Source organism: Vanessa cardui, chromosome 6, assembly GCF_905220365.1.
Source record: "Vanessa cardui chromosome 6, ilVanCard2.1, whole genome shotgun sequence".
In the NCBI taxonomy this organism is placed as follows: Eukaryota; Metazoa; Arthropoda; class Insecta; order Lepidoptera; family Nymphalidae; genus Vanessa; species Vanessa cardui.
Window position 1 is genome coordinate 4409947 of NC_061128.1, and position 136943 is coordinate 4546889.

At 32.6% G+C, this 136943-nt stretch overlaps 1 protein-coding gene across 3 annotated transcripts; it reads right to left on the reverse strand.

Annotated features, from left to right (window-relative positions):
• Positions 1–26532: 26532 nt before the first annotated feature.
• Positions 26533–111155, reverse strand: LOC124530373 (GATA-binding factor C-like). 3 transcript variants are annotated; one of them, XM_047104525.1, is made up of 9 exons: positions 110846–111155; positions 106250–106344; positions 103288–103727; positions 80013–80549; positions 70178–70323; positions 49836–49970; positions 28857–29070; positions 28458–28597; positions 26533–28042 (listed from the first exon to the last, which is right to left on the reverse strand). In XM_047104525.1, the coding sequence occupies exons 3-9, from the start codon at positions 103541–103543 to the stop codon at positions 28016–28018; spliced, it is 1455 nt and encodes a 484-aa protein (XP_046960481.1). In that variant the 5' UTR covers positions 103544–103727; positions 106250–106344; positions 110846–111155; the 3' UTR covers positions 26533–28015. The 3 variants fall into 3 exon arrangements, with proteins under 3 accessions (XP_046960481.1, XP_046960479.1, XP_046960480.1); XM_047104523.1 differs by having other exon boundaries at positions 70172–70323; XM_047104524.1 differs by lacking the exon at positions 106250–106344 and having other exon boundaries at positions 70172–70323.
• Between the last annotated feature and the right edge of the window lie 25788 nt (positions 111156–136943).

The following is a 136943-nucleotide window of genomic DNA, read 5'->3' on the forward strand; positions in this document are numbered from 1 at the left end:
GCATTGCAGAAGTTAATGCCGCTCTGAATACCACCAAAGAGTTGCCAACTGAGGGATCTAAGATGTTATCTAAGATTCTCTTCACTTTCACTTTCTAAAAACTGGTATAAAGCAATACATGATGTATGTGGTAGAAATTTGGACGAGTAAATGATATCCACCCAAACTAACAACCGACGGCCGATTGAGACCAATCTGAAGGAAGACCAGCCTACACAGGATACATTATAGTGCACAAGTGAGCACAAACACAGGTGCAGAGTGCATTCAATTGTGCAATTCCCAGGAATCCGATACGACAAGAAAGAGTTCAGCCGCTTTGCTTTCCGAGGCACGAAAGTCCACTTCCTAGCTTTTAGGCGGTTAATGCCGATATGGTAGAAAAACCCAGTAACATGTATTTCGTGATATTGAGTTTATATTTAATAAGTTATCTGTGGTGATAAAATTGATATCAATAATTGTGACTATCTCCGTGGTCGAATAGCATGTACACTAGTTTTCATGGGTACGCCACTCCAAGGTTCCGGGTTCGATTCCCGGCCGAGTCGGGTTGTGATACCGTCGTTACTTCTGATTTTCCATAACATAAGTGCCATAACAAAGTAAAATAATAATTGCCTATTGGCTCGCAGGCCCTACTTTGACGACCACTGACACAATCAAAACGGCACTAGGTGCTTAAAGTGATGAATCATTATGCAACTCATGCAAATCAAAAGATTCGATATTCAGTGCGGAAATTAACTATATCAGAAGTGAATTTAAAATTCGAGTAGACTCTTAGAAGCTTTTCTGAGTAGTCATTTTACAAGATTGTCTTACTAAATTATCTCCAAATCAGAATATGTGTACCGAAACAAAAAAACTTTGTAGCTATTTAAACACTATTATTATAATTATACATTCAATTGTTATCTACTTTTAAAAGTTGCACATTTGGTAAAACTAAAAAGCACACTTTATAGGTAACTAGCAACCCGCCCCGGCTTCGCCCGGGTGCACGCTGATCCTTTTTTTTATATTTATATTATTTCGTAGAGCTCAGCGAGCGTTTTCAACGTAAGAGAAACAAAATGTGTATATTTACGACATCACTTCAGAAACCTGTAAAATAATCAGTGTCGACTAAATTTTGCCTGTAATATACATATAAACTTTCCTCTTGAATCAATCTATCTATTGAAAAAAACCGCATAAAAATCCGTTGTTTAATTTTAATGATCTAAGCATAAATAGGGACAGACAGCGGTGAACAACTTTGTTTTTTTAATATGTAATGATGATGAAAATGTTTGCAGGCCCAACTTAATGTACCTATGATTCGGGATTTCATATTGTGTATGTACTTTGCTAGTATTCAAATAAAAAAAATCAACTGTTGGGAACATTACAAAACTACAGTTGGTATTTGTCAATTCTCAACTCAAGCATTCTTTTCATGTCATGCGATCCTAATAACAATAAAAATATTTCAAACTGGTTATTTTCGTCAAAATCGACCGGTAGATTATTGACACGCCTAAAGTTGTATTAGTTCAATACAAAGTCATCTTCAATCTACTATCCGATATCCGAAGATACAATTTTACTATTGTAGTTATTTATAGCAATCTCTTGATACATTTTATTGGTATTTATTGTGTATCTGAATAAATACTTTCGAACTTAAATAAAAATGCTTTTGATTATATGGATTATTATAATTTAGGCCGTAATTCCTTACTTCCGTATCCAAGTCTTAAATAAGTAAAAAAAAAAACCAAAATTGTTAACAAAGTAATAAATGTTATGAATTAAATACCTATGTATTTATAATATGCCTGAGTAGGAAGCTTTGATCGTGAGAATAATAAAACGCTGAATCATTAACTATTAAACAGTCGCAAATATCAATCGTAACAATTCACATGCATGCGTATATATAATTTTTAGACGAGCGTTTATGGATACAAACATTGAAGGATTTATATTGTTACTTTATACTACATTATACAAATAATAATTAGGTAGGTTTCTTGTAAAACATCTATAATTTGTTTTAGCATTACTTTACCTTAACTTTTTTTTATAATATCTCATATCACACGTATTCATGAAAAAGAAACGGTTTGTGAAGTGTCTTACCGCTAGGCTAAATCACTCCTTTTCGATTGATGAATAGATTTGGAACTTATTCTAACACGCTGTTCCAATGCGAGTTGGCGGAAATAAAAGTGGCAGAATTTCATTGGAATTAGACACATGATAGTTTACTTACCATGTTTTCGTTCACCATCGAGTACGAGAGGAAAATACACAAAAATTAAGCTCATGAAACTCGCAAGTGCTTGCCCAAATTTGAAACCACAATCATCGGTTAAGTTGCACGCGTTCTAATCACTAGGCTCTTAATGAAGAATTAATGAATATATAGGATGTATTAAGGCATGAGACAACATCACATACATTATTCTTATCCCAATGTAGATAAGTAGCTAAAGCACTTGTGTTGTGGAAAATCAGAAGTAACGACGGTACCACAAACACCCAGACCCAAGTCAACATAGAAAACTAATGATAATCTACATCGACTCAACCGGGAATCGAACCCAGGACCTTGGAGTGGCGTACCCATGGAAACCGGTGTACACACCTCTCGACCACGGAGGTCGTCGAGGTATGTATATATATACAAATGTATGTATATAAAAATTTACTGTGGTTAAAACTGCGGCAAAGATCTAGTATAATATACACAACGATCGACGGCGCTCACTTACATTCAAATATTAGGCAGCGTCGGCTGAGAATATATTTTATTATACTGAAACATATAACCAAACCCCAGCGCGTACTAAAGTACAACATTATTATTTTTTTGACAAGTACCTACTCTTTACACACTAATTAAGAAGGTTATATACAAAAACATTGCTTTTTCTACACACAAACTTTCCTCTTCATGGTAATCTGCGGAAGGTTTCCCTAAAAAGAGGTTTTATAACAACTTTGTTAAGTTGTTGCCGAGGACTTCGGAATTTCCAATTATATTTCAGCGGCACCCAACGAGTGTGTTGAATTAAAAACAAATGACCACGAAATAATAATGTTCATAATTAAAAATAAAATAGTTTTGATAAAAGATAAAGATTTTTTATTTGTTGCCAATCGTTTTTGTAGATTTCAGAGTTGTTCCAATAATACGCTAACTAGTAACAACTTGCGTAAAAATACTAATCCAAACATTATAGTGAAAACCCAATTAAAAAAAAGTATACATTCATTATCATATTTTATTTCACCTCATCACCTGAACGGGGACTTTGTTACTACAAATAAAGCTAATAAGTGATAAATTCGAAAAAATAAAACATTCGGGGAACATACAACATCTAATTAGAAAAACATTTGGTACCAAAACTTCGTCTTACAAAAATCAACAAAGTTTCCAGTTCAACGTTAAAACATGGAGTGAATCTAATAAGAACTAGTAACTAACAGATAATCAAAGTATATAAAATAGGTCGATTAAAAAGCTATTTAAAGTTTAGCAAATAAAAAAAAGAAACAAAATTCCCACGAATATTATTTACAGAGTTCTATAGGTTTTTGAAGAGGTTTTATTATTCAAAATTAAAAAAAAAGCGCTTTCTATAAAAGTGTAGATATAATATAACTCGATCTAGATAGAGATTGTAGGGCATAACTAAGTATGAATAATCCTAGGCTAGGATGAAGAACGGCCTGCGTCCGATCGGATAACTTCTCTCGTTAGCACTATCTGCGGTGGGCGTGCGCGCGCATGTGTTATGAACCGACAACCGAACTAGGCTTGAACGGTTTTCATAATACCTTGTTATATTAATATTTATGTTGTTGAGGTGAGCTGTTTTTAAAAGTGTGAAAAGAGTTTTTAATACAAAATTAATTATAAAGAATGAGTCAATGAAGATTATTGGAAGCTATCATAATATGTTCCGCATGATTCAACCATTTACAAAACTTAAAATGTCGTTAAAGTAAATACTAAATGTAATTTTGTATATATTATACTACGTTTCATTACCTTTAATTATTAAGAGAGCGTGATCTTGTCAAATGACTGCTGTGTGGTGACCGATTTATTAGTATCAGTAAATCATTGTTTTGTGTTGCAAGAAATAGTGTCTAAATAAAAAAAACAAAAGCATCTATAATAAAGCAAGAGCGGTAAATTCCAAATTTAAAAAATTGTTTACACAAATAACATTTGGCGTCTTATGGCAGTAATTGAAAATAAAAAATATACGTGGTTTTTTTTTAAACCTTTCTTATTACCTCTTAATATTGTAAGCTGGTGTATGTTGAAATATTTGGACTGGGGGATTCCCGATTCATAGCTTTTTCATCTCCTAGAAAAAGTTAAATCAAAACAGCTATACTAGGGATTTTGTCAGAGTTCGTTTAAAACAGGATGTTTTTTATGTGATGAAAAACTGGAGAAAAAGATACATTTTACAAGGGTATTTTTTTTTATAATTAAAACTTAGACTTCATTTTTAAGTCACTTTAATAATTGTTATAATGGTTTTGCCTTTACTTATTTAGAAACCTAATAATATTCAGGCAAATATATTATATTCTGTATGTAAAAAAAAAATCCTTTCATTAAGCCGAAAATAGGCAACTTTATATATTATATATTTATATTTTATATTAGATATACTTTTGATCCACCGATCTGCATTCGAGCAGCTTGGAGGAATATACTCCAAGCTTACACCTCAAAAAGAAGCAAAGAATATGCCCAGCGGTGGGAAATTTACAGGCTTTGCATGTTGTAGGCAACTTTGCCTGATGTTTATTGGACAGCTACAACTATAGACACACTGTGTTAATCATTCATAGCAAAATACCCGATGTGGTGTGGGTACCTGCAAATAGTAAACATGAGAGATGGTCCAGTGGTTAGAACACGTGCATCTTAACCGATGATTTCGGGTTCAAACCCAGGCTAGCACCATTATATATATGTGCTCAATTTGTGTTTATAATTCATCTCGTGCTCGGCGGTGAAGGAAAACATCGCGAGGAAACCTGCATGTGTCTAATTTCATCGAAATTCTGCCACATGTGCATTCCACCAACCTGCATTGGAACAGCGTGGTGGACTATGTTCCAAGCCCTCTCTTTAATGGAAGAGGAGGCCTTATCCCAGCAGTGGGAAATTTACAGGCCGTTACTTTACTTTACTCTAAATAGTAAACATGACATTAGCCTAAATTAGTTCTTTGACATCTAAATATGAGAAGAATTTAAGTTAAAAGTGAGATAAGAAGCAATGGGTTATAAGACATTTTTTAGCTTGAAGCTAGGCGCAAAATGATTAGTCTTGTTCAATAAATAACATCTCATTACAATGAATCGCGGATTGTCTACAATATTTCACGCGCCCTCTGATACAGGGATTGGGCGTGGAAACAGGGAGGGAGTGAGCTTGAACAAGGAGTATGGAAGTGAAAACCAAATAATTCATACCTTTTTTTACAAAATAATTTATTTTGCACTGTTCCTTTATAATTTTATGATGATATATGTTAACCTTTATCGTTTTACGCCAATTATTCTATGATTAATTCATGTTACAGATGTTCTGTATCCATAGTACTTTAACAGAAAGGGTAAGTATGTGGTACCTATAAGATTTTTTCGAAAAAGCATTTCTGATTCAGACAGACATTGTTGAACAAGCTCCAGGACCAATTGAAATATCTTTACGATCTTTAACTATGAAATGTCGAAAAAGAAACGCCGAAATGTTTCTAAAATTTCTTGAATGCGGTCCTTTGTTCCGTAAAAAGCGTAACGATCACCATCAATGCAGTTTATTACCATTAGACCAATTACACCACAATTCAAATGGTAAGGTCTAATATAATTGGTCAGTTAAAATACTTTCTAATTATCTTTTTACAAATAAAATTATGACGAAAAAGTATTTTGCCGATTTGAAATCACCTCAGGCGTGGTCGTATCAGTTTAGATTTTATCATAATTTTCCATAGTTTCTTCTTATGAGAATATTTCGATAATATCACGCTATATTTAGTTATGTGCAGCGCCTTAAGTATCAAAGTATTCCCATTTAATACTTCGTCACGATTTTTTGCGCTGATTTATAGGCTGGTTTAATATGTGAATGAGCAGTTATAATGAGAATACTAACATTTAACTTGCAATTTTCATGGGCAAGTCATAAAAATTAAGGTCGTAGTATCAAGAGTTTCTTGTACCTTGTCTCTGGAGGTTCTTTAAATTCCATTTTTTTATATTTATCTTTCTTACTATCGATGGAATGCAATGATTAATCGAATTGAATTTTGTGAACCTTCACAGTCCTCGTAAGAAGTTGATGTGTACTTATAGTTTAAAAGTGAAGGAACTTTCAATTAAAACGTGCTCTTTGTTACCCAACTAATAAATGTTAAATAGTTCAAATATCAACATGAACCATGTGATCGTTTTATTTACCAAATCCAACGTTCGTAGTCCGCGCCGTGTAGGCGTGGTGGTCGTGAGGGTGCCGCGGGCGCGGGGCGTGGGGCGCGCGATATGCGCCCGCGCCGTCCAAGCCTGCGCCGCCGCCGGCGCTTGCTCTGCTTTGCGCACCTCAAAATGTTCCTCAACCATTTGGTTCACGTGGTAAGATATCCTTAGATGATTTCAGCTAAGTAGAATGTACAATATGCATTTTATAACCTAAACTTTCTATCACCTCGAGGCCGCAGTATCTTGATTTGAGATTTTCCATAATTACCTTTAAATGATGCTTCTCAACTTTCTGATCTGATATATAAACCTCCAAACATTTTTGTCTCACAGTTCTACGTCTAAGACTTTGTAAGATAACATTTGACTTTAGTCATGTCACATAAGACAAGTTCCTCGACGATGATTAGCAGCATCTTAAAACGAGACCATCGCTGACAACAATAGCTATTATTGACTCGGAGGTTTCATAATCATTTGATAATCAAATTCATCTATTACAAATCGTGTTTGATTCCGTCTCGTTAAAGCGTTCCAAATAAAAAAACAATAGCAACAATGGTCTCTTAAATTCTCAACTATAGTAGGTGTTAGGGCTCTCATTCGAACAATGTTTCATCCTTATGATTTGTATCAGTTGTTATCCGCTCTGTAGGTGTGTATAGCGATGGTAGGGCGTCTGGTTTAATAAAGAGCGATAATTAAATGTTGTAGTTGAGTTGTTTATACGAGCGAGATCGGCCGGCCCGCCCCCGCGCGGCGCCTCGCTCGATGGGATTAACGAGTTACAAGTCTTCCGTGATCAATTTCGATTGGAATAACTGCATAAGCACTTTGTAATCCATCGCGAGCTTGATCTTTGGCTTGCACTGAAAAAATAATCTAAGTGCAATAAATCTAAGGCTAAATGTGTCTAAGCTGTCCACTATATTAAGTAATGCCTTGTGCTTAAGGTTAAAAAATGTTATTCATATGTTACTTAAGAATTGCGAATGGGTAAAAGTCTTCAAAATATGTTTGATGACATATCTTATATGTATCGGAAAGTGTTGTAAGAAATAAAGAAAGGTATTTTTTATATATTTAATATCTAACTTCATTGTAATAAATATGTATACTTTTTTATTTGTAAAATCTTATAATGCAATACACGCATAAACTATGATTTTTTTAAATGACAGTATACACGCTATATAGTTCTTTTTAGGAATTATCATTGATTTCATTTAAAACATAATTCAAAGTGTACAATAGTAGCATTATATAACTACAAAATATTAGCTTAGTATAATATACATTACAAAACAAAAGTTAGTTAGTTTCTAAATATTCTTAATTTAAATCAATCGACGTCTAAAAAAATCGTCGTTAATTTGTTTTAATTAACATTGAACAAGTTAAGATACACCTTAAGAAGAACTCCTACAGCTCAAGCATATTGCTAACAAATCACAAACGAATGGGTCGTTTAGGCGCCATTTGTTGCCCCGTGGGAGGGTAATTGTGTTTACAATACACCACCTCCCCCTCCCACCACCACCCTACCACCTATCCGGTCGTTGCTCATGCCTGACAGGGTAACGCTTAGCGATTTCACCTCGAAAAGCATACATTTGCCGTGTATAAAGCCGCTTAATGTGACATTGACTCTTGGTTTAAGATTTGTAATTTCAACAAACAAATATTACGTAATGCTATTGCATGGATTATTTTTCATCTGTGGTATATTCAAATAGATAAAATAATTTTATCGAATATTATCGAAATTTTAAGAATATTAGAAAAAGTGTTATAAATTTTACAGTAACTCAAATTAAAATTACATGATATTGGAATGTTCTGTAAATTTCGTATTGATATACATATAAGTGGGTGCTAGGAAATCTGATATTTTTTTAATGAAAATATGTATGTTGTAAATTTAAACCTTTATAAATAAATTAGTTAATAATTAATTACGGCTAGTACAAAGTAAGGCTACTAAGAAGGCTGAAGGTTGAATACATGACCTAATGGTAGGTCACCTTTACACATAAATAATACAGATTATATAGAACGCAACTAGGAAAAAAATCCATCATTTTCAGATTATCATTGTTATACATCATCATTAGTAATGAAGTAAAAGATTTAGACAAATGTCATGATAGTCGCGCTCAGTTCAATCGAAAAATAATTTTATTTGTGCTCACATCTAATATTATGTAGTATCTTATTGGTTTCATTGATTATTATTTGTTATATATGTAATAGTTAAACACATGTTTAATAATTCTTATTTCCAATTTTTGTTTATATTTAATTCATGATTTTAATACATATTGTGCAAATGTACGATGAGACCACCTGTAAATAGTAGAACATTTGCCTAGATATTTTTGGTGTGTATTTTTTTATTTTGATGTGATCTATTGTTGGTTGTCCCAAAAAAATGGTGATATTTTATTATAATGTACTAAATTTTCAGTGTGCTTTTAGTCACTGCTGATTTTAAATATTAAGACGGTCTGAAACACTTGACTGTCTGATGACACTGATATACTTGTATGATTACACTGTTTCGCTTATTATTTATAGTGTTTTACACTGTAAGATTAAATCAACAACAAGAAAATACTGGAAATTAACAACGGTTTAAAAAAAAACACAAATTCGGCTAAACAGTAAATCTTCAGTATATATAAATCCATCCTAAAATATAATATGACTTTATTGTATATGTAAAACATTACACATAAAATCGTGATACTTAAAATTAATAAGAATTTTTGTTCGAATTTAACACTGCTGTACAGCTCATTGTAGTAGAACAAAGAAAAACACTGGTCCATCAACTAATGACGTCATTTACTCCAAAACAAAAATTGTAATGATTGCTAAATTCATCTTTCTTTTGTTCTTGAGCTAAAACAACAAAACGCGGATAAGGGAAGATTATGATAATACTCTATTTTTAAATTCACATGTGATTTTTTTTCATAACTAAAGTATTCACACAATTGTATGTTTTGTATATGAAATGAAAAGTGTTTTTCCTAATGTTAATAGTGGGTACATTTTTTACAAATACTAAATAAAATAATAATAGGTAAAAATTGCAACATCGGACATGTTATCTATAAATTATATTTAAAAAAAATTGAGTTCAAGTTAAAAATATCCAAAGCTATTTAAAGGGAAGAGATTTTTTTAATAATAAATTTAACGTTGTTCTACACACATAAAGAAGGCGAAACGAGAGCTGCCTAGCGCGTCCTTAACGATCCCGCTCCTCCCATGAAAATCCCATAAAAAATAATAAACAATTTACGTTCGCTGACACGCGCGCGCGCGTCATTACGCTTTAGTATTAACCATCAGAGATTTTTACACGAACGCAGCTCTCGGGAAAATCTCTCGAACATTCTTATTCTTAAGTGTATTAGCGTTTTACAAAACGGAGTATAGTATTAAATATTAAAAAAGGAATAAAACAACAAAAACAGCCTGTAAATTTCCCACTGCTGGGTTTGGAATATATTCCACTATACTGTCTGTACTACTGTCCCAATGCGGGTTGGTGTGGCAGCACACATGTGGCAGAATTTCTATCGAATTTTACGCATACAGGTTTCCTCACGATGTTTTCTTTCACCGCTGAATACATAAATTAAGCACATGAATATTCATTCATCGGTTAAGAGAGAAAATAAATAAAAACAGTTAATTTTATGATTATATAATAATTCATTTCCTTTTTGGATGACAAATTAGTAAATGTATCCATCAATCTGCATTCGAGCTACGAATAATCTCTTTGAGAATAATCCTTGTGGAATAATCGTCATGAGGCCGCGCCCAGTGATGGCACATTTGTTTAAAAAATGAACCGCAAATTGCATTATTAAAATTACTTTTATTTCATATATTTAAGCATATTTAAGCACTGTTTTGTTAATTAGAACCGTGTCAATGTATGTTAATATATAATTTGTGATAATTTAGTTACTTAGTAAAATCGAAATATCAAAGATGACCTAAATGAATTAGGTACTGGAATCTATTAAACATATTTGTATATTTAATTGTCGGAGTACAACATTAATTCGATTTTAAGTATTACAAGAAGATTCCCAAATGAATCCTAACCAGTATTATAAATCCCAAAGAGAGTTATGTTATTAACAAACTTAGGACGAAAATGAGCTGTCGTATTATGAGATTATATAACATTTTTATCTATTTCTTATAGTCCATGTTATTTGAAAAACTTGGTAAAACCTGTCCAGTATGAATGGCTATAAAAAAGCAAGGAAATGTCAAAACGCGTTATTAGTTTTTAAGTTGACCATGACCACAGTCTATTATAAGTTCGATGTTGGCAATATGAATGTAAATGTTGAATGTTAAATACTGCTAAACTTACTTTATATACTATTTGTGACATATAGAATATGCTATATAAAAAATGACAGAAAAGCGTGGAATTAATACTTGTTGACTGCCAGACAGGATGTCAACGAGTATCAATTCGACTCTTTTTGATTACATACATATATAATTGTATTTAACTAACATGACTATATTTTTAAATGTTCAAAAAGAGTAACTACTGAGTTTCTTGTCGGTTCTTCTCGGTAGAATCTACTTCACGAACCGGTATAAGCTTCACTTAATAATAGTTGTTAAATGACGATTCAAAAGTGCATATAAAAGCAAACTTGAACTATAGAACCTCTACTGTCCTATATTCGCACAGTATGAAGCATAATATAAGTTTATCTTTGTGTATTAATATAAACATGGAACAAGTATTCTGTACGTTAATCTAAATTGAGAATAAAATAAATTTCGTAACATTCCAACATTTCCATTGCACTGCCTTACTTGTACAATCTGTGTATGATTTTTTAAATATAAGTATATTGCAGAATTACATACTTTTACATACATTGTTAAAGAGCCAAGATGTCACGATGGATGGAATACAAGGATCTTAAGACACATAAAATCCGGCTAAGTGCTTCTGAATATTGTGCTTGTATATCTCGAAAGAATCTGCATGGTGGAATTCACTCCAAAACCTTCTCAATTGCATAATTACGCCTTATTACTTTATTGACAAATAATCCGAAGAATGTCTTATGACAGAATTAATCATAGTTGGCATTATACGAATACAATTTAAGAAAGTAGAATTTATATTAATATACATGAGACGTTTTATAGCCTCAGTATACGGAAATAAACAAAAACAATATCGTCTACTTAACTACACCATAAGCGAATAAAAAACACGACAGCAAGGAATCTACAAGACAGTCGCCATTTAATTGGTACCTATTAGTTACATGGTTACAAAACGTAATAAATTCTATAAGCAATAAAATTACGGAACCACTTTCCAAATGTCATGTTAATAGAATAAAACCACGAGTCGACGTCATGAATAAAAAAATATACTTGTACATAATTTAAACTAAAAAGACTTTAATTTGCTGATTGATGGTCACCATTTTATAGTAAAGTAACATCTTTATGAACACTGAATTAATTCGTATTTCTTCACAGATAAAATAAATGTATTATCAATTCTATTTTTTTGCCTGACAAATTGTAAGTAGCAGATGTACGTAAAAAGTTTTTTTTTTGTACTGACATTATTTTGTAAGCAATGCAAAAATAAATCTAAATATCATGTGTTACAGGCGCATTAAAATTTGTTCACGGAAACCTGATTCATATATTTAGCAATATCGGTTGACATTTATACTTACTGTTCTACTCCTTAAAGCTTTAAGCTTAATTCTAGCGTAGTCATATAGCCTACAACCGTCGTCATTATTTAGACTATCTAATTAAAAAATATTTAAATTGAGTGGTATTCCTTGGATCTACACATACAACAAAAACACTCCCGGATTTTATATTTTATAACTAGCTGATCAATGCGGGTTGCCTTCCAACTTGTTAAACATTACAGTTCCGAGACGCCTTGAATCGTAAGTGCTATATGTATTTCTGTATACGTAAAAAGTTCTTCTAACACAAAAATAAATAAATTATTTGATACAATAAAATATCACACACATACATACATACACATGATACAATATACACACTTAAGCAAACTAACAAATAGAAAAGGGGTTTATATTATTACTCTAGGTAAATATTTATATCGATTATACAGATACATATTATACTGATTTAAAATATCCAAGCTTTATAAAATCGACTATACATGATGTGTTTAATAATTAATTTCTAAATGTAACAATATTTAAAATGCCATCTCACTGTATCGACCGATACACCTAACACACTATGCGTATGCAAAATAAAACCTGACCGGTCAGCAACAAGTGTATAATTCCTGGAATACCTAACAAATGTTAAGTTTTTTCCGTTGTCCATGCGACATGGCCCAATTAAGGCCCAACACGGCCAGTCCCGTACTCTCTCTTTATAATTTATTCGCTAAGGATTTCGTATGGTTTGTTTTTTTGTTCGATCGGAATCAGCTTCGTAAACACCTTGTTTAGTTGACTGCGAGCTTTGTTCGATGATAACATTCATGAGAGATGTCGATATACGTTTGAGGATCAATAAATTGTAAATAAAAACGAATGTTTGTTATACTAAAAAACTAAAACTATAAATTTGCACTAAACGTATTAAAAACTAAATATGTAACGTTAAAAAAACAATAGAATTTCAAAAAGGCTTATTTACCTTTTAAATATTAATAGACAAGCATATTAATTGTTCAAAAATAACATACGTACACGATAGAAGCGTAGCATAGTATTCGTTAATATTCATGGAGGATTAATTAATTCATGTATAATTAATCCGTAAAGAGTAACTACTAAGTTTCTTGCCGGTTCTTCTCGATAAAATTTACATTCCAAATCGCTTGTGGTTTAACATTTAATTATCTCTTAAAATGACTTTTCAAAAGTATAAAAACCTTCTCGTATAAAGTACATTTTGACTTACTGGCTTTTAAATAACACCAAAGCGTTTCTATTATAATTTATTTGTTTTTTATTATACCGATTGATCGACGTAAAGGTTGAGTAATATATAATAAGAAATATTAAATTAGCATCTGCTTTTAGACAAGCGCATTCCAAGCAGCCTGTTAGAGTCGTTGTTAACACCTCGGGAACACGATTAATCCCACCTAATACGTCACTTGTTCATACCATATTGAGTACAGAGAACACGCATAAAAAAGTGGTACACTATCAATACTAGATTACTCAGTTGATGATGTATTAGGGGTATAGTAAGTCGAGATGACTCCATCGATAGAAAATGAAGCTTGTCTTCAAACACGAAGATATTACTATGTAATACGTAATATTACTATATAAAGCACTACTGAACATTTTGCTGATATGAAGCCGTAACTGACTGGTCTCGTCTGCTAAGTTTACGTTACGTTTTAATATAAAAAGTATGTAAGTTTCTATCTACACCAATGGCACAAGAATCGAATCAAAGAAGTTTAACACTACTAACAGCAGGTAATTTAGATAATCGAAATGTTTATTGGTGTGAACCATCTATAACGCTCTTCGGGGGTGAGACAGACTTCTGTGCCGTGGTGTCACCTCGTCGCTTCCGTTTTCCAGATCCCTGTGTGTGTTAGGGACTTATACTATATATGCTACATATTATTCTTAAAAAAACTTGGCCCAAGTAATTCTAATATTTTTTAATAATAAAATCGGAGGTAATACAACACATGCCGTGATGTCACCTCTCCGCTTCTGTTTTCGAGATCCTTGTGTGTGCGAGGGACTTATACTAAATACTCAATTGTTACATATTATTCTTGAAAAAAAAAACTTGTTACAAAAAGTCCAATATGTTTATACCACTCTAATTGACCTCGAGATCTGCAGTGTTACAAATCAACCATAGAATTGAATATTAACTGAAATCTTATACAAGAATTTGTAGTACCTTACCAGGGAGATGAGCTTTGCAATATCACGAGTGAGTCATATCCAAAATGCATACACAATAACGTGAAACAAATCATCAATTTCTATTCCACCTTCTCCTGGATTACAGTCTTCAACGCGTGGCCATTGGCCCAGTGCGCGCAAACTATGACATTTATCTCTTCTTAGGAGAATTTAGTACAGATAAAATAAACCAGTTCTTTCAGTAGCGAGAATATGTCGACGGTCTACAGTTATACAGCCACAGTCAAATGAACACAGTCTGTGCTTTAATCATTCTTTATAATGATATAATTATTTATGTTGATTTGTGATGTTATTTTGAAAACAGGTAAAAAACCGTAATCCACCACGTACCATATGTCACGTTACATTTAATTTATCAAGTTCTCACTATTTACATTATGGTAATCGTTGCATATTAAATTTTGTTTAGCATTAACATTAATATATATAAATAAACAAGATGTTGTGCTACCATCGAAAACTAATAAACTCTGATAAAAAAATACATACAAGTATAACATAAACAGATTGCAATGAAATATTTAATCGATTTCAATATAATGTATTCTATTGAAATTGATATTTTAAACTGACCGCGTTTTCTACACTTGCAAATAATATATTTAGGATAATTGCATTTTCAGTCATACTTAATAACGAAGGTCTTATATTCGTGCGGGCTCCGTGCAGTCCGGCGCGGGCGCATCGATTCCCAGAACTCTTTAATTGCATCCACTGCGAAGATCGAACGCTAAAAATCGATTTTTTATTCGATTTATCCAATGTGAGCCCGAGTTCAAAATCTTGTTTTTGTTTTGCGATAGTGAACGCTCTGTTTATGCAAATTTTACACGCATCTACTGAAACTTCTCAATTAATTAAAGATGGTGACAGACGGCTGCGTTAAGTGTAACGTTTTCTGATTTCATAAGGACGATAACAACTTTAACTTGTTACTTTTACGCACTGATATATGGTTTATGTTCGAGTAAATAAAGCATTACGATAAATAGCCTTTCCATTTTTTCTCTAGTTTCGCTCTTAATCGTTAAATCACAGACGTATATTATTGTCTGAATAATAATAATTAATTATTACAGTGTCTGATTTATAATACTTAATACTTGAACTATACCATCTCTAATTACGCATACAATCTCATGCATCATACATCTTAAAAATGGAATAATAATTATTAATTTATTAATTTTATTTAGTTCAAAAATTGCATTCCGCTCTTATTTATAGAATGGATGTTTTTCTAATGAATGTATCATTTACAACTATGTTATTTATTTATTCATTATGGAGTCGTTATTCATAAATTATTACCAAATAATGTTAAAAAGAATGCAAGTGAGCTAACACTTCAGTATATGTTGAGAATAATTTTAATTGGAGACATAAAGGATAGTGGGCATTAGTCCAGTTCCAGTATTTCAATGAGCGAAATTGTCGCATTCACAACGGCCTGCTTGCGCGTGTCTTCACACCTTTGTAAAACGACTATACCAGCTATTTTATACCTTAATTATATAGAAATAAAATATAATTTAGTCTGTAGGTGATATTCAAATCACCTCATTTAAATAACAATCAATTCCCAACTTTCCTGCGATATCCTTTAAGTATAAATTTGCAAATAAATAACGACCAATGAGACGCTAACTATTAGAAGCATTTCACTGAGTTTTCGTCGTTATGTGTATATACTTTAAGTCGTCTTTCGTTTGTGTTGAAAATATTAATATATCAGTTGTAGTTCTAAAGCTATTCGTGCACGTAATGAGGTGAAACAACTCAAAATGCGAGCGGATTCAAATATGTAGAGTTTTTATCTTTTACGAGTAAGAACTAAATAGGCATCTCTAATCAGAATCTAGTTAGGAGCTAGATTTAAAGACCAATTGCTGAAGCTTAGACACAATCAGAAAGAAGTCATTAGAGGATGGGAGCTTCTGTTTCAAGAAATAACGGTTAGATTAAGATACCTAAAGGTTTTATTGACCTTTCGTTTGTGAAACCAAACCTTAATCCGTGTAGCCTTTATATTATTAAATAATATTATTTTATTGAATAATAATGAAATAAAATGTAACGATAGTACATTTTAAAGTGAAATTCAACATTTGTGATACTTTGGCATCTAAGAAAATGATTAACATATAAAACAATATAATTATAATTGTTTTTAATTGAGAACTACCGAAACCGGTGGTAATTGAATTATGTTTTATATAAATATTAATGTAATTAGCTCATTTATATTATATCTGTATATTAATCACCTTATTAATTAACCAAAGAGAACAAGAGCGGTATAAGATCAGATGGATGTATAAAAATATTCCCATTCACAAAACATTTCAAATAAAACGTATGATTACATGAATTATTATTAATAAATTACTTTAATCACTTTTAATATTTATTAAATAATTAAATTAATGACTATTACAATGTGCGCGAGCTATTAAGAATTTTATATATTTTATAGTATTTATTTCTAGAATATAAAATCTTATACGAACTATAAAGTGAAATATATAGTAACTTATGTTTGTAAATCTAGTGGGATACCGGGATATGCCACAAAATAAAAGAGAATGAAGTAGACAGGTGTAGACAACTCACGCTTGGAGCAAGGTGCAAGAACCGATCAGGTGTGTTTGTATAACAAGGTGCTTATTCAAGGACCACAATAAAATAATAATCCATTGTTTTCTTGCGCAAAATTACAGCTTTTTTCTGCCCGGTTTTATAGTTGCTTTATGACTCGAATTTAGAAATTTGCTTTAAACCTAAAGTTTAATTGATGTAAACTTTAATACGGCTTGTAATATTTTTTACAGTATCATATATATTTTTATTTGATGTTATCGGTTTAGATATCTTGAATTACTGTGATAACTATCTTGCAGTAAGATATAAAATTCGCTCTTCACCTTTAGTTAAATGGACTCATTGAACATTAAAATTATCATAGTAAGTTATGTTGTACACTAGTATGCTACGTTTTCTTAAGAAAAGATAAATATTAGTAATTCCCATATACGCCGTCGTCTACAAAATTTGCGTCGTTGAACGAATACATTTTTTGAATTATTTCATAGAATTTTAATGATTTCGTATGACATTTAGAACACAATGGCAACTCTAGTCTATATTTTATTCCGTACCTTCCCGTTGAGAAAGTCAGTAGGGCTCGAATCAAATACATATATATAAAAAATCTTTTTCTATAGTTACATATACTTTCTATAATTAAATGTTGTACAAATTAGGGAACAGTGCCTAAATAGATAAATATCACACTCTTAACTAATTTCATATTAGTCATCTTCGATCAATTTTCGTTTGACACTACTGATGCTAATCTAATTTAAATTTTTAGATTACAAATAAGTCTTCGATACAAAATTCTAATATGTAAGTATATTTTATAATGATTTTTATTTAAAATTAAGGAACCATATAGGACTATTGCAACGTTACAGTTGAAAACGTGTTAATGCATTGAATTTAAATATTCAAGTATCTAAGTTATTACTAACAAAATCGCTCTCGAATAATATTCGGTCAGGTGCAGAGGCGCGTGCGCAAAACTTTGACAGTTAACCTCAGATGAACTGACGGATTCAACCGTTCACTTCTCGGAACCTTGTAAAACTCCAACTTATATTTTATTTCGCATTGCTAAGCCTCAAGACAAGCATAAGGCTACGTCGATAATATATGACAACCTATGTACCTACTGCAAATTCACAACATAACAAAATACTGCTTTTGAGTTTAAATACAAACTTTTTTTTAAGACGAGCATATAATACTTATAAAATCGCCAGGATTATGTCCATATTTTTTGGATAAAATTGCAAGAAATATACATATGTAAATACTTATTCAATATAACATCTTATTTTTAATTTTTAGTGTTAAAAAAATAATTAAAACTATTAATTATATGTGTTTTTTTTTTATTTAATTATATTATTAAATAAATTACATTTAAAAATCAATAATTCTCTGAAATGACAATACAAAATTTCTTGTAAAATAAAATCATCATTTGATTCGATATAATTGTAAGTCTTTAAAAACGTCTAAGCATTATAATATACAAAATAGAATATTGATGATAATTTAAGAATATTTTTATTGAATCTTTGTTCCAATTAGACTATGACTCATAAAACAGTAAAAATCTAAAAGGAGCATAAGCACACGTGGCCGAAGTAAAACCTTTTTGCGTCAAAATGTTTATAATCAGACGTTGCAAAAACGATGCACTTCAAAACTGCACACGTGTAATTGTTGAAAATATACTTCTGGAAACAATTTTAAAAAAAGAATCTCCAAACCGAAAATCCAGGAATGAAGTCAAGAACCTCGTAATTAGTGAGCCCGTTGGCTAAAGGTGCGTGTCTAAACTTCCGTTGGACTCAGTCGCCTATAAACCCTTCGCAGCTTTAGACACAGGTGCTCTGGTTCCTTTAAAAAATCCTATCTTTTAAAACCTCTACGATGTGTAAAATAGGAGGGGACTTTGCAATCATAATTTTTATTATCATGACAGTTTTATTAGTAGAAATTTAATCGATTGAGTGGTCAGTACAACTGGCTTCTGAGCCGACGGCTGCAGATTTGATTTCATCGTAACGAAAATGTGTAATAGATCTTGTGTAGATACGCTTTCATTATTCCGACATTGGTTGCAATTTTTATGTAAATAAGATTTTATTATTATGTACCGTACCACGTGATCCTCGCTCATACTCGTAGGATCTTATTAAAAAAAAAAAGATTTTTCTTCTACACCCAAATTCAAAAAAAATGTACATTTATTTATGTAATTTTTAATATACAAATATTAAAATTTTCTAAATATATGTACTACTAGCAGTGCCCGCAACCTTGAACGCGTTTGAATTTAACAAAAAAAATGTCATTGTAGCCTAAGTTACTCCTTATTATATCAGTTATCTGCCAGTGAAAGTCCCGTCAAAATCGGTCCAGCCGTCCCAGAGATTAGCCGGAACAAACAGACAGTCAGAAAAAAATGTAAAAAAATTTATTTTGGTATAATTACTATGTATACATACATACGCATTGAGTAAAAAAGAGCTATTTTAATATTACAAACAGACACTCTTTTATTATATGTATAGATTCTGTATGAAAATGTAATACAGATCATACATTTTTGATCGTTCGTAGGTTTTTTCATTTAGTTCAGTTTCCTCAAATAGCAATTTCAAAGACGTTTTACAAATGACAATTAATTTATCACATAGTCGCGCTACTTTATCGAAATTCCGTAAGTTTTTGTGAAGGCACCTGCGCCACGCTCGGATCCCTGAAAGCCCGTTACCGCAGTTGATAATTACCATACTTTGACTCGAACAGAAATATTATTTTCCCCAATACATGACTTAAAATTCAATACGTTTGCACCAAATTATAATTACGACTGTTCCTCTACCGACTGCATTAAGGGTCGTTTTCTCTGTATATATTAAAATATTAATGCGCGAGGGAGGCCGGCAGGTGTATTCGGAACTATTAAGTTACGGACACTCAATACTGGCAGACGTCGTCATGAGCCGTGCATAAATATGTCACGAATAACACCGTGGTTTTGGCAGTTTTTGGCGGTTTAATTTATGTCTTTATTAGACGGAAGGCCTAAGCGTAATATTTATCAATAAAGGATTTTCGGTGTAGAATTCGAACACACGCTTCATACGGATATCACTAATCCTCAATTCCTGTCATTAAACTGCGATCGCAAGCAATTTGCCGAGGCTTGCTACTTAATAACATTGATTTAAGAAATCCAAAATATATCAATCCGTATTTCCAAGAAAAAAAAATTCAAAACATATGACATAACCGCCAGAATTGTTTTCATTTATAATGTCTAATTATAAGTGTATATTATTTACATTATAGTTACTACGCCTTAGTTACATTATGTTCATATTAACTATATTTTGCAGGTTCTATCCCGGACTTATATATTAATTAATTTTTATTAATCCCGGATTAATAAAATAATTTATAATTAAGTTATTGCTTTGCCGTAAAGGAATATATGAATAGAGCAGCAATATAAACCAAAATGTACAGGGTGATAACTATCCATGTGTCTGGAAAAATCCGCATTGAAGTCTTAACCCAACAGTGGGGCCCAGACTTGAAAAGAAAGATAACAAATATGCGCTTTAAATATAATTGTAGACGGATATAGCCAGCTATCTCCTTTGTGATTGTCTTTGGCCTTCTGTGTTTATTATACACTAATAAATGCTTACTTTGAATTTCCCTTCAGAATAAAAAATAGACCAATATAGGTCATTGACATACTAATTACTAGTTGTCGTTCGAGGCTTCGATCTCGATATGTTAGGCAAAAATCGTAGCCTATATCCCTCCTTGAAGTTCAAGTTTACTTCACACAAAATTTCATCAAATTCGGTTCATTGATTTTGTCGTGAAAGAGCGACAGACAGACAGAGTTACTTTCACATTTGTAATATTAATATAGATTAACTCATAATAATGCTCAACGAATAGACTCAATTTGGCAGTATGACTGTAACTCATTTTACTAAGTTTTATGAATCAGACTTAAAATTATAAATTCTTTATTATTTATAAAGGATATTATAATTTCCCTAGTCGAAATCAACGAAACATTCACAAACTAGCACTAAATAATCAATATATTGATGAATGCTTCCTTTGATTATTTATTTACATTAACGTTTAAATGCAGTACGTATGCATAACACATAAACGTACGGCTTCAAGTCAGTATGGTCTATCGCCTATTAAAATATTAAAAAAATTACGTAAAGCATTCTTTTATTATCAAAATTTCCTTTTAAGTTAACGTAATTTAATGTATAAAATATCAATTATATTGTTGATATTTTTATACCTTCATTAATTTATTATTAATAATTTATATATTTTAGTCTTTCTAGAACGAATAAGTCATCCTTTATACATTTCAACGTGTTTTCTGTGTATATTTTATGTTAAATAATATCGTCCTGTTATTCAATTGATTGATTGTCATTAATTATGCATATTCTTTGAATTATTTATTACAATATGTATATTTGCATAATAAATATTTAAATTGGTCTCTTAAATGAGTATACATATAATCGAATTTAAGTGCCTAGTTATTCTTGTGACTAGTTAATGAGATTATAATCGCGAAGTATTTTGTTTAAACCTCAAATCGGACGAATAAAAATTAAGAAAGTTCCTGTCAAGAGATTCTATGATATAGATATTAGCAGCTCGTAATTTATAGTTAGTTAAGATTTCTGTGGCTTGTCTTCCTTTCGGCCTAAGAATTTAAAAGTTACAGAGTGCATGCTTATACATTTGGTAAGTTATTGTTACTTCAGAGGCATATGAAGACATGGGTCAAGTGTGTTAAGAGCGATATGTGAGAGATGATGACGAATAATGGATGAGAATGGGAGAAAAGGGCAAGCTGCGCTAATCCCAAATAGTTTGTGACAAAGGCAGGGAATAGAAGAAGACGTTATAGTGTCTCCTTCGTAGTTTGATAAGCTCCAATGTCCGAACGAATGGCTGCTGCGTGTGAAATCAACCGAAAGATAACAATGATTATATTAATAATTATTTATAAAATTATTATATTTATTCATTATAAATAAACGTAATATTTACGAAATATTTCATAAAAATAAAATACGTATTAAGTCTCTTAAGTCTTTCAAATTTAATAGAGTCCACCGATTTTTTTGAGTATAAATAGATACATCACTAAATAAAATCGATCACTGTTCAATTAAATATATTATTACTATCGGTGATACTAATGTTATCATTTTCATCACAATCATTATTAGAAAACAGATCTTAAATAGTTAAGGCCTTAAAACAGGCATAGAGCAATGAAATCAGTACATTGTTATGACTTCTACAATCAATTTTAAAAGAAGAATAAATCTTAATGACAGGAATAATTTAATAATTCAATAAAACTTTTTGCAAATTTAAAACCGAAAATCAAACCATTCAAACGATTCACTGATAATATCCAATGACCCATTATCTTCAGTTAATGAAATCAATATTTTTTTTGTACTTACACGCAGGTAGAAATCCGACATTACATTTAATGTAATCTTTGCAACAGTTTAAATGATTCTTGTTTGTTAAATTTTGAACTGAAAGTAGTAGTAAGGTACGAATTAAAGAGATTGTTCTTAGGCCTTAAACGTAGTTATTACATACCAATAATAATTCACGTTTACAATATTTCTTTAGTCAGGCGTGAGTTCCCTATAATTTGAATTGCCATACGGCATCTACTAAACGTATAAATTCCTTTATGATTTACTAAAGTTTTGAATAAAAACAGTACTTATAACATGAATATGGATTTGGAACTGGTATCGTACTAGAAATACAATTTGTTAAGTAATCGACACGAGGTTATTGTGCTTATCAAATAAATGATTCTGTCGGCAGAATTCTGCATCATCAACAACATCTACCCAATTATTAAAACTGCGAGAAAATACCAATTGTTTAATTTCCAATGAAACTAAAAAAGTTATTCTTTTTCTCTAAATTTATACGAGACAAGCTTTCAACTATAATTTGTTATAAGAAAAAGCAAAGAAAACCTGTTATACAAGGATGGGTTTTGATTTTAAATAAAAATGTAACTAATAAAAACAAAGCGTTATAATAATAAGTTGCAACACACGAAAAATCCACGTTTACGCCAGCTTAATAAGTACAAAACTTTAATATACATACCTTACTTTTGTAATCCTCGTGCATAGTAATGGATTGGTCCTCGCTTGCTAAAATTTATATTTTTGGTAAATATTTTAATTTTTAATTTCTAAATCTTGAAAAAAATATAAATAATTCTGATAATTACTGTACCACATAGAATTAAGCACTGGAGCTATAGATTTCTGAATATTGAATGTAAACAAATGACTGTATGTGGATTATCCACATCAGATTTGTTTCTATTATTAATTCAAAAAAATATCAGAATAGGAATAAAAATATTATGAATTGGTAAAGCTAAATCCAACCAAATCGGCTGTGATTATTTGTATAAAATATTTTTATTTCATTTGACGCCTTTGTAACAATTCTATTCTATAGTAGATGATGTTTTTATTTAGGTCCGATAGTACATCTGCAATATTTTTTATGTCGCAATGTGTAGTTGTACATTTAGTAATTACGAATGGTCAACGGTACTTGGTCGGTTCGATCGGAAAGTCTCTGTTACGTCAGACACGTATGATTGAACACCGTTCGTGACGAAATTATTAAATATTTGCATAAGTCATTCACGCATTATTTGCAGTCCGGGACGTTTGTGTTGGCGTAGATCAAAGGAAGGCGCCTAAACAGAAGTTTTTGAGTTTTTAATAAACCGGTCAAGTGCCGAAGAATGTCGCAACATTAATTTAAATGCATCAATACAATGCTACATTGTATGGCTGGTCATGTACGGATCAAATAAAAATTAGTGGGTTTTTCTATTAAGACAGTTCCATGCCCTGGAGTTAATCGCAGAGTTACTCCCGTTCCTTGAAAATCATGTAAAGCAGGGACATATCGGAAGGTTAGTCTTTATTAAAGACGGAATTGTAGCGCAAATCAATCAGGACACATATTATGCTTATTAGAATAATTATTTTTATATGCAACAACGTATTACACAATATGAAATATAATTCATTGAGTTATATTAATCACGTAGAATTAACATAGTAATATTAAATAAGGACGCAGGGCCAGCCCTTTCATAAAAATGAAAATCGACTAATATGATTTTGATATTACAAAATTTTAAAACTAACTAACAGTATTCAATCTCTATAACATTTCTGTATAAAGTATTGGATTCTCAACTATTTTGATTCGCTGGTACTAGGTTGTACTTTAGGTAAAATATGTACATATAATTCTTGGTATCTACTTAGTTGCAGTTTATATTCAGATTGTAAAGAAATCGTAAAAATATAAGTCAATACCTACTAAGTAATCCATTTAAAAATTAAAAAAATAACTATATTACTTTTGACTATTATTTCTTTTTTATTTAAAAAAAACTTATAATTAATAAATTAATTATTTTTTGTTAAATGAAAATTTAATTCGAATTTAAACAATCTCGAAAAAATAATCTCTTGACAGAGTTTAATGCTTCATCTTAATAGTTATGGTGATGCTACTTAACACTCAACGGTTACTTTGTATGTTGTTATTTTATGAGTGCTTAATAAAAGATAGATAAAAGTAACATATTGAAACAAATACTTGGCATACCATGTTGATTATACAATTTTAATGTCTACAGGTGTATAATTATATGTATATTTGAACTCTAGCAAAAATGTTATTTACATGATAACAATACAAACTCCATAAATTCTAAAGAAAAGCTAAAGAAGTCAACCGTATTCTTTACGATGATCTTATTATAATAAAGAATTGTGCTATAAAATTGAAAAGCCAGTCAAATATGTCTTGACACTCGTGTGGCGCGGGGTCAGCGAGATAAGCCCGGGTAAGTCCAAGATTGATTCCCGGATCAGACGGATAGTCGCGAGCATCCGAGTGTAGACGATTCTTTACTCACGACCCACTGATCTCTATGACTGACTCCTAAAGCGATTTGTGATGCCATCCCCGACACTTTTGAATCAGAGTGGATATTGGCTACCAATGATTTATGAAGTCCTAGTACTTTAGACTGGGTAAATACGATCTTGCATAATCACTATAAATAAAGTCGTATTACCTCGTACTGATGAAATGTTTATATGGGGTTGTAATAATACAACTTCAGCCATTAATCGTCAGTATATTTTTCAATTCGCTTATCTTAATTCAATTTAGGCTCGAGTTACACGTTCGAATATACGCAGAACCTTTGTTGGAAGGAAATACAACAGTTTTACAGTCGTAATTTAGCGAAGTGCGAAGTTCCGTCACATCGGGGGGTACGCGCATTCTCGGTTAGGTGTAAGAATATGCGCCCAGTGTTGTAGGCCTTGAATATTCCGCGGTGTTGCCACACGCAATAAATCGCAGGGAGTGATGGCGCGCTTTTTGTTGCGCGACATTTTTTCCCGCGCTAGTGCCGCATATATCACCGGCCGGTACGTAGTGACTTATGCGGTTGTCTCAAGTCCCGCTTAAAATAAACCGCGCCATTTTTTGAAAGGTATATTATTCCTTTTGTTTACTTTTTATTCGTACTTAATACTTCGTGCCTCCATCAGGTCTACATAAAGGACCGATATAATTTATTTTGTTGTTACTCTTTTAATGTCCGACAGTCCTTTACACGTTATGACTTAAAACCTGATTTGAAATCCGTTTAATTTTACCTGCTCTCGACTTTTTCATGTCAAAAAACAGATGTAAGGTTTAGTCTTGCGCAAAGAAAAATCGAAAAATAAATCCCACACTTTATAGAAGCAGATGGAAACGACGCGACCGCAACGCCGGTGAAGCGAAAACGCTTACAAAATGACTAAATCTTATTGAACTAAAAAGATCAATCGCAAACATTAATTGTATACAACAACGAGGCACCCTTGAAATCCAGACGATCAGGAACCGCAAATAAAACCGAGCTATTAAATAAGGCAAGTCGGGGAGCGTTTTATAGGTACATTATCCGATGTCCTTTCTTCTGAAATGCGATTAAAATTGAATAGGTCCATATGTCGCCAGCAGCGGCCCCGTTGCGTCACAATCACACGGCCGGCTGCATTTTCAATTTGCCGCGAGATAAGCGCGACTTTTGGACTTTTTCTGCGGAATGGCGGAATTGATCCGGTGACTTATGGCGAACGCAAGACGGACGGTCAATTGACTCGATTTCTAATTTAATTCAATGCTTCTCGAAATGTATGCGATGTATTCATGTCCATTTGACCGTGAAATGTGTTAACGATAGACGTCTGGTCCTTCAGTTGATGCAAGTAAGGTTTGTTTCAAGTGAAACAAATAAAAAGCCACATTGAAATATCAATAAGTATTGATAATTTATTCGCAATTTTATTTAAAATACACAACTTCACAATGTTTCGTTTTAAAAACTAAAACTTTAGGTACGGGATATCGTTACAGGCTTGTTCTGCGGTGATCGCTAATTTACATTTTTAATATTTTGAGTTTTTTATTTTCTAAGGTCATTTACATTTTTATATTTACACATACTTTTTGATATTGAAACAGTGATTTTAGGAAATGTCATTAATATTTAAACATTTTATTCCTCGTAATGTCATCCCCCAAAAACAAAATTTCGTGATTAATTTATGGCCACACAATGTCTTATTTTTATAAAGTACAGCAATACAAATAATTCATGTAATATTTCATAACAAATCAAGATACATACAGTTAATCTGTTACAACCCAATCTTGTGACCTAAGTGTTCTTTAGTTAGACGAGAAACATTTTGTGACAGTCGAAAATAATTGTTTCTCGTATTGACAATGTTTTATCGTAAATTTATTTACAACATACGAGTTACATCTATCATATAAATTACTATTGCGTTTTAATAAAGACTACACGAATCGAATTTACAAAAGAAACATCTGGAATTTTTGAACACATCACAATTCCTATAGCGAACCGAACAGTTCAAATTAAATACAATATAAAAATAAAACAATCTATACAGGAACGGAATATAACTTAATAAGATATGTACAAATACACAATTTTTTTACGAACGATACCTACTTATATATTTATATAAATCATCTAAGCGGACATAGTAATCTTATCTAATATTATAATACTGTACAATTTCGCTAGTTACTTCACCTTGTAAAAAGAACTTAGATCCGCGCCACACTTACCTACCGAATCGAGCAATCGGTAGCCGCTTCGAGTGTTTACATACTTTGTAACACTATTTAAACTTTAATGTTTATTTCAACTCACATTATCACTGCGTACCTTTGTTTATAAGTACATCGATTTTGCCAATTTTTTTCAAGTAACATATAGTTAAAGAAAAAACATTTTAAGTTTAATTATCAATAGAAATTAAAAAGGAACTTTAATTTATCAATTGATCGACAATTAAAAAAAAACGGCAAAATCGATTTACGACAATCGATAGACTCGACCAAAAAGGTCGGTAACAGTCGACTTAGGATCCGGTAGTTTAGAGTGATACGACTTATTACTCGTAGGGAACGAATCACGGTATATAAAAGACATTGGGATAACAACTGGTTTTAATCAGATATGTTTGATCAATTCATCAATCCGAGTTGATGTTTGGGTGTATAGCGCTTAGAAACATCAATTCTGTCACAGTCTTATAAATTAGTGTGATGTGTCGTAGTATTTGTGTTATTGATGACCTATCATGCTACAAGTGAAATCACAGTATCTATTTTGTGATGTATTTGTCCCAGGTCGCTCCTGGCGAGACGTACCTACATTTCCACCGTATTCGTGCTCTTGTTTGGTTGACTTATCACGTGTACTCGCTCCTCCAGCCCGTCTGTAAAGATATCGTCTTGTTATCGGCTTGTTTACATATAACTCATTAACATTTGTAGAACGACCAAAGATCTGTCAGCGATCTGTCTGTGTGTGTTAAAACAACATTGAAATTCAAGTAAGCATTTTATCGATTCAAACTAATTTGAGAAAGTTTTATTTATAACTAGTTGTCGCCTGCGGCTTCACTCGTGTTTTAAGAATCAGTTATCATGTTTTAGGCAAAAAAGTAGCCTATGTCCTTTCTTGGAGTTTAAGTTTGCTTCACGCCAAATTTCATCAAATTCTATTCATTGGTTTGGTCGTGAAAGAACGACAGACGGACAGACAGACAAACAGATAGAGTTACTTTTACATAATAGTGGTATAGATTATAATTCTAAGGGTGAGCTATATTAACGATATTAATTACTTACCATAGAATTTAGTTGCGCGAGGTGGTGGTGATGATAGGGGTTATGCGATGTCGGTGGTGGGGCAAAGCCCTGATGTGGGGCTCCATACCAGTGCGACATGTGCGCCGCCGCGGGGTGCACCAGTCCTACTTGGTGTTGACCTATAGACATAGAAAAATGTTAATAGCTTGCTAATTGTAAATTTATAATTATTTTAAGAATGGTATATATTCAAAAATGCTCCAATTATAACATTCTAAACAGCCGCAAGACATATATACATACCGGTTACTAGTTTGTTTAGTAGACGTTGGTTTCGAATATAGACTATATTACTCAAAGCTTTAATTATGATTATTATGATGAGATGTGGGGTCAAATCTCTAAAAATAATGATTAATGAGTTTAGTCGATTCTTACCGAAATCCATTGCCGAAGGGAAGGCGGAACCACCGAAGCCTTTGGTGGCATCACCGAGAGGCTTGATCATGTCTCCCATGACACCGCCCAGAGCGAGAGCGCACGCGCCTCCTCCACCCATCCCCATTCCACCCTTCTTCTTCTTGCTTTTACTGCTTAGCTTGCGATTTCTTGTTTGTATACCTTCTTTCTTCATTGTCAATGGCCGATTTACCTGCGAACAAAAAAATAACATTTTTGAAACGTGAAATTATTAGCAGTAATGAGATCAAGAATGTTTGTCTTGCCTTTGTCATTTGTTTTGTAAACAAAACAGTACAGTCAAATAATAATGATATTAACCTGAAAAAGGCATAATTTAATTAAGTGCATTTGTCCCGTATCGTTGCATCTCGTGAGCACACCGTTATCTTAATATGTCTGCCTACAAAAGGAAATGCAAGTTCACCTACTCGGTAGCACGTAGGACATTCCTCATTGAACCATGTTAACATGAGTTTAACAATCGTAGCAGCCTGACTCAGTTTTACCAACGCGTTCCAACTTTATTGCTTTGACATGACATTATAGCTGTATAAAAAACGTTTGCAAACTAATTTGGAATGCTAAGTAAGAAGTATAAAGGCGAGCCGAGACCATAAAATGGTATCACAATGGGCTGTGTGCGAATATTTAGCTGTTTGGTTGCCGAAGCCGACATGCGTGAAGTGGACCTACGACGCATCCTAATTACAGCAGCGTTGCACTTTGTGACTACATTTGTTGCTGGTGGGAAACTTGAGTTGCGTCATCACGCATTCGTATGCCGAAATGCTAAGGATCGTGTTTATTAGCGACAATCATGCCAAATCATCCGCTTTTTTTGTTCAAATTTAAAGAAGTCACAATTTCAACAGCAGGGCATGGACCTGAATCTTTAAGGGAATCAAAGTGTCTTGTTTCGCAAATTGTACCCAATTAATGAAGTCATAAGTCGGATAAATTGCTGTTTGTTTTGTAATAAATTACGCTTAATTTGATCAATTCATTCTCTACTGGGAGAATGTTGCAATCTATGAGTTTCAAACTGACAGTAATATATGTTGCTAAATAACATTTTCACATCTCATTCTGCTATGTAGCTTGATCTCCGCTCCTGATACGAGTGTAACCTTAGGTGAAGCTAAGTACATATCATTTAAATGCAAGGTATTCTTGAGAGCGCGAAGAAAGCACCGGCAGTTTTATTGTTTTGCGTGCGAATTGCACTTTCATATTTGAGCAATTCGCGGGTCAAGTATCTCGGTCACTTTCTGCATTGCATCGTTATTTCCAAGAAGCGTGCGTCACGACGGACGGACGGACGGACAATGAGTTATTCATCGCCTTCCATGGAACTTGGCGGCGGCATGTGGCCTAAACGCACGATTTCATTGCGCCCGCGCCTGCGCCGGCACCAGCTCATACGCATGACCTGATCTTATTTACGCTTTTGGTGTAACGCGTGTGGCGCTAGCTAAGCGAACATTAATCTTCCGATGACCAATCATATTAAGACGCCTAACATAAGAAATTGCTACTGAAATGTTCACGCAAACTCAACTGCCTCTTAAGTGTACCAACAATGCATATAAAAAGCAAATCGCACTAAGATCTACAACCAGACCATAAAACTGTCCGCAGGAAATCGCGCACGTGACCCGTGGTCGTCAAACTCGCTCAATTAATCGACGGCGACGATACTTGTTTAGTCCAATATTTATTATTACATTAATAATAAGATCGTAAATCTTATGATATAAGAATTATTAATAAAATGCGATTTTATCAAAACATGATTGAGTCGAGATGGCCTAATGGATATACCTAACACGTCGATAATAGTCGAAGATCGCATGTCCGATTCCGGTCAACGCCGCTGTTTTTAATGTACTTAAAATTCATCTCGTGTTCAGAAGTAAAGGAAAACATCGTAAGGAAGTCTATTTGTCGCTTAACCTTCATTCGCCTTCATCATCCAACAACTTTAGATTAGTCCAGGTAGTGGATCAAGCCTCAAACTTTCTGCTATAAACAAAATGCCAGTCTAACGATAGCAAATTAACCACATCTTACTTTCTTACTTTTTAATAATTAAGCTTAAAATTGCAATTGAATAATTTTCGTTTCAATTGGACACAAGTGCGTTTTCAATCTTCGACAATGGAAGGTCATTTAAACCGGCAAGTGCAGTAAAACCGTGCGTGCTAATTCCCAATGTCCCTAATACGTTCCTACGAATCGCCCACACATCACGACACTCGCATACCGCGCCGTCGCTGCTTGCAATTGAACCAATATAAAATGCATTAACATTAGCACTGCCGGCAGATTTAGTGCAGCGTAATTAGGTCATTGAGAAGCCTTCGGTGTGATGGAAGAGAATGCATCAAATACATAACAGTTGTAACACAGCTAAATGTATCATTAGATATAAACTACGAAAACGAATGGATCTCGAACATTTCTGGATCCTTCCTTCCTTTAAAAGGTACAATAATTCTCATATGAATTTAGTTGGAAATGTCAAAGTGTTCAAAGAAACAAATAGTACATCAAACAGGAAAATGTTCCCAAGTTCGCAATCGTCATACGTTGTTTGCATGCGAAATTCAGTCCCTTTTAAGGATTATAGTCCCATAACCGGCGCCGCGGAAGGCGTATCTGCACCTAAAATGGGTACCTAGGTATACCCGAGTACAGTTAGTACTTAGATCTCAAGACATCCGCCATGTTGGAGCTGAATTGCTTAATAACTGGCCATTATGTCAGGTTAATTACATTGCCGTTCCCACTGAGACGATGCGCTCTGTATACACGAAGGCATTGCGGGCTTGTTGCATCCGACTTATACATAATATGTATGCACCTACACGCACACAATAATAATATAAAAGATAAAAGAAAAAGATTCATGTATGACAATATGTTCAAGATCAAAACCTTATTGCGAGTACTAATTTAAAGTATATTCGTTATTATATTTTTCCCATTTTCGAAATATTTGAAATGAGTAGATAAACTTTTGTAATGAGTGCTAAGTCGTGCTAATTATTTTTGCCAGTACATTTTCTCCTATCATATAAAAAGCAGGCACTTAGCGTACAAAAACAATAACAATTACGAAGAGAAATATCTTGGTCATATGCTAGTGAATCCGTTTCCTTGCTAACGATACACGCACTTTGCATGCAACATTCCGCCTCTTTGTACGGCCGACCAAACGATATACATAAATCCTTAAGCGATATAAATTCTTATTTCAACTAAGATAGAGATCATATTCGTGCAAGCTTATACGCTATCTACGTAATAGAAAAGTCTATATCAACATCACATTAACACACAATTCTGATATCAATGGAATAGCAATAAAGGTTACTTTGGCTCCGATAATAATTGGTTGTATTGTGATGTCTTGTAAATTGAAGCTGGAAATATAATTTTCAATAGATAGCAGTTTTAATGCTTAGCGGAGGAAAAGCAGGTGAATGCTTCCATGTAGACGCATGTATGTACGCAATTTAATAGTGTACCTCTTTATATACCTATGTACATTTATTTTCTTTTTATTTAAATGTCTTGGGTAACTGATGATTCCCAATTTTTAAGACAACGGTTACATTTCCGTTCATTATCAGATAATTTATCTGGATGATATCGTGCAACAAATATTTGATAGAAATATACTGGTAAATTTTATATACCTTTTGTAACTTCTACTAGTAGGTAGTTAATATTTCTATTATGTATCTACTTCTCACCCACCAGCAACCAGCAATACAAAGAATTGATATAACAAGTCAATAAGATAATATAATATCAATCTTGACCACAAATCAAACTTCATTAGTTTACGTTTTATTACTATCCATTGTATGACTGTTAGATTTTATTGATAGGAGTACAGTACGAAAACCAATTATCATATTTAACATTGTGAAAATATCCCATGAAGGACAGGTTCTTCTCTCTTCTTGAGATAGGTATAGATCATATATCAGCACGTTACTCAAGTGAGCCACAGATTCTGTATACAAGTTTCTTCATAAAAACATGTGCATGAAAAGTCACCGCTGCTCACCAGGTTTTTAAGGCGGATTTCAATATTTGTAAACAATTTAAATGTATCCAATAGGTCGTTCTTATAGAATATAAAGGGTATAAAATATATCGTAGCACTTATGTACAAACGTTCACAATCAAGTCGCTGAGCAATTACAAGGCGACGCGCGACGTCATGGCTCTATACCGATGCCGTTAGGGTAGGATCGCGTGTGTACTTCGCATTCACCTATATGTCGATCCTAGCCTTGCACTCCATCCTTAAATAACTCTTAACCAACAAACTCCTCCAACACGAACTCATTGTAATTCATTTCTCCGTCAAATATTTATTTTATGTTTAATTTCAATTTAATATCAGCAGCTATCACTGTACTTTGACGTAATTGTAGACATATTTTACTAGAAACGTAATTACTTATAACAAGCTCTCGTTACGTTCGGTGCCGTGTTGTTAAATCAATTATAATGGCAGGATAAATTACCAACTTTACATCATTTCTGAATGACGGCACAATTTATATTAAAAAAAAAAACGAAAAAAATACCAGTTCATTGTGAAAAATGTTTTCGAGCTTGTTTGCTGTGCGTGTGAATAATTACGTTAGGTTTCTAGCGTACGTGCTATCTGTTCCCATCTGGCCACAGCCGCCATAAAACCACTCAAATGGGAAAATAACAGGCTCACATACAATGCCATGGAAAATGCGGCCCCCGATGCGCATAATTTTTCCGACAGCTAGAAAGCTTTATACTCACGTCCGTGTGTAATTAAAGCGGTATTACGAATGTTTCACTGAGTAACAACGAAACAAAGGAAAATCGATATGGATACTTGCACTTAGACCGTTTGCATTTGATATTCGATCCAATTAATAATTATAGAAACTACTATAACATGATAACTGTTTTAACCCACTAACGGACAGTGAGATCATTCTTCAAAATTGTGATATCACCGTAGATTTATTATAAATTATATTTGATACAATACGCGGCTATCTGGTTGTTTCAAAGTGAATTGTAACGAATATCCGAACTTAATTTCAGTCGGTCAAACAAAAGAACAAATATAAAACGAAATTCGGTACCGTTCCAAATGTTCCAATTGTCGCAACAAAACCAGAACAAAATGGAATGCAACAGACACGAAGCGAGAGAAATTGTACAAACTCCGCTTAGCTGTAAATCAATCGATAAAGATCAGATAAATTAGACAGGCGTACCAGTGCACGACAAACCTTAAGAATTAGCAACCAATTACACAACAAAAAATGTACACCCATTATCAAGCAAAAAACCGCCTTAAATGGCTTTATTGAAACTGATCGCTGTCACGTGCGACTTTTGTTTTTGTCGGATAATAGCCCATTGATGTCGATGTTTACCTAAATAACGATTGCAATTACCATTATAATGGAACCGACCATCTTTCGTAATAACTATCATAGCATTCGTAGCGAAGCCTGTCAAAGACGAAAAGTCATGTGCATATTTATAATTCGTTTAATTCGCGGGACAAGTTAAAAACATAATCAAGTTAATGTTTTCAGATTAATCTCGCATGTTTGTCTACGCCCCGAGTCTATGAGTTAATTTATTTTAATAGGATATATAATATAAATGCCAATAAAATAATCCTAGCATTGGTTGCCTCGTTAGCCTATATCTGGTTTATAAGGCTGCACAAAATCCGATTTTAAGTACGGTTTTTGCTACTGCTACCTAAGTTTGGAAGTTGTCGGTACAAACACTGCTACTTCCCGCATCTCGAAAGTCTTGAAACATTGATGGTAAAATGCCCAGTTGTGTCAGATCAATGTTCCTTTGTAATATGAGCACCTGTGGTCTATACATATTTGGGTACTGTAACATCGCCGCAATTGGCTTTTCTCTGTTAAGAATGTCCGCTTTGACCAAAATCGATCAGGTGTACATCATTAATGTGACATAAATTATAATAACTACCTTTATATTTAACTTGGCCCTAATTAGCGTAATTAAAAACGTCGTAATTTATTTTAACTTACAAATTAGTTTAAAAAAAATAGTTATGCCCTATTTTAGGACATGCTCTGTCATCCTCCTACATTGTGAAGCTTTATCGAATATATGTAGCAGCTTTTCCACGACATAGTAAAAAATATCTTTACTTGGTGGTAGAGCGTTCGGCAAACCAGTCATAGAGCAATACTTAGCATTATTGTGTTCCTGTTCGAAGGGTGAGTGAGCCTGTGTAACTACCAGTAAAAGAAACATAACGCCACCCCAATAGACACTCATTTGCGATATTAGGAGTGGTTAATATAAGAAATATTATATGGAACAATGCTAATGTTTATTGACTAATATCATCAGGTCCAATCCCATTTCCTTACCCACATCATAAAAAACCCAAACTCACAAACTCGTTTGTTAGTAAGTCGTTGATTTAAACTATCACTAATAGGTCATTATCACCTTGTACACAAAAGAACACATCATACGGTTTCGAAAATTTTTCTAGTCACTTTTACGGTTTTCGATACAAAATATTCCAATAAAAGTTAAATTTCAAAAACGAATTTAACGTTAATTTGTAAAATGAAACATATCACGCCACATTATTAAATAATTTTGCTGTTTCAGATCTAAAGAGAATCTGATGCTAAAGAGTTTTACATATAAAGTACTTGTAGGCAAAACCTCGACGTCGCGTGTGCGTACGTTTTTATTAATAGATAACTCAAACTCATAACACGTTACAAGAAATGACTGGATCGACTTACAATAGATATAAATCGTGTGAACTGCTAACACCTATAAATTGCAAGATATAATAGACTCGTACCCGCCTACGAATTCACTTGCCTTATACGTTTAATTATTATATCAATGCCAGTAATATCAATAAAAACGAATGCATATGGGAACTCTTTTTACAAGCGAACTTAATTGTTATATCAATGCACATATTTCTTGCCTTATTGTTATAATTTTGTAACACTATTATCGCGATAAATTGTTTCTTAGAAAATGTATGTTAGAATAGAAAATCTTGTTGAATATTTATACCTTATTGGTAACTCCCATACTCTCCTAACATTAATAATGAATTTTTAAAGAGAAATAGTTGTTTAGTCATTCTATTTTACTAATTAAATATCAATTATTTCTTTAAAAGGTGCAACAGTATACATATTAAACGCTTATAAATAATAAAAATACTTAAAACTATTTCCGGAAACTGTTTGGCAACTATATTCAATCAATCAAAGAAATTTAACGAAATAACGTTTTGCTTACGAATTGACGTGTAGCTGTTTCTAAATGTACTTTATAGAACCACCAAAGATAGTAGTAGGGATCCTGAAGAGTATAATACAGTTTTACTTACGATTTTCTCATCTGCCTTTTTTAATTACGTAGTAATGCTATACAACATCATATGAACTAGGCAAAATACGAATATTTTCGTATTTTGCCTAGTTCTTTAATCCGTAGATAATTCTTAGGTGTTAATTCTTAAACTTTGTAATAAAAAATGCCCACGTGAATAAAGTCCTGAGCTCAAGGTCATACAATTGGCACATGTTAAGAAGTTAATGATCCTGATACAGCATCGTGAATACTTGGAAGCAAAACAAATATAGAAACATTACAAAAAGAGGCTGCCATCTGATCCAATCAGTGGAGTGTCGAAAGTTGCAATTAAAGGGCGAAATGGTCGAGGACGGAAGAAATGTGGCGTGGAGACAAAATAAACGAGCTATGCAATTGCCCGCGACGATGCCCACACGCAACTTCGTACGCAGAAATGACTTTCATGAAGATCGTTTAATTCGGAAATTAATCATATCATTGTATTAATTCTTACGTCAAAATAAAGCATTGAAACTAAAAAAAAACTACTTTTATATTACGTAGGCTTCGATTTTTAAATATAATTCAAACACTAGAACATTGAACTCATTTTCCATCAAGAAAAAAAGAAATCAAACACTACAAGAAATCACTAAAATCTTAACAAAACATTATCGAATATACTATTCTAAATATATAATACTCAAAAGGATAATTTTGCTGAGCTCGTAAAAAACGCAAGTTAAAAATATTTCGTTGAAAGTATTTTTGTTTAAGCGCCTTTTTTATTTTATATTAAAAAAACTGTGGCGCCTTGGGTAAGTTTCAGCTGGGATAATGTACCGCGTGAGTGAAACCCAACCAACTGTTAAGAGAAAGGGTTCAAGATGTTATAGCACAAGGGCTATTTAACTTACAGGCTTTTTAAGTACAGACAAAAATATATACATGTATTTAAACATTTACACATAACCTATTTCGTTGTAGATTTACAGTTGAAATTTTTCATTTAAAAAAAAATCATTAAAATTTTGATCACGAAATTGATATCGAAAAACTCTTTTCTTTGTATTAGTATGAGACATCAAATATTTTACAAATAATGTTAATTTTAAACATAAAAAATATATATCGCGACCGATGGAAAGGTTTATCTCTTATGTAAAACTAAGGTATTTTCTATGATATATATGTTTTCTGTAACACAAATTTGTTTAGGTGGTTTGTTAAAGGAAGGATATTTTAGCGTTGTCAGTGAATTAGTTCCGCGTTGTTAGCGCAGCAATCGAGCTTACTGGCGCCTGCGCAGCGCGCCTACCATCTAATACCATTCAAGGCGCCATTTCATTAAGAAACATTTATAAAAACCAAGACACATTTTCATTAAGAAATACAAAAAACTAATCACAATAAATATTATTATTTATCCTAGAAATAATTCTATTATAAACAAATTCAAAACTGAATAACCAAAAAGGTTTCATTTTTGTTTTTTTTTTTTTGCAATATTCGTATGATGTATAGTTTATGAATGATTTTTATTTTTACCTTTAATTGTAAGGTATGTGCATAGTAGGACGACCTTAAAGATTTTGTTGAGGTACTTACAATCATTTTTATTTTTGAATAATAAAATTTGCTCGTTAAGGCTGGTTTTACTGGATTTTATAGCGCTTCTTAAAATGTTCTATAACGATGTAACTAATAGGTCGCTATATTTATTAATATTATGGTCTGATAGCTACATTTTAACGTTTACGCTAAAAGTTTCTGAGTATAAAGTTTAAGTTTATTGGTGATATTTTATATAAAATTTATTTAATCGGTAAATCGCAATACAAGGTCTCATATGTTACTTTGAAATGTTGCAAAATGTTTACTCATGTCTTAGACTAGCTTAATATCAATTTTATGCTAGCTTCCTTGTCTATGTCCTCTAGCTTATAAAGCTCCAGATATCGAGATCCTGCGTTAAATTCCGAGTGGGGTTAGTTAATGCAAAAAGTTTCTCTACCAAAGAAATCTACGTTACTAGCCGGGGATTAAATTTTGACATTCCCGTGCTTTGATAAACTTTGCCTAAAGCCATTTGTCCCACGCTCCAACTCTTTTCGATAGCCTCAAATTAAGAATAATATAATAAATTAATACAAAAATGATTTGCATTAAGTATATCATAATATTAGATTATACTATCTATAATTTCTTTTTATTATTATTCATTTACATTTTTGCTGCACAAATCAATTTTATTAAGTCTTGTCGATATCGAAAATAAGTAATCACTATGACCGTCACTATTTCAAAATTTAGAACAAATAAATACTAAATATTTACGATATCCTTTATCAATATAAGACACGCCGAGGATCGTTAATTGACAATTGGTACTGTGATTGCAATAAGCAATATTTCATAATTAAGGATGTGCCTCGAGAGATGTCGACGAAGCACCAACTCTGAGTGTTTGATGTACGCGCATGATTAAAATAAATACTCCGGGCAGTAGTCGGACAGCTGCTACTCCGGGGGATAATTGAAAATACGATTTATAAACCCGCCAAATTTATCGATAACTGCGATTTATAGCGGGCGCAACCTTACGTATGTTATGACAACTTGTATAACGGCTATCTTGTTAGGGGATTCTTTTTATAAAAATCATAATAATATTTGGAAAACATGGCTTCTCCTGATTCAACAAAAATTTTAACAAAAAGAAAAACCGACTTCAAACAAAACACTATTTTAAAACAAATGAATATGCACGAAAAAGTAATAAAAATAATTGCGTATTCAACATATTTTTTAGAGTCTTCCTAAGTTAAATGAAATGAAAAATATTAGACTACTTAAAAGTCGATTAACGATTATATCATGTAGTTATAGTTATTGGTATATTTAAGGATAGATTAAGCGTTCCGTTTATATGAGTCAGAATCAGAAACTACTTCGAGGACAATTTCAAAGAAAACTTGCGAATAAAGCAAAAATAGACTTTCGAAAATGCGGATTTAATACGTCACGCGGCGTGAACTACAAGGATCCCTCGAAAGAGCTGTAATCGAACTCAGCAAAAAAACTTTGAAAAAGACCAACTATATTTCGTACATCATATGACATCACATCACATACACAAAATTTGATTAAAGATAGTAAGAAATTCTGCCCCATATCGCACCCTAACTGCGAGCCGTATAGGAGTTCCATCACTACATAATATAAAACAAAGTCGCTTTCTCTGTCCCTATATCTTTAAATCTACGCAACGGATTTTGATGCGGTTTTTTTTAAAAGATAGTGTGATTCAAGGGGAAGGTTTGTGTATATAATACATGAACAATATAGTAAAGAAACACTGATAATTTTAGAAGTTTGCGATGTGATGTCGTATATAAACAAATTCTGTAGTATATTTAGTATCAGTATTGCACCCGTGCGAAGCCGGGGTGGGTAGCTAGTTGATTATAATATTCGACTATGATAATTACATAAACATAACCACATTACGGAAGGTGACTCAAATATCCAAATAACCTATAAATAAAAGATTCGACCGAGTATCGCTAACGTGCTCCTCAGAATTGTTCCGTTCCCTTCCGTTCCGTCACTTTGTCATGGATCCTGTGCTCAGAACCTTACCAAACTTTCACCAAATTACCCTTGAAGTATTTTTTTTATAATAAAAAAAGAATTATCAAAATTGGTTAACGTGATTTTCAGTTATTCACCTATTTGTCGCGCATATACATAACGCAAATTTAAGACTTATGTCGTTTTCACATGGATACCATCATCGGAAAAAAAAATAAAAAAAATGGGACCCCACGGGAAGCACTACCTTTCAAACAAAAAAAAATTATCAAAATCGGTCCACCCAGTGAAAAGTTATGAGGTAACAAACATAAAAAAAAAAAAAAAAAAAATACAGACGAATTGATAACCTCTTCCTTTTGGAAGTCGGTTGAAAATAGATAATTAGTTTGAAATTTAATTACGTTATAGACCCTACAAATTTAAATACTATTTATTAACATATATTCAAAACTCGCTTAGTTATATTTTTAAAAGTATGAGACAAAATTATCATTTAAATTAAAGTTATTTCTTGGGTACTTATAACACGGTTTCATTAAATACCATGGTAAAAAAATTACCTAAATCGTAAAGAAAGCATTGTATAGTCTTCTATATGTTTCTATTGATCAAAATATTTTGAAGAATCTTCTGCGAATGTATAAATTTGCGTGTAATGAAACGAATATCAAATACTACATCTAAGATTTTTACATTGATAAGAATATTGATTCATGTTTTATGGTCCCGGCGTAATCTTAGATCGTTTAGGAACGTGACTGATTTTATATGTGTGTTTTGTGTAGTGTGAAGACATCTTAATAACAGCAAAAATCTGTTAATTATTACACTCTGATATATTTACTGATGTATCCTACAAACAAACATAATTACTTCGTGTAGTGTTACTGTGTGTTGCTTCGTAGCTTTGAATGGTTAGTGAGCCAGTGTAAATACACACGGTACATAACACGACATCGCATTATAGGTAAGAAGTGGTTTAATTTTTTTACACTGTAGACATCCACTTACCATTAGGTTGTATGGACACTTGCTTGACTGACTTAATAAAATAAATTAAACTATTAAATTTAATATAATTTAGGTTTTATTATTAATATTTTTGTTAGATATAAACACTTCATTATAAACATAAACCTCCGTGGATGAATCCATGGAAATAAGCTAGTAAACCTATTTATAAAAATGACAATCTCATTACCTTACAATTGTCTTTACAATGTTGTAAACGACATAATCATTTTCAACAACAATATTTATGATTGTATTTCCTTCCGTATTGAATAAATTATTAATGTTTTATGACAATTCGTCATTAAACGATTGCCTCGAACACCTCAACGAAGATTGCTTGTACTGCTAAAGTAGGCCTATATGTCAAGGTTTTTAGGGTACAAGTTTGAAATAAATCACTCTATTAAATTGTAAAATATTCCTTTCTAGTCCAGACTAGGATACTACTGTAATGTCATTAGTCTTAAATATGACGACGCTTCTGGTTCTAGTTATTTATAACGAAATTCCCAAGTATATAATCATCCCCTGTTCCGATACAAGATCCGTCCCAAACGGGAATAACCTCTCAATCTTGTTGTTGAAAACAAATCTGCTATGACTATGCCACGCGCGCCTTATTAAACTTTGTATAATTTTTACGAGAATATAACCATAGTTAACAATAATTAAGTGTCCGACTGACCGTTTCGTATAAAACAAAAATAATGGCGACTTAATTTTTGACTTATCAAATGTTAATTAGTTCTCGCTATCGATACTAGTGTTCATATCGCGGAAACAGATCGTAAATTAAGTTGATTTGTTAAGTTAAATATTACGACCGGCTTGCAACATTTTTAATTACACTTGAATTTCATTAAATATTTCTCCCTAAACGATTTACTGACACGACTCGTAACCAACGCGGTATGTAAACGAGGTTTACTTAAAATAATAACTTATTATATATTCGATATTATACAAACGGAAGTAATTCATTTGACGCAAATATGAAGTGAAGCTACTTGTTGGACGTTGCTTGTAAAATTATTACTGGCTTTTTGTACGGAAGCAGATATCTTCGCGAGTATATTGAAATTTTACATGAACACGCTGTGTAACACGTAATTACATATTATGAGCGGGGAAAAATCGCCAAACACATGGCACTTCGTGTATCGTAATGAAGATGGCGCTACTAGTTCCAAGGCTCAGATCTCAAAAACAATTATGGAAAACAATAAATTATTTGTTTCGCCCGTGGCATCGAACCCGGTCCAATTAGATGTCGACTCCGTCCCCAGTAAATCTCATGCGGCTACCATGCTACCCTAATTCATACGCAGCCGCCGACGAGCGATCGTAACTGTCGACATCGACACAAACTTTAACAGTTTCTCGCCTCATCGATAACTCAGCTTCGCAGCACTCATTCTGCGACTCGTCGATTTCATTCCATACACGAGATTTATTGTTACGCAGAGAATTTACTCGCATAAAGCTTTTTCAGATATATTTTTAGCGTCCACACATCTGTAACACAATATTCATCCAACGCGATAAGAAAGTGCAAATAATTATGCACACCAAAGCTATTAATACTTTTATCATTTAAATTAATTTAAATTATATTCTTAATTATTACACATTCCAATTCCTTTCGTTTTTTATGACATTAACTGCAAATCATTTAATTAAGAGTCAGCTGCTGTTTTATAGCGATATATCAAAAATTTATAACTAAAATAAATAATTCGTTACAAAGCGATATTTTTCCTACAATTTAGTGTTTTGTTAATGTAATCATGTCGCTCTTGGTCAGAAGTTGTAAATGGGCCGGCGGCGCGTGCGCATGTGAGACGCACCTGCTCCTAAGACCCCAGTAATTATTCTACCACTTATTATATGATTATAAGGCTTTTTTGGTGCTTTCAATCAAATTACACCTTGGCCTGGCCACTTTGAACGAATGAGATGTCATAAAGTTTTTTTATATTCCGTTATTACGTACCTACGACGGTTTCGTGGTAACGGTGTAAAACGGTGCCACAATTATTGTTTCGGCTCTTTGAGGTTATCGATCGACGACACCTTTGCTCCATTATTATTATTATTATTATATGTTAAGAAAGCTGAGTGACACAACTCAAGCTAAGTGCTGAGATATGCTAAGTACATAATTAGAGTTAAAATTTTTATTATTAGAGTAATGTACATTTAAAGAAGCAATATTTTAAAAATGAATTAAGTAACAACATAAACTATTTTATCTACCCGTGAATTTATCTTAGAATATTATTGGATTCAAAATAATGATCTTTAAAAGTGGCTTTTATAAAAAACGATCTCGTGTCCAGCACAGAGATAGTTCGAAAGTCAGCCGTGATTAAACGTCTAAGCTCGCATAAATAGAATAGCAAAGTATCGACGAGATTTTAGAACGGACTGTCACTGAGATCGCATGATAACGTTATGGCTCCATTCTAAAATTGCGCTCATGAAAACACGCAGTTTTGCCGCCGAGCGCATCGATCCTGTGATAAGCGGGCATAAATAAATAATTAGACGGAGAGCTGAGGAAGTCGAGGGGAATACGGGGCTAGGGGGGAGGGGGTATTCGGATAGTTCTTAGATAGTATCTCCCGCAACCGCGCTTTGTGTCAAACGTCAGATGTTTATCTATAAGATGTTTACAGATGTACCGGAGGGGACCGGCCCGAATCTCTGGTGAACGCAATCGACCGACACTCTAATATGCTTGATATCCGAGTTAATTACCTGTGCTCTACCCACGTCCGTGGTATGTGAGCTATGACGCGGATGGGAAGTTATAGTAGATTTAGTAAACGGGTTAATGTCGAAATTACAATTATACCCATCAATGTTTGATTCAAGAAATATCTATGAAATTATTGTGATGGCATACATATATCGGGAATAATAACTAAAAAGTAAGTAACTACTAAATCTATTCTCTTCTATTAATAAGTTCCAGTAACTAGTTCTAAGGCCACAGTTCAGAAAAACTTTTTAAAAAAATGCCGCTGTAGTACCTAACTTACTTCTTCGAATAAACTTTGATTCCATACATATCATTAAACGAGTTATTCTCACCATCTTTGTATGATGATATTATTTATTTACTGTCATAGATATCTCATTATATATAAGAGACTGAAATAATATAATTTTGACCTGTCCCCAACGGAAGGTTATTCCTGTAAGCGTAGATCACGCTAGATGTCGCAGATATCGTGGCCGCGCGCCAGATCAGCGATCATCTCCTTCGGCGGCTCAACGCCTAATTACAACATTTGAAGATATTTTATCTGTTCCACTACATCACTTATTTTTAAAAAAAGTATATAAAAAGCCTGTATCAGTTTTTATTTAAAAGTATACCTGAATAAAATTAGTAAGATGACTGTTCTAAATTTATATAAAATTTAAGATTACTATTATGTTTCAAACGACCTATTCAATGAAAAGTCAAATAAACTGTTGTACCGGAAGTAATTTAAATTCTAGAAGTTTATTAATAAATTCCGGTAATAATAAAATGTAAAGTATAGCACAATAAAGTATAATAGCGACATTGGCCATTGCACAAATCTCTTTGCAGCGACCAAAGTGTAATTGTTTTGTAGAAGGACACGCGTATCGCGCAAACGATCAGTCGACTAACTGCAGCTGCCTCTATGTTCCTTTTTTAAAAAGCCCGCAAAATTATTTTTAAAAAACCAAAAGTACAAAGCAAAACTTATCTATTTCGTATTTTAAAATAAAACTATTTGTTATAAATTAAAAAAAAAAAAACAATCATAAGTGTTAAAATAATTGTCTAATGAATATAGCATACAATTATTTATTAAATTTTACAACCGTAGCAGTCAAAATGATTTAAGACTAGTATAAATGTATTTTGTTAAAAATTTGTTCAAAAGTATAATTATTCTAATTTTTAAAGTGTAAATAAATAGTTTCGTAAAGATAGATCGCACAATGAACTTTTAAAGTTCCTTAACATGAATATATTTAAAGCGTTCTCGTGAAGAGAAACGGCTCAGTTTCCCAAATATATTACAAAGACAATAAATCAGCTGGGAATCGCTCGCTAAACAGAATGGGAGGCTCATGAATAAAAACATGCTATTTAGCGCTACACACCATGCCTTCCAGTATACAGAAAACGGTTTTATTTGAAAGCCAGGTGTTCGAAAATTAACTCTAAGAAACGGTGTCAAGTATCAGAATTGCATATAAACTTTATAGGAGCTATTACCGTTGTGCTTTGTACGGCAGTTCTACGCAAACGCATTTCCGGCCGAACGCTGCCGGGAAAAAGCCATTTAAAACAAAAAAGAAAAAAAAATGGTAACGCGCCGCGCGCCGCGCTCGGACACTTCCGGTGGGCGCCATTTTTTCTGTATTGCCAACAGATAAAATCTTTCCAGCCTACTGCGCAAACGCCCATTAAAACACATTTTTGTTTTACACGAAGATAAATTTGGCAAATTTTGATCCATACTACTTTGTCATTATTATATAGTTAACATAGTACTTGTAATAAAAAATAATTGCCATATCAGTTTTTAGCATCTGCGGCTAAAATTAAACAGTACAGCAACATAATTAGGAGTGAACGACATTTTGCACTGCCACAAAATTCAACGGTCGAATCTATGTAAATGGGATCGCTGTTCGATGTTGAATATTCAAATTGATGTCATTATAACATTCGCCCAAACGTGCTGCCCGTTTGGCCACCAGCCAGTTGCATGTGTAATGTAATGTAATGAGTAAATTAAACGCTCTTTTTATCTTTGCCGCTATTCATAAACTGGTTCAATAACCAGCATTAATAAAATGTACAAATATTACCGAAAATAATTTATAATATTTATTACGCAGGAACACTCATTAAAGCATAATAAAAACTTCGTCATCTAAAGTGCTATAAAAAAACCAAGGGATCACTTTATATTTATAAATCTACATTTAAATCTAATGCAAAAGAAAAACAGAAGAAAAAACAGTGACTGTCAGATTCCCTCGGATGTTGGCTGAACAAAACAGCACTTTAGACGAAATAAAAAAAGACTAGGAGAGCGTTCTCAATTCAAAAATTGAATTGATCGCCCCATTGTATTCGAAATGTATCATTTGAGCTGTTATTATGGGCGCTCTCTCTCTAGCTTCAATGCAACCTGGTAATCCAATACTTTTGTATGGAAGGCACTTAACGTTACGATCTAGTTACGAAACGGCTGATGTGTAGTTAGAACTTAATTTGTTTAGTATTTTATCGTATAATGTATAAGGATGGATTTGTTGCAGAGCTTGTTAATAATACTAGTTATTTATTGTGCAATTTGTTCTGTATACTTCTAAATTGTAATATCGTTTCGTCTGATATTGGTACAATAAAATTTGCTCAATGTTTCATGCAAAATATTATTAGTTCCCATGGTAAAAACATAGTAATTAAAGCGTAGTTGTTTTATCAGGGAAATATCGTTAAATGGCAAGGTAACGGAAGATGCCAAAAAAACTGGATTACATAATCGAATATTTAAAAGGTTTTTACAAAAAAAGTATAAGTCACAAAAAGCTAATCGTGTATAAATCGAAGGAAGTACCGAATAAACGAGCGTGATAAATTAAATAAACAAATTCATAAAAAGCCACAGACAGACGGGTAGGCTCTTTGTTACAATTTACGGTTACCTTGTTAGGGAAAATTATTCTTTATGATCAATGTTATTACAGTCCAGTTTACCTTAATAATTTATAAACAAATTTACTGGGCATTCAGATTACTAGAATCGAACCCACGCACCTTCGATAATCCTATTAACTACTATTGTGGTTGCCCAAATAAATAATTTATTTTAGATTACATTCAATTGGAACCCACAGAGCTTTTAAATAAAATTACTTTTATTAATTATTCCTTGTCATTTGGTTTACAAAGTAATTAACTGCAGACACGTGTTATTATTGAAATGACATAAAACTCTAAAATAACCGAAACATATATGTCATTTATGAATTTAATTACAGCACACAAACACAAATCAAAATCATTTGTTTTAAAACTTTACTAAGGTAACATTTATTTATTTTATAATAAGGATAAAATTTTCTCGAATAAGACTTGAAAGTCATCATTCATTTCTTTACAAGAATGTTTCCCATATCAATCAAGTCAACAAACAAGCAATGTATCACAAAGGGCCAATAAAATGTTTTTATTAAAAACAATAATACAAGAGTACGTTTAGTGGGACCGAAGGAGCATGATCGTTGCTTTTGTAACAGTATAATGTTAGTGAGGGCAATTTCAGCGGTCCCAATTGTAGCATAAGAGGCGTGTTTTGAGTAAACACTCATGTTTAGAGAGGTGTAGTTAACATAAATAGTTTTGATACTTTAGAGTGACTTTGAACTGCCGTATTTTATTTTAAGTGATTGTTAAGAAACATGCCTGATTGAGTGTTTTAATGTTAATTATACAACAACTGACAAAGTTTAAAATAATTTAACATATGTATATATGTGATACTTTTCAAGTTAATTTAAATTGTTACCATACTACTTTTTACGATCACTTTCTAATAGTCATTTTACAAATGTATCTTGTCAGTTCACCGTAAACTACGACACGAAATTTGGATTCTACTAAAAACAGCTTATTATGAAGATTAAGTAAGTTATAAATGAATTTGTATATGTAACCAAACATTTTGATACTTTGACAGATTTTAGGCGATTTAATGTATAGTATCAAGAACTGCTAGTTACGGTGCAGGCGGCTGGTGACGGAGGTGCATCACAATAGGCCCGTGCGTTATTGTATGAATTGCGTTTTTTGAGTGAAATCGATCACGAGCCCCGACATTATACTGTATTTATTTACGCATTGTTACAAAATGTCTCTTTAGTGTGCCGATCTTTTAAAATGAATTTTATTTTGTGAGGAGGCCAACGGTACATAATGAACACACTCTAGTGAAATTTAAATTAAGAACATATATATAATTATAATCGTTTTATGTTTTTTATCTTTTTTATCTTAGTGTGCCTTTATATTTATATAAATGTACACATTTTAGGCAAACTCAACATGTTTATAAAATTATTGTATAACATCCCTTGCTCTAAATATAAAATGATATAGCATAACTTGATATTAAATTAAAATATCTTTAATACAAAATAAGCATTTTTTACAATATGTAAACTAACTTACCTAACATAAATTAATGTAAGTGCGTAGACGATATATGATAGATCTAATTGTCGTGGTGCCTACATCTGTTTAGTTTAATTAGTTCGTACGTAATCCTCCGTGATCAAAATGCAAATAAATGCACATTTCAATAAATCGTCGGTAACGCGAAGACATTTATCTTGCAAACGGATTCAACTCGTTTCCACGAAACTAGATTCTCACATTTTTATGTATGATTGATAAATGAGCTCGCTCCGAAGGCCAAGAGGCCAACGAATGTTTACAAGATATCTATAAATATGTATGAGAAGGCGTTCCTTGCGTCTTGACATCGCTACTGGTTCGTTCCTTATTGTGCTCCTGTCATTATACCTTCAACTTCTGAAGTAGCAACCTCCTTTGTCGCTCTTAACGAATAATTAGACCAAACAGTATTGTCGTTCGGATACTTGCAGCGGCAATAAAGTATACATTACAACAAAAAATCTCAAGTATTCGTAGGGTCGCTTTGAATGTTAATTCTCGTCATTGTAACGTTCCATTCCGTTACGTTTGTTCTTTTTCGAATGTATAGCAGAGCGAACGCGTAAGGGCGTTCCGAATACGGGGTTGTGAGAGTCGTGAGAATTGATTTTAGCACTAACAAAAACAGTTACTTGCACGAATACTTGGAATAAGTCTGAGTGCCGTAACATTGGCTGACGAAAAGGTCAAACCTGTCTTAAAAAGTCGAGTGGAATACATATCTATCTAAAACACTAACCAAATAAAACTTAGAAAATAAGCTGCAATATTTAAATCTGGCAACTCGTTGAATTAAAAAAAATATTAAAGTCGTGATGTTTCATAACCACAAAGTATTAGCAATGTCATCAGAATCATTCGTTTTAACTTGACACAATTGTATGGGTATTATGACACATTACTCCCTGTAGGGTGCGACTGGACCCTAAGCAGGCGACACCGAGATTCAGTCAAATCATCCTGAGGGATTACTGGCCCTTGGGAGAAACGATGGAGGGGACTTAATATTTTGTTAATACTTTTAAATCATATTTACTGAAGCATTCCCAAAGTGTATTTTTTAAACAATTCACGCGTTCAACATCAATTATTGCTACTTTGGTGAATAAAACATAATTGTTAAAATGTTTAAACTGCATCAACTCAAATCATTAAAATTGTTTATCGATTGTCAAATAATAAGTGACTTGGATTAATATCTAATAGCTGAGAAGAATCAACAAAAGATACTCGGACCTTTTTTAAATTTAAAACTACTGGTTAAAAAAATAGATAATAATATTATTTTTCAGTATTGGCATGGCATAATCGTTTCATCCTAGCATGTGTCATCATTATACACATACTTTTACTATAAATAATGTTTACCAGAAAAATTAAATTAGAATACAATTTTGTGATGAGTAAATATTACTGAATAAGTATTCGAGTAACGAATGTATAAATAAAAATTTTGTTGTGATAACATGTAGTTACTGATATGCACATAAAATACATGCTGTATATGCGAAACACATGAAGTAACGTGATAATATGAGAAAAAGGATGATATATGTATGTCCGCCACCAATCTATTGTGAAAGAAGAAATGATGCCTTTGTCATCCGCCCAGACTTACAAATACAGACTGAGATATTCAAATTTTGTGATCAACATGTTACTTATAGATATTTTTGTGTAGATTATATTATTCTATGACTTACATTATGTAGTTTATAGTAGAGTCCGCAGGCGTTGCACACCGGCTCCCCGTTCTGGTTACGTCGCCAAAGCGTCGTGGTTGTCGTCTTGCAGTTCGCACACGATGTGCCCGCTCGTCTCGCAGCGCTTTGCAACGACTGAAAGTAGGAAAAATTATCTTAATAATTGTTTAATTGAAACATCAAATCTGCAACACGGCGACATTTGAAGCCGCTTCCTTTGGGTATTTGCTTGAGATGTTCTAAAAATGAATCAGTACCACCAGTAGTACACTACTACCTGATCTAAATTTTAAAAGGTATTGCTTAAAATTATAAGATATTTTCAAGGTTTTAGTTTGTTCAAATAGTCATAATAAATAAAGTATGAAATATCAAGAAACATGCAAATTTCCAAACGTATTAAATTTAAAACAATCGTCATACGACAAAAGCACGCCGAGAAACATGTCGACTTACAAAAAGTGAACATTTGAACGTGAAGTCGAAAAAGCGAGTAGCTATCGTCGGCCCTTCTTACGCACCTGCCCATTACTACACGTCAATCAAACAAAAAATATCCACGGCATGCGGTGGCCGTTTTATACAGTCCACAAAAGTGCCTCACTCAATTAAAAATGCATTCGTCCTAAACCGACACGAAAATAAAACGAGTCGCACAATCCGACTCATAATAAATCCATTAATTTGTCATGTCATTTATCGAACAAAAAGTATTGAGGTCGTAAAATATTACCAACGAACTATTCGGAACGTCGACTCCGATCGATTCTCGGTAACTAGAATCGAATACTACCAAGATTATCGTGACCGCACCGGCGTATTGTCCATTTTAATATTATAAGTGACTGTATCGTTCTCGAGTGAGTACTGACGAGCTCGAAAAATCAATAATAATACCTAAACGACTTACGTTATTTATTCCGTTCTGAATGACTATTAATGTTCTCGTAGTGAATACAATTTTAATAACACAATAATCGTGACAATCATAAAATATGTCTGTAGTACGTTTAATATTAATATATGCGGGTAATGCAAATGGCAAGTTAATCCTGTTTAAAAATAATCTCATAAATTAAATTATAACCACAAAAATAGTAAAATAAAAATTTTTTTATAAGTAGTTGTACACGTCAGTACGGGTGAATATTGGGATACCTAAATATTAAATGGTTTGCGTCAATATTCGCCTCGTCATGGCATCTTCTTTGTGCTTCAATGAGATTAGAGCTCGCCATATTAGCCGAGCCAACAACCGAAACTGTTCCTTTCTATCGAAGAATGACTTAAGTACAATTCCATTGAAGGCACTCCAAGAAAAACATATTAATATTGCCTTCCGACGCTAGCTTTACAACCTAACTCTCGCATAAAACGGGACAAAAATGATGTTTAGGGTTTATGACTCAATTACGCGAAACCGATTTTATAATCTGTAGATAAGATTTTCTCATCAAGCTATAACACCCGCTGCATCACACTGGTCCCAGGGGGACGCCGTCGGAATCGGAGGGGTACGGGCTAAGCCGATTACAGAAGTCAACCGCTCGTGGGGGCGCTTTTATTTCCATGGAAAAACGGCTGTTTAGTCGTAATTTTATGACCGAATTACTTTCGCTCCTCAAACACTGAAACGGTTGAAAAACGTCGTAAATTTTATAGATTAAATTATTCTCATTTAGCTCAGTCGACGCGTGGTCTCAGTGAAAGCTGCGGTCGTAATCAAACTTGGAACACTTCACATTCCTCGGTGGGATGAATAAAATCCTAAGCACGCGGACACTTGTACCCGACACCGAAGAGTTTTATTAATTGTTAAACCCATTTCACTGTCAACAGCATTCCATCGCGATCGATATCGCGCAGGTTTCTAAAAATAACTATCAAACAGAGGACACGCCGACAAAGATAAAAAATGCTTTACACAAACAAACAGGGTAAGTTCAGTGCATATTGTTATGGTACTTTAATTTTCAGTGTAGTGTAAACTCAAAGGAGCGGGCGCAATGACAAAATCAGGGCTGCTTTTGTGCTGTGACACGAACAAAAAGAGCTCTATTGTTGTCATTTTGGACCGAATTATCTGATCATAATAGACGTAACTGTCCTCAGAAGTGGACAATTTGAGCAAATTGCAAGTTTAGATTTGAAGGTACCTTATTCGATATATCCAATAATAACAAACTCGATATCACTCGTTTCATTAGTCAATGAACACACGCTTAAATAATTACCAACGAATACGCCGAACGGATTAGCATCATTCCAACTCACTCAAAGTCTAATTCAATAAGCTACCCACATTAAAAACATATTTCTATAAAGGCCAGCCCTCCCCGCTTTCTCGCGATCCAATCAGCCTTATCTTCCCCGACCCTACTGCAAACACCTCCTAATCAAATCAAATCACAGCCTCCGTCTTCCCTAATCTATCCGCCTATCTACACTCAAACATAAAATTATATTACAAAAAGGGATGGTTACCTACAGCCCCTCATATATTTGCAAACACTGGCAAAATTTAACCCATCGGAAGCGTCCCTGTACTACATCCATATAACTTCGTAGCCGGAAAACACAAACCTACTTGTCTACACACAGACAAACCTCTTTCGAGCACATCATGCACACATACCCGCGTATCAGCATATCTACGTCATCTAGATCCCACTATGAGAACCCCAAGGGGGAGGCAATCCATTTACCGTAGACCTCTCTATACTGGAATTTCTTTCTTATATAAATTTGCCGAAAGATCATAATCGCTTAGCAAGAGTACTGTTTTTAAAGGTTTACACGGCCCCTAGCAGTGAAAGCGCGGAATCGATGTAGCCTTTACCCCTCGCCCCGCACCAGTTTTTCCGGCGTTCCGTCCTTATCAGACCGAAGCGATTAGATAAAGAGAGATAGAGCGTGAAAATAAAGATTTTCATCGTGTTCACTCACACCGAGCTAGTTTCAGCTGAACAATAATATAGCGGTCGTTTTACGTGTGTGCTGTGTAGGTATTAAAGGTTTGTGTTATTTTATACGAGGGGTGTTGGTATAAAGGCTGTACCTTTAAATTATTAGGTAAGGAAAGTTGTAATAAAAACGTCGTTGCTTTTAATAAACCTCGCAAATACTTAAGCACAAAACGAGCTATTTTAAATACATATAGGTTTTAAAATTATATTGACACACGTTACTGAACGATTACAACGTTTGTCATTATTTTATTAAAATATGTTTCCTTAGTATGTCCATGACAAGAAAAAACGAAATGATTCAACAGTTTTCTGATTACTTTACATTTTCCGAGATAGCAACGATAATAAATTTTAATCTAATTGCTCAATATTACGTCAATAAAAATGACAGCCGGTCGAGGTGGTTTGATAAGAGTATGGGCCGAATTTTTTAAATCCGTTAGGATAACAAAACGCTGCGGTTGCCCAATAGGAGCTATCGCGATAGTATCGCACTCGGATTGACACATCAAGCCGCGCGTACGAGATTACATCGCTTACATCGTAATCGACGCCTGCGTCACGCTGCCACGTCATTCGACTTACCAAATTATTTTATAATCAATAATTATCGTCCATCAAGTTTTGGTATTAAAAATGTTCATTGTACACTTTATTTGAGTCAAAACCGTGTAAGTACCGCAAAGCAATGTGCTTCATTTATATTTATAATTTGTATCGAACTGCTACACTTGTAGTTTGTTGAGTTTGAAGGCAGTTGTGAGTTCTTAAAAATAAAGTTTTTGTTTCTCCAACAATGAATATTACGACCTTCATTAATTAATTTAATGTCATGAAATTCCTATATTCTTCGTTATGACTTCGCCTACAAAATTTTTCAATTTCTCTTTAAAAAACGAATATGCTTTATCCTTTACGTTACCTTGTATATAACTATTACCCATCCAAGGTAAATTGCTTCTCTCTTTCTACCAACAGCAATTTGACAAAAGAAAGTAAAAGACAAAGAATTATGTAATTATAACACCTCTATATAAAGAGTAATTATATTAGAAAAGCGCATCAAAATGACAAAATAACTTCTTATAACTTTTTAATGTTTTACTGTATATTTATATTATAGGCGACGATAAGTTTTTCAATTAAAACTTTGCCATGCTTTGCATGAGAGTGTCATACAGTGGAAAAATACATAAGGTACTTGGTTTTAGCAACGGATACCATTAACAAAGTTTATACAATATTTTATATGGATGGTTTTTCTAAACTGCGGGCTCTAGCCGTTCTTATGATACCTACTTATTGAACCATCATCGTGGCTCATGACATGATATTAATGGATTATTATATAGATCATTAATAATAATCTAGAGCAAGAACTATTTTCACTTTTTTTTCGCCAGTAGCGATCCGTTCGATACGCGATAAGCTTTATATTATTCATATAGATATCAATTTCATGAAGAATTCTTTGTAAATATAGGCACATGATCATATAAAGGTATGTATTAGAAAAATCCTTAGCAAAAACACTACTCATATGTAATATCAGAGACATCAAAGGTAAACAACAACTTACAATATCACAAAAGAATATATTATATAGAAAAAAAATGGTAATCAATCTCTTCACTAACGAGTAGACAACTAATAAAATTAACTTATTATTAAAAACGATTTAAAAAAAAAAAACAATTCTTCTAGAATAGTACTACGACCACTATTAAAATCAATTTGCAATAAAACATCATTTCCTGTCACTATTGCATGAAGAAACAATAAGTACGCGATGCTTATTATAGATAAAAAATATATATATGGGAATGAACTGCAATTAGTGCAGTCAGACGTTGATGGATAGTGCCACTGAAACACCACAATAATGCAAATACAGCCTAACGTCGCAAGAAGCGTAAACACGCTTATAACGTTTTTATTTTAAAGAAACTTATCAAACATTTTTATGCAATTTTTATCGCATATATGTCAAAATAATAATGATAGACTCGTTCTATTTAAATATGTCTATTTAAGGAATATTGTGTTACGCTTCGCAATTTACAATACATAAGATTTTTATTACAGTTGTACATTTAAACTAATAAATGAAAACTGATCTGTTTCCTGTGGTACTTTATTGCTACATAGACTATTGTAATGTTCTTAGACAATCATATTTAGATTTATGCTTAATCTAAATCATTTAGATCACTTTTAATTAAGATACGCTATAATATGATAATTCAATATTTATAAGCATATCTTGACAATTGCCAGTTTTTGTCAAACTGGTTGACAAACGATTCCTTTTGAAGAGCCTCTAAGATTTTTCCACCACCCTATTTCATAGCGCACTGTATTTGGCATGTTTTTTTAGATGTTTGTCTTCATGGGTTGTATTTACACGGGTTCGAACCGGGTAGGTTCGCGTGTTCTAGCCAATGGACCTAAAATAACTCAATTTAAGACTACATTTAAGCTGTCGTAAGTCCTTTCCATTTTATGTGCAATGACGAATATAAATATAAAAATACATTTTAACTTTTAGTATTCCACTTTATAGTATTGGAACAAGATTAATCTATTTTAGGTACTATCTATAGATAATCTTGTTCGATAACAAACGGCATTGGTTCTATCGTTTAGTTAAGGTTATACAATCGTTATCTATAACATTAGGCTAAAACAATTCTAGTGACAATTACTGAAGTTCTTGAGTATCTAGATCACTTAGTATTTAATAACCACAAGAAATTGCTGCATATTAAACTATAAGTATATTTATGACAAGATTTTTTGTATTTCATAATATCAAATTATCTTAATATTGAAATTGAATTTTAAAAACAATATTTCAAATCGAATGACACACATCGCAACTTAAAATAATTTTCCAGAGGCGACTAAACGTTGGTAATTCAGCGTCGGGTCGCTTCTTGTAACGTGTGAATTTGCATTGAATGGCAAAGGACGGTGCGGGCGTTTTCAAATTAGATACAAGGCGACTCCGCTGCTAACACTGTGTTTTGTATTCGTATGGAATTCAATGGGATTCCTCTAATCTGTGTAACACGGTGCGGCACTGTGTCGTCTGTGTCGCGTTATCGAAAAACTACGACCGTTTTATTAGAACGGAGCATTACCGTTTGTGATTTACCTATTTCAATGACATAATAAGTTATAGTTGTCCTTAAGCTATTATTTATGGTTTCACGACTTCCATTAGTAATGTTCACCATAACAGTTTTTATAGTTATTGCTCATGGATAAATGGCTTATGTTTTATTAATATTATACTTTTCTAGACTATGAACATGAAACAAATTTTATTAATGCCTCATTGAGCAAGATCATTAATTTCAGATTTTTAGTATCTATTTATTTATGTCTAGTGTAAGCTATTTGAACGTCTTTAAACATTTTATTTGATCTAGAAAAGGAAATGGGCTAATAGTAAGTATAACAACTCATAGACATTCTTTCTGTAGTAAATTCGTTACTTCTTACGTTGAAATGTATTTTATATGAATAATTACATTCTTTCACTTACAGATAAAAACAAAGTATTGCTGTTTGTCAATTATTGAATTCATTCGATCATAAATAAAACTGCATGATATTGTCTAAGAAATATTGCATAATAATTGCGATGAAATATATCGTATTCGTAATTAAAACACAATAAACGTGAAAACAACGACAACTTTCCACCCATACGCTAAGGTGTAAAACCGGACAGTTACATAAAGGAATAATGGATGATTAATCATATAAACAGGTGCGCAACAACTGGTACAAGCGAAGTCGGGCTCCGAAGGGAAGTGAGGGAAGTCGTAAATACGGCAGCTGCCGTCTAGGTACCATGATTTTCTACATTTGCATCGGAATTGGGAAATTACACTTGTAATCTATTCCGAGTATTCTAATGCATGTTTATGATGAGTTACAATTAAATTATACATTCGTATAATTTAATTAGACACATGTCTAATGTTTAAACCGGCCTCTTTGAATTGCATAATATTTTACGAATACAATGTTTTAGGTAACATCAAAAAAATAACTTTGGAAATTACATTGTCGAAATTTAAAAGTAGTTTATTTGAATATATTTCCGATTGTTGGGCGTAGTGTGAACGAGGTTCTTACGAGTCGTAGGGTCAATTCGCACAGTTTAGCACCGCGTCATATTTATAATTACCCGAGGCACAACGCACGCGTGCTAGGCGCTCTCCCGCGCTTCGCCCGCGTCGATAAATCAAAATTTTAAATCACCGGTGGGCGGGACGCTCCGCTCGGCCAGCGCCGAATAAAATGAATTAAAAATAAAACAACGAGCCCTCTGCGCGCCCTGAGAAAATTTAAAGATATTTTCGCTTTAGTTTTTTTAATTAATACCTTGTTAAATTTTAATATTGAGAGCGTATGCGTTATTACAATGGGTGTGCGAGAGATTTTAACTGGCTTTCGGTAACTTATTGATGCCCCGCATGACCCTTAATTGGATCATTTTTTTAACGAGAAATGATAAGCTCCGACGATGGGTGCGACGGGTTCATTACACGGAACTCTCGCTCTCGCAAATTAATTGCGAAAAGAACACACCGAGCCGACTTAGTGACCCTTTTAAATAAGCATTTCTCATAATTCTTCAATTGCGAATTTGCAAAATTGGTGACAATTGCGTGTTATGAGTCTGGTGAATAAAACTTTTAAACCACTTAATTGATTTTAAGGCATTTTGCTCTATTATTTCAAAACTGCCATTGCAGCGATAATTAGTTATAAACTATTTTAATGAAGTCTCAATGACTTCCAGTATAACCTACCGCAGATAGTTTTATATGCCTTTTCTGTTAACAGCCGTAGCCTTTTAGTTAAAAAAATATACTAAAAAATTATCTATTTGTGATAATCATCATCTACTGTAATATAACGGATCTTTTTAGATATAATTTAAAAAGCTAGTCACCCCAAAGGTCAAATATTTTCAACATCTGTGCGCAATCACAGACGTACGTCAGTCGAAGTCGGGTAGACGGTAGTCAGCCACGCGTCACTTAGCCGACAGCTCTTCATTTCCATGGACGTAAAGTTGATTGGTGCGCCTTTAATAATTCCTCTGTGACGGCTACCCGCGTCGAAACGAAACTAATGATAATGACTAACTCCGTAGGCTTTCACTCAATAAAACTTATGTATTTGTAACGTTTTATACGACCAAATCTAGAACACTCATTTGTTCTATGATTCAGCTAATAAATTCGTACATATTTTAATAGTACTGATAACCTCGAAAACAATTTAAAGGTTTTTTAGTATGGACTAGTAGCTGCCTGCGGCTTCGTTCGCGTTTTAGGGAGTTGGTAATCATGTGTAAGGGGAAAAAAGTAACCTATATATAATACCTCCTTACTTGAAGTTCAAGTTTGTTTCATACCAAATTTTATCCAATTCGGTTCAGCGGTTTGGTCGTGAAAGAACAATAGACAGACAGACAGGCAGACAGAGTTACTTTCACATTTATAATATAAATAAAGATAATACCGATAATCTCAAATAAAATTTTATTTATACGCCATAGAAAAAACTCGATTTGAACTAGATAACGCAAGCCACTTAAATATACTTAACATGAGTACTTTTATAATCACTTGTTAATCATCAGTTAATGTAACCCTACACTTGTATTAATAAAAGTTTTATTTGCAATTCGCATTTCTATTAATGACTCCTTTTAATATTATTCCCATACCTTCTTCAGCCTGTAATATATTATCCGCACGTGCGCTAATACATTTTTAATAAAACTTATTACATAGTGCAGTAGATACAGTAGCGTTAAATAATAACAACAATTGTTTTTAACATTTCAAAGTGTTAAAAACATTAACGTTCTGTAGAGTATGAAATGTTAAGTCTATTTATTTCAAAATTTATTATGTCAGAGAGTAATGTTAGTTATTGTATAAATTAATGTTAGCAGCCAGCCCTAAGTGACCGTGAAATGACATTCAGCGTGCGCAATCGTAGAACTTTTTCTCGAACAATTTGCACATATTAAGTTTTTGCTGACACGTGACTGATGCGTCATAAACTATAGATATTAAATGTGTTTATGGCATTTTTAATTACACGTAACACACAGGGTGATCGTTATAAACACACTAAGATGTATTCAATTACTCAACGGGTAATGTTATAAAGGAAGATAATTAATGAGTATTAATCGTATTTTAAATTTTTATATTAATTGTTTTATTTATCATTAAAAGAAACTTCTGTAAACAGTCGGCACGAATTAAATGAAATACAAAGACGCGTCTCTCGACTTGCAAGGGTGGGCCAACATTTTACAATACGGATTAATTATCGGCCAAAATCGACCACTCAAATATACCTGTCACCGCTGTAAAACAGCGCGATCCAATTTATATGGGCCCCGAACAATGGTAAACGCGGTAAACACAATGGAACGCCGCAAAATGAACAAAAATGAATCAAAATGAACGCTTGCCGCCGGCTTCGCTTAAGATATGACCTGACTTACTAACTATTGTTTTCAAATAGACTGTATTACATGTTATAACAATATTATTTTTTATACCGCATTAGGTCTTGAGAAATGTGAGAAATAACCGTTAAGTAATTTATTACAGGACTGAATGACCATTTAATGTCGCAGACATTGTGTCTATATTTTCCTTAAGTCATAAATTGATATATAGTAACATTTTCTGCATAGCCAACCATTCAAGGGATATACTTTAAATAAACATTTTTTTCAATGCTAAAATTTCAAATAAATACTCAACTACTTAATTATTAATACAGTTGTAAAGGACCTTCAATTATTACATAAAATAAAAAACAATTTCAATCGCAAAGACACTAAACATAAGTATGTAGTATGACTTTTGTAATTTTTAATTTACTAAGTGACGATATACTAAACATTTAGTCATTTTAATGCGTTATAGCTATACCTAGAATGGTTATGTAAATCGGAAGGGTTGAAGAGAACTGCGCACGCGCTGCTGACGCGCGGACCACCGGCGGCTGTGTCAGCCCTGATTCACGGACCTTCGAATAGGGTTGAAACTTGAAATCTGTTTCATTTTTTAATATTTTACACATTAATTTATGTCTAAAAAGGCAGTCAAACTAGCATCGGCTTGTTTTATTTTACTAAATCTATTTTAGCATTGTATATTTACAAATATTTGCGTTTAATTTGTACCTTCTTAAACAAATATCAGGTTATTAGGTTATTGTAGCAAAAAATAAAATTTCTTATAAACACGTCGTTTGATTTTTTTTTTAATGTCTTATATTGTATTTTTTCAATTAGCGAAATCAACGTAAAGAAATTCAAATATGGAACTCAAGAGACAGACAGCCCTGCGCCATGGCTGCGACAAGCGTAGCATTGTTAGGAAGAGGCCGCCCTGGCTGTATAAATACATTCGTATTGCCACTCGTAATATGTGAAATAATCTCCACAATTCGAACCTAAAATACTTTCACCGTAAAATCGCCGCATATTAAATTATATTAGCATTAATTACTAGTGCGTGTGAATAAACTGTTACCGGATCAAACCGGTTTAATATAATTAATAAAGCCACTCAAATACAAATAAACAACTGCTTAATCGATAAGTACGAAACGAGATATATAATATAGTTTAGATCGGATTCAAATCGTTAACACTAACAACTCATTCCTATCGCACTCCGGGATTTAATCGCGCAAAATCTACCGCATTGCCTCGCATTCAACGCATCGGAATGCGCAGAAAATGGAAAAAACATGGCGCTAAACCGCGAAACTGTATGTATTTAAACGCCGAATCCAAGATTCTGAACCACGAAAAAACGGCCAGCATTGGGCCATTTAAATTTTTCCAAAACGTGAACACAATGGAACAGATTCGGAAAGTTTACTTTTTGTTTTATTTTTAATTTTAAATTTGAAAAAGGAATTCGGTTCGGCAAGGCCTGTCACATCATTCCAGCGCTGCTAAGTGACGCCGGACGCACGTCAGTCCCGTGGATGCGTTTTATTTTAATACGAATTCAACCGAGTCCGCTCGTTTTTTGTTATCATAGATGTTGGACTCGCGTATACGATTAATTTTATAACCTTTTATTGATCTCTAACTTATTCGAAAACAAAATCACGAACTAAATTTTTTAATGAATAACATAAACACGTTAATTTTTTTATATTATATAGCCTATTTTACATTTAGCAATTACGAAAGAATTTAAATTCGCTGAAATTATTGCAACAAATATATGCGTAACTATTGCAAAATACTTTATGCAACGTGCAAAAATGAGTAAAATTGCTAAATAAATAATTAGACAGCATTATAATAATACTTGAATAACCTTTGCATAAGATTAGCGCACTTTCCATAAACGGCGATCAATTATTAAAATGATTATAATTATGGCAAAGTCATGTCGCCTCGGGTAACCGTATCGCTGGGGACTAAAGGTTGTCGCTCACTAGCGCTCACACGGATCAACTTGCGATTGACGTGCGTCGAGATGACGCTAAAAGGTCTATTGTATACGAAATGCTCGTTACTCCGCATCCAACCGGTCTTTAACACGGCCGAACAATGTGATCACTCTATACATATGTAGTGCTCCTCCACTGTGAGAGACCTAACGCACATTTCTAGAAGCATTTACTTCATTCAATACTAAGTCGTCTATGAGTACTTATTCTGTCATTACGATGATAACATCTCTTGGAAACAATCAACACGATCTGTATCTCACATTTCCTGCTGTATCAAACTATTAAGAAAGACTTGCCACTTTTAAAGAAATAAAATAACGTATTTAACATTGTACTGCTATGTAGAGCTATAGTGTATAAGCTTGTTATTATTTTTACATGATTTTTATGTATTTATTCAATAATAATAAAGTCGTTACTCAAACAGCGACCGTTTAATGTAAATGTAATTACTCCATTGCGTTCTTTTATAGTGCAATTAATCAAAGGCTGTTACAATATGCATGATTACTTAAACAAATAAAAGCAATTATGTAAATGTGCGGCTCATTAAGCATTTCACGTGAATATTGTCGCGGTAAGGCTATCGCGTCGACGCGTGATCTCGCATCGCGGATAATATCGGATTGCGTCAATTACGACTGATCTGCCGCGATCGCGCGATACATTTAAATGTATTGTATGCGACGACCCTCATATTTGGCGAATAACCAGTTCAACGAATACAAAATTAACATCGCATTAGTTTTAATGTACATCAGTCTTTATATTATAATATTCTGCTCAATTATTAAAATATAAGAGTATATTATTATTATAAGATATATTTGCTTCGAGCGATCAATTTGAACAGTAATAAAATCAATTAGCTGGTAACTTAATTTAAGTAGCTCTTTCTTATTTACTTATATCCGAGTTGGTTCTGCGGTTGGAATACGTGAATCTTAACCAAAGGTTGCGGTTGAAACTCGAGCATCACAATTTTTTGTACATATTTTATATCATTCTCGGCGGTGAAGGAAAACATCTTGAAGAAATATCTATATGTCAGGTGAAAATCTGCCACATGTGTATCTATATATAACCAACCCAGTTTGAAATAGCATGGAGAAAAAAAAACTCCTAGCGTCTCAAATGAAGAGGCTCTAGTCAAACTTTTACAATAATTAATGTTAAAAGTTTTGTGTGTTTTGATTGGAATTTAATTTGTCTAATTATTTTAAGTATATGTAGATTGTAGCAACAATAGTATGACAATATCCCCTTTGCGAAGACATGTAAGTAGGAGTTGTTTACGGAAGCGACCAGGGAATCGAAGCCCGGTGGCTTGTAGTGTCCGCGCGTGGGCGGTAACACCACTGTTGACAAAACGATACTCCCAAGTCGGTTTGAACCATTTATTTAGACTTATATACATTATATCAGTTAAAACCCTCAATGTCAATTTTTTTTTCCAAATAACTTTGTACTATTACAAATAATGAACTTTAACGTGAAGCTGTAAAGTTAACAATTTCACGCGATTATTATGTTTTATTGTTTTACCGATTTGACTAGTTATAAAAACAAATGTATATTTAACTTTTAGTACGTGTCACAAAATTTTTAATCAAAAACCATATTCGATAGCTAGCATGACACGCTTTTGAAAATACCTACTCCGAAATGTATGACGCAATAAAATCTTAAATCGTGGTTATTTTAGGTTAGAACATGAGTTGACATGAGCATTGATATGAATATTTATCGAACATGCTCACGGGCTGGCTTAGTGCTGGTAGTCGTCATTAGTCAGTGAGACATCGCTCGCACCCAACAATTTGTACGTAGTGAACGCAACGCTAAATTGTGGCCTGCCATCGCACCGAACTTTATTTATTTGTATTTATAACGCATCGTACCTAATTATATCGGAGAGTATACCGTGATTCGTGTACTTTTAGAAACAGTTGGCGCTGACGGGCTAATGACAGCCGCGGCTTCCTGCTTCGTTAATTGCTTATGAAGCCCATAGTTGCGCCCGCATGGAATTATTTATTAGACCGAATATCGCTGTGATAGCGGTGCGGTGTGGAACGTCACGATCATTTGCAGCACTTACAACCTGTCAGTTCGGACGAAGCTTAGACCAGATTATAACGTAATACGGTAGTTCGCCTGCCTTTGATGTCATTCAAACGATTGCTTAATGCTCTTAATTGCTTAGTTTGGGAGCAACAACATGAGGAAATACGATGATTGGCATTTTTTGTAGAGAAGCTACTGCATGTGAATCGTACGATGCTATCGGGTACCTACTTGAAAGCATTCTAACTAAATATAATTATTTGTATCGCATCAGCAATTTATTCTCAATTAACTCTGAAGAAATAATATTTATCGCTCGAATAAATTTAGTCAGCGTATTTGTATTTTTATTTATTTACAAATGAGTGAAGATCTGCGTAAATAAATTTGCAAATTCAAGAGAAATGCTCTCATAACTCCGAGGCGTGCAATTTGAGGCTTTAAATCAAAGGAGTCCGCAGACGTACCACGGCTACCGATAAATAACTCCGCGCGAGGCGATTCGTGTAACACAAGGCCTTTTCACTACCAACCATAACACTATCACTTCTTATTAAGTTATTATACCGAGAACTTCTTACTCTATTGTTTAAACTATACTTTGATATCTTCATGTATGCATAGCAAACCTTTTTATATAACGACTCATTTAAAAGTGTATAATTTGAATCTATGATAAAATAAGTACTTTATATCTATAAATTATATATAATTTTTATATCTAATCCTTAATACGGTGTGTAAGAATCTTCTTTTAAAAATTTTGAAGTAACAACAAAACCACAAAGAGCCTAATGTAGCCACACAGGTTCCCAATTGAGTCCATACACATAGCTGGCAATCGATTCTCTTCGCTTCACGCGTGAAATCGCTCGCGCCGCAGCGCTCCAAAAGCGATCCGTCTAACCGAATCACTCGATTACCTCGCCGTCGTACACGGGCTCACGGACGAAGCTACCTTAAAAATATCACACGCCCATTAAACGATACAAAAAATGTCATCCTCTATTTTGACAAGAAAATAAAACAAATACCCTCCATTCTATCATAACAATTTATGACCTACGAAAACGCTGTTCCCCGTTATTAATATCGACATTAATACATTCCCGATATCCTGCCCATAAATGTCACAGCCACTGGCGCCTAGTACAGGTAGAGGCCTACAGAAGTGCGTATAGAAAAACATTCAATTCTAAACAATGAAATGAGACTCGAAAAAAAAATTTAGAAAATTTATAATACCTCTCGCTACCCGGCCACCGGTGTAAAATCCTGAGAATTGTAATTTTTCTTACAAAATTTAGTGATATGTCAAACCTGTTCGACGTGGCAAATAAAAATGTACGAGTCGGTGGGGAAAAAACAAAGTGAATACTTTGGGTTATTGCTAAAACAAGGGAAGGTTACCATATCAATCAAGGCGTTGACAAAAGTGGAATTTTTTTCCTCGTGCTCGGGCCGTGGGATGAAAAAAGGGCCCGTGTTTATGGAAATGCAATAAAAGACACGCGAGTTCCCCACAGGCGCAAGCTTGCATAGCTTTGTTAGTGTCATATAAATTATCGGTACATTTTTTTAAACTAAATTAAAAAAAATACAATTATTATATTCTCACTGTTAGTTTGTAGGAGTATTAAATACTATTATTCTGTGTCACTAAAGAGGTATAACTTGTTACATAAGTATTGACTATAGATGCTTTAAATTTATTTTGATACATATTATGAAGCTGATGAGTTTTTGAGGCGTGATTTAAAAAACATGCCATTTTTGTAGTAACTGCAATATTAATTCACCCTCTCACCCCGACTAGCACTCGGTCATGTCGTGAAGTGTATGAAACAGGCACGTAAAATAATTAAACGCGTGGGAAACATCAAGTTAATAATTTTTAAAAGGCATCACTTGAAATCTGCTATGTAATAAATAACGCTAGGAATCGAACCTTGCTACACTTGCAGGTGGCGCACAGGTTAGTCAGGTATCCGTCTCGAGTAAGATTGATAAAAGTTAGTGCACCCCCGCCGCGAGGCCGTGTCACTCACCGGGCACGGCCCTGCGTGAGAACCTATTGTACCTACTTGTATTAAAAACTATTCTAAATATTACAATTGTTAACACTGGCAGGTTATTAAAAAGTATTTTATATGAAACGATAATTTAAAAAATGTTGGTTTATTTTAGCGAAAACACTCAACTAAATTGACCATTTAAATGGCAACATCGCTTTGTAAATAACAAGAAGTGTAACATTTGATAATAATAACGCGACATAAAAGCGAATCAAGATCAGCGCTACATTAATTTCATTACCTACCTCATTAGAATTTCATCAACTTGTATCGTCTTTACGATGCGAAATATGTCCAGAAATGTTTAACAATTTACGGCATTCCGTGTGACAGGTAATTATTTTGATAGACGGATAAAATAAATACGTTACAACGTATTTTGTTTAATTTAACGTTTTAACCTTCGAACTAGAAAACCTCAGATATTATTATTTAACATCATTAACAGTTTTATGTCACTGTAAATTAAAATATGTTTCATCAAATTTTAAATGTATTCTCACATGTAAATTATATAGGGTTATATATAACTACAGTATCGAAAGTTATTACCGAAAGTAAATAATTTATTCAGAGCTTAATATTTTGTAAGTAATTGTATTTGTAACGAGCGCTCGCCGTAATCTTTGAATCAGTGACCGACCGAGCGACGTGAACGACCTAACTACACATGAGTGAGTCAATCGAATCACGATACTCAAATTCACCTCGCATGTTATTTCGTTAATTTCGCTCATAATAAGTTTTTCTAAGAAAGGCTAATTAATGAAAGGAGTTTTCTAGAAACAAAGCTACGGTTCAAACGTTGCTACGACGATTTCAAGTTAGTCAACTTAACAATAATTATAAAAAAGATATTCGTAATTATATTCTTGTATTTAGAATGAACTGTCTCGATGATGTAGTGGTTACTTTACAAGGGCTGCAGATCTTAAATTCGATCCCGAGTTGGACGTTGCATCTTAAAGCACGTAACTCCATTGGTTAAATGCCTGAAGACTTTCCATCCAATCCTATTATAAGATTTCAATTATAGTTACACATATGTTTTAGTCTTTATTCAAAATGGCTATCATAACTTAAATCTCCTAATAGAACAATATCATCGCTATTCTATAAAGTTTTTTTTTTTTTTATATTCATTATAAATGTAGGTTTTATTCAATTTCCGCTAACTCTTTTAACCTGCGCCAAAGGTTAAAGCAAGATTTATTCGACAGGTCGCGGTGATCGATGAGCGGCGAGCGGTCTCCGGCGACATCGACAACGGTCACTACTGTATCAACAATAAAACCTCCTTCTCAAATTATAATTAATAAACTATTGACATGCACGTTTAATGGGTTCATTTATATATTAAAAGTGTTGCCATTCAAAAATAACTATTGTTTATTATTCATCGAGGTATCCTAAATTTTAATTCATTATACCAACATCAAAGTGTTTATAAAAATAAACGAATAACTAAGATTTATTATTTCAAATATTTCCCGGAATTTAAATTTAAACAAAGCGAACGTTTTATTAATTCTTTTAAGAACATTCTTATTCATTCTCATATGACGTCATGGCGAGGCACGTAAGGCAGACAGTGTGGGACCGTCCCGTACATAAGCTAAGGCTATAGAATTCTTATTGTAATATTTATTTGGCACTTGTTTAGGGCCATGAATGCCAAATAGGTAAGTTCTATGACCGCCCGCCTTCTAGTTGAATTGCTCATGCGTAGAACGAGAATATACTGATTTAGTTGTGTGATAGTACTGTATAGTGGCTGTAATTGAGACATTTGCAAGCCACCTGGATCGATTAGATAGCGTGGGAGATTTTTAGTGAGATATAAGAGGAAATAAATTTTTATTGCGATTTTAAACAGCTTGATTGAACGGGTAATTTTTTATTTACTCTTTAAACAAAATTATGTTATCTATCTTTAATTGAATGAATGAAATAGAAAAAGTTGCTACAACGAATTTTTTGGAGAAAGTAATAACAGTTATTACTCGTTAAACTAAAATGATATATTATTGTTTCAACTACGTTTTAAAATATACGCATTGCACATAATGCTCTATCTATAATTATACTATCATGTAATTTTCTTTTAAAAATTTAAACTGACATAGCGACTAGCAAATCAATACGCACGTTACATTTATATTGTAAAGATAGATGATTTTAAAATACTATTAATTTTTATTTTATAAAATAAAAGCTCAATTATGATACGCCTCTGTTAATATATTTAAAGAAATTAAAAATAAAATTATTAATTATTCAGTATTCATGCTATTTATTTTTGTAGTTCACACTACTGAACCCCGGCGTTTCAATCTTATTTCCATATGTATATTATTTACTCATGATAATTATATGTATTTAAATAATGATTTTTCTAACTCGCTCAGGTTACTGTTTGAGATTTCGTGATTTTGACTATCCAATACTCATCTAGTTTTTTGTAGTTATATTTTAAAAATTACTAAAAAATGTATAAAATCATAATTATTTATATATAGAATATAAAACGTCAGCACGTCTCTTGCTTACATGAATATAATTTACTTTTCATTTCAAAGACATATGTTACCTTTTTTATTAAAAACTATTTGCAAGACGAAAAAAAGCAATTACAGATGCAGTTTACAGGTTTAAACCTGTATAATAAAATTTATCGCACACACATCTCTACTACATAATGTGTAAAAGGCATATACAACTGAATATGCATTTTTAAAATATTTGTATTTTATATCAAACATTAAAATTCTGTTAAAAAACTTCTTGATGCGCATAAGGTTTTATACATACTATTGAAGATAATTATGATAAAATGACAACCTGCAAATGTCCCATTTCTGGGCTAAGACAGATTAACATCCGACGTAAGTTGCCCCGCGATGTTTTCTCTACCACTGAGTATTAAGGATCAATTTAGGTTGGTTAATTTTATAGAGATTTTGGAAAATGGCAGTGATATATTCATACGTATTTGAAAGCAATTCCAGCTGTCAGTCCTGCCTAACCTATCATGTCTGATTTTCGCCTCATTTGACTATAAGAATAAAAGAACAAACATAGACTTCTGTGTTTCACACACATATTTATTATAATGTACCATAAGCCTGCCCATGCCGCTGCCCGAAATACATATTATATAAATTTACAAAAAGAATTATTATATTTGTATTATTCTTATCTTATGTCAAAACTGATAACTAATAAGATTGTAAATCACAGATAGTAATACCGAGGCGGTAAATTAAATATATCCACTATGATATTACACAAATAAAATTCATATAAAAATTTAGATAATATTCAAGGCTTTAATTGTTAATTTCATCACTTCATTGTTGACTGTTTTAATATATCTAACAATGAATGTCACATTTACGACTATACCCCTAATTTGTATTGTCAAAAGATTCCCACTTCAATTCTCATTCGTGTCAAGTGCATTTAAGTAATTAGACTATTTTATAATGATTGTTTTAACTATTGCCTCCCAATTATTCTGCTTAACTCCGACAAGGTCTCCGTTTCATAATTGCCTTTATTACATTCTACTTTGAAATAAAAATTTAAACTATTCAACAAATTAATTTGTTACTTATTACGTTTTCGAGTTTTTAAATATTGTAAATCATTCTGTTTATTTCCATAATACTGAATATAAGGATTAACGCCCTCGCCTCCTTGGTTCAGTTCGACTTAAGCATTGTTTCGTAATTTCCCACAACGAAATTAAAAGTGAGAATTCAATCTCCAACGCCGCATTAACGGTAACACTATACAGTACACTGACTTTAAATATTAAAACTACGTCGGTATCATTACATCCGGGTTTAAAAGCCATGACTGAATAAGCTGCTTGGAAATGTTTACGATCCAAAGTCGAGTGAAATTAAAAAACAAAGACAAAACGCTGTAAAGCCACGAACGTATTACCTCTGGACATATTTCCAGTTCAACGTGCAAACGGTCTCCAAGTCCGTTACGAGTGCGCGCGATTATATCATAATGTTTGGACATTACATAATTTAGCGAACAAAAGGCGAATATTTTGAGCCGTACCTCTAGTTTATGTCCGCGGGAAGGGTATTAAGGTAAATTGTACAATTGCGGGCACGGGCCAATCGTTAGCGGCCGCGGACGAACCGGGCCGACGTGACGTCTGAGCGGCGACGTCGCATTGTTTCAGTTTTATGCGTGCCCGACCTTAGATTAAACGTTAACTCGGAGATTTATAGCGGTCATAGACAGGCTAGTTTCGTGGACGGAGAGATCTTTCGACGAAACGCTCAGGTTTCTTAAGAGCCCAATTTGTGTGAGCGCTTAATGCGCTGTCGTGCTCGTATGCATGCCCCGCCTTTTTTATTGCTGCCCCTAACTGTAAACAACACCCATTCTGTGTTTTTGTAAGGCCTTATTCGAGCTTTTAATTGCTATAACTCAATTTAGATTCATTTTCCTACAATAATTATACTAAGAAAATTTCGTTCTATATTTTTATAAGGTGACACAAATATCACGCAAGTACAAACCATATTGTATCGAGATTTACTTCTCATGTACGTTACACAGTACATCAGAACGTATTTCATACTGAATTATTTCGTATTAATAAGCAGACAACGACCTAAGTTAAAAAAGTTTGAAAAACTCATAAAATTGGTCGGATTCTTACACTCACCAGTCTTCGCTTGGGCTTGATGAGGGGTCGGTTCTGTCCGTTCATCTTGTAGTATAACCCGCACGCGTTGCAGAGGTAGTGTCCGGTGCCGTCGCGTCGCCACAGAGGTGTGCTTGTCGCCCCGCAGTTGACGCACTCCCGACCCTCTGTACACACAACAATTATATTTAACACATTATATCTTACATACAATGTTTCCAAATAAGTGGAAAAAAAATCAAAAATTAAAGATCTAATATTTGAAATGGATAAAACTATACTTCTAAATAGAATTGGGTAATATAATGATGACTTAGTAGCAATATATATTTTAAAAGAAATGGTTAATATGTTAATAAAAGTGAATAAACAACAAAAACAATACATAAACCATTAATAAAATAATATGATAGGAAGCGATTTTAAAGTCTTGAATGGATGATTTACCTGTCTCCTGGCAGGCTGGGAAGACGAGAGAAAACACATTCAGAAACATTACCAATCAAATTTCACTATTTACTTAAACATGCAATAACACACGCTATTTAAATACTCTAACATAACCTACGGCTCATGTAGTTACATACTGTATTGCAATTACTTAGAAAAATATAAAAATATTCAATTAACAAGGGAAAGCGAGTCAAGTTTCACTCGTGGAAAAATATCAAGATTTTTTTTAACACGCAAGGAAAAACATGGTGAAAGTAACGTTGCTTATTACTTAAAGCGAATACCCTATAATTAATAAAAATGCTTACAAAGTCTCAAGCAGTACTTATTACCAACATCACAATAAATATATCTAATGCGATCGAAATTTGAAATAAGAATCGAAATGAAATTAAAAATATAAACTACGAAGTCAAAAAAGATCTCTGTTATATTTTAAAAATGCTACAATTAAAATTAGCATTATGTTTATAGGAATACTTGATATATTTTATTCATACATAATACAAACAAAAAGCGAGTTCCTTAAAAAAAAAACATTGCACAAACAGTCGAGAGCGATTTACCAAACAGAGCGTTAAGGAGCCATAAAGTATTACCTACATGCTAATTTTCACTATGTGTAATTGTATTATACGTACACAAGTTATAATTTCAAAGGCAAGCATTTCAACCGTAAAACGCATCCGCAGATCTATAAAAAGGCTTAGTTTAATGGCGTATTTTATATCAATTTTTTTTCATACAAAAGCAATAAATCTAATCTCGAATGTTGAACAAAATATTATTAGATACAAGTACTATCGTAATGGCATGCTCTATTTTAATAAATATACATGCAAATAGTTAGTTAATCAGCCCCAGACGAGTAGCCCTCCGGGAAAATAAGTGTCTCTTCACGCAACTGTTTTAAACTTTTACTCCTTAAATACTTCTTAATACATTTTCCAATTTCGCCAAGGCTAAGATTTGATCTATAATATAACTTTTAAAACTTAGGATGTTGTAATTTTTTTAACGCTAAATCAATTTCACATCGTTCCATTACTCGCGGAGAATATTCATATAGAAAACAAGCCGCCCCTAATCTTTCTCTAAACTCGATTACCAAATCGATTATTTATCGAGATCGATTTAAAAACCCATTTAGTTCGTTCGCATCCTATCTTTAAAACGTGTTCACAGATTATAAATTGAAAATAGAAAAAATATTTCACGCAAAGATGAATTGCGCGTTTTTTTTTTAATATTATTTAAAAAACCCGTCAAAGTTAAACGGAAGTGCGAATCATTATTTCGAACGCAACACGTTTATTGCTCCAGAGACGGTATTGGTGTAGTTTATCGTTAGATATCTACGCGATGATAGTACGTAGGTATGATGCGATCATCAAAGTCCCCAGGCAGACGCTGCCGCGCACTGAATAAATAATGGTTCCCGCGCAGGAATCTAACAAGAAAGGTGAAAGTGGTCGAATATCGAATAGAAAAAACATCCCGACCGAGCTCAGAATGTTTCTCGAGCTTAAGGCAGTATGGCCATTTATCTTTTTTTTATGTAAAACCAGATCACAACCGGCAATTAAATCGCCCGGACCTTATCGAAAACTTATTGCGATCGAACCGACAACTCACTTTTTGGGCTAACCCTTTATTTTTTGTACGTCGATAAAGCCTGTAATTTGTTCCGAGATTTCTAATAAATAAACACCAATAACGATTATTACGAAAAAATAACAGGATATTAAAAGCAACGTGAAGTTTTATGATAGTGTCTCTCGCACGGAGACCTATCAAATTCAATAGTAACATCTCCATTGATTTAAACATTTATGAAAGTCGGACTGGCCTTAGGCGTTAGTGTTTAAATTTACAGCCACCAGCTCTGTCGATATAAGATTCACCCATATTATTAAAGATGGACATTTTTCTTTAATTGGTCGACAGTTGGTACGTCGTTGTAATCCGATTTTTCATCACAAGTTAACTCCTTTAAATTGTGAGAAATATTGTTTCATTTCTGGTCTTGTTTTGACTATCGAATGATCTACCGCCGCTCGCTCACTGGACGTGATTCTGACGTGAAATAAAGATACCATTTAGTGGGCACGTAACGGTGCCTGTCCAGCTAGAGATAAACCTATCCTGAACGACTGCAGAAGTTTGAGCAAAAAATTCCAGTGTTTGTTCAAAATTAGAATGCGGCGCGCTCTTTATTGCCCGGAGTGACGCGCGGTCGTGACGCGGCGATGCTACGTGACCGCGATAAAAGATTTTCATCTGCCATATTTACGTAGCCGAGTGGGCGGTTTTTATTTTTCGAGAGCCTCCGAGAGAGCGCACTCCGGCCTCGAAGAGTGCGCACAAAGTTTTCACACGCCCCTCTCGCGCTGGGAAAATATCTCATCGTATTAACCCTTTAGGACTGCTGACGTCGCAACTAACGGATAAATCTAAACTCTCTGGAACTATCGATGCGTTCAATAAAAGAAGACCGAATGTTACTCCTGAATGAAATCTCGCCATAAAAACTGGAACATAGTCACGTATAGCGCTTATACGAAGCCGGGTAATGTAATTTAAATGAAGGACTAATTTGCTCCCGTCTACCGTGACGCGCTCTCTCGGCGCATCGGCCCATCAACACGTAACGGTGAGGCTATTTTGCATACAAACCATTAAATTATTGCTTAAAACTTATTCTCTGTTGCGCCACAGAGGCTGTTATTACGCCTTAATTGTAGGTCTGTATGCAAATAGAAAATTGTATTCTCGTCGATGATCTTTGCTAGTTTTATTCAGTGTTTTTCACAGAATAGATAATTTAATATATTATCTTATTAGATATCAGCTACAGTGAGGATGACAAGGCTATGCATAGGCGAAGCGGAGGAATAAAGTCATTTTTCACGGCGCCTGCACAGACCAATACTGCAGCGCTCATATTTGCATTGGTTATTATCATACGGTCAGATAATTACGTGTGACGCCACTGCAACGAGCGGTTGCATCGAACCCTGTATAATTATACACATCGGTGATATGACGCGAGCTTATTAAGACGGCTGATCGTGTCCGTGAGGGATATTTTGCTATCTAAAGAAGCCGAACGTTTTATTTCTCTACAACAATTTAATAATACATCATTTTAATATAGAAATAATATTGATACTAAAATAATCGTTGTTATAATCATATCTAGATGGTAATAAAGGGTGTACGAACCCATTAATTACATAAATACAAAACACATTTAGCGGCCTGCAAGTACACTTTTATAATGAATTAATCACTGAAGTTCCGCCGAAGTCATATGCAAATTTCGAGTGTTGCATTGTATCCCACACTGTAGCGCTGTACAGACAGACCGTGACGGACCACTGTATTGTTACCTACCGCATATTGTTAAGTACAAGAATATTTAACACAAAATATTCATTAGTGGCTCGTTTCCAAACAGCTCGATAAATCTCTTTGTACTCTTAAAGAACTATCAAAACATGTAATTACCTACATAGAATTTTATTTCGTACCAAGAAACCTTGAACAAATAGAATTTATAAACTACAGTTTACATTTTGAATTTAAATATATGTAGAGATTAAAGATATGTATGTCATTTCTACTGCTAACCTAGTAAAATAGCGATATAAATTACTCTATGACTGAATGTTGTATGCACTCGATATTGATATAAATATAAAGTATAGCTTCTCTGTATTGTAATTGGGAGTTCGCCTTATAAGTAAATTAAATATCATCAACATTATCTATGCGAAATAGTACGGAGATGATCTGTTAAATTATTACAGTATGATTCTAATATGAAAGAATCGCACTCAACAAAAATAATAACACACTAAGAGAGCCGTCCCGGCTTCATTCCTCTTAGCCGGCGTGGCGTACAATCACACACGACGGAAAAACCATCTCGTATTTTTTATACAATTTTAATATTTACATCAACTACATAGAGATCATAATTACATGCATTCTTTTGGGCAGTTGAACATAACTTTTTTCGTGAAATGTACGAGTCCGCTAATTGGTTGCGCAACTTTCTGCGAAACATCTTTGTTGCTGCAACACTACGTGAGTTGCATAGAAACAGTCGTTTTGTATTATAGTTTGGATAAAAACAGTCTATTATGAGTCATAAGACCTTTCGTTAAGGACTAGCTAAAGGTGCAACGGACTCGAGATACGATGCATTTGAATTATCGTTGAAACACTGGAATTGTAGTTTAAATTAAATGCCATTTAAGTGAACGTACCGAACGTATTGTTTTAGAAAGTACACAAAGAAACCATTTAGAAGTTTAAATTTACTATTGGATCATTGTATTTGTCTTTAACTTAGATTAAATTTTATAAAATTGCATAGAACAAGAGATGTTTTCCTTGAATGTTCCAAATATTATGGCTTAAAGGTTTAGGAACGAAAAAAGCAACTGTAAACGGTTTTAACAATAACAAATGATATTAACAAACAATTGTGATAGATTGAAAATTTTAATTTCTTCTAAAATCCGCTTGTTTTATTGCACTACAGCGAGGTCAGATCGGCAACAATGGAATGGGCTACATCCGGGCAGCCGCATTATCATAATATTGCTTCCAACAAAGAACATAAAACACAGAAATACCATCAGTTAGTTTACTATAATACTTTTAAATCATTATTATATTTTTGGTACTCAGTGTCATTCTCTAGGCAAAATAAGTGATGCTATTTCTGTCAGCTTTCGCCATCTTTGCTTATTACCAAGAATCCGACGCTATGTATAAATTTGGGCCTATAGCATCAATTTATGCGCAGTTTGAACGTCCACTCAATACTATGTTTAGTGGTTAAGAAATTTATCGAATTATAAAGAACTATCACGCGTCTGCGAATATTTAATTATAAAAAATTGACCAAATTAAATACGTTAATTACTAACGATTTTTTTTATTTTTATTAATGATCCGATTCTCATTAGGTATATTTAACTTTACCAACATTATAATTGTATTAGTTTATATTTGGGTGTATGATACACACTCGCACGAATCGATGGATCTAGTACATTATACCATGGAATATATAGGATACCTAGACGCTATTGTTTAATTAAAGAAAAAACTATGATTTAAATGTACCTATGCCTAACGAAGCGGGTTGATTGCGGCCGGCGATTAATTATTATACAATTTACATAAAACAATACATTGAAAATGGAAGCATTTGTTAAGTGATCATAAGTGTGGTTAACTATTTTAATTATGTAATAAATAAAAGTGATTATATTTGACATCCACATCGGCCTTGTTAGCAAATAAACATCCTGAATGAATATCGAACGAGGCTTTCGCAAATGTTTTCCTTGAACCTAGTTTTAGAGGTCGGGCGCGTTTACTCGGAATTCCTTAACACAAACATACCTCTTAATGAAGTTTGAATATGATAAACGAATTAAAAATATAAATATGCAAAGTCTATTTTTACTTATAGCAGAGAACTGAACTCCAGTGAACGGAAAGTGATTGACTTTTCGTATAGTACGACACAAATTAGATGTAGCATCGGAAAATGCAATGTAATGAAAATAAAACCGATTACTGCCCATTTACACGACCAATAGAAATAGCTCCCTATAGCGCCATTCGACGCTATTCGTCGCTATAGATTCACGCGTCAGAGAAAGCAAGTGCATGTTAATCGACGCGTCAAATTAACGAATATATTATTCCATATGATATTACAAGTTATTACATTTGTGTAAAGATCATATTCACATGAGAAATAAATATTGATAACTTGGGATAGCGTACTCAATTCGGATGTGATCGGTTTTACGAATTTTGCCGATGCGACATCTAAGTTGTGTCGTACTATACCTTCTTTAATTTATTGGAATACAAAAACGTCACGTATGGTGCGTCATATTCATTCATAGATTACACTGCAACAATATAAAACCTCTTTAGACGTCAATATAGGATAACATGAATCTTGTGCCGATGGTATACAACAAAATATTCCAAGAGCGGTAATCGAAATCGAGTGTTGCAGAAAGAACCGATGAGTTACGGTCTAATAGATAATGTTAAGGCTACCAATAAATCCTCAATTCTTATTGTGAATACGTTAACTGAATAGCGAGTGTGACTTCAACTAACATTTTCCTTGAACCCAGATTTAGAGGTCGGGCACGTTTACTAAGAACTACCGCAAAAGTTCAACATTACGAATGAATATCGAGTTAAAATCGTCATTAAAATTATATCAACAAAAACTTTAAATTTGATGTAAAAATAGTTCGAATGAAGTATTTAAAATCAATATCACAGCGGGGGTCGGTACAATTATTTATTGTACTTGTACTAACAAGTATACAATGTCATAAATATAAACGAGGTGTTACACGTAGAATTAATGTTCGATCAAGACTCTATTCAGTAGCGTAAGAATACAGTTATAAATAACAAAAATTCATAACTGTTTATCAATTGCCTTTACAATTTAAAATATTCAAGAATTACGCTTTAAGTTTTTTTTTTTTTTAACAAACAGTGACAAGAACGCGTTCGCTTTAGAACCAGTTGTTAAAGCTTATTATGAGAAATTATTATAAAGACCGTAATAATCATTTAGAATAATACGAATTAATATAACTACAATAAAACAATCTTCTAATACCTATACAAGATTGTTTTAAATTTCGAACATTATTTTGACTTATTACAGAGATTACTCATCAAATTTAAATATATCCCGTGTATTCGTTAGATTAACTATTTAAATATTTTTGTTAATAATTATCCGTTATATAGTCGCTACGATTCTATGTAAAGTTCCTTAATCGAATGAATTATGTGTATTTGTAGACGACAATAAATAAAATAAATAATAAGCAATTCTTTCTAAGTAATATTCAGGTAGCGATACCAACCGCTCTAATAACATTTCGGTTTAAACAGAGGCGAATATCATCCAAGTCCCTAACGAAGTACGCCATTACTATTCGAATGATTGCCGATGTACCAGCGATCTATAAATCATCACATAATTCAATAAGAATTGCGATTTCCGCCACCGATAAGAGCGGTATGATTATAATCGCGAGACGGCTTATTGACAACGCGGTTCTACTTTTTCTATCGTAATTAACGCCGTCTTTTTCACTACGAATCTAATTATCCATGAGAAACCCATTAACGAGATTAGATCCACGCCCGTGAGATCGGAACATGTTAATCAAAGTTGAAATTTCACAAATTATTGAATAACCATAATTGTGCTAAATTGAATGTTGGCATTAAATTTAATGTAAATTAAAGTCTTTAATGAGAGACAATAAACGAGCGCCTTTTGTTCCCTACCATTGTCAATGCTTAACTATGAGAGTTATAATTACATATTTATGTATAAAATAAAGCGAACGTAATACAATTACTGTTGAGTAATTCTCAGTTATATGAATATTCGTCATATTATTGTGCTGGTTATTGCGAAAACTTGGTACAATTGTTGAGGTAACAATGGTCGCATTAGGAGCAGAGGTTAGTGGAACAATATTACGCGAATATAAGTTTTAATTGCATCTCCGAATTCGGTGTCTAATGTGTACAAATACACACATACATAAGTACGTTTATTGTTCAAAGATAATTATAGTGTTATTTAAATTAAAGAATACTAATTAACTCGCCATTTTTATACATAAATTAAACATTTTATACGGAATTCTATATTTAGATTCCGTTTATGAAATTAAAAACACTTCTCCAAAGTTAAATATTTTTGTAAATGTGAATTTTATTTAAGAAGTCGTAATGTATATTTGTTATTGATTGTTTTAATTTAAATAAAAAAAAGATTTAATTATATCGTTTTAGTAAAACGTAGGTACGAAAGCGAGTAATTAATATGTAATTTCGAGTTACGGTGAGTTAATCTTACATATTTAAATATAAAGCAAACAAAGATGAGATGGCGATTCCATAAAAAGTTAATTCAGAAGATTGTCTTGAAAATTAAATAGAAATCCCCTTATCCGTTAAAACTCACGCAAAAACAATAGCTCTACAATTAGATAATGGGAAACCGACGAACTCGACTCACAGAAAATAATCAGCATGTTAACAACGATAGTTTTATCATTGTACAACATTAGGGTTTTTTTTATAATTGAAACGCAGGCAGGCTCGTTCACCATTGATATTAGCACTGTGAGAAATGTCACACTTCCTCATACTCAACCTTCAAACCGGAACAGAAGTGCAAAGTATTACTATGTGATGTTTGAATTAATTATGAAAAGGTTGTTTCTTTGCACAATATCTCATCACAAAATATTTACATAAATATGTAAAGATATCCCTTATTTATGATGACAGAGATGTATATTCAATATACATACACTTGGGTTACTTTTTATAAATTTCTCAAAACGATATTAAAAATTATAAAATCGCAAATTATACCTAATTATGATTAAAAAATTGTTTTGAATATAATTTTAACTAAATTAATATTTTCATATTCTTAATTAAAATAATATTTTTGCATATAAACAATGCAATAAATTGCATGTAAAAGAGTCCGGATTTAAAACGGTATATTTCGTCAGTATATTATTCATATCTGAATTAATTAACGTGACTGCGTTTTGAATTTATTATTTACACAGACAGTTAAGGTCTCGAGCTAGGTCATAACTTTTCAAACTAAACAGCGAAACTCACCTACCGGAGTTATATGCAAGTATGCCAAACCTAAGCGTTCAGATTAAAATAGTTATAAGTTCAATCTTTCTCAATTTAATACTTTATGTTCAACGTAATTAGATATTAGGTTAATGTATATATAATGTTAGTAACCTCCACCGATTTAGTTGTTAAACCAAGCGTTAATCTCGTGACACCAACAAGAAACCACCGTGATGTACAAAAAACCGTGTAACCATCCCCAGTGCATCCACGCTTATCAGACCACATCATTTCCACAAATAGTAATCGAATAGAAATTAACTTTAAGTGTATGCCGTCGAATTAATCATGGCGCCCGATGCGACACAGCAATGAAATTCTAATTATAGCTACTTTAGCGCCCACCATCTCGTTACCGACCGAGCGAATAGACCAATTATATTATTTGATTTCACTGATTAGCAACTACGGATTTGGAAAGCAGTATTTAGATCTAATCGAAATGAAAATTGACTTCAAGAAGAAAATCAGCGACATCATTAGTTCGTTTGTAGTCATCGTTAGGCACTTGTAGGTATGTACGTATGTACTTATATATTTTAGTACATATCTAGGCATACCGTCTCGTGTCAGTGATCGGATAAGCGTGAGGACATGTATGTGAGTGCGAGCGAGGGCAGTGCAGTGCGTTCGGTCCGCGCGGACTCACCGGCGCTAGTTCGCGTCTTGTTCGGTCGCGGTTTACTCTGCTGCTGCCCGCTATAACCCTTCCCCTGGTAGTTGTAGTAGTCGCCGGCGGCGGCGTTGTATTGCGTGTTGTATTCCCCAGAGGGCTGACTCTCCTGGGGACACGAGTCCGGCTGCGCACCTTCACGTTGCTTGGAGGGCGGCGCGCCCATCATGGGCTTGACGTCACCGCAGAGCGGCAGCTCCTGCTGCTGCTGCATGAAAGCGACGCTCATCGCCGTGGCGTGCGCGACGGCCGCTTGGTAATCTTGCTGACCGAGCGCTGCCGCGGCGACGGAGTCGGGCGTGGAGTCTTTCGGTGGCGTAGGAGGGAATGAGAACAGGGGATGGGGATGAGGGTGCTGCGCTGGGGAGAGAGGCTTGTCGTTGGGCGCGCTATCCTGTTGGAAGCCGCCGCCCCAAGCGCCACTGCCCAAGGCTTTGGAGTCTAGCCAGGGGTGAAGCGGTGTGTGAAAGTGTGGCCTGCACACCTGCCCGCTGCCGCCGCTTAGCGTCCGACCTGAACAAAAAATATATAACTCATTACAAAACCACACATCTATTTTGAATATACCAAATTTAGTTACAATAAATACCTAGCAATAAAAAAATGTATATTGTACTATATTGTATTAGGTAACAATCATCTTTTTGTAAAAAAGGAACAGTTTATAAATATCCAATTGCTAGGCTCAGTCCTATAAAAAACTTTAACCTAAAGCTTCAGTGAAATCAATTGTTTTATAAAATATTAGTATTCCCAAAAGTTAGCGGCACTAAACTATATAAGCCCAGCTGACAAAGATCGACCGATAGCCGAGTCATTGTCCGAACTAACCATCATTAGGGCGGACAATTTGGAGGCGTTACGACCCGCCCGTGATACCGAAATTAATATCATTTGAACTCAACAACTCTTTCACACGACATCTCTATTCTTCAAAATTAACATGACCATGAATAATCTAAGCTTTAATGCGTATTTGATAAACAAATAACCTCTATAATAGCGCTGTGGTCGCGTTGGTTGCGCGCGAGAACAAAGGCGGGCCATTCCGAAATATTACAAAAGTCGTGTCACAACAACGGCCAATTAAAATAGTGGGCCAACTGGAAATTTCATTAATTAAATACTCAGCGTCTGTACACAGCCGTGATTAGTTTCGTATCATATGTACTTATTTATATAATGAGGAAAGCAGATTATAATTAACTTATTATATGCGTTGTGATTTCTGAAAGACATCCACAAAAAAATTGGTTAAGATTATTCTCATGTTTTAACAGAACTATTACTATTGTTTTTCAAACAATAAAATATTTACTATACAAACGATTAATATATAATTTACAATTTCATATTCAATGTAGAAAAAGAAACGGTAAAGTTTATAAAAGCAAAAGTAACGCGTCAATATATGTAAGTTTAAATAAAACACGTATACGAAATCACCCTATTCAATTTATTCAGCAATTATTATTTAACATTGAACGCAAACATATGTACAATGCAAGGGCAATGATAATTGTACGATTGAAACTCGCGGATTGGTGGATCTACACGGGGGGACCATCCCTTGTCTATACCCTTATAAAATAAAACAGGGTAAGAACTGTACTCTATGGTCTGCCTGCGGCGCACTGCGGGTAACTAATAGTTGGTTCAAATCGAAACCTATATTTATTTCATATCGATATAAATCTATAAATAATACATTGTATTTTTCTTACAAAGTTGCGAAGTGCATAGTTGGTGTTTTATTTCTGTTTTCGATTCTTTTATGTAATATATACTTATAACAAAAAAAATATTGCTTTAAAGCAATGGCACAGCTATAATAACGTATTGAAAAATCAATTTCGTTGAACAATTTAAATTTTATTTTTAGAACAGACATGATCGGACGTCCGTTTTCTATTCCATTTTTAAATCTAAGAAAAAGTTTTAACTTAGCAAAGACAGACATAAAACTTGACTTAATCGTACAAATTAAGTAGAACTGTGTTATTGCCGATACAAATTAATTATATAAATTTATTCTTAATTGGCCTCGATTCCTTATCTTAACTACCTTTCTTATCTATAATTTAGTTTCCTAAATTTATTTAAACATGACAATAACGCCTTGACCTTACAAAAAAAAAGTAAAAGAAACCAACGCATATCGTATTACTTTTATTTTTTACTAAACAAAATAGAAAACAGATAATATAAAGATTATAAATAAAAAGATTACCTACTAATATTTTTTTATGTTCAAAATAACACCAACAATGGAGGCTTTACTTAACCCATTAAAAATAGTATTACTATAATAATAGGAATATGATTTAAATTCAAAAGCTTTTATTTTACGAAGAAATACACTTTTTTAAATAATGTCAAAACTCACACATCCAAAAAGATATACCTAAGTGTTATTATACATGTGTGCATAAAATAAACGAATAACGATGACTAACTACAACATCAAGTCAACAATATCGATTAAATGGAAAACGTGTCCTTTTTTAAGTCTCAACACCGATTTGTTGATGTTATAAACTATCTGCTTAATAAAACTGGGTCTTACGTGCCTCGTTTGCAACGATCTGCCCGCATCGAGTAGATCCAGGTGCTGATCGTAGCGAGAGATTACCAGAGATTCTTATCAGAGCGCCCGTAGTCGAAAAAAAAAGTGAATTTAGTATTGCTCGTCGAAATATTAATTAGTTCTCGTGGTTGTCATCTTGAAAGCTATAGATTTATTCGCCCTTTTCTTTTACTGTAGGAATTTAATGAAATGTATATTGGAAATAATAATATCGATTAAGAAGCAAATTGATGATTTACCTACACCCACATATAGGAACTTCATGATAAATTTAATAAAAAACGCTCAACAACGCTCTACCAAACGCAATCATATTGTTATAGTACCTACTCATATTAATAGTTATAAAAGTAAATATATTGTTATATTCAATGGTTTATTTAAATCTTTGTAATGTTTAGTATATTGTTCGTCATTACAGCAAACACGAAATAAAACAATAATCAGTCGCCAGCGTCACATTAAGCCGAGTACACACACAACGTTTTGACAGCGTCCACGACACCGGCAGCCACCCCTCGTTCACAATGCCACCAGCGATGGCAACCCGATAACGTATGAATAATTCCTGTTATCGCACCATCTCGCCACATGCCCTACCTGCCCCATACCATGATGACAAAATCGGCAAACGATGCGACTCTATAATATGTGACTCGAACAAAACATCGAAATGGAATTGTTCGGGCGCGTATCATAGTACGGGGGCTGCCGACGCTTTTTATTCATTAGATCAGCTAGTTTCGGCCATTGTGTCGGATATGTGTGCTAAGCCTTGATTGTTTGGGGATTTTGCAGCAGATTTAATTATTTTCATTTTATAATAAAGAATATCATGTCCGTTGAATATATTTTAGTTTAAATACCAACTTGGCATTATTTCGACTTATTTATATAAAGAATACAATTTTCAAATAAAAATACACATTACATACAAAAATATACATTAAGAAATTATCGATATTTAATATATTACGGAAACATGAAATTATTAATGTATTTTGAAGATGTTTAATCATTTTAGTTATTTAATTTAGGAAAAACTGCGATCGATGAATTTAATTAAAGTAAATAATAAATTAAATCATAAACCAATCATAGCAAATTCTCACAGCCGGCAAACAAAACACCGGAATTGAACCCCAACCCCTGCCCCCATGTACCCCCGGCAGATGCAGCCCGAGATCTTATCATCACGTCGCGCCACAGGGCACTGAAAGTGTTGTTCAAATTGACGGTAAGTTTATTCTGTAACGGTTTTTGTGAGGCCCCTTTTAAATAATCACAGCCTTAATAATACCGAAAATGTTAATTTGCAACTGTTTTTTGTTAAATATACATTAAACAATGTTGCCATAAACATGATACTTTAATTTGGTTTAACACGTTCAAATTTAGAAATTTAAATAGTAAAAACGATCAATAACATTTTAAATTAAGAACATACATAGCTACAGATTATAAAATGATGAAATTCTCCTCAGTTAAGTAGGTTAAGAATTATGGAATAGGATCTTTTTTTGAGTTACCTTTTTTTAAGTAGCTTAAAATACTTAATAGACAATAATAAATAAGTGTATTAAATAATTTTACTTTATATACAGCGAAGCAATCAGGCTCAACTATGAAATCTAATAATAATTTACTGAGTAAATTATTTAAATTGAAACCGAATTACGAAAATCGAAATGTATTTACTTTTAATGTTTTTTAACCTAATATTATACATTCACGACGTAATCGATATTGACCCAAATAAATAGCTAATAACGTTTCACAAATCATTTATCGCTAATACTACTTAGGTACTTATATTCGTATTATGTAAGTTTTTGACAAAAACATAACTAACTTGATGAAAACTTCCTTGCGATAATCCACGAGTTAATTCATAAGAAAAATGAGGAATTGCAATTGTATCTTAAGTTTTCATTCAAAAATTATTAATCGTTTCAAAACGCATTGGTTTATTGGTTTCTCAATTATTATTGTATTTTAAGGCGTGGTCTGACAGCCAGCCCTTCTTATATGCTCCTTCGCGCTGGGAAACGCACCCTACTCACCTTAATACACACGCAAGTAGGTAGGTTAGGTACCTACGTTCTACATTATAACAATTGTAGGTACCTATTTATTAATTATCGATAAATAAAAGCTATTTTTTTTTAATTCACTAAATGATACATTCGTTGCGTAATTAAATACAATGTAGCGTTATTCCTATATCCTGACAATTATTTTATGGCATTTTAATATTAGATTAAATGATCTCGGCAGCGAGAACACAGGAACAGCGTAATCTTTATTTATGAATAATTAATATTAATGTCATTAGTCTTAGAGACTAAATAAAATGTATCAAGTGTAGAAATAGTGTATCGTGAGAAAGTTCCCAGCGAGCGCCAAGGCCATCCGGGCAGCGTCGTCCAGTCTGCCGCGGTTTATTTGCACGGCCGCGGCGCATCCGAATGCGGAGTGCGTGCTGGCGCGTGTGTCGCCGGCTTAACCGGCAACACGCACGCCAACTTATCCCTTCGAGTTATTGTCTTTAGTAGTGTTATCCTTTGTTCCAGCACCATATCATTATGTACTTCGTCATCGGCGATCCCGTGACCCTTATGCCGTGCGTTGTAAACGCTACAATTCCCCGACATGCGTCTCTTGTGAAATGTCCGACGTGTTAGCGAATGATAAATGTAGGCGTCAGTATCGCGTATCGGATCTCGCCGTTCGCACGCCGAATTAATTTTAATTTATTGATCGTCGTATCGACGCCAAGTATTTTAGGTACCTACTAAGGCAGACCAGCGGTCGCTTGTTTAATGACTATTAACAACAATGTGTATAAAAAGTTAAAGTAACTGATACTAATTCAATTTAAGTGGGAAATTGCAAAAAACCCTGATGACAGCGTGACTTTGGTCCTGGTCGCCGTAGGTACCTACCGTTACACGACACACGTGGAAAAATAGGTGTCGAATTCGCAAAAGATGAAAAACGAACTCTGTCGCGATAGAAACGCGTAATTTATTGAAATATATTCATTAACATCGTGAGAATTATGCAATTTTAAACCTCGACATGATATTATTAAAAGTAATTTAAAATTTATTTGCCTTTGACGCTTCTGATAAGTTTTTCTTATAATTTAAAAAGCGTTCGGAATGTATTATTTTAACATATGTTAGTCTAACATAATCTTTAGATTAATATATCAAATTTACATACAGCGAGGTTAAACATGTATCGACAAGCACGACATTATTATACTTTTAAAATATATTAACGTTAATTTTTTATCTATACTTTCAACACGTCTAATGGCTTCATTAACATCCGCTGATAAATTGAAAAAGCATAAACATGTAACTATACATTGATAGATATAATTGACGTAAATATAACAAACAATAACAGTTTCAATAAAAAACTACGAAACTGAATTCAAACAAATACCGACGATTTATGTAATATAATCATATTACATTTACATAAAACATTTCATTGATCCGAAACAAAAAATATAAATTCTACGAAAATTATTCTGAATGTAAATAAATAAGTCTTTATTACACAATGGAAATTTTAATTTAAACTGACATAAGAAAAGGATTTTAATTAATTTAATTTATTACTGTTTAGCGAAGAATCCGAAGTAAAGTAAAACAATGCCAGTCTTACTTTGATTATTTTTAGTACTTTAGGTAAAGTTCACAAAGGAATAAGTACCTCAAATAAGTCATGCACATTGGATCATTACTTAGGTGCGACGTGCCAGTAATCCACTGTTTAGTTTTTGCTTAACGTGTTGTTTAAGCATAAATAAATAGAATTAAAGAATTTAACGTATGCAAAAATCGGCTCTATTGCGAAGTCACAAATGTCAACGTCGTGAAACAAGCTTTGAAACACTTTTCATGTTTGCAAGTGCTTTAGTCGTATGTTTAGGTACAGGCAGACTATTGTAAGCGCTTCTAAGTTACGCCACACATGTAGTTGATATCATTTACATTTATGTAACCATTATGCGCCGATTCAATACAAAGTATCCTTCTAATTCTTATAAGTGTTGTACTTGTACACCCAAAAAATGTTTTACGAGCTCAACACTCGCGTCCCGAATGGTAAATCGTTCGCCCGGGCGGTCACCTCACGTTACGTTTTGATTGGATTATAATGCTTTTATATTACGATTCTTATTATTACGGTTGGCTACCGTGGCGTGTGACAGGCGACGTCGGGAATAACAACTAGTGACGGTGAGCGGAAGAACGTTCGCCCGAACGACAAGCCTCGCGTCGATCGATTCGAACTTGAGCCCGCTTAATATCCGGGTTCAATTTTACTAGTCGATATTCCGTTTGACGAATTCGCTGCGTGGAGAAGTTTTAATTAGGCTCTGTGAAATTATCGATTTATTCGATTACGTAACCGTTTAATATATATAGATAAGACTTCCGTTTCTTTAATTGCAAATTTTGGGACTGGTTTACCTAAACTCATTATGTAATGTAAAGGTTTAATTTTCGAATTGATAATGTGGAGTGTCAGTCTTCATAAACGACAGGAGCCGTTAAGCCGAATCGGATTATGCCGAGTGTAGATTTGAGTCGTCGTGGGTGTCTCGCAGTGATTTATAGCCCCGTATCGAAGCTATAAAGTTCCTCTACACATAACGCGTTGCTGTTAATAAAGATGAATTGTGAAACGCTTAAAACAGCGGGCAACTGATCAACGAACGATTGTTTTGTGAATTGGTACGGGGAAACTGGTTTCTAATCGACGCTGCGTCGCATTCGCCGTCTCTTTACTACCTTATTAGATATGTGAACTTTATGATAATCGAATCGTATCGACTATTAGTAGACTATCGAAAGATTGATACTGTGGTAAAATATCATGTCACTCCTAATTTGTGGTGCATTTTGGCACTGTTACTTTTTACTTGTTATATTAAAAAGATAGTTTCAGTAACAATTTCTTCTCAGTGCAACAGCGGTGGCGAGCATTTCTTTGCATACAGGACATGTAATTTTAAGTGCACGCGCCCTGCATACGCAATGCGCCGTTGCCCGTTGGTACCCGGGGTGGGTACATTGTATTTTTATTTTCTTACGAACCCATCACTTCTCATTAAGTGGCGTTTGGAGAATAACTTAACATCGGTAATGTCCGGACACGAATTTTATTGTTATTGCATTTTAATAAATTTCATTGTTCGAAGACTTGTCAATGGTACTCTTTCATTTCCGACTAAGGAAGGAAGTAGCATCTTGTGGTTCTGTTTATTGGGAAGATTCGGACATTCCTTGAATCAAAACATACTGCAACTCAAACAACTCAAACAACAAACAATCTTATCTTAATTTATTGCACAAGAAATCAGCAACACGAATTCGTAACGTACCTACTCTTTACTCTATAAACAATACCGGGATTCCGAACAATTCAAAATATTATCATAGAGAAACATTACTATTGCATTATGTTCGTTGTACAAATGAATAACTATAGAAAGTAACTAAACTCAATACCAATGAGCAATCGAGCAATGAAATATTTCATTTTCGGATCAAAGTTCGGCGGTTTAACTTTGGACAGAGTTCATAGATCCGTAAAAGTATCTCATAGCGACCGCGACCACAGCATCGGATATGTCACGGTACACTTGTGATTCACTTGATCAAACACACCGACGCTTTGCGATGCCGGCGGCGTACGCGCAGCCTAGAAAATTTCCACTACACTTGACTCGACAGTTAACTACGGAATGGACTAGTTAATTGTTAATATTAATTCGATCCCCTGCAAATACGGTTCACGTTAAATTTATTATTTATATTCGCAGCGACAGCGAAGTATATTTTATACGCTTTTTGCTCTGAGTATTACTCACTAGACGTGCGTACTCATATAGACAATTATACAGTAGGCAGTAATAAACATCTTTATTCATATATGTTACAAGGATAAAAAGGATAAATATTAAAATTTCAATGTATTCGCATTTAATATTTGAGATGTATTCTATGAAAACATTATTAAGTTTAATATAAAATACGACTATAAAGGACTTTGTTTATTATCATCGTAAGCGGTAAATAATTCAGCGGCACTTAGCGGCCTAACTCATAGCACATTTGAATTATGACAATAGACATCTGACGTACAGCAGCTATGGCCGAGACACGACATGAGCAGAATATGAGTTGCCGTAATCATTTCAATAATTAATAACCGCGCGCTCACGATGTCTACCATTAAACGTGATCTAAGCTCTCGGCTTTTCAACGTGGAATCAGGTAAATTGTTTTACGATAGGATTTATAGGGTTATACGAATAGCGAAATTACGTAGCTGGCTAACGTCGGGGTCTCTCTGACCCCACAATCTTGACAATGGCCGGGTGAGAGACCGAGTGTTCCAATAATAATGCCTATAATGACGGCGCCGGCCGGCAGCCATGGCGACTTACATAACCGCGTGACTTGCGCATTACGGTATCGGGAGAAAAATACAAGTACGCACAGGGACGGAATTACAACTATTCCATATAATACTATTCATTAATACACCACACAGATACAAAACACATTATAATGTATTTGTTAAATTATGTTTCACTGGAATTGCTATTTTATAATCATTACAAACGGAGCAGGCGACTGCTACATATTTATTGGTATGAACGTAGGTAGTTAGTGAAAGGACCGTGTGACTTTTGATGGACTTTCGAAACAAACATACTTGATGTTTGTTTACTCAATTACGTTGATATCTTCATGCTCATTTCATATATTTACATGAAGATATTGTAAAAGATTTACTGACTAATATAAGGAAAATGATCAAAGGCTGATTTACATTAAATAAGATATAGTATAATTTGCCGTGAAAATAAACGGTATTTTTAATGGTTTTTATTGTTATTAAGTTCGCCCCTGTGCATACGGTGTCTTACCCGCTCGCTGATCGTCAACAACCTATAACTTAATCCGGTATCGACTTGAGCAGGTTTACCGAGCTCCAAACTATTAACCGACCTCAAATAATCAATATTTGATTTGAATATAGCTTATATTTTAATATAATTACATCGTATATCAATACAAAACTGTTTTATAGCGATTAAGGATATGTAATTTGGTTTCAAGAAATAGAAATACTATATTAAGCACAACGATTAATTTTATAGTAAGGTTAGACCGACTATTTTTAGTAAATGCATATTGATAAATTTAAATTATTAGATAACAAGATGTGACGTCATAACAAGTGTCGTACATTAGATTTTAATTCATAAAAAAATATGAAATAAAATTTATAAATATTTCGTCAAAGCTAAGTAGACTTTTACGTCCTTGCGAATAAATTAAAAACTTCTAGTAATTGAGACGTTAACTATTAACAAGATTATTACTCAAAAGTAAGTCGTCCCGGCTTACGCGGCAACAAATTTAAATCTTTAATTATAAAATCGGTACTGTTAATAAAGATATATCATGACATCGATAATCGAGTTAAATACACTTATAAAAATTAATAATTAATAGCTCGATATGATATATTAAATACTGTTAAAATGTAATGTGGCAAGAGAATTCGCTAATGTATCTATATCAGCGATCATAGCTAATAAATCAGTCTTACGACTTACTCGCGGACATAAAGCGGACATTATAATCAATGTTGCCATTCGCTGACAGGTTGTAGCAATCGTCACCTGTGACGTGGTGCCAACACTAGCATTACCTGTACAGTCAGCAACACAACTATTATAACATAACCAAGATTACACAACGAAAGGGCATCATATCTATATTATATCAAGTTTATTACTTTTGAAATGAATATAACAAGTTCTATTGAAATTAGAAACCAGAAACGCTTATCTATTATTTTATCATAGATGACTTTATAGAAAATTTACTTTGATTTTTAGCGACTTATACGATAACAGCAGGTACATTATCACAATAATTAAAACTACATAAACACTTATAACAACTAGTGATTTTTAAAATCTTAATAAAAAATCTCTTCCGACACATAAAAAAATAACGTTTGAAAACTATTCTATAAGATTGATTTTTAAAAATAAGTCTATCAAAATTATAATTGAACTACTTTAATTGATAGGTGACATCACAGCTTTATCATTGTGGAGGTTTTTTTTTTATAATTTATTATATGAATACTTATTAAGTACTTAAAAAACTAAAAGTATGTTAGTAGACAATGTTGCATAACACTTAAAAAATAGACAATGTCACGACGTATGTCAGCTAAATATAACGCGTCAAATACTGATTTTGTTACCACAGGTAAGCAAACAATATAATTTTTGCCGAAAACAAACTTAAAGTTAGCGGCACAGATAACTAAGAGTTAGGGAATGCACCCGCAGCGCGATCAGCGCTTGATGATAGTTATTTAGCTTGCACGCGCCGCTCGACCACAGATTATATATCCACTTAAATCGTCTATCCTTATAGTCTTAACAAATTCCACGTTCGACGGATGAATAAGGATTTGATACTATGTTAACGAAATAATAAAGTACTGTCCGATATTTTATTACTGTGTTACGTGATTTGTATGTTTAGTTGACAGACACATACCTACTCGGAGTAACATTAAAACGAAAACTTTGCCCTTCATTATTATTAACTTAAAGAGTATAAAAGAATACTAATAAAATACAATGTGCTTGTGTATGACTCATATTAATTAGGTACTTATATGAACTTTTGGTAATAAATGAAAGATATGAATGTATAATTTGACGCAAATGGATTATTGATAAACAAAGGCACTTTGATTCATTACGATATACCTCGTATTTTTCATTAGCTCGTAGCAGCATAATATAATCGAAATGTTTATAGCAAATTTCGATAACGATTACAAAGATAGATGCGGCGTGATATCGCGTCTCGAGCGCAACAAAGACAAATGCTGGAAACTTTACACAAAGGTATGAATGGATAGGTCCATTCTTTGCGAACGGCCTGTAATGAGTCTATGTAGGGTGCCCGCTGGTAGCCAGCACAAAGCAACGTCGTATAAATCATGGCTCGCCAGGAAATCATTCATCCTTAGTAATGTGCTGCGAAAATAGCCTTCCAGGCGGAACGACTCGTGCGACGCTAACGCCCTCTGCCCTAAATGTTTTAACCTAGAAAATATGGCATAATGAAAACATAAATCTCATTTAAGCGATTTCAGCAAGGTGTTGAGCGTATAGCACTCGCTGAATATTCCAAATTCCTTTCGTTTCGTTGCAAAAGTGAGGTGTGTTTGATTTATTAAATTTTGTCGCCCATTATAATATATGTCTTGACACGGAGCCAAGGTTTCAAATTTCTCGTTAAAGTTAAAGTTCACATTATAATAAGCTACATTGAAATGTTGGACTACAATTATTAATTTACATATTAAGCGCTCGACACTTTCAAGTCGGTATTTTTCATGACGAAAATATGTAGTTTTAAAATGACTTTATTTTGTATTTGAGGTCTCTCTAGAGTGGAGTAACATTTTTTAAATAGCTGCTGCTTAAATCTGATGTTACCCAGGGGATGTTAGTAACCGCAAAGCGACATATGACAAATCGTGACATAACCACCGACTCATCCACACCGCTCTACTTGCAAATATACAAATACGGTCACCAAAACAAAGAAGCAAACGAAAGTCGACCTTACGACGATATAACAGAAGTTTCTAGTGTGTTATTTTAACGTATACTTATGTTAGAGTCCTTTTTTGTCTGAACGCACACGAATTCTTGTGGCCGGGTCGCATGACTTCGCTACCTTCATCCATCAAGCTCTCCGCGCATCACCTTCATCGTAGCAATCGACCGGAAACAGGGACCCAAGACTCCAAATTGGACCGAGGTCCTCAAATAAATCCCAATGTAAACAAAACTATCAATCTTACAGTATATAATTCGACAAAAAACGTCTCGAATCCGGTTACATAAGCATAAGTAGGTAAATAAAATAAAAAGTCACTTAAGATATCATTCATACAGTCATAAACACTGCATGTTCGACATTTTCAAATTAGTAAAAAATGTAATGCGATGTAATTTTTTAAAATACCACAATCAGATGGTGAGCCAGTGGAATTCCTGCCACATGGGATTTAAGTAGAACAACCGCCTGACATTGAGTTCGACTTGGTTTTGATAATAAGCATCAATATTTGGATGCAATCAATCAAACCTAATCACGCGAAAAACATAAAAGCAAAATGAATACATTAAACTAGTGAGCGACGGCTGCTCACCGAAGCGAACCGAATCGTTTTTATAAGAATCTAATAATGAGCGATTATATGAAAAAAGAACTCGCCAGGGAACCGTGTACCCGCCGTATTAAACATTATTTTCATGACGTCAGCAACTTCATTAATTAACTTTTAATAAGATGACTCAAGGTGTACCTACGTAAACAGTGTGTTTTGAATTAAATTCTTAATGCGATGCTTATTATTTTGTTCAAACAATCCATAACAATAATTACTTAAATCGATTAATTTAAAATTAAAGGGCTTGTAACTCAGTCTACACGTGGCCGAAGTTATTTTTTTATCATCAGAAGCATTTCATTCAAACGTATAAAAACTGGCAAGTTTAACTTCGCAAATTTGTAAATCTCGTCGTTGTCAAAGACGTTTCACTTCAACAATTTTTTTTATAAACTTATAGCGTGAGTTATAAATTTTAAAATCGTATCAAAACCTGAGACTCCGCGGGAATCGAACCTTCTTGTATTTCACACTTAAGGCGCGCTGCCTGCCGCAGCGTAACCGATTTGATGCCAAACAGTCATAAACGACATTCGCCACATTTCCGAGTTTAATATTTATTAAATGTATATAACTAAACATAGTTTAATATGAACCAATAAACTGATAAGTACTTACGTTATTTGATAAAATCAGACCTTCGTGAGTTACATATACAAGTATACATAGAATTATGTATAACTAAGTTTACAACAAAATGACTGAGCAATAAATTCTTTCAAGCGTGTTACGAGGATAATATTAAAGTCGAGTAAAAACTTTCTTAATTAGGTCAACTCGTCCCTTGTTTAGAAGCTATATCGATCGATGGGGCAGTCTTGCAACCACCAACGCAAACTACAACATTGTCTTGAAACAGACATTTCATTCAAAAAGCTAGTTATGCAACACGATTACAAATGTGAAATTATATATTAAGAACGGATATATTACGTTACTTATTTGATTCATGTAAATTAATTATAGAATATTTTTAGAGTATTTTTTTGCTGTTACAAAATTATAGATACGACTTACCTACTTACCGTATAACATACTATTTTTAACTTTAAAATATTTTAAAGTATTACATCATCGTAACTTATAAATAAACGAAAAAACTGTTAATTATGTAACAGCACCTACATTACATTTATAATTTAATATAGAAAGTTTATAAGATTATTTTTTTAAGTTTTAGCGTCTGTTTGTGTGTACAATTACTTTGTAGGCAATAAAATTAAACGCTCCACTGTTTGTTTGCGGTCGCTGGATCGATTTTTCTAATTGTAACAGGCGTCGTCGGTTCAGCAGAAAGTAGTTTCTCATTCACGTCACTAAAAAACGGCATGCAAGCTTCTACTATTAAAATAAATATAGTGTTGACATGAACTATGTATTTTATATATCTTATTATAAAATATGTAGCCATAATATTTTATAAATGTGTTTGTATACACGTGTGTGTCTTTGTGTGATTTGAATTTAATAATAACATTTAAAGTCCAGAGGTACCAAGTCGATTTTAAATTATTCAAAATATATATATTAAACTAGTAGTCGACTGGGGCTTCGCTGGCGTTTTAGGGTGTTGGTTGTCTTGTGTTAGTCAAAAAAGCCTATGTCCTTTCTTGGAGCTCAAGTTTGCTTCATACCAAATTTCATCAAATTCCAATCATCAGTATGATCATGAAAGACAGACAGAACAACAGAGTCACTTTCACATTTATAATATTACTATAGAAATATAGTTATACGAAGTCATAACCAATGAATAATTTTATTGAGCTATATTTTTAAAGAACGCGACACGATATTTCACATTATTATAAATCGCAGATAAATTAAACATTAAAAAGAGAACAAATAAAAGCTACCCAGTACCTTAGCGACTACAAACGAGCACCGTCTTCGACCTGTATGACTTAGCATTTACATATAGTTTGCCTCAATATTTAAAATGTTCAAAGCGACCGCTTGTTAAATGTATTGTGACGGCTAATAAACGCCAGCTCTAATGAATAACGGTTCCCCAGTTAATTAATCGTGAAGCTTCTGCTGGCGACTTTCGATTTTTTCATACTTGTGAATGTTAATCATTAGTCTAAGGAATTCAATTCCTGAGTTTTTGCATGTCTTAGATAATTGAATGTGGCTGCAAAAAGGTGATGCACCGTGTAATAAATTTCAATTTTAATAGTAAACGCCTTTTTTTCATTCCACTTGTCTATTTATTTTCTTAATCAAGCTGTGAACTACATACTGTGTTATTAGGAATGTTATTTAAAATATTAATTTACACTGCTTTCAAGTGGATATAACTGCAAATAATACGTACACAGTGTCCGTATGTAGGTATCATTTTCATTTCTTTTTGTTTATTAGACATATTTTCGAAGGGCAAGAGTTATTCATTTTAATATCAGTGATATATAAAATTAAACAATTCTAAACATATTTTGGGATAGTTTCGATAAAAAGTCGCATAGACTATTCATTAACATAGTCGTTCAGGCTTCTTCTTGTTATAAAAAAAGGAATTTATAGAATTTTCGTGCCGCCATTCCACACGGTCAAGATCTAACCAGATTTTTTTAAAATTTTATTGATATATTTTTGTTTAATAGTAAATTTTAAAACAGTCTTTGTTCCTATATGAAAATGCTATATAACTCTTCAGGCAATTATTATTAAAGGCGAGCATCGATGTTAAAACAAGAATCTGGTGCATATTGGTTGTAATTAGTAACAAAACGGTCTCGTCTGGAAAGTTTACGGCAATATTCCATTTCCGTGAGCGCTTTGGGCTCATCCCATACTACACTTGGATACACACACTGCGAACGTTACTCAGATACGAGTAGCTACTGTTGAACTTTCGGCTGCCGGTTTCTACGCGAATAACAGGCTTTTCTGAATATTACTTTGTTCATTTCACGATAAACATTAAACATGCTCAAATATTATTAATGTACCAGAAATAAAACAGATATACTTATTAGTACTTTAAAAATATGCTTAGACGACCTCCGTGGTCGAGTGGTGTGTACACCGGTTTTCATGGGTACGCCACTCTGAGGTCCCGGGTTCGATTCCCGGCCGAGTCGACGTAGATCACCATTAGTTTTCTATGTTGTCTTGGGTCTGGGTGTTTGTGGTACCGTCGTTACTTCTGATTTCCATAACACAAGTGCTTCAGCTACTTACATTGGGATCAGAGTAATGTATGTGATGTTGTCTTATATTTATTTATTTATATTTAGATATAAAAATACATGTATGTCCTGAAGATGTATTTCTTTCTGTGTTTGTAACTACTGGAAGTATCCAGTACAGGCACAGAAACATACATATATAGAGAGAAAAGATAGTATTAATATAAACGTATGCACATATGACTAAAGTCATAAGGATACGTTACAGTACAGTACAGCTTTATACATGTTCTTATATTACAAACTCAGAAAGTCTACTCTTAAATGTTTTAGTGTTACATAGCCCATATTGAGGAAGGTTATAGGTGTGCGTCATTTATTCATGGAACAGCAACGATAGACATTTTAATCATGTTTTTATATTCATATACTCTGAGCATGAAACGGGCATATAATTTAGCCTATACTCATAAATGCCTTAAAGTAAGCTACGTTAGATTCAATTTAGCACAGATTAAATTGTATTATAGATAATAAATACAAAGTTATACGTTTTTATTTCAAGTTCTTATTTTAAATTAGTTTCGACTGTCAGTAAAAACTTGTGGGTGTAAGATTAATCAACTCTCCTTTACCAGAGTAAGTACATATTACTTTTCGTTATTTGTTTATGAAATGAAATCAATTTTACGGTAAAGATATTTATTCAATCTAATCGATTAGATTTAAATCGCTATTTTGACAAATTTTACACGACTGATAAAATTTTAAGTAATTTTTATTGTATCAGTATAGTTTTGAAATATCATTAGATAGTTTAGTAATATTATGCCGAATTATACTTTTATTAGGTGTACCTACTTCATTAGGTACGTAAATTTTATTTTAATTGAAATATTATTTTGAAATGACCTTCATATTCATAAACTCAACAAATACAGTAGGTATACTGTATTTGTATTATCTATAATAATAAAATATTTATGTCTCATTTTATTCTCTATAACATATTATGTTAAGTAATCTCCTTCGTTGAAGAAGGCTCAAAATAAAAATGCATGTCACCTTATTATAGTTAAAAAAATCGAATATTATTGTTGTTTGATTTTGATGTATAACGTAATAATATAATAAAAAACTTAAAAAGTCTATAATTATTTAACAATTAAGATAAAATTATTTAACGACAGACTGAAATTACTCCAAATAAGGCAATATAAAAGAAAAACATTACTTGTTTACCTAATAAATAAAAATATCTCCCGGTTATGTGGAATAAAGAAGCATTAAGTAAACAGTATTTATGTACACACAACGTTTTCTGTTTGTTAATGTCAAGTCGTGTCGTTAAAACAAATTAATTGTAAAATTTTTAATTTATCTCATTAATTTGATAAACAAAAAGATATTTTATGAAGTGTAAGCGGTTATTACTTCTATGACACGCCAGGTGCTCACTAAAGCCCGCAAGACATCAGGAAAGTGTCATCAGGCCAACATTAAGGGCGTGTTTTATCCAAATAAAACATTAAAATGTTTAACATTGCGTATCCCTGCTGGAATAAAAGTAATTTACTTAGCATTTTCGCAACCACAATTGCCGCCTGCTAATGTGTGTTGAGAATGGGGGAAATAATTAATGCTTCATGGCATCATTATTTTGTGCCATATAACGCATGTGTGCGTGCTGGGAGGAGATGTCGCTGCGCAGACGCAGGCCCCGCCCCCCGCAACTAATTGCGCCAATCTGCGGGACGCGTCTCACGCACACACGCATTTTTACGAACTCACACAACCGGCATACACCACACATTCACGATTGACAAGTAAAACGTATAGCTTATTAGGCAAATGCACGCACAGATTTTTTGCGGCGTTCATTCATTGTTGAATTACAAAAGAAATGAATGTAACTACCACGTAATGAATAGTTATACACTATCATTATATATTTATAATATACGCTTGGATGTAAGCTTGCAAACATTTCGCATTACATATCTGCCTACTTGCAAGACTAAATAAATGAAAAGAAAAAGGGATCATGAAAACAGTCAAAGTAATAGGTTCGTGAAGTCGTATGACGGGTAGTGTCTATAGGAGACGGACGGACAGCGGCCGAGCATATTTGAGCAAAACGAATGTTTAGTCAATTTAATTGGTATAGTGATGAGGCCGGCACTTTCATATTCATTTACTTCACCAGACGGGTAATTGAAAAAAAAATCTAGTCTGTTAAGGGATTGGTTATAAAAAGACAATGATGTCCAACCAGTTGGCAGGTGGACGGCTGGCAGGACAATGTATTGATCCTCTCATAACTCATAACATAGAATGTCGTTTGACATAACGTATTAATGAATTTATGTCGGATCATACTTTATATCATCTCTTACATGACGCAGGTATTTGTGTCACGCAGATAATTTGTATAAAAAACGTAAACATTCATAACCATACTACTTAAACAGTGGTCCAAATGACAGCTGTTTAATTGGCCGACGTTTTTTGGTAGTTAAGCGTAAATGGAAATGGAAACATACTTTTTTTATACGATTCTGAAAATCGCTTGCCGTTTTTGATAAATTTAATTAGCATGAGTAACTCGGAACATGTTACTATGAGCATTATGTCTTCACTCACGACTTTTTGTGGCCACGTTAATGTCAATTTAAATAATTGCTCCCGCTCTTTATAGTCATAGGTACCCACCATACCTACACGTACTGATGCTCGCATCAACCATAGTGACGTGCATACTATAGATATATAGGCGCATAAGCTTTTCTGACTCCGTGTTTCTCGTCTAACGTGTAATTGGTTTCTTTTTTTTAGATGATGAAATTGTAAACTTTGATTATTAAAAGTAAGTTGAGTACCAACGCTTTGATTGGACTTCCTTACGATCTTGGATATCGTGTTATCATGAAACCTGAGCATCAGTACGCCTTCCACATCTATTTCACCATAAATTTAGATATTGATATTTATTTGATAAAAGTTTTTGTAATTACTATCACTAAAAATACATAAATCCTTGTGTACCTACCATTCAAAGGTTGATACTTTTATAAATAATATACTCTAAATTCTACACTTATTTAATTTAATTTTAAATATGGCAAAAACAATATGGCAAGCTTACCGTACAGCATTTTTTCTAGATGAGTCGTACGTTAAAAAACTTGTTTTTTATGGAGTATATGCCGTCTTAATAAGAAGTAAATATAAGTTTTTTAAACATCAATAATAAATTGTCTCAATGATGTATACACATCAAACCACCTGTCATCTTACATCTTGGTTTCTCGTTTTTGCATGGGTATAGAAAACAATAACTTTACAGCTGTAAGTATCAAGGCAGGTCTATCTAATACAAGTCTTTACATACCTACGTTAGGAATAAAGTATTAAATATATAGCATTAATATTCTTAATAAGGACCTTTACATTTTTAAAAGCTAAGAGAGACCCAAAAACAATTAAAAAAAATAATACTCATAGAAAAGTCATACCTACATATATGTATAAAAACTACTTTACAGGCTTTCCAAATATAAGCCAGGTAATTATGTAATTAAAAAAACACCAATGTATAGATATGATTCACCTATAGGTATATAATTGTATCAAAATTATAAAGTCAATGATAAAACCCTTTACAATATAGAAAACTATCTACAATTATATAAAGAAAAAAAAACCTTATTTAATAAAATAAATAAGCTGTCGAAACATGAAAATAACAACAAAATAACTAGATACAGTTGTCTCATTCACTTTCATAGTGTTTAATTTATCTCATGTAAATGCTGGACGAAAGACTTTTTTCTCGTTATACAAAGGTAACATTTATTCTTGTGGTAGTTCTACAAATTAATTTTATTACCAATAAAATAAACATTACAATGTTATTACAAAAATTTTGATAGTTAACTGATAGTTAACTACTCTGCTATACATATCAGAAATTATAAAGAGACCGTTTAAAAAATATTCATTTTTAAAGTATCTATAAGTACGTAGTTAGATATCTACGTAACATTTATTTAAAGTTTAAACAGTTAAATGAATCAAAATATATATATCTACGAAGGTTTGCCTTCAAGAAAATGGACCTTCAATGAATAAACATACGTTTTACACTCAAACGTCGGTCTGTGTGTAGAAATAATATGGGAAGAGTATACGTTAAATACCAAATAGCTCAGGTAAGATATAAAAAATATAATTTTGACTATTATAACACTTATTATTTTCGTTTTGATTTTAATGTGCTATGTAAAAATGCCTAATTAGTCATAACACTTAAACGTACTATTATAGACTGTCTAATTCATTCTAGGCATTTCCGTAGATACCTAGGTACTATTTCTTTTGTGCTGTACAATGCTGTAGATACAAATATATAAAAAAATATTTGAAATGGTTATATTATGATTACCTGTTTCTAAGTAGGGAGGTATGGTTACTTAAAGAATGAAAAAAATACTTTGTAGTACATAAAAAAAATATTCTTAACTACGATCTCTAAGTATGAAGTATTTGTAATTGTACCTACTTATGCTTGTTTGTAAGAAAAACTTCACATTCCTTTTTAATCGGATCACGATCCAGCTGTTGTTATTTGTATAATTCAAATTAAAAAAAAATTAAGATACCTATTTTTTACATAATAAACATTAAAATACCATTTCTAGTAAGAGGCAATTTTAATAGGTTTTGGCTAGCTTTATCGAATTTTCCTACAAAAACCTACTCTTGAACGAGAAAGTTTTCAAGTATTTCAGTTATCTTCGATCACATCACGAAAACATCTAGAAGATAACAAGAAGTCATTTATTGTTCTGTTTCTAAAATATTTTCACGGGAATTTTAATTATTCTTCATGAATTAAATTCAACTTCACACCAACAAAACTAATAATACTCTCAGAGTCAAATTACAAACATACACTGGCCTCTGCCTTCTTAATTTCATTCCTGTTGATCATAATAATCAAATTACTAATATAATAAGACTCGGATTTTCAACGGTATTTTACATTTTTATAGAGACGATTCCTGTTAGTGTTTCACAAGACATTAGGTGCTTATTTATTAATTAAAAATTTCGGAGAAGAAAAAGCCACTAGCCATGAATCTAAAACGGTGTGAAATAAATAATTTTATCCGTACCATCAATCGCGTCGCCAAACCATAAATTATTGGATGAGCGTCAAATCGGCTGCCCTGTATCGCGTTACAGCGAACCCATTACAAAAACTGTTTGTAGCTAGCAACTTATTCCAATGGCTTAAAAATATATATAGTTTATATTTAAGTAAATACTTTTTTATGTGCCGGGGATTTTAATATCTCTATAAATAAAAGTTACGTTGATACAATAAAATGCTGAAAGATTGTCATTTAAAACCTTTTTATTATTTTTCACACGTTTAGTGCCTCTAGTTTTGATCTTATATTCTTGGGTAAAGAGGACTGATGTATAAATTTTGAGATAAAATCATTTTTACTTAGCTTTATTTTCAAACTCTTTGATTTATTTCCAAACCATCTCAGTAATTATAACTATTGCATTGAAAATAAAAAATAAGCCCTATTTGTTATAGCTTGTAAAATATTAAGAAATCTTACAAATTATATCGAGGCTTTATCGAACACGCACCTTCGTCCTTATCTGAAGAGATATACATCGTACATTTATATTTGTATGTTTAAATACTGCCGGTAAAGTGACAAAAATAAGTTTATGATATGAATCTACAATTTATATTAAATGTTTGTTAAAGATTAATAAAAGTATGAATAAAATCTTGTTTGTGGGAATAAAGAACGTTGGAAGAAACCCGACATTGTAAGATGATGTAAAAAATAAGGCATTAAAGTTTATTAAATAAATAAAGTTAATACAATTATGCGACGGGCAAGTGAGGGCGAGCGAGGGCGAACCGCGGAGCCGCTCGTAAAATGTTAAGTGAAAACGATCCGGGTTGTCATCGTAGCAAGTTTATATACACCTCAGCCAACTTAAAAATATGTTTTATTACTTTTTTACCGGCCAGAAAAAGACAGAACAAAGAGCGTATAAATAAAACAAATACCTTCGGAAGCGCTAAGTGAAATTCAATAGAGTTTTCAAATGTTAAAGCATTTTTTTCGAATTTTCAGTGGCGTAAATGAACGGCCAATAAAAAAAAGAGGAATATCGATGTTTCACGTAATTTTATAGTACCTAATCGAGTCAACCGTTGCCGTTGTCGACAAATGAATTCACCAAATTTAGATATAATCAAAGCGACAAGGAGCCGCATCGTGACTGCGGACAAAACACGATAAGAGAGTGAGTTTACAAACGGGCTAAAAATTGAGTCGAGCGAGGGCTCACATAAACTACGGCACATTACTGCGCCGGGTGAGCGCGACAAAATCGATTCCCAGTTCCGATTCCGAGAAGTGACACAGTTTCTTAAATGTCACATCACTACCGACGCACCGCTTAATAAATTAAAGAGTATCAGCCGCATGCCAATCTAGCCTTTACGGACCCTCTAGGTGAGATTGTATGGGCGTTCGGACGAGTAGTTAAATTATAAAGAAGAGCCACCTGTCTCCACGAAAAACTTTATAGCGGCCATAAAATTTAAACCTCAAAAGACAAAAACAAAAAGTATGGAATCATTTTTTTTTCTTTTACGGTCGGAGCCCATTTTAGATCGTGTTTACCTAAGCTGTCACCTTACAGAATGGCGATTTTGACTGGCCGGACCCGTTGAATTAATTGTCGAGTTTTTGGAGAGATATCGTCTGATGAGCGATAAGGTTCGACAGACGGCTGCCTACCGTTCTCTGTCGCAATACGGTTTAAATGCTGGCAGTTTTTATGTGGAATATAATGTATTTAATTGTTTCTTCAAATCTGCTAAATTTTTCACTGGCTAATCTAAACGAGCGTAATTTATTACTTACCTGCTTAATAAAGATAATAGAAGTTTAAAAATACAATCCCGTTTAATAATATTTAAATAAATAATGGAAACTTACACGGTGTATTCAAGAAATGAATACGGCTGAAGTGGCACCTACTACCATAATCATAACTTTATATGAATCGTTTAAATTTTGTGTGTGAATTACAAATTAAATATAAATTGGTAAATAAAATAAAATATATGTTGCGAAATATTGATTTTATAATAAAAAACATAACTTACCATGCGAGCCGACTGCTGTAGAGTAAGGGGCGTGCATTTGCTGGTGGTAGTAGCGGGCGCGGCTATGGTGACCGCCCTCCAGCGGCGAGTGGAAGAAGCCGTCTCCATTCGTCTCGGAGCTGACATCGCCGGCGGCAGGGCTGCCGTTCACGCGGCTGTCGTACCACCGCTGCTGAAGCGCGCCCCCTGCGCCCGCGCCCGCGCCGCCGCCCTCACCGCTCATGTCCATGACCGCCGCTCCGACCTCACAAACCATGCATCGCTTTTATATACACGCACTTTAAGTCCGCACCCCTATCCGCATTTCAAAAGTCAATCGCCCGATGTACGCTCGCGCTGGCCTATTTACTGAGAGGCAACCCAGTGCAGTCTTGACATCATCGACCCCGAGAGCCACACGATCACGCGTCACTCGACTCGACGGCCACTCATACCCGTATCTGCAAAGACGAATATCGATTAGGAAAGAGCGGGTTATTTTCGGACCATCAAAGGAATAAATCACAAAAATAATAAGCTAGTATTATGTCAAAAATGTGACAATCAATTAAGATAAAAATGGTGCACTATCGAAAGACGTACGCGATATCGATACGCTCCCAATTTGATTAACTGATATACCGCAAACAACACTCGATACGCGGCGATAAGGTGTAACCGCGCATTAAGCGTTGTTAGCTAACCGAGCACTGATTTTTATTACTACTAAACCCACTGAAGATATCTGTACGTTGTATCTAGTTACCGCGGATATAATATACTATTTAACATATTCAGTTTTTTCATTTAATACGAAATGTTTTTTAACGTTTTGCGCAAAAGGCATTTATTTAATCTCACTATACAGAGTCTTACGTTCTCTTTATATCGACTTATTTTCAATGAAACAGAGTGACATGTGTGGAATACCTCCATTATATATTTATCTTGGGTTCTATGAAACAACTCACAGGAGGTGTCATGCGAAACGCCTCGCGAATAAATAACTACATATTTATTCAACCAACTGATAGCTGCACAAGAATTTGCTTGATTTGATGAATTGACTCTACATCGTATATAAAGCATACATTACAGAACATTCTTAATATAGAACAGGCCATCGATCTAAAATTTTAATCGATTTTAAGATCAAAATACGAAATAAATATAGAACTTAGTGAATGCATACAATTACGACGTGAAAACCACAATCAAATCGTATCCGCTTGATAATGCTAAAAACTCAAGCAACGATTAGGTACTAACACTTACGCCCATGTCTATTAATTTGTATTAAGATAAGATACGTCAGAAATTGAAAACGATAAAATCGATTAGATTTAATCGCATCCAATGTCCAAATTAATAATACACGATACTTGCCTTAACAATGTAAATCAAAGCTATTTTAAGTATTTAACAAATCCCTTATAACTGCACTTGTAAAACTTTTATAAATGTTACTTTTTAACTAAGGATTTTTAAAATATATTGGATTACTACAACCTATATAAATATAATATAATTTTTTTTGGGTTATTTTTAATATTAAGACGAGGTCAAGTGAACGTCCCCCAAATAGGGCTTTAAGCCTGGCGTTTAGCAGATAACATTCAAGTGGTCGTTGACGCACGAATCACACAGATAAAGTAAATGCAAATCTTAAGATCATGCGTTTACTTCATGCCATCATTTACCTCCAAATTTATTAAAATTAGACCTATACAAAATAAATACTTTTTTAATATGATTGATTATAATATTTTAACAAAAATCTGAAACATAAATTATACAGTGTCGTAATATAACACACTGCAATTCATATAGTGTTGAATAAATATTAAACAAAATAAATTTTATTTACCGTTTGTCTAACAAATAATAAAAGTAGGAGATATTAGACTAACAATTTTAATTGTGTTAACGATGGCCTAAATGAAAAATAATTTGATTAAAATCTGTAATAATTTTTAAAGACATATATACCCATTTAAAATGTAATGCATTGTAATTTACAAGTGTATATTATAACCATTAATAGTTACCATAAATAAACAAATGACGGTTAGAAAAATTAAGCCGCGTTTAACATCACATAAAACACTTTAAATATCCTAAATAATAGTGATTACATTTTTATAAAATTTTAATTATACTCGCTTATTTGTAAATAAGCTGATTAGTAAATAATTTATAGTATATAGTTTCATAGACAAGTGCAACAATAAAATCTAGTTATTTTTTTATTCCATAAACGAAAAAATTATTTATTACATGAAGTTTGCGTACAATATTCAAGTGCTTGTTGAACACTAATTAGCCAATTTATATATTATGTTGAGTGGATCTCAAGGATTGTTGATCAATAAAAATATTAATATTAAATATTCGCTACTTGTATTAATTTTTGATCGAGATAAGATTTAAGATTAGATCTTGCTGCTGATATTGATATTAATAAAAATAGAATCATTGCATTTTTTTAATAGTGCATAATTACATCTCAATCAAAGATCATTCCGCATACGACAAATGTAATTAATTATGACTTTATTATTAATATTGTAGTTCGAATAATTTACAAAGTTACTTCCTACTTAAATATAATTAAACAGTCATGGGGAAATATTGTTAGAATACTTGCCACCATTTTGAGCGGGCAAATAGGTTACATAAATTAGTATCAAATTTTGATCTATATAAATATAATTTATACACTTTTATGAATAAAATAATTGGCTCCTTTTTTATTTAATTAATTAATACGGATTAGATTTTTATATTTGGTAACACTTGAATAAAAATAATTGTAATTATTTAATTCCAAAAATACTTTATTTAAATTATACCAAAGAGATTCGTTTTAAACGCGGGAACAAAATAAATAAAAAAGTTAAATTTATAAAAAAAAAGCACATCGAACGTTTTTACAAGTAATAGTAAATCGATAATAATAAAAAAAAACATAACAAATTCTTACCAGAACGATAAGATGTGATCAGGAAAAAAGTTGGAATTTACTACTTAGGTATCTTCTATCTATCACAACCGCTGAAGGCGCTATCTGACGATCGACTGAAAAAATCATTTTGCAGATAAATAAATAGAAATCACATATTTATCGCAATTTGCGTCCATATTATATGATTTCCTCGTAATATCATTTGATAAGGAGATAAGTTCGCAAGGACTAGATTTTAATAATTCAAGGTAATACTATCAAATATTTTAATTAACAAGACGTTTTATTTTGTAATGTTAATAATTTCTGATAAAACTACAAAGTTATTTGATTCGATATTTCATTAGTTACATGAACATAAAACGATTCTTTAAATATATATATTTAATATAAGTATATGTTATCAAAAGCTTGACTTGCGTTAGAGACAATCAGACAACTTAATGCCGTCGGACTTTTATACAGGATATATAAATTAACATAGTGTCAATTTGTAAATAAACTTACACTATACTTACATATTCAAATTCTTATTATTTCACGTTTTACATGAAAAACAAATTGTTATAATTTTTTATTTCTTTAAATTTAATTATTTATTGTTCTATTTCTTTCTTCTTTTAGATACATATAAATTTATAGTCATGGTATATCAATGTACTGAGTTAAGTGAATATCTTACAAAAGATCATTTATGAAATAATATATAACAATAATAAAACAATATTTACTTCATACTATTCTTGATAAATTTGAGGTAAATATTTGATTAGTTTGATTAATGAATATTATTAGAGGTTTTCAAACAAGGGAGGATGTATCGTGGAGTCACGGACTTTTTATATTGGCATTCTTTGCATCATTAGAGATCTACTAAGCATTTCATTAAAAGATTACAACAAAGACAAAATCCTATAATCTTATTTAAAATAGGAGCATTAAATACCTTTATTGATTTATTTTAAATTATAAATTTAATATCTTTATTTTATTTAAGAATATAATTTTATTTTGGGTATGATAATCAATGTCATTTCTATCAGCAAATTTGTATTGAGGGCAAAATCTAATTTGCTTATATTATTTATAAAATATAATCTTAATTTTTAATAATGTATGATAATAAGTCTAGCTATTTTTATACTTAGTACAGTACTTCACAGTTTCCGTAAAAAACCTAACAGTCATTACTTTAAGTGTAAAATCCATATGTTTTACATCAAATTAATTTTTCAATACTCTATAATATAACTAAATAAGATTTATATTTAATATAAAATGCATCACATTATTTACTACAGAACAGACAATCATACTAACATAACTAGTCAAAACATGAAACATAGATAATGATTTACTAAAAAATATATAATGTCCTTAGCATTATTAAATTAACTTTTTGTACCACACATAATGGTTGCTTTGAGTACTTACAACTTGATTGACGAATGATAAATTAATGACTACCTACTTGTTTAAAATATCTATCTATGACTATAATAAAGCTCTATTATTTCACTTGCGTTACTTAAGTGTTTTTATACCAAAGCATATTTCTTGTTGATATCAATAAAGTATATCAAATTTAAATTTGGAATAAACTAAAGTATGTTTCTTGAAACAGATGCAACATAAAGCTAAGTCTAAAACATTAAAGCTAAAAGTTGATACATCCATTAAAACACCAATAAACAATATAGTCATAACACCAATCAGAAAGCCATTACCAAACGAGTTACAATATTAATATAAACATGTTGACTTACACCCGTTGGGTTATCACTGCACCTTATTAAGATTAGGCTAACTTCCAATTAAGATAATTGATTTCTCTCCGACCGCCGGTAAGGCCAAAAAAAAATATGTCCGACACAATCCCCGGCCCTTTATCGAGATGTGACGTGAAACAACCTTTACAAAACAGGTAAAATATATAATTTTTATTTTTTTTATTAAAAAAAATTGCAATGACTGATTACATGTAGCGTCATTGTTTTGACATTAAATGTCAAAGATCTATTAAAAAAGAGGAGGAGTTTGATTAATGGCAGATACTTATAAAACTTTCAACTCTTTAATAATAATAGTATTTTAATCCCAACATGTCGAAACAAAGAAGATTATAATAAAGCTCTCTAAAACTCTACTTCGTTTATGAGATAATAATTTCGATCTGAATTTGACTACTTATTGATAAACTGGTTCTGTATAGACAATATTCTTCATAAATAAAAGTACGTATGTAAAGTACTTATATTTAAAAAAAAACACATTTAATTATATCAATATGCTATTTATAATGGGATTAGTAAAGCAAATGAAGTCTACGTGAAAGTATTTTTCGACCGATGTACTATAAAGTATTGTTACTTTCTTTCTTAATATAATTTTTCTTACAAAAATCTTCAACTATTTATAAAAAGTTTTGCGTTAGAATCAAATATAGACTTCAAAATATTAGAATGATAAATATGATAGCCAACGGACCCCTAATAATGCTTAAGCCGTCTCCAAGTTAATCTCGACCGAGAATAGAATCCGAGTCCATTTTACTTTATTTCCTCGACGTTAACCTGATAGGGTTTGATCGATGCATTTTAAAATAAATATCAGATTGAATAATTTATTGGACTTGATACATTTTTTCTATATAACATAAAACAGTTTGAACCATTTGATCGACTCTTATCTGACCGTTTAAATATTCATTAGCGGATAATAATAATTTGTAACACAATATAAATATAACAGAACAATTTATTTAAATTTTGCGGCATTTTACATAGAATATTCACTCATTGTAACTAATAATTAAATATTTATCAAAAGCTTTATATGGTGTTTTATTTATACAAATCTGTGTCGATAATTGCAAATAAGCGATATACTTTATTGTAAGCATTTAAATGTTAATTAACGAGCAATAAAGTCATCGCAATAAAAGGACGCTTATCTTATATATATTAGCTTTATTTCGATAGATTTCGCCCGCCGAAGACGGGCTCGAGTCAAAACGTTTTAATAATTTAATGAATTAATTAATTTATCGAATTTATTTGCATAAATTTTCTATAATACTTATACACGTATGTTATGGTAGACTATACGTAATTAAGTTGATATACAATCGAATCGAATTCCATTCGTATATATATTATTAGAATGATATCGTCATTGTCTGACAAAATTTAAATTTTCTAAGGGTTTTATTACTCAAGTACTATTTATTATAAAAAATAGTAAAACAACAGGATGCTCCTACATGTATCTCCGGCGGAAACTTGTATATACGTAACACACACATATAAAGCTTATCGAAGCCTAATCGATGGCAGCCTTTGCGCATCTCGGCCCGCATTCAAATTTCGAACGCGAACTGTCATGGCGGCCAATCGTAACGTCCGAAAACTGAACGTTGATACGAAAACAGTGATGGGACATTGACATTGATTTGTTGTTACTTCTGTATTTGTTTAAGACGGATCTACTTCTGAATACTTAAGAGCAATGCTTCGAAATTCAAAAGTAATTGACTGACAAAATAAGAAGTTCAATGTAATAACTTGATAATTATTTTAAAATAATGTTGTTTTGTTTTATTTAAAAGATTATTTTTAGTATCACAGATTTTTAGAATTATTCTTAAAAAAACAACATCAGATTCAATTAAACTTGTATGCATAGCTGCATATATTAAGTAAATAAGTAAGTATCTTGCCAAGAATATATTTTTATAATTAGGTAGTAAATTTAGTCACTCTTGGACTCTACCTAGCGTTGTAAAAAAGTGAATAAATTTTCATCTATCAATTTTAGTTCTTAATTTATATATATTATTAAGTTTGAAAATAAATTTTATGAATTATGAATGTGTATCAAATTTGAAAAATCTTATTTGATATAAGTACAGCTACTTACTTTAAGTAATATTACAATTAAAATTACAATATAATGAATAGAGTTTCAATAAACAAGAACGACAATAAATATATTTTTTTAATATAGATACTAGAAACATGATTATCAATCTGTTATTAGAATGAATATTTTCTGCCTAAAATTTTTTTTATAAATTTTACCAAAGATACGGCTGTACCCAAAATTTTTAGTTTTTATTATTAGTATTTTTAAAGCATATTAAATAGGCATTACACATATTTATTTAATAACAAGTTTGTTGTTTAATATTATGAAACCGTGATCTTATCAGAAAATGTATGTCCCGACGGCATAAATATTCCAGATGACTTTTTGGATCTTATTTTCTTCTGAACAATTCTTTATGACATAGATACATATATAAATATTTTTGTAACTATTATACTTTATTAGTATTTTATTTCATAATACTTAGATAAAATTAAATCTTCGTATTATTTATTCATAGTTAAAAACAATTCGGTCGTTGTTTATATTTTTCGCTCGTTATCTTAAATATTAGTAGAGTTATCAGCCGCGCTTTTACACAATCATTTCAATTGATATTTACGGTATTGGTCTAAATCATATGCAGTAAGGTCAATGTAGACTCACGAAGTAATGTACATATAACGTATTAACCAAAGAATGAATCCATAAATCTAATAATATTTATAACATAACACTATTAAATACCTTAATTGTCCTCGTAAGATGCGTATCACTCAAATATCGTTCACTATCACTAATCACTTTTATCGTTGCGATATAAAAACACACTGAAATCATACGCTCCATTCCGTCGAGTCCATTTTCAATAAGAATATTATCTAGCACAGCTCACAACTTGTGTAAAATAATTATTGCTTTAGCTATATACGATTAAGTAAGGAGATATAAAGATGTTTTGAATATAGTTCAGTAAGTGCGCAGGCGCGTGAAGCCAGACCGCGGCACGTGAAGCGGCGTCGTTGGGACGCGACCCGACACTAAACCAGTCGTGTGACTTTTTGTTGTGAACGCGTCGGCCGCCCTCGGCTCCACTCGGTAACAACCGCCGCTGCGATACACATCCAACCTCATTGGTGGAAACCTCCACGGGCGGTTTGAGGGCGTGACTTGCAATGGGAGTGTTCTCTTTTTAAATTTTCTTTTTCTCTTTTTGGGCGTGCAGTGGTGTGCGTCAGTCGCGCTCGCGCCGCGATTGATAGATGACGTATTATAGAGGACTTTGTTTTGTTTAATATGAATGGTCATGTTTATTCATTTGAAAAAAATATTTACTGATTAATTAATATATTCACTCATCATTACAATTTCGAGTCTTTATACCTACATATTATAAAATTATATATATTATGACCTTGTGAAAACTTCATTGTATGAACTCTAACATTTCAATTGCAATTCAAAGAGCATAATAATACAAAAAAATTGAGACCAATTAAATTTTTAATATGTATATATTTTCATTAGTATCTACCCAAAATACTGGTATTACAATATCAGCTTCTTATTTATTTTTGAACAAAGCTAACATTATGTTACATGCTGTTATGCATTAAATAAATAACATTTAATAAGTTAGGATAAAAGTAGAGTAGGTAGAGTTATGATCACATTATATAATATTATTTTAAATAACAATAATTACCTATGCTATTGTACGTTACACGTATTGTAACTGCAACAATATATTAACCTATATCAAATAACTTAGATACCTACTTATACCAGAATATAACATGACGTTGATTATATATTAGTTAGTTAACATTGACATCACTAAGAATTGCTTCCTATTTTAACCTCATGTATAAGAAAGAGATAGCATTACTTTTAGTTCAGTCAAATTTGTACAATAAGTCAGTAATATAATATTATGTATTACTGACGAGTCTATCAAAATTAAAACAAAATAAGTACCAACATTTTCATTTAAATTACCTCAACCGCTAAACAAAGGATTGAAACACATTCCTGTATTTAAAGGAGGATGATTAACAACTATTATTATACTTAAATAAATATTGATTTATTTTTAAAATGATTAGTATTACAAACAAAAAGAATATTCTCAATATATTAAACCTAAGCATGTCTAGGTTATTTGAAAGCGACAAACTGACTTACAAAACGATTACCAATAGAAGATACATTTTAAATATATATTGGATATTAACTTGTTTTTAAATTCATTCCACACATGTATTGATTACTAATTAACTATAAATCGTTTTAATATTATAATTCATTATTCATCTTTAATTTAATACTTGTTTAGCTATGTTATTCGGTGGTATATGGTGAAGTAAATAATATTATGAATAAATATTAGTTAAAGCTGACAAAAAGAATAACTTTCTTTTTTTATTTCTTATATAAGACAGAGATAGCAATACTTAAGGTTCTGTCAATTTTGTAACACTAAGAGCCGCATCAGTATCATTAGGCGTGTTAGTTTGAAAGTAGCTAAAGGTAAATTACCATTGATTGATCTGAAATTGAGAGAGTTTATTTTTTATAGCTTTGTTTATTGGAATATATAAATTGTTTAAAATTAAAAACCAATTATTGTCATTAATATATTACCTACCTGATTAAGTCCACTTATTAATGAACTGTCACATTTACCACTGGCTTAAAATAGATGGGCACCCACGCTATTTTTAAAGCTTGTTATGAATATTTATCGATACTAAGTATATATATTTATAGGCGACTACATAAATAGTAGTGTGTTACATAGTGGTTTATAGTGAGTGCATAAAAAAATAATGATGGCATAATCCTTGTATAGGTACAAAAATAAAATATCCATAGACAAATACATTCTATAATATAACTGTAAAAACCCTTAATAATATTACCAAATAAAAACTCCTAATAATATGGAACTCCTTAAATTGAACATATAAATTAGGAGGTAACTTAGGGTCATAGGTTCCAGTAGGTTAAGCAATTTACCATAATGTTTAATTACTTTGTACTCCAATTTTTTCTCATAAAATCTGCAACAAAGATATGCAATAAAAAGTCAAAGTAACCTGTATAATTCGGGAAAAGTCTAGTCTTGAAAATACATATTTGCAATATAATATATTGCAAATATATATTTTTCCTTAACATAGCCATTGTCCAATAGTGGGAACAGTAAAAGATATAAGGCTGTTGTTCGAAGTATACATATAACTTAATAATTATTGAACTACAACAAGAGTAAGTAATACGAAAACGAAAACCAATTACACCAAATTAATAAAAATAGAGTCATCTCTTAGTAATTTTTAGCAAAGATTTTGTTTCATTTATTATCTTTTAATATAAAAATATGATGTTTCATAGCTTTCTTTTATATTATAGCAGCGAACTTTATCAGGTGAAAGCAAATTAGCCCAATGTGATTCTAAGCGAGTTTCTTTTTATAATTTATCTCGTGCCCGAAAATGAAGGATGCATGTGTGGACAAAATTTTATCTCCACACTCTCTTTAACAAGGGATGCGTTTGTTCAGTTGTGAGACATTTACAGCTTATAACTATACATCAGTTTCGCTCTTGATTTTTTTTATGTTTTAGTAGTAGATCTAAAAATAAGGTATATCTTTAAATAAATTATGCAGTTAATAATAGATCTACAACTTCAAACTTATCTAAAATTATATATAATATATATACATATATATGAATATTAATAAACAAATCAAGAATCATTAAATGAAATCTCGTATAAAAACTAAAACCATTAAGTGATATTTTTATGAATACAACATATAGTATTACGTTTCAAATCCCGTCTAGTATAGTGATAATGACTCGTTCATCAATACGAATGGTCGATGGTTCGAATCTATTTGTAAGCAGATATTATTATTAGTCACACGGATATATTTTATAGTTCAAATGGATATTGTTTTCGTGTTTTCTCCTAATTCGAATAGCCCGTTAAAACATCTTGGTGTCTTTTACACTAAAATATATACTATTTTACATTCGTAGTAATTACATATGGAAACATATAAAAGTAAGTAGGTACCTATTACATTTGATTTCGATTATATAACGCCATTAGACTATGAATAATGTTAGTATTATGCGGATATAATCTATAATATATAAATAAATTATAATAACGCAATTATAAACATGATTACCTAGGTAATTAGTACAACTATATAAACTCTAGTCATTATGTGGTAAATAATAATATCATTGTTCTATTTTCTTGTTCTTGTTTCGTTAAATTACCTACAATTACTATATAAAAACGTTTACATAGAAATTAAATTATGTTGTAGGTATATTTAGATAGTTGTTTAAGTTGTAAGCATGAAAAATAAGTAATAAAGAAAATAATTGTGTGATTAAAGATTTTAATTCAACCACTTTGAATTATTCACTAAAAACAAATGAATAAAATAAGCTTAAATTTTTGCATATAGAAAATGTCTGTATCATTTAGTAAGTGTAGTAAGATACGACGTTTTACCGTGAGACTAAAAATGAGACAGGCTTCACAAGATAATATATAATTATAGTCTGTGGCAGATTTTTGTATTGCCCAAAGGCAAATAGAGCTATGATAGAATATTTAAAGAAACACATACATTCATACACAGAAAACCATCCATTTTATTATTATTACATGTATATTTTAATATTAGATAATTATACAACATTTTAATCGTCATAACTTTTATTACTTTTTTAGTTAATGCTAAAAGAGATTTGACAAATTTGTATTGCCTTTTTAAAGTGGAACTTCATTGGTCACGAAAGAAGTAAAGTATATGGACATATTAGTGTAATGTTTCTATACAGCTGTTACGTTTCAAGATTAAATGTTTCCGACGCCAACAGCTTCATTCCTATCTGTTTAACTACTGAAGGAATTGTAGCTGTTTTAGTTAAGTATATTATATAATAAATAACTTTATACATTTTTATATAACTTATATTTACTGATCTGTTTCTTTGTTTGCAATAAATATTATTAAATTATTAATTAGGTTCAATGGGCTTGATAATGTACAAATTTGCACTTAAGCAAATTTTACGTTAACGAAGGGGACGGTGATGGTACACTGAGTCATAACTGATGCGTGTACTTCCTGACGAACTTAAAACATAATTATTATTATTGTTCATCATTAAATCGTCACTGAAATTTCATTTATTTCGCGCATTACCACCAAAATATGTATTATACGTAAAATTCTTAGAATCTTAATTACTATGTAGGAAGCCAACTTAGCCATTATTTCTGAATCACGTGAATTATAAAATATTTTGGGAAAAATAAAATAACAAATTTGAAAAACTTGTTATATATAAGCACCTGTAGTATAATATATATGTATATTATATATGTATTGTATGTACGGAGACTTTGAAACGTTTAATGTAGAGCCATAGACGTGGGTGAATGACATCTCTGCACGTGAAGATATGTGTACCTACTTAGCTTCTGACCCTTTGCACATGAAACAATTTTTAAACGACGTACTTTCATGACATAAGACGTTTTACTCTATAAAATATTAAACGTTAAAGCCAACATATTTTACGGACTCGCTAATTTGATTGACAAAATTGTTTCTCCTCTTCCAAATAAGGTATATTTTATGTTTATTTCTTTATCTTACTAAAGTTATTAAAACATATAATTTAATAAAAAACAAGTCTTAAGCTAAGAAATGGGTACTTATGAGGATCAAATGGAATCAAAAATTATTTTATATTAGTGTTTTACTTTAACACCAAATTTAATTCGTCATTAAGAATAAATTTAATTAATTATAAGCTACCGATTACGAACGGGGGCTCCAACAAGATTTGGTAGGCTGAGCAAAATTTTATTTATTATATTACCTACATTTGTATAGATAATAAAGAAATATGTACAATGTACATTAAATACTTTTTAATGCAGGATCTTTAATTTAAATTATATAAATGCAATGAAATGTACGTGAAATGATTATATAGGTATATATATATACAGAAAAACAACAGCAACTGCACGAAAACCAAGTAAACAGATATTTCCCGTTCCCCTCGACACCCACACGCTCTAAGCAGGCAGCCAGTCTGAATAACATTTAACCCCTTTGAAATGTAAAAGCATTACGGAATGAAAAAACAGCACTTATGTACCCCGCGACGCAGATAAACCATCTCTCGTACAAAGCGTACAAAGATACAATACCTCTGAAAGGGTTCAAGAACGCACTTTTAAATTAACACCGCCAACTATTGTAATGACGTAACCGACCCATTTATCACACACAATATTCAACCTTCATATGCTAGAGCAAGAAACTCAAATGCAATATACTCGCTTATGTTTCAAATACAGCATAAAATATTAGTCGTCGCAATACCTCTGTTTAAAATAGGACCATTTATATTTTTCCTTTTCACGTTATTGTCTCTGCTTGGCAGCGCTTGCAACCGTCACGTTCCAATTTCGAAAAGTGTCGGAACAAAATGGTCGCCGCTTTGTGCTGTACCCTCGCTTGGTTGAGTTGAATTCGCTAATTTAGCAGATGCTAGCTAGCTTTGATGTTCCGACTTATGGTAGTATGTCGGACATCTAGCTGCTTTTGATGTTAAAGGTATCCAAAAATGTTTGGGGATTTTGTTCCGGAGCATGATTCGTAATTATTCATACTACATACCGACGTCAAAAGTATCATCCGAACTATACAACCAGTCATAGATACAACCTTCCATCAAATAAGACTGGTAACCAAATTGGAACATCACTGTACCGTGTTTACAACTCGACAAAAAAAATCGTATAACAAAGGAGCCGAATTTAAATTCCAATCGAACTTTGACACATGTCTGCCACCATAAACAATGAAAATTCAAATCATCGTTGTGTTCGACAGCCGCCGACCTAATGCGATTGTGGCCTGCGTTGGCCGTAGTCTATGGCTCTTCATCTATAAATGGGAGCCTTTTCTTTCGCTTTTTCTTCACAAAATCTAAGTCGAGATCGGCCGATAAGTTATCTCGTGTGAGATGGTCTCAATATCCACAGATGGCCTTGCTCTCGAGTAATCTCTGCGCTCGGCGTGGATATTTTTGACATTTTTTGCTGTAGTTTCTTTGAAAACGCTTTGTAGTCTAATAAGGACATTATTTTGACGGAGATCACGCCGTTGTAATAATGTAAACACTGATTGAATAAAGATAAATAAGACAATCAGGATGACATGAATGTAGGGGTTTTGTTGTGGTATGAATTTGTCTCACATTTTGTACTTACAAGCAGATGTTTCTTGTCTTTTTTTGATATTTTTTCTTTATAATTGTTCCTATATTTAAATATTTAAAAAATTGAATGTTATACGAATAGCGCCCATAAATACAGCAATTGTTTCTAATATAAATTAAAAATTGCCCTTCAACGGGAAAAGCAAGCGTTATTGCCACCAATGTTTTAGATTAAGGACGTAAATGCATTGACCTAAAAATATATTATGGTACCCATTCGTCAGTAGTATCTAAGAAGAAAGTCGCCATTTATTGTTTACTTTTAATACTTAATTTATCTAATCGCATATTAATAGTAACTTAAACATAAATAAATAACATTGATATTAAATTTGATATGTTAATAATTTTATTCGATATTTAACATTATACCTCTACCCGAATAATAACCGTACACAAAAATCTATCAAAAAAATCTTAATATGATCATTATTATCATTTGATTACATTAAGAATGTTTAATTTCTAAAAACACGCGTTGGTGTGTTTCTTTTAAAGTTAATTGCGACTTAAGAAATTGAAAGCGAAGTTTCCTATCCTTGATATACAACTTTATTTTAAGTTTATGAGTTGATTATTTTAAGCATAAACATTGGCCCGAATATTCTAACAGATAAAATATAATAATTACAAAAAACCCAAAAACTAAGGCCTCTGCCATCCATCGCAAGGCCTGTGGTAACATAAATATAATTAGGCACACGAAAATTCAGTAATGCTTACCCGGACTTGAACTCGTAACCATAGGTTAAGATTTACAAGTTGCAACTACTGGACCATCTCGATTTATTTATATATATGAAATAACCGGCTTATTGCTAGAAATTTGCTTAACATAGATTTTCAATTATAGTTTTCAAATTTAAGAACCCTTGTATTTTCGCAACATATTGAACTCCAGAAGGTAACCTATTACAAATAAATTATTCAAATATCTAAAGAATTTGCTGTATCTACGTATGGTACAATCGGTACGGTTGGTTCAGATGTTTGATATACAATTTGACAATAATACTAGAAGAACGATGTTTAATCTTTTCAAGATATCACGCACAGACAAGACTACTTATTATTGTAATTTATTACTCGCTCTACTTGTATGTACCTCAGAGAGTACGTAAACAAATTGAAATAGTTTTCAACTTATTTCTTATTTCATTATTCATTTAAAAACTATATATACATATAGTATACTTGATTGATACGTCATCTATACATTCCCTGATTATTTAACGAGGAGGGGCGCGTCTTCGTGATAGAACAGATCGATAGCCTTTTCCAATCGAAGAAAGACTTAAGATGAACACACCTCAGATTTACTTGTTCCGTACGATTTCTTAATAACTTAGCTATATTTAACACTATTAAGAATACTTGATTGATACGTCTTAATAATAATTCAACTGTATTTAACTTAACTACATATTTATATACACTTTTATTTTACTCCCAGTTTCTATATCACAAATCATTATCATTACATAGCAAAAAAAGTCGCTTACCGCCTTCTGTCTCTATGTATGCTAAACCTTTAAAATTACGCAACGGATTTTGATGCGGTTTTTTTTTAATAGATAGAGTGATTCAAGCGGAAGGTTTTTGTATATAATACGTGAACAATATAGTAAAGAAACACTGATAATTTTAGAAGTTACTAATGTTATGTCGTAAGTAAATAAATTCTGTAGAATATTTAGTACCAGTATTACACCCGTGCGAAGCCGGTACTTGTCGCTAGTCCGTAATAAATATCATAGATTATTCAAGATCTCGACCAATAATACCGCGACAATTCGATGTCAAATGATTTTATTGGGTTATACTCTTATTGTTGGAATAAACTACATAAGAATGTATGATTCGGATAACAGATAATGCGATAACGGTGCCAGGCTAATGAAGTACTACTTTGGTCTGATGGAGACCTTATAATTACACTGACGCAATCGGTTGTTTTTATATCATAACCATAATCCATATTACACTGAAACATTATATACAACATTATCATTTTGGAATATAAACACCTACTATACTTTTTTCAATGTTTTTAGTTTCTAAATATAATTTCTTTACATAAGACCCAGATATTCTGTTAAAGAAATTCAAAATATATACCTAGTGTGTATGTACTAAATAAATGTGTATATTTTGGGTAAAAATATCTTGGTATTTATTACCAACCATACGATTTGATAAGTAGGTAAGATGATTTATAAACTTTTTTACCTTTAATCAATCCTAATACCAACTGATAATTATTATAATACGATGTTACACGTAGTAAAAATAATGATAGTAAATTCTATGCAACACTAATAGAGCTGTAACGCGACCGAAAAAGCTCTCAGAATAGTCCAGCCAAGAAGACAATCTCCGTACCTATCCCTTATCTGTGCAAGTTAGCAAACAAAACATCGGAGCCGGCAATAAGCATAAAACAAAATCGTTTCGACCCCACACACGCCGTCGCCGGAACACTTGGAAAAATCCCTATGGATTTTCCACGCGGGAGTGAGGCGACCGCCGGGGGGGACGAGGGAAGGAACGTAAAAGAGAAAAGCTGCGAGTTTTTATCTCGGCGCCATAAATTTTATTCGTAGCGTGATTTAGTGCGCAGATTGCCCCTCGCGCCCCGCGCTTCCCCGCGCCTACGCCTCGCCCGGGTAAGGCTGCTAGTCATTGTCAAAATTATTGCACCCCTATCTACTGAAGCTTTAAATATATGTCCCCGACACGTTACTCTGCCTACAACCCGTTCCGGGCCTGAATACGATGCTTTGATGTAAATTTTATAACTTGTAGGCTTCAGAGAATCGAGGTCTTAAACGCATCAATAAGATACCATCTCACAAAAGGGACTCGAGTCGGATAAACGAGAATTGATATTTAAGTTTTAATTACTTAACTAAGACATTCCGAGCGTGGCTCATTGTACTACCGACGGCCTCTGTATTCAACTACGACGATACTTACGCAAACTACTTTTCCTACTTGTTAACTGCGTTGAATGTTCCACATGATCTAATTCCAATACTTCGACTAACACAACATAATACTGAAGCCGACTGAACAGGGATTAATGCAATATCGGGCCAGTGGCGCCATCCGACTATGAAGGTTCTAACAAAAAGTTTCACTCAGCGCACTAATCCTCCATTATTTTTGCTTTAAGCGTAAATCTTAAGTTATTTGTCAATACCGAGCCACAAAGGCGCCCAAATACCCTTACTATGGCTGAAAAACATAATACACGCCTCATAATAGTGGAACAATTCAGAAACTTGTTAAAATCATAATGCGCTTTTGTGAGCCCCTTGACAGTTCACTTTGTGATTTTTTTCGTACTTGGCTTCGGTTTCGTATAGCGGCCAGTGCGCTTGCAAATGACATGTTTCTTTTTTCACGAGTTCTGGCGAATCCTCGATCGCTATCATCAGCGCGTATTTTATGTAAACACGACAAATTTCGTGGCATGGATGTAGGATGGTATCCGCAGATGCGCCGGCGTTATTTTTATTGTCTATGGTAGGTTCGAAGGTTCGCATTTGATCCGGGACGCTCTCTCCACACTGTGTCTTATCTCAGATCTGGTTTTATGAAACCCTAAATTTACGACTGCGGTCGAGGGGTGAGAGCCGGTATAAGCCGACTCTCGAAGTTAGCTGCCAGGAACACTTTTGTCACCAACAATTCACGGCGAGGCACGTTCGGTAAAAATTCTGCGTGTCAAATTGCAGTGATGCGTTCAATCGATGCATAGATTGTAGATAGATCAGCTTCAGAGTAACACCTGTTGTCATGTACACTATAACAAGTCTTCGAATTTATAATCATAATTTAATTCTTATTAAAAATATGTCGAGTAATCTAATCAAAGATTTATTATTATCTTCAATGAAAATTTTTTATCATGACATTAAATTATGAAAATCAAATTGTACGAGATGAAAAAGAAAGTCCCGAGCCGTTTTGACGAAAAGACTAAAATCTAATTACGTCATAGTATTGTAATTCCTTAATTGGGAGCATGGACCCAACCGGGTTAGTCCAGATACAGGCAGATCCTCTATAAATTACGAGAATAAATCCCGGGAAAGAAAAATTGCCCTCTGGAGCACATAATTCTTTCCTTGTCACAATCCCTCCTTATCTACGGCCAATACCGGATTACAATGCGATTTTTATTTTATGCTGTATTTACTTGATATTCTATATGGTTATCTTACCTACTTTCACACCTATGAATAAATTCCTTTTACGATAAAATATATCGCTATAAATAAACATCATATGACAGGCTTTCAAATTAAAAGCTCCATTTAAATATTAATTAATCTTTTGTATAATAAAAAATATATTTAAAATACCTAATCGGTAATATTAAAAAAAAAACTTCTAAGTTTTATTAGTTACAATTTATTTTTATTAGCAACTTCAATAGTTGTATACAATAAAGCTATTCTCTCGTTACTGCCCCTACGACCAATGTTATATGCAGGCACATAATACAAAAATTACTTCACGATTTGATCAGTCACAGTGGTAAGCAACAAACGCTAATATTTTACATGTTTCCCAACAATATCGTCTAATGGACAATGACAAATGCATCCCTTTGTTGCGAATATTAAGATGTCATTGTGAAGTAACAATCGAAATATTCACCAAAATCGCCCGAAAAGTAGGGATGGTAGAAATATTTTGACAGCATAATGAATGGCCAGGTATGCGCAGTGACAGGCTAATGATGGTTTAATATGTGACGTATACGCGCCTGGATTGGCATTTCTTAAATTAATTTAAAAAGTCATGTTGCTAAAAATTTAATCCTTAAAATATTTTGTATTAGTGTAATATATCTACATATCGTCGTTGCTCCTGAAAAAGTCGCTATGTTTTTTTTTTTCTTATTTTTCGATGGCTGCACTGTTTTAGTCGTTTTTCAATATATGGAAATTTCGATGTATGAATATAGCATAGTGAAATTTGTATACTTTTAAACTGTAGTAGTAACAAAACTGTTTTTACAGTTCGTGCGTTTTGAAATAACAATTCAAACGGTGTAACAATCGAAAAATACAAAAAAAACACATAGCGACTTTTGCAGGAGCAACGACGATATGCAGTATTATAGGTACATTTATACTTAAATTAAAACATACAATATATTTATGTATGCATAATTGTATGTCGTACCAATGTTGGTGAATAAAATTTTGGTATAATATAATTTATAAAATTCATTAACGAAATGTTCAATCTGAGTAGGGATATTTAGTTATCTTCAGATCTTCAAACTATCTTAAGTTTTTCTTCAGTGAGTTATACTTTTCTTATGAAATATAAATTTACAAATATATTTAAACAATTTCACACAAATATATAATTTATAAATATTTCTAATTACAAATTGTAAATAAATGTAATTGTAAAGAGCAAACTCTTGTAGCTTAAAGCATTTGTTATGCAATAAAATATTGTTGCGCAAAAAAAAAACAGCAATCTTTCGTATTTCCAATAATTCAGATACATATCATTAAACGCTCCGCACGCCTATTTATTATAATCATTTTTCTATTAATTGCATAACAAACGCGGTGACACAGCATTGTATTAGGATTTATTGCTTCCTTTTGTATGGCAACACAGAGCTGTTACTAACGCAATAATAGTATTTATTTATTTTCTTACCCAGATTATTTATTTACCCGAAGAATACACTGTTGACCATCCTTTGTAAACCTTTCAATAGCTCAAGTATTTCTCATTGCCATACTTAGATAAACCAACAAGTGATATTTAGAAAACTTATTGTCAAAGCCTAGTAGCTATAATGATCTTCTATTTTAACCTTTTACTTTAAAAGATTAATATAATATGCAAAGATATGTATCAATTTAATTAGCGCAATTTATTTTTTCTTTTGCCAAGTGTTCTATATCCACATATCAGGTAAGTCTCAACTGAAAATCAATCGTTTTAATTTGCGTCAATACTGTGTTTATATTAAATTCATATATATTTATAATTCCTCTCGTATTCGACAGTGACAGAACTTGATGACCATATGTATGGGATATAACTCTTCCACTTGTGTATCTAAGCAATCAGTAGGGACTGGAATTGCATTATTGATTAAGCTCTTTGAGGCATCGGTATTAGAACTTTTACTTTATTTTAATTTAAAACTATACTATTTTAGTCTTATTACTTATTGGCACATATAAATGTAAATATTGCCTCTTCACTTGTGCCAAAAATGAAAGTTTTGAGTGGAAAAAAATACAACAAATGCCTTTTATCTGGCGCTTAGTTTGATGCCTTTGTCTTCAATACGCATAAACATGCCCCGTTTGCCACAGATTGCAAAGAAAAGAAAGGCTACTACATTTTTTTCATTTATACACAATAGAATACTTAAGCTTATAATGTAAAATAAATCGTATTGTTGTAAATTTAAATGTAGCAATATATATCAATCTAAAGAATTTCGTAGATATATTTCCTCAAATGTTACATTTTATTGAGATTATTATAAAAAGATTTTTTTTTAAATGAAATGTTTATTAATTACGGCACGAGCGTTTCATTTTATAGTTCCTTAACTATTTAAGCATATCATGTAATGATATATAATATATTTACCTACATTTTTAGACGATTTTTGGTAAGGTATAATTTTACTAGCCAACAATAGGTCCAATAAATCAGTATGCATTCGGAACGTACATCTCAAAAATGACGGACAGTGCCACACAGTGCGAGCGATCCCCATTGCACGCTCTATTAGCATTCGACACGGCCGCCTTGTTTCCAAACACGCCGAAACACCGACATGTTTATTGCAATACGAGATAATTTTACGATGTGAACGCAATTCCGTCGACGATAATTCGGTCAAAGTTTAATTCGTTGACAAAGATTGTGCGACTTTCTAATCGCTTGGGCGTGAGGTTGAGTACGTAATTTCAATTTTATGTCCCGTTGAATTGTGGGAGGAACGCTTGATGCTCGTGTTCATTGCGATTATTTTGCAGTTAATTTAATGAAGAATCGATAAAATTTCACATGTGAAACTCTCATAATATGACTGTCGCTTTGGATTAATTGACTTGAATATGTCGCATTTAAAGAAATTGTTCGTCTTTAATGCGTTAGCATTCAAAACGGCCAATTTTGATACTTGATATTGCAAATGACTAGTTATTTAACAGGTACCCATGTTTCTTATGTCGCTTTACTATGTATTAAAGCATACATAAATGAAGAAGTTACAAATGTATAAAGTTGTTATTGATACTGGACTGAAGATTTTTATATTTGTTTCAAATACTATCACATATTTTTACAATTATATTAAGCTAGTAAAATAATAAAGGCATGATAAAGTACTTTTATAAATTTACTTAAATTACGATAAAATTTTTCAAATATATTAAATTATAATTATTATTAATCAAAAAATTTATAAAATACTATCATATTTTTTTTAATAGCGTACATTTTAAACTCCTACTCTGTATTCAGAAATAAACTTCATATTTATAACAGGGGTCGATTAGCAACGGCTAATCAGTGATTGGATACAGTAGCAGATAAATAGTTTTATTTATCTGTAATGTGATATACGCCCTTTATTATCAGTCTCCTGTGAGATAAAGAACGATATTAAAATAGTCATATAATCAAAGATAACGTAATTATTTTGTATTAAATTACAAATAGGTACTGGTTAAAAAGTTAAATTCAATCAATCTAGGAATGATTTCACATTAGATTGGCAAATACTTATTTGAATCCAGAATACTTTTACAATCTATATGTAAATTAAATATTATAGTACGTCAAGTAATATTTTAGTATACTTACTTCTTTAAAGTGATATCCTTAGGGCCGATTCCGAATTCAGACGATTCTCAACAAAGACTAGCTTGCAATGTCAGGACAGAAGTAAAAGCAGAAATTACTGCAAGTTTTATTATATTTACACTCTCATTATTAAATGAAAACACAATCGGATACAAGAGTGGAGGGATCTGAGGTGGGACTAACGAATTGCACAGGAATAAAAACAGTACTAACTTGGTCTGGTAGAAACGACCCTACTACTCCGCCGCATTGGATAAGTACTTAGTATATTAGTTAGTTAGTGTCAAGTTTGCTTTATACCAATTTTCATCAAATTCGGTACAGCAGTTTGTTCGTGAAAGCGCTACAGACAGACAGAGTCGCTTTCACATTTAAAATATCTATTAGTATAGATAATATAGACTTTTTCACACCAGCCTCTTTATGTTATAAGTATTTGCGCAAAGGCCAGTTGCCTACCTACGTTATAAACTGGGTACCAATTACCAAAGGAGTATTGAACATAAACTATAGTCTTTATACACTAAATATAAAATACAAAAAATCTCACGATTCCCAAAAAAAAAATCTACACTTCAAAACATAAATAAACTTGTCTGCTACTTGATTTTTGGTACCCTTTACAAAACTTTACACCAGGCCTAAATCTACAGGTTCATATTTTACGACATCAAATAAGGTTTCATTAATGAAATATTAAATTTAATTAGACAGAGGGCTAGCGATCTGAGAAGTGGTCAGATGCTCGGAAGTCGATGCTTATCTCGATCACCTTGCGAGCAAGGATTTCATAATAATTCGATAATAAAAAAATTAAAACTATGTTACCTAATTATCTATTAAAATTCAAATTTATTACCAATTTTATGTATTTATGAATAAAAATTCTTGGTATTGAAATTTTGGTTACAAAAATCGATGCACTCGTACCGCACAAGTTGAAATTGTAAAAAGAGAATTTCTAGTATTTCAGTATTCATTTTTTATTTAGGAAATTTTTGATCAACATATATTAGGATAGTTCCTTATTTGAATTAACTTTTCGGGCTTATTAAGAAAAAATAGCATATTTAGCTCATTGTCTTTTATCCGTTAATATATTCAAACTTGTTCGAACTAAATAAAATTACATTATATTTTTAATGGTTTATGGGCGGGTAGGTGAACTTACAGATGGACAATCTGATGGAAAGTTGTCACTTCAAACCGCACATTTTGTTGCTCATTGCTGTTCATCGGTAGAATATATGTTAAGTGAGTAATTGTTATTAGTTTTAGCTCCAAGAATAGTAAATAGGAAATTTAAAATTCGTCTCCAGATCCGAGAAACTAGCTCAAATATGTTAATGGCATGTGACACAAAACAAAATTAACTATCCCGTATTCGAGCCGTGCAGGTAAATGCATCAAAATTAATTAAGGCGGGCACAGACCGCCCGCGCGCTACCGTCCCGGCGGGGCGTCCCGCGTGACGACTTCATGCGGCTTCCCGGAACCCAGGAGGTGACGGGATTTAGAGTCTAGTCTACGTTTACGTGATCGTATTGGACAAAATTATTTAAAAACTTGCATAAAACTTACTTACATTTGTTTTCTATAACAACTAACGCGTAGTTAAAAAATAAAATGACGGTTCTAGATCGGGTATACAATAATTAGAAATCAATTCCAAAATTCCACTTAATCTGATGTTTTCTTTTTGAAAAGTAATAGTTTAATTTAAAAATATGATCAACATCTAAAACAAATCGCCACAATAATTATAAAACCCTAAAACAATGTAACGTAAGAAGCACAAATAATACTCAAATTTTAATACCAGTTTAAAACCAAAAAAACATTTGGCGACGTAAATATAAATTTAATTACAACTAATAAAACATGCTTTTTTACACGTTCCTATAAAATCTGTACGCAATTTATTTATCGCAGCGCCAAAATATTTTTACTGACCATAAAATTTTGAGAACAAAACAACAAATCATTCGAGCAATTGTTTAAAAAACTTTACGAAAAGAAGCTCGTAATCTAAGCGCCACAGCACAAATGCAACGGGCCTACCTGTGCAAACAGCTAGGCACAAAGCATTCTATGAGCTATTGTCGCAGCCCCTAAAGATATTTCATCGATTTTATTGTGGCTCCGATGTCAACTTCGTCTCGACGATGGCTATAAATGCGACGGTTTTTTGCGCAAACCTTGTTGTACGCAGAATATTTGAAATATGTGAAAAACATTAATTTAAGTGTATCATATCGGTCAATTTATGTTTTTATTGTGACAGAATTTAGTACTTTGATATCTTTTCGGTTCAATAATGGCGCTAGTTTTTTTTACAGATATGTCTTTACTTGTGAAACTTGTAATATATAAATGTATTTAAAATAGCAGTATATTTACACATGAAAAATAAAAATATAGGTACAATATATATTGAACAACGTATTAGGTTAAATTATAATTTCACTTTTAAAAAAATCGAATAAATAAAAGTTATTTATTATAAAAGTATTTTTTTGGTTTCTTAGTATTCATATTTTTATTTGATAACATACACGTCAAATTACAATTAAATTAATCGTCACAAGCAACGTTCATTGGCGTTATATTAGATTTACTACCATTTCTCATGACATTTTCATGATTACGGCGAATCTTTATTTACATGTCAAACAAGGCCATTAAACATTAAAATCAATACTTGTAAGTTGTAACATTTATAAGTGATTCAAATAGCTCATAGGCTTTACTAAAATCAGTTAACCCGTGCTCACCTGGCTCTTACTCTCCCACAGAGTAAAAAAAACTCTTATAAAGAAATAAATTATTGCATTATAGCTTTTTGAAAGAGTCCACTGCTGCTGAGAAATGACAATATTATTAAAAAGTACGCGTCTTTGTCACACTATCTTTTTGTATTCGATATATTGTCGCCATAATAAATGCTGCCCCTTTATGGATGGAGCATTGTGCTCTCTACCTTTGTGGACATTATTAAATATATTTTAAAGAGTTTTATTAATGGTGGGCGTCGTAAGAGAATGTTTGATTTATTTTTTCGACGCGTGTGCTCCATGTTCGCGTGATATCCTTCAATCATTTAAATTAATGGGATTACTGTTCGAATTGAAAATATATTACGTAAATTGTTTTATTTAAAAAATTGCTATTTTATTCGTACACTATGCTCTCGCCATTGATCCTATTTCTCAGAATCCTTTAACTAACTTTTCAATCTTAAAAGCATTCGTCACGTGAAATATATTTTTTTAATGTCATAGTTAGCCTAAACTTATGTAATAAATAACTTAATATTAGTATTACTTCCAGTACTTGGTAGTCTTTGTACAGTATGGTAAAGTACGTATTGATTTTTTTATATCTCTTTTATCCAAGAAATAAAAACTGTAATATTTATTTTTATTCGTCAAGATCAAGTCATTATTATCATAATAATAATCATAATCATAATAAACATACATATAAAAATATTGTCTTGTCTCTCTGCGTGTGATCACGCATTACGCAGACAACACTGATTGAAGAACTTAATCAATAAATGTCTTAGAGCTGCGTGAATTCGTCTTCTCCTATTACGAACTAGTATTTGGAACTTTTAACCGAATACTGCTACTACAGATTGAATTTAAATATATTAAACTAAAGCTGCACAATGAAACACATAGTCTCACAATCAATGGAAAAATAACTTCTTCGTGTCTAGAATTATTTATTAGAACATGTAAAATGTTTTTTAATTAAATGTAGTCCCTACTTTGACCTACCCCAATATAGTGAAACACAGAATTTTTCGACCCCGGAAAATAAAAATATTTTTAACAAATATGTATCTTTATAATTTAAATTAGGGTTATGTTATGTTTGTAAATTAGGTTAATATTATTCTTTTAATTAGAACCATACCACGAATCCTGTTATGTTACTAATCTGATATATTCTTTCACCGCCGAAATTAACTTTAAACATAAATAAAGATTTTGTTCTCTATGTTCCATATGTTCTCATATGGGCACATTACGACGCTTTACTATTAAACAAACCGCTTTGTGTTGAAAGGGTTTTACAATTTATTATAAAAAAATCAAATCATTATAAGAGCAACATAAACTCCCCCAACCTGACAGAACGTTTGAATTAAATACGCGAAAAACTAAGATATCAAATTCGTTGTTTTGAAACACGACGCCAGCACCTCTTTGAAGGTAACCATTATAAAATATTTTTATTATCGAACAATCCTATTCACCAGACAAAATCGTTATAGGCGTAAGCGTGTAGCGCAACCACAATTATTTTTTGCCATCGTGTTTAATAAAAACTTTTATATTAATTCAAAGTGTCCTCTCTTGTATCAATTGAGTTTCGAATGACGCATTTAATATGTAAATTTGTTAAGATTATAATTTGATGAAACAGGTATATTAAATTTTAAGTGGATCTGTAAGGGTGTAACTAAAAACTTACGTTCAAAATTGTAGTCAATTATAATTAAGGTATTATAATTTTGTATATACCTAAATATACCAAAAAAATATGTCCTAATACTACAACTTATAAGCGGAGCTTATTATATAACTGCCTCATCGATCTATTGGCCGAGATGTGTGGATGTCGTCAAATCCTCAGGTCCTGGGTTCAAATCTCATATTTATTTCACCTGTGATGATATCACATTAACTATACTTATATTATAGAAGTGTTATTAAGTTTATAACGGCACAATTACACGTACACAAACTCAAACAGTAGTGCGTCAAGTTTGTGTATGGCACATAATTCGAGCACGCTTGATTGGACGACGCGACGTTATATCTAGCCTACTCTTATCTGTGGCTGCTGTGGTCGAAATCGGTCAAGAAACCACCGTTCGTATATTTATATTTCAAAAATAATACTTTACATATTAGTATAAAATTCTAATCGAATACTTATCTGTTCTTTTTGGTAGCATCTACATATCGAATACGCAAGATTTTAGACGATTTATATTAAAAAAAAAAAAAAAACACATAAAATATTCAAATAAATTTAACGAAATCGAATAACAGTTGCATAAGCTTTAACATGAAATTCCAACATTGAATAGAAGTGTAGCGGAGTTAATAAATAATAAAATGGGAGTAATGGGAGAGCGTGGCGTTTAACAAATGAAAATTACGTGCTTCGCCACCGCGCGTTCCGATCGAATTGATTGCTGGGCGTTATCGCAGTGGTAGGCTAGTAGCGACGGTCTTTCACTTGTGTACTATCTTGTTACAATTTCTAATAAGAAAAATTACCTTTATCATTCTAATATATCCTTTAAAGGCATCAATTTTCGGTTCCTGCTAATATAGTTTAACCAAACGTCAACAAAAACACCAGAGTTCGGATTACGCAAGTGTCTTTGATCAAATGTGAAATCACAGTTCATTTTGTTTGGAAGAAATATTATTTTAAAATATTTTTATCAATCATTTTCAAATAACCTAACCTAAGGTAACTTTGATCCGGGTCTTGCTAGGACTTTTAATAAATAAATACCTCTTAATTCAATCAAAACTACACATGCTTTAAACGAATGTTGTCGTAATAACGAATTGTAATATTATCTTATTCCACACATAAATGAAAGCGGGGCTGTCATGATTTCACAATTTCTTAATTCTTCTGTCTTAAGTCTTAAGTCTTCTGTAATGCACACGAGATGACGTTATGTTTTAATAGGTAACTATACGATGTTTGAAGACATTTTTCAACTAACAAATTACTAATCTATCTCTGCATTTCAAATTGTTTTAGATAGCATATTTGTACTTTAGAAGATATACCTTCAAAGACACAAAAAAAATTTAACACCTGTAAAATAGTCTCATAATCAGTTGTGTATCAACATAAGTTCTTGTTTCAAATCTGGATTTGTGTGTGAGATGTGAAATTTAGTAGTACCTTTACAGAGATATCCTAGAATTTATGGCATTAATAATAATATTTATAATAAATAAGAATTAATTTATGGTGAAACAAAACCTAGTAAGAATTTCATCTGTTGGATGAAATGCCTTATGTACGTCGATCATGTTACAATAAGGCACCGTAATGGAATCCGCTTTAAATCTCATAAAGAGTACAGGCAGGCAAGATTTGACGGGTTGTTCTTTTAGAAGCTATTTCAGAAATAAGAATAAAAGTATAAATAACTATTTTGTTTAAAAACATTACAATAGTTAGTTAATGTAGCATATATTTATTTTTAATTACATTGCATTTTATTACTATTATAATATATTGGCGCTAATAAGTAATAATATATGTATGTACTTATAGGAAATCTAATGCTAAATTTTTCTTACTTCAATTCACCAATAGGATTTGTAGAAAAGTATTCAGTACCTAAACGTAAAACTTTATCTTTGGTATCATATAATTTTCTTTAAAGACAGCATCAGAATACCTTCTAAAGTATTACACCTTCATTTTGTAATATTTTTCTTTAATTGGATTTTCTATGTCACGTGCTTTATTCACTCTTCGTCATAATAACCATTCCCTTAACCGTATCCCAAATATAGTGAGTGTTTATTTCGATAACACTAATATAAAATAGATGTAACATAAATTTACAACATGCAGCATGACTGACCGGCATTTGAATGTTTTTGTTGGTTTTTGTCACCAAACGATTTATAATAAAATTAAAATTCAGTAATAATAGATGAGCTTATTCCTTATTAGGATTATAAGATAACCAAAAGTTTTAGAACATGTTTTCCGATCTACCCGACAGCGTAATATTTATATTTTACAATCATTTATTAAGAACATCCTAAGAAAGTGCGAAGGAGAAGTCCCTATGTATTGTGTTTTCCTGCCTATATATATCAGGAATAAAATTATAGAAAAATCCGTAAAGAAAGTGTTATGCTTAATTTCATGAGAGTTATATTTAAAATAAAGATCAAATTTTATTTATTTATTTTTTACCTTCATTTGAATACAAGATACTTCATTTGAATTCAAGATACTTCAAGATACTAGTAATCAGTCATTAATTTCAAACAACACATATCCGATATCACGGAGGTCAGCCCACCGACAGTCAGCACGTGCCTTCGTTTACCCTCTCAGTTCCACTCTAAAACATCCTTGATAGCACCCTCGACTGTAACAATTGCGCCCTCTATAAGTATATACAAAGTTTAGTTCCTACGAGGTGCGCACACGCAGCTGCGACCGCACGCGCTCTTAATGACGCGAATGTCATTGTTTTCAATAAGTGTTTGCACGGTGGTCTCGAATTAACATCGATTGCCACTTCATGACTTTCCTGTTTTAACTGTTATTAGACAATAATGTTCAAGTACTACTCGCGGATGAATTATCAAACTTATTATACGTGATAAAAGTTGTCCACAAATTCTACCTCATCGTTGAGCGCTGTACTGATAAAATTAGGAATCTGCCTTACTGTACTAAGAATCGGAGTACCTCACCGACATAGCTTGCAAAATTAGTAGACTGAAGTAGATAAGTGTAAGACGGTTTGCTGGTAAAGTATATCATAGGAGCGATGGCCGTTGGTGCAGGACGAGCCCTAGAGAGAAGATTGCAGTTCAACAAACATAGGTTAGGGTGCCCCCAGACTAAGGGGCTGATGACCTGTCCTAGTAGCGAGACTTGACTGTATGCGGAAAGCAAGAGCTGGGAGCATTCACGTACCGTGAGAGAAACGATTGTTTGATGACGACGAGATAATACAACTAAGTAAAACGAACATTGAGTACCTACTCAAGATTATGTAAATCATTTGATATTTCAACAACAATGCCTCTCTACTATTCTGTAGCAAAAAATAAAACAGAGAAGGAGTAAACTCAACAAAAATACACTAACATTAAAAGAACAACTATAAATCGTACAATTTAAATACCACCGCGTAAAGAAGGGAAGTTGAAAAGCGTCGAGTTAATTATTTCCACCCTCCACTTCAGTGGCGTCTTTATAGCCGGTAAAAATGAGAATAAAATAGGTCTTTGTAGGGATCGTTTGAAGTCGCACAAAGCCTAGCGATGAGCGGAACAGGGCACGATGGTAGATAGTATCGGGCTGCCGCATCCAGATACTGCTGCCTGCAAGCTAGTTGAATTTTAATGTGCATATCAATTATTTGTCTATTCAATTAATAGAAACTTACTATGCTAAACAATAAATATATAGATAAAAACTTAATTTCAAAACTGTTTTACGAGCACCTTTGAATCAATTAACAAGACGAATACATCCAGTCTTGTGTATGTACATATATATGTATATACGTCATTTATTTATTTTTTTAGATTTTTGATTTACCCAATAAACTTAGCGGTTACTCTTTAGGCCTTGCTTATACATAAAATTATATTTATCAACGATTTATCCTATATATTTATTTTAAGAATAAGAATTAAAATCTGCTTGTACCTATGTGTTGTGTTAGTGCTTATACCTAAATATATTTATTCAAGCAGAATTAAATTATGATATCTACACTATATGTTTTCAATTTAATTATTTCGGAATGTTAGCTCTGTAAAACCAAAGTAAATATGTACTCATTTGTAAATTCATTCTTTAAAAAAATACTTTTTTTTAATTTACTTTTTCGTAATATACTTTAAACATTTTCAAAGTAAGAAAATAAAATTATCAAACAAAATATATAATTTCGGATATTATCGATTAGGATAAACATTCAGAGTGGGATTACTTGAAATTTAGGGTTTCCCTGAAAAATGTGCACGGCTAGCGCGGTCGATACTGACGCCCCGCACCCCGCAGGTGCGACGAGATAATCCAAGATGGCCGCCGAGATAGGACGTGACGTCACGGCCCTCCCCCGCCCAGGGCGCATCCTCGAAGCTATGCCACCCTCGTAAGATCCTTTAGAAATCTGAAAATACCATCCGCAAAAACAAATACTTGCAGTTTCCTCTTATATTACATTTCTACTGAAAAATATAAATAATGCTAACTAATACCCGGTGTTTTTTCCAGTTGGACTCGGAATAAGTAAGATTCCAATTAGTCAACAGTAGAGGTTAGTGGCTTTTTTTTCTTCTTAAAAAGATGCTATCCGAACTTTGATATCTGTTTTTCTTCCTTTATAAAAGCTTCTATTTTTGTATTTCTCTGTTTATTTAATACCTTAGACATTTTATTGTTCTTTTTGTCCTCAAAATGATCAACAATGCATTGGCTCCTGCAAATGCATATCAAATCAAATCATATTTTTTTTATTTTTTTTTTTATGGTACAGGTTGGCGGACGAGCATATGGGCCACCTGATGGTAAGTGGTCACCATCGCCCATACACAATGACACTGGAAAAAAAAAGAAAAGCCCTACCACCAAGTGAATGAATGACGAATAATATGACGTTTTTCTTTTTTCAACTCAAGAAAATAATTATATAAATTTAATCATATAAAAAATTCAGCAATGCTTGGACTGTAGAAAGGAAGGTTAAAGTCATACACCAGTATTTTTTAAATAGTATACATGTAATCAGAACGGATCCAAATAATTAAAACTATTTCATAAACTTATCATGTTCAATAATAACACAACGATTTATCATTTTTACCTACATTTGCTTGCTGACGGTACATAGGGTGGTGCTATGTGCTATGAGCTATGTAAGAGGTTATCTCCGTCGTCGGAGCCTATCTAAATCTGTATAATCGCGCCCGCCAAATAATTATTATAACATGTACCGTATAGCTAACGTATAGAGGAATACAATTTCAATAAATGTTTCTGTTTCGATTATATCTGCGATAAGCTCATGTCATTTCGGTTTTCAGTCGTTCATTTGCCAGTATTTTTGTACATGTTAAAATGATAGGTCTCAAATGCTTCGTATTTAACGTTTCAATTTAGTAAATTCGATCCTAAAGTTTACCTGTTTTGACATTACTTTAACATTGTTGTCCTAATCCAAATAAACATGTTATTGTTGTGTTATATGTTAATTTAATCAGTAATATGTTATAAAAGCATTTGATCTATTCTACAATCAATATTGAGCGCTTGCTTACATATTCAATTAATAAATCTATCTGTGATGACTAGTTGATGTTATATTAACTACTTAAAAATATGGTTTGTCGCCATACATTATACTTATATCAAATTATTAATAGTAAAGTAGGAAATACGGGAACAAACCACATGAAACAATTTATATGTGAACATAACTTAACAATCATATATAGTATCAGCAAAAAATTCTATATTTATTTATATTTAGTAATTCTTATTTAAAAAATGCATAAATGAAAACGATAAAGCCCTGATCGGAGAAAACTTAGCGGATATCGCTATTTATGTATCGTACATAATTCTACTACTTATACCACGTATCTTTTGCGTTAGGGGTTAAAAAACCGAGACATATCCACGTTAAAAGCCCGTTTTCGTATAGAAGGAGGTTTGCTGATGACGTCGATAAGGCAGAGCAGCGTGAAGTCATCACCTCTAAAGAGGTCTGTTGCCGCAGTCACTCGAGCTCCTTTTGTTCGAAAGGATCGTTCGGATTAAGCTTTTAAGCGATTTTTGCAAGTAGAAAATTAAGTGATCTCTATTGGACGTCCTTATGATGTAATATTGTTATTCAAACGATTTTAGTTCTTATATCATAACGAATGAAAAATGCTTCGCTTTAAGTACTTCAGAAGTATTTATGTCGGATAAGTTGTTCTTTTTTTGCTTTTCTTGTTTATTTCTAGTTTAATTATCGTAAAGTATATCTGGTACTCTGACTAGGTATTAGGTAGGCTAGGGTATTAGGTATATAATTTTAGGAAATTAGACCTCAAAAAGGACCATAATTATCTCGGATCGTGTATATATTACTTATAAATTCGCTATACTCTATCCATTGAACCCTGAAACAGCATCGAGATGAAATAAGTCGTAGAGAAATCTTTTTGTAAATACACCTACAATCATTATTTTAAACATACCTTTTTAAAATACAAATGATAAAGAAATTTACTTTAGATTTATTAAAGTTATTAATTTCGGGATATTTACCTTTTTTTTATTTTTGTTCGGTGCAGCTCGATATTTTGACATTATCTACGAATGTCTTGTTCACGAGACAATGTCGACAATGTTGTATTAGTAACTTCAATACCAAAAATGCCCATGTTCATTTAAATCTTATTTCAGATTTATTTAATAATATATTGTCCAAAATATACAACAGTTTTTAATTTCCTTACTTATTATAACATGCATATGACATGTATGAGTATAAAAGATCGAAATATCGAATATTTTGTATGCGTATATGTAGCAAGTAATTAGGCGACGCACGAGGCACGAGGAAGCGGAAGCTCGCCGGAGATGAAGGCGCGATACAATATCCGGTTAGACGCCATTTCCGCCGCTACGTAGTGTGTGGACGCCTTTATGTATAGTGTTTTTATTTTTATGTTTTGAAGTGCGCAAATAAACTGTTAAATGTTTTCATATATCCCTTTAACAATAAGAACTTAAATCATCTCTCGCAATAAATATGCATTGTTATATCATAAACTTTACATTATGTAAATTAATATATACATATCTATATTTTTCACTCAAGGGTGAATACG

Bases quoted from the DNA above. Each gene is read 5' to 3' on its own strand.
- LOC124530373 (XM_047104524.1), bottom strand. From the start codon at position 103,543: ATGGTTTGTGAGGTCGGAGCGGCGGTCATGGACATGAGCGGTGAGGGC. The intron at 29,071-49,835 runs GTAAGTCATAGA...TTTTGTTCGCAG, and splicing joins TCTACTATAAACTACATAAT to GTAAATCGGCCATTGACAAT. The intron at 28,043-28,457 runs GTAAGTAATTAA...ATATCTTTACAG, and splicing joins TCGCGCAACTAAATTCTATG to ACGGGCTGGAGGAGCGAGTA.